Here is a 144179-nt window from a genome sequence, read left to right on the forward strand (position 1 = left end):
AACAAGTGGATTATTTATCTTAAGGCTTTCCTACTTGTTCTGTATATTTAAAATATATATATATAGTGGGGCAAAAAAGTATTTAGTCAGCCACCAATTGTGCAAGTTCTCCCACTTAAAAATATGAGAGAGGCCTGTAATTTTCATCATAGGTACACTTCAACTATGACAGACAAAATTATTTTTAAAAATCCAGAAAATCACATTGTAGGATTTTTTATGAATTTATTTGCAAATTATGGTGGAAAATAAGTATTTGGTCAATAACAAAAGTTTATCTCAATACTTTGTTATATACCCTTTGTTGGCAATGACAGAGGTCAAACGTTTTCTGTAAGTCTTCACAAGGTTTTCAGACACTTTTGCTGGTATTTTGGCCCATTCCTCCATGCAGATCTCCTCTAGAGCAGTGATGTTTTGGGGCTGTTGTTGGGCAACACGGACTTTCAACTCCCTCCAAATATTTTCTATGGGATTGAGATCTGGAGACTGGCTGGCTAGGCCACTCCAGGACCTTGAAATGATTCTTACGAAGCCACTCCTTCGTTGCCTGGGCGGTGTGTTTGGGATCATTGTCATGCTGAAAGACCCAGCCACGTTTCATCTTCAATGCCCTTGCTGATGGAAGAAGGTTTTCACTAAAAATCTCACGATACATGGCCCCATTCATTCTTTCCTTTACACGGATCAGTCGTCCTGGTCCCTTTGCAGAAAAACAGCCCCAAAGCATGATGTTTCCACCCCCATGCTTCACAGTAGGTATGGTGTTCTTTGGATGCAACTCAGCATTCTTTGTCCTCCAAACACGAAGAGTTGAGTTTTTACCAAAAAGTTATATTTTGGTTTCATCTGACCATATGACATTCTCCCAATTTTCTTCTGGATCATCCAAATGCTCTCTAGCAAACTTCAGACGGGCGTGGACATGTACTGGCTTAAGCAGGGGGACACGTCTGGCACTGCAGGATTTGAGTCCCTGGCGGCGTAGTGTGTTACTGATGGTAGGCTTTGTTACTTTGGTCCCAGCTCTCTGCAGGTCATTCACTAGGTCCCCCCGTGTGGTTCTGGGATTTTTGCTCACCGTTCTTGTGATCGAGGGAGATTATCAGTGGTCTTGTACATCTTCCATTTCCTAATAATTGCTACCACAGTTGATTTCTTCAAACCAAGCTGCTTACCTATTGCAGATTCAGTCTTCCCAGCCTGGTGCAGGTCTACAATTTTGTTTCTGGTGTCCTTTGACAGCTCTTTGGTCTTGGCCATAGTGGAGTTTGGAGTGGGACTGTTTGAGGTTGTGGATGGGTGTCTTTTATACTGATAACAAGTTCAAACAGGTGCCATTAATACAGGTAACGAGTGGAGGAGAGAGGAGCCTCTTAAAGAAGAAGTTACAGGTCTGTGAGAGCCAGAAATCTTGCTTGTTTGTGGGTGACCAAATACTTATTTTCCACCATAATTTGCAAATAAATTCATTAGAAATCCTACAATGTGATTTTCTGGATTTTTTTTCTCATTTTGTCTGTCATAGTTGAAGTGTACCTATGATGAAAATTACAGGCCTCTCATCTTTTTAAGTAGGAGAACTTGCACAATTGTTGGCTGAATAAATACTTTTTTGCCCCACTGTATATATCTAACTTTTTTGGAATATATCTACAACTTACCGGAAAATCACTTTGTCTCAAAGTTGTGATGACACAGACAGCATATTTTGTTGAGCAAGAGCAGTGGCAGCCAGGGAAAGTGTTGAGAAAATAATTTGGTGATATCTTGGTCTTAATGTGACTACACAGTTAACCCAGGGGGCTAGTTACCCCCTAGTACCCTGCTTTGACTAATGTAAACAGTGTCAGCACAACATACATACTAGCTATAAAAATAAGGACTCAGAAATAATTGGGTTTGGATGTGATTTACGATCTTGTCAAGTAGGTTTCAGTTAAAATCACAATCCGACAACCTCAATCATAAGAGGCAGAAGAAGAAGTGATATAACTACAGTAGATGAGTTACAATATAAGTTAACAAGGCACAAAATCGCAGTCTGAGCCTGATGCCAAGCAAGAAACGTGTAATTATATAACAGACATGCATTCTCTGACAAAGGCACCTTGACAAGTGTGAGCAATTAATAAGAAACCTATTCGAGGAAACTGCCTGCCTTGTTCTGTTACTTTAGGTGGAGGCATGTTAGTTTTCCATTCTCGAAATGATAACAAAGCTCAACTGGGTCCCAGTGTTGGAACAGCTTATGGGTTCAGACATGTATAGTATGGAACAGAATCCTGCCCACAGCAGTGTTCATTTTGGCACTATTTTTTTGTCATTTAAATAATGATTATGTCTAGTTATTGTCAAAATGACAAAAACAATGGGCCATTTTAGTCAACTAAATGCCCTTAGATTTTAGTCACATTACACATGTTGTATTGCCTCATGAACTTACAGTAAACATAAATCACTGACTTATGTGCAGAAACATCCTACTCTCTTCCCAACAGCAGACAAACATACATACATGTACAGTTGAAGTCGGAAGTTTACATACACTTAGGTTGGTGTCATTAAAACTAGTTTTTCGACCGCTCCACAAATTTCTTCTTAACAAACTATAGTTTTGGCAAGTCGGTTAGGATATCTACTTTGTGCATGACACAAGTAATTTTTACAACAATTGTTTACAGACAGATTACGTCACTTATTCACAATTCTAGTGGGTCAGAAGTTTACATACACGAAATTGTGCATTTAAACAGCTTGGACAATCCCAGAAAATGTCATGGCTTTAGAAGCTTCTGATAGGCTAATTGACATCATTTGAGTCAATTGGAGGTGTACCTGTGGATGTATTTCAAGGCCTACCTTCCAACTCAGTGCCTCTTTGCTTGACATCTTGGGAAAATCAAAAGAAATCAGCAAACACCTGAAGGTACCACGTTCATCTGTACAAACAATAGTACGCAAGTATAAACACCATGGGACCACGCAGCCGTCATACCGCTCAGGAAGTATACATGTTCTGTCTCCTAGAGATGAATGTACTTTGGTGCGAAAAGTGGAAATCAATCCCAGAACAACAGCAAAGGACCTTGTGAAGATGCTGGAGGAAACAGGTACAAAAGTATCTATATCCACAGTCCTATATCGACATAACCTGAAATGCCACTCAGCAATGAAGATGCCACTGCTCCAAAACCGCAATAATAAAGCCAGACTAAGGTTTGCAACTGCACATGGGGACAAATATCATACTTTTTGGAGAAATGTCCTCTGGTCTGATGAAACAAAAATGGATCTGTTTGGCTATAATGACCATGTTTGGATGAAAAAGGGGTGGCAGCATCATGTTGTGGGGGTGCTTCGCTGCAGGTGGGACTGGTGCACTTTACGAAATATATGGCATCATGAGGCAGGAAAATGATGTGGATATATTGAAGCAACATCAAGACATCAGTTAGGAAGTTAAAGCTTGATCGCAAATGGGTCTTCCAAATGGACAATGACCCCAAGCATACTTCCAATGTTGTGGCAAAATAGCTTAAGGACAACAAAGTCAAGGTATTGGAGTGGCCATCACAAAGCCCTGACCTCAATCCTATAGAAAATGTGTGGGCAGAACTAAAAAGGCATGTGCGAGCAAGGAGGCCTACAAACCTGACTCAGTTAGACCAGCTCTGTCAAGAGGAATGTGCCAAAATTCACCCAACTTATTGTGGGAAGTCTGTGGAAGGCTACCTGAAAAGTTTGACCCAAGTTAAACAATTTAAAGGTAATACTACCAAATACTAATGAAGTGTATGTAAACTTCTGACCCACTGGAAATGTGATGAAAGAAATAAAAGCTGAAATAAATCACTACTATTATTCTGACATTTCACATTCTTAATAAAGACTGGGAATTCTTACTAGGATTAAATGTCAGGAATTGTGAAAAACTGAGTTTAAATGTATTTGGCTAAGGTGTATGTAAACTTCCGACTTCAACTGTACATGAGAATATACACCATGTACAAAACATTAAGAAGACGTTCCTAATATTGCGTTGCACCCCCGCCCAAACTTTTGCCCTCAGAACAGCCTCTTTCCATCGGGGCATGGACTCTACAAGCTGTCAAAAGCGTTCCACAGGGATGCTGGCACATGTTGACTCCAATGCTTCCCACAGTGTCAAGTTGGCTGGATGTCCTTTGGGTGGTGCACCATTCTTGATACACATGGGAAACTGCTGAGGATGAAAAACACAGCAGGGTTGCAGTTCTTGACACACGAAAACTGGTGCGCCAAGCACCTACTACTATAACCTGTTAAAAGGCACTTAAATCCTTTGTCTTGCACATTCACCCTCTGAATGGCACATGCACAATCCATGTCTCAATTGTCTCAAGGCTTAAAAATCCTAGTTTAACCAGTCTCCTCCCCTTCATCTACACTGATTGAAGTGGATTTAACAAGTGACATCAATAAGGGATCATAGCTTTCACCTGTATTCACCTGGTCAGTTTATGCCATGGAAAGAGCAAGTGTTTAGCAATGGCTTTTTTTCTTGCCACTTTTCCGTAAAGCCCAGCTCTGTGGAGTGTACAGCTTAAAGTGGTCAATGGACATATACTCCAATCTCCCCTGTGGCGCTTTGCAGCTCCTTTAGGGTTATCTTTGGCCTCTTTGTTGCCTCTGGTCTGTGCGATTTGGTGGGCTGCCCTTTCTTGGCAGGTTTGTTGTAGTGCCATATTCTTTCTATTTTTTAATTATGGATTGAAATGGTGTTCTGTGGGATGTTCAAAGTTTCTGATTTTTTTTTTATAACCCAACCCTGATCTGTACTTCTCCACAACTTTGTTCCTGCCCTGTTTGGAGAGCACCTTGGTCTTCATGGTGCCACATGCTTAGTGGTGTTGTAAACTCTGGGGCCTTTCAAAACAGGTGCTGAGATCATGTGACACTTAGATTGCACACAGGTGGACTTTATTTAACTAATTATGTGACTTCTGAAGGTAATTGGTTGAACCATGATCTTATTTAGGGGCTTCATAGCAAATGCATATGCACGCACCACTTTTCCATTTTTTTGAATTTCTTTAAACAAGTAATTTTTTTTCATTTCACTTCACCAATTTGGACTATTTTGTGTATGTTCATTACATGAAGTCCAAATAAAATCAATTTAAATTACATGTTGTAATGCAACAAAATAGGAAAACTCCAATGGGGATGAATAATTTTGCACGGCACTTTATAACAATTATCCGGCCATGTAAATTCCTAATTCAATCTACATAGATATTGCACATTACATACAAAACAAAAACACACACACAAGCACAGAGGAAGAGAGAGCGAAAGTAGCATGCTCGACTCCTGGTCTAAATCTGTAAATCTATATCCCTGGGTCAGGATTAACCCAAAATAAAAATATTTACCCAGTCAGATATAGTGTAGTGGCAAGAGGGATTTGGTCAACTGTTGCCATCCATTTTCCTTTCTGTGCCACCAAATGCTTGCATATAGGCTACTGGTATTGCTACCAAAACGTTTTCGAACGTTGCAGATAGAAATTGCGTGAATAGAGCCGACGCTATTCCTTATTACATTATACATTGCATATTTCTATATTAACGTTCCAAAACGTTGCGTCCTCCTGAACGCGCCCCAGGTTGTTTGCTATAGCTAGCTAATAAGGTAACATGATTGAACAAAGTGTATGCTAAACAGATGGTTAACGGTCCGGTCCGCAAGTAGCGTGGTTTTAGGAAGGTCGTTTTAGAAAGGTATGCGTTATGCTTTCTGAATGTAAAATGCAGCCCACCAAAGCAGGATAGAAAGAAAAAAAAGTAGTGTCGGTGTCATGGGTCTTATTTTTTGAACAGTAATAGCTAGAATCAAGCTGTTTTTTTCTGAGGAAAAGTGGGAGACTTGGTTATTATGTTGGCTACAGAACCTGGCTATGAAATGCAGTGGGGAAAGTGCGAGGGTTGAGCGAGACTATAAATTCCAAAACGTTTCTATACTCAAGGGAGGTAAAAACTGCTATTATTTTTATTTTTGTGAAGCAGCTTGTGTTTTTCTTCACCAGACAAATGGTAGGCTAACTAACTAGACTGCTGGTTGTGACTGGTTAGCTACCGGGAAGCAAGAGAGGCACCTGCTTGATGTGTAAAATCGGAGGCAGAGCGGAGTCTGTCTGGCCACCCACATGAATGTGCCCTCTCAGCTCACCAGCTGATGTAGGCTAGGCTGTGTACTGCTGAACAGGTCTGTTACTTTTCTAACTGAATATAAACATTTTAACAATGTAATTTAACCAATTGAAGTTCGGAAATATGGGGAAAATGCAGACTGGTTTAAGCTTGGGAAGGACAATTATTTCACAGACATCATGTAGCCCAATATTGGGACTACTGTTTATCTCTCACTTGCCAGCTACTCCTTGACATCCCGCTAAGGTGCAACCTTTGGTATGCTGATGGAAGGCTACTCAGAGTCAGAGTCTGCGCTACAGCAAAGCCTAATCTAAGCAGACATGCCTGTGCTCATGATGATTCTTACAGGCAACGTGACTTTATAAAAGGAATTTGCTCATGGTGCACGCCGCTTAAATGACATGTAACACATTTGGACCAATACCGTCAGACATGAAACAACGATTCAAATGTAATGACGGCACATAGGATTTTGCACCCTTTGCAGGAGCCTTTTCATTTTCAACACCAGTGGTGCAACTAGTGCTTTTTAACAGCACTGAATCAAAACAGTGGAGAGCGGGAGTGAAGCAAGTGGTCCAAACCACTCCTTTTCCGAGGATGGGGCGAGGTGGTGCAACACTTATCTATTTTAATACAGACAAGCTCAAGACATAAAACATGTGAAAATTACAAATTAGCCAATAGATCCCGATAATTTTCTGGTAAAAAGTGGTGTTTCAAAAACATTACATCCATATTTTGTTATGCGGAGTGGAACCCAAGAGAGACTGGGATGAAGTAACCAAGGTATTTATTGACACGGGAGAGATGGAGTGCAGGTCAGGGGAAGCTTGGGCGGGTTGCTGGAAACCAGGTGCGGAGGCTGAGGCTGGAGCGAAAGGGGTTGAGACAGGGTAAGCAGGTCTAGAGGGGAATTCAAGGGAGTAGTAGAGTGGGGAATCCAGGACAGAGTAGCAGGATGATGAGACTTGGGACTGGAGACAGGGACAAGAGTCAGAGCGGGCAGAACTGTAGCGGAGGGGAAAACCACATCAGGCAAGGAAAACAGGCACGACAGGATCTGAATAGCAACAAACGTCTAGAAACGTAGACTGACTGAGCAGAGATTATGACCTGGCAGTGTGGAAGTGGCAGGGCTGAGTATTTGTAGAGGTCTTGATTATGGAACAGGTTGCAGCGGGTGGGATCTGCTCTGTCTCCGGTACACCCGTCTCTGCCCACACAATCACACAGAGAGAGAGGGAGAGAATACTGGGGGAGTGGCGGCAGGTCAAGGAGACACAGGATGAGCAGTAGAGGGCGTTGTAGTAGCAGATGTGACATATTTTGAAAGTGTCGGTACAGCTGCTCCGTTTGAGCCATTGCTCAGGTGCCTATGCAAGCGAGGAAGGTGTTTTAAATTGCATTCTCTGAGCCACCATCACTGGTCCATGTAAGCCTATCTCATCTGTTCCTCTGCCCTAATCTTTGCTGTAACAATCTAAGTGTTTGCTTTCCCTATGCATTAAAAACTGAGATCAAGAACATGTTCATTGATGTAGCCATCAAGCCAATGCACGTGTAGCTTAGCTTAGTGCTGCTAGAGCTGCTGGCTAGGGTTTAATATTTGCAAATGGAATTTGCAATAGATGCCTGCCAGATACCATTTAGCTTTGAACATTTATGACAAAAAGTTTAGGCTATTACAAGTTGCTACAATTTGATTTCATAGAAGCATTATAAAACTTTCAGTTTCTCATTGTGAAATAACTAAAGTAAGGTAACCTACATAGAACTGATTTGTTGTCACCAAATTGTGTCACGTTAGTTGTTGTTAGCACCATAGCCAATATTAAGTGATAATGCCTGAGTGTTTGGAATATATGTTGGCACTGTTGTTAGGCCCGATACGAAGTTGAGGTATAGGTAGGTATCATACAGGTATCATATAGTATATATGGTTAGCTCAACCTCTGTAAGTGTGGGCCTACATGGAATCTGATTATGTTGGGGATGTGAAGTGTTTTTCCAAGGCCGTTGTTTACTGTTGCTATGAGCGATGAGACCATTGGTTTCTTGGCATAGACAGGAAAATAGAAATAGAAATGGGCAGAAGAAGGAGTGAACCTGTTGCTCGGAGAAGTTAGTGGAATGCTGTTAAAGGAAGGGGAGCGGATATGAGAACTATCTGTTGTTTTTTAGTTCAATATAAATATGCCAACTTTATGATATTAAAATGCACTTAAAGTAAAAACTTCCAAATCTAGCATCTATTTCTTACTTTCAAGAAAAGGAAATAAACGGCATACGCCAGCCTGGACACGAGTCGTCATCATCATCAACAACTTTTTTCATTCTCCGGACACTACCCCTTTAAGATGTCAATCAGACTGTTGTTCACACACTGGCCTGGGGTGTCACCTCTTCCGCCGAAGTCGGTCCCTCTCCTTGTTCGGGCAGAGTTCGGCGATCGACGTCACCGGTCTTCTAGCCATCGCTGATCCACTTTTCAATTTCCATTTGTTTTGACTTGCACACCTGGTTTCAATCCCCCAATTACTTGTTATTTTTTTAACCCTCTGTTCCCCCATGTTTGTTTGTTTGAGTGACTGTTTCTTGTATTGCGGTCCGTTATTGTGGCCTTGGATTTATTTGACGTGTATTGTGATTATTGTTGAGTAAAATTGCGTACATTACTCATATCTGCTGTCCTGCGCCAGCTACACACAGACGCATTACATGGGGACTGATGTCCAGTAGAAAGTAGCTGACAGGGACCGTCGGGAGTTGATTTAACGGGACCATGCACTCCATGGCAAAACAACTTGTAAAAAATAACCCTGAAATAAGAGATGAAGTAGTTTGACCCCCGAATTGCTATAATCCGCTAAGAGACAAAATTGGAAAAACACCTGCACAAAAAACCACCTGTTAGCCAGCTACAGTAATGTTATCTAAGTAAGCCACAGCTTCATTTTGTGAGCCATGCTAGACAGCTTAATTGTGTGTGTGTGTATTTGTTTTCAGTTTCTGATTGCCTCCTCCAATAACCATAATGTATCAATTTTTCTCCCATTGAAATATTTGCACAAGTATGTAAATATCAGGTTGATATTTTGATGTGTCAATGGGATCAATTCCTTCACTATGGTTAAACAGTTGTACAAGATCTGACCAATAGTGTGCAACTGCAACCCGCCATTCAGGGAGTTCCTGCATGTGGGCATTTATGCGCATCCCATTGGTTCCTGCATGATCGCCCGCCTACTGTGTACCCAAGAAACCGTGCCCGACAGGCGGTAGCGAAGGACACTGTCTAGTTGCAGGCCTGGGCAATTCCAGTCCTCGGGGGCCTGATTGGTGTCACACTTTTCCCCATCCCTAGCAAACACAGCTGATTTACACAAATTGCATTTTTAACTGAAGATCATGATTAGTTGATTATTGGAGTTAGGTGTGTTTGCTGGGGCAGGGGAAAAAGTGTGACACCAATCAGGCCCCCGAGGACTGGAGTTGCCCAGGCCTGTTTGTCCCCGCCTCCCACTGGCACAGCAGGCAGGAGGCTGGGGCGATACAGTGTGCAGAGCAAGGCTTCACTAGATTCCACGCCCACTTTACTTCTCTTATTTCCCTTTTTGTTAGCCACGGCAATCCATTCCTTCTCTCATCTCCACTTGACGAGCCATCAGTTTCAAACAAAACATCCGCCTCCGCCATCTTCTCCATCCTTCTGGCTGCTCCTAGCTGTACTGGTACCTGCCGCTCCTCCTCTCTGACGAGGTTAAAAGGTAAGGGTGATATATTTATGCCAGCCTGTGAGACCAGCTTTAAACTGTGAAAGAATGTTACCTTCATTTAGTGCAATAAAATTATGATTTAATGTGACATCCATTACATATACGGGTTTGTGCTTGTCTGAAAGATAAAGACTTAGATGAATGTGAACTATTTATCAGTGCATCATAGCTGTGGGAAGTAGGGGTGCTGAAGATGCTGCAGCTCCCCCTGAAAAATCTGAATTGCAAAAAAATATTAATAGCAAATTTTACACAGTACAAGTCAAAAGTTTAAACACAGCTACTCATTCCAAGGTTTTTCTTGATTTTTACTATTTTCTACATTGTAGAATAATAGTGAAGATATCAACACTATGAAATAACACATGGAATCATGTAGTAACCAAAAAAACTGTTAAACAAATCAAAATATATTCTTCAAAGTAGCCACTCTTTGCCTTGATATCTTTGCACACGCTTGGCATTCTCTCAACCAGCTTCATGAGGTAGTCACCTGGAATGCATTTCAATTACCAGATGTGCCTTGTTAAAAGTTAATTTTTAGAATTTCTTTCCTTAATGCGTTTGAGCCAATCAGCTGTGTTGTGACAAGTTAGGGTTGGTATACAGAAAATAGCCCTATTTGGTAAAAGACCATTGTCTATATTATGGCAACAACAGTTCAAATAAGTGAAGAGAAACGACAGTCCATCATTACTTTAAGACATCAAGATTTGGAAAATGTCAAGAACTTGAAAGTTTCTTCAAGTACTGTCGCAAAAAGCAACAAGCGCTATGATGAAACTGGCTCTCATGAGGACCGCAACATGAAAGGAAGACCCAGAGTTACCTTTAGAGAATAAGTTCATTAGAGTTGCCAGCCTCAGAAATCGGTAATTAACTGCAGTGGCATCCCGTCATTCAGGGCAGGTGGGGCAGAGCCTGTTTTGAGCCCCACATTATTTCCCCCCAAAATAAACAAATAAAAATGTGTGTGTATATATATATATATATATATATATATATATATATATATATATATATATATATATATATATATATATATATATATATATATATATATGATTTTATTTTGGGGGTGGCCTGTTTCGCATGTTATTGTGGCATTAATATGTGTCACATATCAGTTTGCAAACAATGTAAAATATATATATATATTATTGCGTTAATAAAGCCGCGTACAAACAGTCCACTCCAAAATGCAGGTGTTTCAGCCTAGCTCAGTGCTTTCTGTGGTGGTGGGGCAGGCCAGCAGAAAATAGGAGCATTGCACTGTGATTGGCTCAGCATTGCACCGTGATTGACTTCGTGTTCTGTCACTCATGGGGACACTGTCACTGCCTTTAGTAAGTTTAGGCATCAACAATGTGAGGCCTTTGGGCGCTGCCATAGCGTTACATTGGAAGTGCTTTTTCCAAGAAGGCTCTATGTCATTGGCCACAGAAATGACATCAAATCACGTTATATGTACAGTAGCTTTGATTGGACTGATCATGTCAACATCATACTTTCACAATCTTAGCTAGCAGTCATCATCATGAATCAAGTCTACTGGCAGATCATTCTTAATCCTTGTCATATCAAGAGAAATAAAGAAGAAAAAGTATGGATAAAAATGTATCGGTGCTCATCGGCCGTTGGACATAAACATTACACAACAAGTTGGAAATCGCAAATTCAACAATGAGTTGTTTGGAAGGAATCGTTGACAGTGGCTAACTGCAAGCTTTGCAACTGGGAAGTCGGGAATAATACGTCTTTGAACGGTCATTCAACTCGGAACTGTAAATCCAGAATCTTTCTCTTTGATGACAAAATTTGCCCATGGAGGACCGCCGCGCCACTTTCCTGTTCAAGCACATCACAACAAGTCCAGAAATGTCTTATGCTGCTTCATAAATGATATAGGATGCCAGAGAGATATTTATACTGTAGCTAAGAAAGTCATTCTAAGTGTATGTTGTGTAGTAGGCTTTTAGTAGCCCATGTGCCTCACCCTAATCATTTGGTCTATTTCATTTAATTTTGCTTAACATTATTGTTCTGACTCGGTGGTGCTGCAGCCTGTAACCTGTTTTTGAGAAATGTCATCATTTAATATTGTAAGAGGTTTCATTGTCTGCTTATATGCCCCCTTTATCCTATGGTAAAATACTGTAAGAGCATCCCATGTTGTGCATTCTGTCGCTGTACATTTCAAAAGTACTGAACAAATAGTTATATTAACTACGTCCATCTTACCGTACGTAGCTCACTCATTAATCTCTTAATCGAAATTACAGAATGCCTCTTATCCGCTCATCGTTCCCTTATGCCATAGTTTGTACATTTCAATTGTCAGTAGAAACCACATTTGTTTAAGCAAGTCAGCCATATCAGCTATGGTTTTTAAAAAGACAGTAAATGAGTCTGAATTAATTGTTTCGCTGCCAGACAAGGCTCCACTGATAGCCAGGTGTAGCTGTAGTAAGATGTAGGCCCTAACAGTTTGTGGGCACCACTTGTCGCTGCTATAGTGCAATTAATGTATTGTTTAGTGTTGTGTAGTGTCTTTGCTGGCATGCATCTTACTTTTTTTTTGTTGAGTTTGCCCCACTAAGATTTACATGCTAATATTGACACTAATTGACATTAATTGCACCTCAGATTGCAGCCCAAATAAATGCTTCACAGAGTTCAAGTAACAGACACATCTCAACATCAACTGTTCAGAGGAGACTGCGTGAATCAGGATTTCATGGTCGAATTTCTGCAAAGAAACCCCTACTAAAGGACACCAATAATAAGAAGAGACCTGCTTGGGCCAAGAAACACGAGCAATGGACATTAAACCGGTGGAAATCTGTCCGTCCCAAATTTGAGACTTTTGGTTCCAACCGCTGTGTCTTTGTGAGATGCAGAGTAGGTGAACGGATGTATTCTCCATGTGTGGTTCCCACCGTGAAGCATGGAGGTGGAGGTGTGCTGTTGTGGGGGTGCTTTGCTGTTGGTGATTTATTTAGAATTGTGTTAGCCATGCTTAACCAGGTTTGTGCTTGGGATTATCATTTGTTTTTCAAGAGGACAATGACCCAGCACACACCTCCAAGCTGTGTTAGGTGTTATTTGATCTAGAAGGAGAGTGATGGAGTGCTGCATCAGATGACCTGGCCTCCACAATCATCCGACCTCAACCCAATTGAGATGGTTTGGGATGAGTTGGACCGCAGAGTGAAGGAAAAGCATCCAACAAGTGCTCAGCATTTGTGGGAACTCCTTCAAGACGGTTGGAAAAGCAATCCAGGTGACTACCTCATGAAGCTGGTTGAGAGAATGCTAAGAGTGTGCAAAGCTGTCATCAAGGCAAAGTGTGGCTACTTTGAAGAATCTCAAATATAAAATATATTTGTATTTGTTTTACACTTTCTTGGTTACTACATGATTCCATATGTGTTATTTAATACTTTTGATGTCTTTGCAATTATTCTACAATACAGAAAATGGGGAAAATAAGTAAAAACTGTTGAATGAGAAGGTGTGTCCAAACTTTTGACTGGTATTCTACATAATCACAAGAGGAGTGCACTTAGCCTTTACTAGTATTAGCGGGCTGATATAGACATCTGTAGAGTCTGTAGAGGGGTAACATTTTTTGCAGCGTCTCTGCTTTGGAAAAAAAAGGTTGTTGTATAATTAAGCAATAAGGCCCGAGGAGAGGTTGTATACGCAACGCGGAGTGCCTGGACAAAGCTCTAAGCCGTGGCGTGTTGACCATATATCACAAACCCCCGAAGTGCCTTGTTTCTATTATAAACTGGTTACCAACGTAATAAGAGCAGTACAAATAAATGTTTTGTAATACCCATGGTATATGGTCTGAAATACCATGGCTGTCAGCCAATCAGCATTCGTGGCTCGAACCACCCAGTTTATAATGAAGAACAGTATCTTGCAGGATTCAATAGATGGATTTGTAAGAGTTGTTGCCCTGTCCCTTTCTCTGATATTGCCATTCTAATGGATGTTGCAAAGGTATGGGCAAAGACACAAAAGATCATATCAAATGAACACATTTCTTGATCAAATAATATGGAAAACAACCACTTTTTGTGCAGTATTAATTTGCCATCCTTACAAACCACTTAATGTAAATGTATATGAATGTATTGTACTTAGGCTAGTCATCTAGGTTTATACCTGTAGACTTTCCATCACCATGAAGAAAAACAATGTACAATACAGCAATTGAGTACGTTGAGACATCAATTGGTTTGTGATGATGTGGTGATGTGGCTCAGTTTGTATCATGGCACTTGCAATGTTAGGGTTGTGGCTTCAATTCCCACGAGGGACCAATATGAAAAAGTATGAAAATGTGTGCACTCTCTACTGTAAGTTGCTCTGGATAAGAGTGTCTACTAAAATGGAAAAGGAATTAATAGACCATTTCAGCTTTCACATAGAAATAAGTTGCATTTGCAAAGTATTTCAAGAAAGAGGCAAAAATACAGTATGTCAAACAACTATTTCTATATTCCACAAGTATTATCAGATTAACTGTTTTGTACAGATAGTTATCAGACTCAAGTTACTAATTCTGGTAAACACATATACATTTAGTTAATTTTTTTTCACAAAACTAGTGCACTGGGCCTTTACTAATCCTGTATTAGCAGACTGATATAGACCCACAGCTGTGTAGTGCTTGATGTTGCTGCTTTTTCCTATGAAATAAATAATCTGCCATAGCAGTGTGAGAGTGCCAGCTGTTATAGTGTTCTGTGGGAAAACAGCAGTCCTTATAGTTGTGTGTCTACGGCCACATACGGTCTACGGTGTGGTACGGCCAAGAGCAGTCAAATCAAATCAAAGTTTATTTGTCACGTGCGCTGAATACAACAGGTACACAACAACACCTTACAGTGAAATGCTTACTTACAGGCTCTTACCAATAGTACAATAAAGGTATTAGGTGAACAATAGGTAAGTAAAGAAATAAAACAACAGTAAAAAGACAGGCTATATACAGTAGCTAGGCTATAAAAGTGAGGCTACATACAGACACCGGTTAGTCAGGCTGATTGAGGTATTATGTACATGTAGATATGATTAAAGTGACTTCCTTCTATTAAGGCAAGTCGTCCAGGTCCTGAGGCAGCGCTGTTAGTCAACTGTTTGGACTAATGATTAAACCCCAGATCAGCTAGATGCAGGCAAGAATGTGCAAGGTGGTATTGAATGTGTCACTGTCTGTCACCTTGATTACTCAAATTTGTCTATAGACCTGTGCACCTACATTATAAACTATCATTTGTAGGTTGTAGCAACCTGATGATGGGTATAGGGCAACTTCGAGTATCATGTAGTAGCCTAAACCTATCGATAGGTGAATGGAATATGAATGACAGTCATCCAATATGGTGTAATAGACATAAGGCCACCAAAAACCGTCCTCCCTAATCTTAAACGGCAAAGACCGCCGTTGTTGCTGTGGAATGCCATTCAAGTATTTCAGCATGAACTTAGTTAGCGCTATGTTTGTATCTTAGTCTTTTTGTTAGTAAATATCCCATCCCCCTATGTTTGTATCTTATTATTTTTGTTAGTAAATATCCCATCCCTCTATGTTTGTATCTTAGTCTTTTTGTTAGTAAATATCCCATCCCCCTATGTTTGTATCTTAGTGTTTTGTTAGTAAATATCCCATCCCCCTATGTTTGTATCTTAGTGTTTTGTTAGTAAATATCCCATCCCCCTATGTTTGTATCTTAGTGTTTTGTTAGTAAATATCCCATCCCCCTATGTTTGTATCTTAGTCTTTTTGTTACAAACATAGGGGGATGGGATATTTACTAACAAAAATAATAAGATATAAACATAGGGGGGTGGGATATTTACTAACAAAACACTAAGATACAAACATAGGGGGATGGGATATTTACTATCTTAGTGTTTTGTTAGTAAATATCCCATCCCCCTATGTTTGTATCTTAGTGTTTTGTTAGTAAATATCCCACCCCCCTATGTTTATATCTTATTATTTTTGTTAGTAAATATCCCATCCCCCTATGTTTATATCTTATTATTTTTGTTAGTAAATATCCCATCCCCTTGATCTGTAGACTAGTCCTTTCATTCTGCTCCTCCTCATCTCCTAATGGTGGAAGTAACAGTTTACTTCTGCAATCTAAAAACTGCAGTGCAAAATAAGCCACATTTGCATCTTTCTATTTCTTTGGGAGCTGCACTTCAGTGAAACGCAAAAACATCATTTGGTATGTTCATGGTGTATTTTCCCAGGATATGAATACATTCCCTCCCCCAGTGTCTATTGGGTCTTATCATATTGCTGTAATGAAACAAAAGATGTGTATCTAATTGTAGGTCTGCCCCCTCCTTGCCCTCCTCCTCCCTGAAATCCCCCCACACTGAATCATCTGTCCAGCTGCTTTTCCATTGGAAAACAAAAAGGCTTGTGTACCAGCTGGAGATAGCACTTTACACACATCACCCACACACACACACACATCACTCATCCTTACACACTGTTAGCTGTGGGGTAGACAGAGTGCATTCCGTTCATGGGCATGACCCCAAGTAAACTACGTACTCCCACAGCAGTCCACTCTGTGGAAAGATCCATAGAGGTACTCCCTGTTCCCGTCACCCCAATTAGGCTACTCACTGGGTGAATCTCAATATACACTCTTCCTCTGTCCCAGTCAGAGCAGTTTGAAGTGCTAGTGTACTTAATCCTGCCTGTACTCCTGCAACAGCCTAATCAGAGCTGTGACTCACATGTTCTCCTCTGATTGAAAGGCCCATAAAAACATAACTTAGGCTACTTCTGGTTCCTCCTGTCAGCTCCAAGGTTATCTCTACAGTCAGTCAGTCACTATTATACTGGAACACAGTATTTACAGAACATGCTGCTCAAACACAATGTCTCATTGTTCAGTCTCTGATTATGGGGATCTATGATTTTGAAATGACTGTCATACTAGGATGTTATAAAGCTACTTTTATTAAGCTTATAATAGGCTATATCCATTCGAAGAGCATGCCAGATCCATAGCTATTAGGCTACCCTCTATTACTATTAGGCTACTGTGCAATAGGTCATTCATTGTTCATTTTGGGGATAAATCTCATTTTCAAATATGCTAGATGATGTCTACCTGCTGCTGTATGTAGCCTAAATATCCGTGCTAAACTGAGATCTATGGTACAGCTGTTACTAAAAGCCTAATTCAGCAGCCATTACAGGGCTATCACAGAGCAGTTCACTTCCAGTCAAAACTCTCCATTACCCACTTCAAATAAATCAATCCTAGCCATTTAGACCTGTCTGTTCTCCCTGTGGTGTGTACCCCCCTTTTGGAGAGAGCATTTTACTTCTGAAGTAGGGTCATTTAGTGAAACAGATCACGTGCTCAAATATTGCTGAAAAGGTGAGGGACGTGTGAGTGCAAATATACAGCTATCTTTTCTGTTTAGCCCGTGTACATGTATTTCACTCTCCCTCGTCCCTACACGTTAGCTGTTGTTGGGAAATCAGGGCTATTCTGCACTGCTCTTTTACAGCACTTCAGAAGCCAGTCACATTCTTATCAAACCACACGGTACACCAGCCACCTGTGACAGTGTTATCATCAGCAGACCAGTTGACAACACCAGAATGGTGTCAACAACAGATAATAAAGTGGAATATCAGCTGTTTCCGAACGTAGGACCAACTGAAGCTGTAGCACTTCTCGTCAGGCTCACACAGTGGTGTTGAGTGGTGGAGAGCGCATTGATCCTCTCAGCCATGGGAAATACAGGGAGGATATGGGACTATCCTTAACCACTGATACAGGGTCAGATATTTTCCCATCCTCCTAATAGTTAGGCCTAAGGTTTGGATTGGGGGAATGGGGTATGCTGGCCTGTGGTTAATGGCAATTTCTGCATCAAGCACAGTGAGGCTGTGGGGGTGTTAGCAGGTTAAAGGGCGTAATGGCGGGCAGGGAGTTAAAGTTTGAGCTGGACTAGAATCTGTTCCCCCCCCCCTTGAGCAGGGAGGGGGAGGAAAATGGGGACAGGCCTTGGTCTGGTGGCCTCTTCAGTGTCTGGCCCCCTTTTGACTTCCATTCAATCCCCCTTTCTTTCTCTCTGTTTCTGTCTGTTTTTCGATTATTCTCTCTCTTTGTCTCTCTCTCTTCCTCTGTCTTTTTCATAAAATCTTCCCTGTCTCTTTTCTTATTTTCGCTCTCTCTCTCTCTCGCACTCTCTATCTCTGTGTTTTTTGTGTTAAGGGAACTGCAGTCATGTGACTTTTTTGTCTCAACACAATCACCAGTGTTTGTCATTGGTCGATTTCTTTGAAAGAGCATTGGTCTCCAGGGCGACAGAGAATGGCGGCACCACTTTACTTTTCTCTCCTGCTCCCACCCCTCCCCTCCACATCACGCTGAGTGTGTGGGGGGCTCTTATTCACTCCACTGGATCAGGTAGCAGTGTAACACTCTCTCACAGTGACAGGGCTGTTTCTCTCTCTTGCTCCTCTTTCACACCACCACAGAGACCCAGACAAACGGTTGGAGTCTACTAAACAAAGTGAGTAGTTGTTGGCTTTTTGTCCCCTGTTTTGCAAGTTTTCTCTGTGTCTTTTTCTGTTGGCTGTCTTTGTCAAACTGTTGCTTTCAAGAGTGTTTTAATTCATGTGAAGTAATAGACGTTGATGTCATTCTAAGGCAGATTGTAACAAAAAAAACGAATGATAAAATCAGTCTGCAATCAATTGAACTTTTTGTTTGCTTATGTGGCATTCACATTGTCTTCTGGCAACTGATGAAAAATGCTCTTACCAGTAGCTTATCTATTAAAGACATTACCATGGTAATGGCAAGAGCAGAGCAATCACTTGAGTGTCTAAAGGTGAATGCAGGTCTAACATTGGCACAAATGTCTTGTCTTCATACCAGGTGAGGGTACATTTTTCAAAGCTCTCATGTAGGCTATTTACATTCTGAACATCTTTAAGGAGTCATAGAGTCATGTTGTTATTATTGCATGCTGACTAATAATCAATGAGTATGATTCATTTTCTGGCTAGATTGATGGTGGATTTCCTTTCCATGGGAAATTAAAATTGACAGGTCATTTTGGTGTAAAGCTGCATTAGCCCTAAACATGGACCTTACAGTTAGTTGTCTTAATTTCAGTGAAAGTCTATGGAAAAAAATTGTATTTAAACTGATGGCGTGACATCTGTGGTCTCAAGATTTGTGTTCTTAAAATCATTGGGTCGTATTGGTCGTGCAGTAGAATAAGCTGCGATCTTGAGACTGCAGCTGTGAGCTGTCTGTGTTCCTTTGGCCTTGTCTCGACACAATCTTTGGGCTGTGTCTGTGAATTAGGCCACTTTCTCACATTTTTGCATGGCAACCGCCTTCAAGTGTTGTCCTCTTTTGGCTGTGTTTGGTATCCGTGACAACGCCAGAAGCAGAGCTCTCGGCCACTCCCACAGGTGCACTCTTGTCTTGTCTGTCTAATGGCCAGAGGATCTACTGTTACACACACACACACACACACACACTGCTCGATTGACCTGGCTGTCCTGTGATACTTGACCTGTGCAGATCAGTCAGTTATCAGTTCCTACACAATAGAGCGGACATACCAGGTTCATTTCAGCATCTTTTTAGTCAGGGGAGACCAGTCGGGGGAGAGGTTATACTCAGAGCTGGGTTGCTGATATTAGAGACTGTATTGCTTGTCTGTGTCTTGTATGGGAAGGCTAATGTACGGGAGGCAGACTGGCTGGATCTAGACAGGGAGGCTAATGTACGGGAAGCAGACTGGCTGGATCTAGTCAGGAAGGCTAATGTACGGGAAGCAGACTGGCTGGATCTAGTCAGGGAGGCTAATGTACGGGAGGCAGACTGGCTGGATCTAGACAGGGAGGCTAATGTACGGGAGGCAGACTGGCTGGATCTAGTCAGGGAGGCTAATGTACGGGAGGCAGACTGGCTGGATCTAGACAGGAAGGCTAATGTACGGGAAGCAGACTGGCTGGATCTAGTCAGGGAGGCTAATGTACGGGAGGCAGACTGGCTGGATCTAGACAGGGAGGCTAATGTACGGGAGGCAGACTGGCTGGATCTAGACAGGGAGGCTAATGTACGGGAGGCAGACTGGCTGGATCTAGACAGGGAGGCTAATGTACCGGAGGCAGATTGGCTGGATCTAGACAGGGAGGCTAATGTACGGGAGGCAGACTGGCTGGATCTAGACAGGGAGGCTAATGTACCGGAGGCAGACTGGCTGGATCTAGACAGGGAGGCTAATGTACCGGAGGCAGACTGGCTGGATCTAGACAGGGAGGCTAATGTACGGGAAGCAGACTGGATGGATCTAGTCAGGGAGGCTAATGTACGGGAAGCAGACTGGCTGGATCTAGACAGGGAGGCTAATGTACCGGAGGCAGACTGGCTGGATCTAGACAGGGAGGCTAATGTACGGGAAGCAGACTGGCTGGATCTAGACAGGGAGGCTAATGTACCGGAGGCAGACTGGCTGGATCTAGACATGGAGGCTAATGTACGGGAGGCAGACTGGCTGGATCTAGACAGGCAGGCTAATGTACGGGAAGCAGACTGGCTGGATCTAGACAGGGAGGCTAATGTACGGGAAGCAGACTGGATGGATCTAGTCAGGGAGGCTAATGTACGGGAAGCAGACTGGCTGGATCTAGACAGGGAGGCTAATGTACGGGAGGCAGACTGGCTGGATCTAGACAGGGAGGCTAATGTACGGGAGGCAGACTGGCTGGATCTAGTCAGGGAGGCTAATGTACGGGAGGCAGACTGGCTGGATCTAGACAGGAAGGCTAATGTACGGGAAGCAGACTGGCTGGATCTAGTCAGGGAGGCTAATGTACGGGAGGCAGACTGGCTGGATCTAGACAGGGAGGCTAATGTACGGGAGGCAGACTGGCTGGATCTAGACAGGGAGGCTAATGTACGGGAGGCAGACTGGCTGGATCTAGACAGGGAGGCTAATGTACCGGAGGCAGATTGGCTGGATCTAGACAGGGAGGCTAATGTACGGGAGGCAGACTGGCTGGATCTAGACAGGGAGGCTAATGTACCGGAGGCAGACTGGCTGGATCTAGACAGGGAGGCTAATGTACCGGAGGCAGACTGGCTGGATCTAGACAGGGAGGCTAATGTACGGGAAGCAGACTGGATGGATCTAGTCAGGGAGGCTAATGTACGGGAAGCAGACTGGCTGGATCTAGACAGGGAGGCTAATGTACCGGAGGCAGACTGGCTGGATCTAGACAGGGAGGCTAATGTACGGGAAGCAGACTGGCTGGATCTAGACAGGGAGGCTAATGTACCGGAGGCAGACTGGCTGGATCTAGACATGGAGGCTAATGTACGGGAGGCAGACTGGCTGGATCTAGACAGGCAGGCTAATGTACGGGAAGCAGACTGGCTGGACAGTTTGGGAAACAGCTGTTCTGTGACGAGTGAATAATTGTTTATCTACTCAAGATTTTAAGTGTGTTTGTTTGTGTGTGTGTGCGCCCCCATGAGTGTGACTGTGTGTGGGCTCACAGGAAGCTGTGGTGGAGTGTGTCATGGCTTTATCTATCCGTAGACATTAATACTTGACTAAGAAGAAACGGGGACTTGGGCCGCGTTGTTGCTCCCGGCAGCATGGTGCTTTGTATGATGTCACCCCTGGTGGTGTTAGGCAAAGCAGTGTTTCTGTAGATTCTTTAGGCTACTAGATTATGTTTATGCCAGGTTCTGATGAGCCCTTTTACACTACCACTCTCTAGAATATGAGACGTACGGGATATTGTGAGGATGATATCTATAAAATAAATGTGCAGTAGAACAATACAAGTCCATTATGTGAGTGGAGACAGTGTCATGTTCCCCAGGCTGGCGGTTGTGTGCAGGGGGAAGGGGAGGGTGAGGGTGGGACGTACACTGACTCAACCAGCCACCCCACTGCACACACAGCAAGATGAATCATTTGATCCACAGAAGAGAAAGAGAAGTGGAGTGAAAGCCATTGAGACTTATTGTTCTAACAATAGATAGCCCTTTCCCCAAACATCAGAGAGAGAGACAGAGAATGGCACAGACAGACAGATGGACGGACAGGGAGACGGACGGACAGACGGATGGACAGACAGACAGACAGACGGACAGGGGGAGAGGGGGAGACAGACACACAGGGGGAGAGGGAGACAGGGAAAACAGGGGGAGACAGGGAGACAGGGAAAACAGGGGGACAGGGGGAGAGGGAGACAGGGGGAGAGGGAGAACCAGACAGAGATAGGGCGTCAGTGCCTGCATTAGGGGACCTCACACACTCTCTGTTAGGCTTACTCTGTGTTTTTGTTCACCCCTGACCTCTGACCTCTAATCACCTGACTGGTCCATTTGCCCTAACCGGGAGTTCATGCCCTTCCACTACCAAAGCACATGAACCCCCACATGAGGATCTGTCTTTTTCAGTCATCTATTTCCTGTGTTTGAGGGTTACAAAATCCACTTGTCACTTAAATCTGGCTGGATTGATTGCTTTCATTTTACTCCTGCGAACCTTTCATACTCTTGCTTGTGTTGTTTTTTCTGCTGAAATGTGTGTAATGACCTGTCAAACACACCCCCGTTAGTAGCTGAAATGGGCTGAATGGAATACATTATCTTTCCGTTGCATCTATAAGAATGCTAAAGCTTGGTCAAGGATTTAATGCATTGTCTTGACACTTAGATGAAAAGAAAGGTTCCCTTTTATTTTGAAAAAGTAATAAATAATTCAATACAGTTGAAATGTTTACAAATTAGAAAAATTAAAACTTGGATTATAGTGATATTATGCCTGGTCTCGCAAACAATGTAAAGTATGTACAGTGCCTTGCGAAAGTATTCGGCCCCCTTGAACTTTGCGACCTTTTGCCACATTTCAGGCTTCAAACATAAAGATATAAAACTGTATTTTTTTGTGAAGAATCAACAACAAGTGGGACACAATCATGAAGTGGAACAACATTTATTGGATATTTCAAACTTTTTTAACAAATCAAAAACTGAAAAATTGGGCGTGCAAAATTATTCAGCCCCTTTACTTTCAGTGCAGCAAACTCTCTCCAGAAGTTCAGTGAGGATCTCTGAATGATCCAATGTTGACCTAAATGACTAATGATGATAAATACAATCCACCTGTGTGTAATCAAGTCTCCGTATAAATGCACCTGCACTGTGATAGTCTCAGAGGTCCGTTAAAAGCGCAGAGAGCATCATGAAGAACAAGGAACACACCAGGCAGGTCCGAGATACTGTTGTGAAGAAGTTTAAAGCCGGATTTGGATACAAAAAGATTTCCCAAGCTTTAAACATCCCAAGGAGCACTGTGCAAGCGATAATATTGAAATGGAAGGAGTATCAGACCACTGCAAATCTACCAAGACCTGGCCGTCCCTCTAAACTTTCAGCTCATACAAGGAGAAGACTGATCAGAGATGCAGCCAAGAGGCCCATGATCACTCTGGATAAACTGCAGAGATCTACAGCTGAGGTGGGAGACTCTGTCCATAGGACAACAATCAGTTGTATATTGCACAAATCTGGCCTTTATGGAAGAGTGGCAAGAAGAAAGCCATTTCTTAAAGATATCCATAAAAAGTGTTGTTTAAAGTTTGCCACAAGCCACCTGGGAGACACACCAAACATGTGGAAGAAGGTGTTCTGGTCAGATGAAACCAAAATTGAACTTTTTGGCAACAATGCAAAACGCTATGTTTGGCGTAAAAGCAACACAGCTGAACACACCATCCCCACTGTCAAACATGGTGGTGGCAGCATCATGGTTTGGGCCTGCTTTTCTTCAGCAGGGACAGGGAAGATGGTTAAAATTGATGGGAAGATGGATGGAGCCAAATACAGGACCATTCTGGAAGGAAACCTGATGGAGTCTGCAAAAGACCTGAGACTGGGACGGAGATTTGTCTTCCAACAAGACAATGATCCAAAACATAAAGCAAAATCTACAATGGAATGGTTCAAAAATAAACATATCCAGGTGTTAGAATGGCCAAGTCAAAGTCCAGACCTGAATCCAATCGAGAATCTGTGGAAAGAACTGAAAACTGCTGTTCACAAATGCTCTCCATCTAACCTCACTGAGCTCGAGCTGTTTTGCAAGGAGGAATGGGAAAAAATGTCAGTCTCTCGATGTGCAAAACTGATAGAGACATACCCCAAGCGACTTACAGCTGTAATCGCAGCAAAAGGTGGCGCTACAAAGTATTAACTTAAGGGGGCTGAATAATTTTGCACGCCCAATTTTTCAGTTTTTGATTTGTTAAAATATCCAATAAATGTCGTTCCACATCATGATTGTGTCCCACTTGTTGTTGATTCTTCACAAAAAGATACAGTTTTATATCTTTATGTTTGAAGCCTGAAATGTGGCAAAAGGTCGCAAAGTTCAAGGGGGCCGAATACTTTCGCAAGGCACTGTATATATAGGTGTAATCTAGAGCCAAGCCTGTTGATTTTTAATCTGAGGGCATCCTGCTATTGACACACGTTGAATTTTGCAACAACAACCGCAATTAATGAAGCAGTCTAGACAGCTAGGTCTAGACAGCTCAGGTGAGTGCAGTAGGTCTAGACAGAGCAGGTGAGTGCAGTAGGTCTAGACAGAGCAGGTGAGTGCAGTAGGTCTAGACAGAGCAGGTGTGTGCAGTAGGTCTAGACAGAGCAGGTGAGTGCAGTAGGTCTAGACAGAGCAGTTGAGTGCAGTAGGTCTAGACAGAGCAGTTGAGTGCAGTAGGTCTAGACAGAGCAGGTGAGTGCAGTAGGTCTAGACAGAGCAGGTGAGTGCAGTAGGTCTAGACAGAGCAGGTGAGTGCAGTAGGTCTAGACAGAGCAGGTGAGTGCAGTAGGTCTAGACAGAGCAGGTGAGTGCAGTACGTCTAGACAGAGCAGGTGAGTGCAGTACGTCTAGACAGAGCAGGTGAGTGCAGTACGTCTAGACAGAGCAGGTGAGTGCAGTACGTCTAGACAGAGCAGGTGAGTGCAGTAGGTCTAGACAGAGCAGGTGAGTTCAGTAGGTACAGCCCTGTTCCACCCTTTATATTAATTAAGTAATATATGCAAATATACCCAGTATATTTATGCAAATGAGGCACATATAATTTTCTTTATTTTAACACAAAATATAAAACAATTGTGTGTGTGTGTGTGTGTTTATTTGATCATCTGTCTGTCCATCTCTGTCTGTTTATCCATCTTTCTCTTTCTCTCTCTCCCTCACTTAGTTGTCACTTGCTTGTCCCTCACTTGCTTGTCTTTCCGTTTCTCCCTCTGTCTGGCCTGGCGGTTTGTTATCCCACTCACCCCCACCACCAGAACTCCCACAATGCAGAGGAGCTGAGGGTTGGGGCTTGGGGTCAGTGTGTGATTTGAGCGTACTGTTGACTTAAACCCTGACTGGCTTTTGTGTTCCACACTGAGGTGCTCCATGCATGACTGAGCGAGAGAGCCCTTCCCTGCACTGGCTGTGGGATGACACCAAACTGGTCTAGACTGGATGACAGCAGAGGAAGAGATACAGGCTACCAGGTTCGCTTCTCTCTTTCCTATTGTTAACCTGATATATGAACCGTTTTAATGCAAAGACAAGACAATGGCCTGTTGTAGTAGTACAGATGAAATGAGGTGGGATTATTATTAGGGATGCACGATATCGGTGAACATATCGGAATCGTACAATATTATCTAAAAATGCCAACATCGGTATCGACCCGATGTCTAGTTTAACAGCGACGTTAAAAACCGATGTCAAAGCTAACGTGCATACCTATATAACATAATAACGCCACGTAAAATTTTGCGCTACACGTGCAACACAGTATTCCTAACCTAGCCCACACAATGTCTGCTGTGTGGATCGAGCAGTCAACAAGTCGAGCAGTCATTTAAAGAGTAAGAACATTTCAGCGAGACAACTCAAAGGCGAGATCATGGAATTCATTGCCCTTGAAAATCAACCATTCTCTGTCGTGGGTGATGTTGGCTTTCGCCAACTGGTCGAGCACCAGTACACACTACCAAGTGCGCTGTTTTTCAGATGTTGCACTACCGGAGTTACACAGTAATAGCGTCACTGCTATTAGCTTCACGACATACTTACTATGGAACGCCGTATGGGTCATTGCATGTCAAAAAAGATACAGTAGCACTGTCTAAGCTGTACAAAAAAGTCTGCAAACACCGGCCACAAACGATATGTTTACAATACCGCGTTGGTAATAAAGCATTATTTGTTCGACCGCAACTTCTGGGGTAGCTGGCTTTAGCTTGGTACCTAGCTAGCACCAATACAACCAGCCTGAAAACAATGACCAGTAGAAACTGCAGTTACTTTCATTATACTTAGCAATGATTTAGGAATCCTTGTGAGTAAGTATTAGCTAGGTTGCCACTTGATGTTCGCCTATTGAAATTGAACTTCAGTTCATGAAAATAAATAACTAGCCAGCTACTTAACCCTGTTGCCCAAAGCGAACGTTATACGCAGCAAGCTAGCTACATCTGGCTAGTGAGACTCGACCAAATCGGGATATGTGTTGTGAAGCTAGCCACAATTCCAGGTCGCAATTGTAAATGAGAACTTGTTCTCAACTTGCCTACCTGGTTAAATAAAGGTGAAATAAAAAATAAAATAAAAAAATAAGGATTAGGCACAATGGTGGAATTTGCGGTTTGCCTTCAAAGTAAAAGTACGTCATTGACAGTGATGCAAATGAATACAAATATTATAATTATTTTATTTTGAAGGCTAACCACAAGGTCCACTATTGTGGCTAATCCTTATTGTGGCTAGCTTCACAAAGATGGGTCCGACCACCATTAATCAAATAAGAACTGTCTTATAAATTAGGGTTATTTTAGATGATGACACCTTGCTATATAGTTAGCTAGCTAACTATAGCTACTGAAACAGATTGTCATGTTATTTGACCCAAATGGAATTCCATAGAAATCCTGGTTGAGAATAAAATGACTGAACAAATGAACAACAAAACAGCACAGCAAGTAAGTGAAATAAATATGTTTAGATTATGTTTTACTGGTAATGGGGACATACTCTTGAAGTCGGAAGTTTACATACACTTAGGTTGGAGTCATTAAAACTTGTTTTTAAACCACTCCACAAATTTCTTGTTAACAAACTGTAGTTTTGGCAAGTCTGTTAGGACACCTACTTTTTAAATTAAATTTTTTAAGATTTGAATTTTACCCCTTTTTCTCCCCAATTTCGTGGTATCCAATTGTTAGTAGCTACTATCTTGTCTCATCGCTACAACTCCCGTACGGGCTCGGGAGAGACAAAGTTTGAAAGTCATGCGTCCTCCGATACACAACTCAACCAAGCCGCACTGCTTCTTAACACAGCGCGCATCCAACTCGGAAGCCAGCCGCACCAATGTGTCGGAGGAAACACCGTGCTCCTGGCAACCTTGGTTAGCGTGCACTGCGACCGCCTCGCCACAGGAGTCGCTGGTGCGCGATGAGACAAGGATATCCCTACCGGCCAAACCCTCCCTAACCCGGGCGACGCTAGGCCAATTGTGCGTCGCCCCACGGACTAGGACACCTACTTTGTGCATGACACAAGTAATTTTTCCAACAATTGTTTACAGACACATTATTTCACTTATAATTCACTGTATCACAATTCCAGTGGGTCAGAAGTTACACATACACTAAGTTGACTGTGCCTTTTAAACAGCTTGGAAAATTCTAGAAAATTATGTCATGGCTTTAGAAGCTTCTGATAGGCTAACTGACAGCATTTGAGTCAACTGGATGTGTACCTGTAAATGTATTTCAAGGCCTACCTTCAAACTCAGTGCCTCTTTGCTTGACATCATGGGAAAATCAAATGCCCCCAGAAAAAAATTGTAGACCTCCACAAGTCTGGTTCATCCTTGGGAGCAAAACGGCTGAAGGAACCACGTTCATCTGTACAAACAATAGTACTCAAGTATGAACACCATGGGACCACGCAGCCGTCATACCGCTTAGGAAGGAGACGCGTTCTGTCTCCTAGAGATTAACATACTTTGCTGCAAAAAGTGCAAATCAATCCCAGAACAACAGCAAAGGACCTTGTGAAGATGCTGGAGGAGACAGGTACAAAAGTATCTATATCCACAGTAAAACAAGTCCTATATTGACATAACCTGAAAGGCCGCTCAGCAAGGAAGAAGCTACTGCTCCAAAACCGCCATAATAAAGCCAGACTAAGGTTTGCAACTGGACATGGGGACAAAGATCATACTTTTTGGAGAAATGTCCTCTGGTCTGTTGAAACAAAAATAGAGCAGTTTGGCCATAATGACCATCGTTATGTTTGGAGGAAAAAGTGGGAGGCTTACAAGCCAAAGAACACCATCCCAACCGTGAAGCACTGGGGTGGCAGCATCATGTGGTGGGGGTGCTTTGCTGCAGGAGGGACTGGTGCACTTCACAAAATAGATGGCATCATGAGGACGGAAAATTATGTGGATATATTGAAGCAACATCTCAAGACATCAGTCAGGAAGTTAAAGCTTGGTAGCAAATGGGTCTTCAAATGGACATTGACCCCAAGCATACTTCCAAAGTTGTGGCAAAATGGCTTAAGGACAACAAAGTCAAGGTATTGGAGTGGCCATCACAAAGCCCTGACCTCTGTCAGGAGGAATGGGCCAAAATTCATCCATTGTGGGAAGCTTGTGGAAGGCTACCCGAAACGTTTGACCCAAATTAAAAAATTTAAAGGCAATGCTACCAAATACTAATTGAGTGTATGTGAACTTCTGACCCACTGGGAATGTGATGAAAGAAATAAAAACTGAAATAAATTGTTCTCTCTACTATTATTCTGACATTTCACATTCTTAAAATAAAGTGGTGATCCTAACTGACCTAAGACTGGGAATTTTTACTAGGATTAAATGTCAGGAATTGTGAAGAACTGAGTTTAAATGTACTTGGCTAAGGTGCATATAAACTTCCGACTTCAACTGTACGTAAATGCCAACAAAATAACAGTTTGGTTAGTGTGGTGTGTGTATATGTGTGTGTTTGTGTGTGTGTGTGTAACCTTTTTTTAACTAGGCAAGTCAGTTAAGAACAAATTCTTATTTACAATGATGGCCCGGACGACGCTGGGCCAATTGTGTGCCGCCCTATAGGACTCCCAATCATGGCCATATGTGATACAGCCGGAATTCGAACCAACAACTGTTGTGACACCTCTTGCACTGAGATGCAGTGCCTTAGACCACTGCGTCCATCTGTGTGTGTTAACTTTTTAACTGTACTAGAATGCTTAAAAGGCCACTAAAATTTTAAATATCGGTTATCAGTATCGGTATCGTTTTTTTACAAGGAAAATATTGGATATCGGTATCAGCCAAAAATGTCATATCGATGCATCACTAATTATTACGATTTCCTAATGAGATCATAAAGATGGACTTACATTATTCCCTGATTGAGCCAGGTTTCAGGGCATTGAGCCAGGTTTCAGGGCATTGAGCCAGGTTTCAGGGCATTGAGCCAGGTTTCAGGGCATTGAGCCAGGTTACAGGGCATTGAGCCAGGTTTCAAGGCATTGAGCCAGGTTTCAGGTCATTGAGGCAGATTTCAGGTCATTGAGCCAGGTTTCATGGCATTGAGCCAGGTTTCAGGGCATTGAGCCAGGTTTCAGGGCATTGAGCCAGGTTTAAGGGCATTGAGCCAGGTTTAAGGGCATTGAGCCAGGTTTCAAGGCATTGAGCCAGGTTTCAACGCATTGAGCCAGGTTTCAAGGCATTGAGCCAGATTTCAGGTCATTGAGCCAGGTTTCAGGGCATTGAGCCAGGTTTCAGGGCATTGAGCCAGGTTTCAGGGCATTGAGCCAGGTTTTCTGCCTATATTTAAGAGTAAACCATGCAAAGACTTAAGAGAAAGCCATCCAGTCCATCTTAATGATACACTGAGCAGAGCTACAATGCAGCAGCTATAGTTTGACCCTGACCATAATGATAGCTCTGCTAGGAAGGAAAAACAAAACATTACTATTACCTTGGTCTTACTTACCCTGAACATGTCTATGTCAACAAAAGTTCAAAACTCAGAGTGTGTCATTGCAATCCTGGGATGGCTTCAATTGGACAAACAATGAAGCAAACATTGGAAAAAAGGAAAAACAATATCAATGTTCTTATTGGACTGTTGTCCCTTTTTAGGTAAACATTTTTTCTCATGTTTGTTCCTATTGAACACGACCCTGTCTGATTCTACTTCTTGTTTGTTTTAAAGATCTGTCCCACTGGGCACAGACGTCCGTTCAACGTCCAGTTTTGATTTACATTTGTTTGAGTTGTCAACTAACGTGAATTCACAGTGAAATCAACAAACATTTTCACCATGTTATTGGATTTTGGTTAAAAAGTGGGTGAAAAAAGACGACATGCCCTGACGTTGATGACTTTTTGCAAATCCAATTCATTTTCCACCGTTGATTTTTGGGGGTTGGAATGATGTGGAAACAAGGATGATTTAACCAGTTTTTGCCCAGTGCGGTGTCTATCTGTCCTGTTCCCACTTGCTGAATGAGGTTTTCTGGGAAACGGGGGAACAAGAGAGGGAGGTCTAATCTCTGAAGAGGGGGAGGGGAGTCAGTTGAGCATTAGACAATGCTATTCAAGACTGATGCAGAACAGCCAACAAAAAAAACTCAGCCCACTACCCTCCGCAGAACCTAATTGAGAGAGTCGCAGGAAAGACCGGTCTATTTATCATTCTCAAATCAAACAAATGTTATTGGTTGCGTACACATATTTAGCAGATGTTATCGAGGGTATAGCTAAATGCTTGTGTTCCTAGCTCCAACAGTGCAGTAATACCTAACAATACAGAACAATGCACGCAATCCAGACGATACAAATAAAGGAATTAAGAAATATAGAAATATTAGAACGAGCAATGTACAATGTATGATTAGAAAATGTGTGCACAGCAGTACTTATATAGAATGAGCCGTGTCTAGAATACAGTATATACAATACATATGAAGTGGGTAAAACAGTATGTAAACATTATAAAAGTGACCAGTGTTCAATAACTATGTACATAGGGCAGCATTGTCTAAGGTGCAGGGTCGAGTACCGGGTAGTTGCCGGCTAGTAACAGTGGCTAAAGTTTAGGGCAGGGTACTGGGCAGAGGCCGGCTAAAATACTTGAAAGTACTACTTAAGTCGTTTTTGGGGGTATCTGTACTTTACTTTTACTTTACTACATTCCTAAAGAAAATTATGTACTTTTTACTCCATACATTTTTCATGACTTGAAAAAGTACATTTTTAATGTTTGTCAGGTCAGGAAAATGGTCTAATTCACACACTTATCAAGAAAACATCCCTGGTCATCCCTATTGCCTCTGATCTGGTGGACTCACTAAACACATGCTTTGTTTGTAAATTATGTCTAAGTGTTGGACTGTGCCCCTTGTTATCCGTCAATAAAATATAAAAACGGTGCTGTCTGGTTTTAGAATTGTTTTACTATTTTACTTTTGATACTTAAGTATATTTTAGGAATTCCATTTACTTTTTATACTTAATTATATTTAAAACCAAATACTTTTCAACTTTTACTAAAGTAGGATTTTACTGGGTGACTCACTTTTACTTGAGGCATTTTCTATTACGGTATCTTCACTTTTACTCAAGTATGACAATTGGGTACTTTTTCTACCACTGGCTAGTGGTGACTATTTAAGAGTCTGATGGCCTGTAGATAGAAGCTGTTTTTCAGTCTCGGTCCCAGCTTTGATGCACCTGTACAGTCTCTGCCTTCTTGATGGTTGCTGGGTGAACAGGCGGTGGCTCGGGTGGCTGAAGTCCTTGATGATTTTCTTGGTGTTCCTGTGACACTGGGTACTGTAGATGTCTTGGAGGGCAGGCAGTGTGGTCCTGGTGATGAGTTGTGCTGACCACACCATCCTCTGGACGGTGAAGTTGCCGTACCAGGCGGTGATACAGCCCGACAGGATGCTCTCAATGGTGCATCTGTAGAAGTTTGTGAGGGTTTTAGAGGCCAAGCCAAATTTCTTCAGACTCCAGACTTTGAAGAAGCACTGTTGTGCCTTCTTTACCACACTTTGTCTGTGTGGATAGACCATTTCAAGTTGTCAGTGATGTGCAAGCCGAGGAACGTGAAGTTTTTCACCCTCTCCGCTGCAGCCCCGTCGATGTGGATGGGGCGTGCTCTCTCTGCTGTCTCCTGAAGTCCACAATCAGCTCCTTCACAGAACCCAGTTGCACAGGGCTGGGTTCAGACCCAGGGCCCCAAGCTTATTGATGAGCTTGGAGGGCAATAAGGTGTTGACGGCTGAGCTGTAGTCGATGAACAACATTCTTACATAGGTTATCCTCTTGTCCAGATGGGATTGGGCAGTGTGCAGTGGGATGGCAACTCCGTCATCCTTGGATCTGTTGGGATGGTATAGGAATTGTAGTGGGTCTAGGATGTCGGGTAAGGTGGAGGTGATATGATCCTTAAAACTTATTTTGGATCATTGGGACGCTAGCGACAACATCCGGTGAAATTGCAGAGCGTGAAATATATATTTTTTTAAAGTAATAATATTAAACATTCATAAAAATACAAGTGTTGTACAACATTCTTTAGCTTAGAATCTTGGTAATCGAACCGCTTTGTCCGATTTACAATGGGCTTTATGGCGAAAGCATAGCATTTGATCGTCTGAGGACAGCGTCTCAGCCACTTCCTGCATTAACATGAATTCATAACCTGCACAGGTGTCACAAAAATCAAAAATAGTGATAAAATAAATCACTTACCTCTGAAGATCTTCATCTTTTTGCAATCCAAAGGGTCCCAGTTACACAATGAATGGTCGTTTTGTTCGATAAAGTATTTTATATCCCCAAAAAGTCAGTTTAGTTGACGCGCTTTGTTCAATAATCCGCTGGTTTCTCCTCATTCAAAATGCATACAAAATGAATCCCAAATGTTACAAATAGTCTTCGTCCAAACAAGTCAAACAACGTTCCTAATAAATCCTCAGGCACCCTAATATGTAAATAAACAATAAAATTGAAGACGGAAAATAGTATGTCCATTCCCGGAGATAAATAACCAAGTGCGCGCCCTCACCGGAGCGCGCCACAAACATTTTCCAACCAAGCAGAGGCATAACGAAAGTCAGAAATAGCGATGAAATAAATCACTTACCTTTTTGAAGATCTTCATCTTTTTGCAATCCAAAGGGTCCCAGTTACACAATGAATGGTCGTTTTGTTCGATAAAGTCTTTTATATCCCCAAAAAGTCAGTTTAGTTGACGCGCTTTGTTCAATAATCCGCTGGTTTCTCCTCATTCAAAATGCATACAAAATGAATCCCAAATGTTACAAATAGTCTTCGTCCAAACAAGTCAAACAACGTTCCTAATAAATCCTCAGGCACCCTAATATGCAAATAAACAATAAAATTGAAGACGGAAAATAGTATGTCCATTCCCGGAGATAAATAACCAAGTGCGCGCCCTCACCGGAGCGCGCCACAAACATTTTCCAACCAAGCAGAGGCATAACGAAAGTCAGAAATAGCGATGAAATAAATCACTTACCTTTTTGAAGATTTTCATCTTTTTGCAATCCAAAGGGTCCCAGTTATACAATGAATGGTAGTTTTGTTCAATAACGTCCTTCTTATATCCCAAAAATGTCAGTTTATTTGGCGCGTTTGATTCAGAAATAGACCTGTTCCAACTCGCCCAACATGCCTACAAAGGAATCTAAAAAGTTGTAGACTTCGTCCAAACAATTCAAACAACATTTCTAATCCAACCTCAGGTACCCTAATATGTAAATAATCTATACAATTTAAGACAGAATAAACTGTGTTCAATACCGGAGAAAAGGATAGAGGAGCGCGCACTCATTCACACACTCAATAGACTAGAGTCCTTCTGAGGGATACTTTGAAAGAATACGAATACTTCTTCATTTTTCAAAAAACAAGCATGAAACAATTTCTAAAGACTGTTGACATCTAGTGGAAGCCATGGGAACTGCAATCTGGGTCCTAATTATTAGACCATTCCATAGAAAAGCATTGAAAAGTCCTCCCCCTAGCCTTATAAAGTTAACTAGCCTCTCAATGCACTTCATGATGACAGAAGTGAGTGCTACGGGGCGATAGTCATTTAGTTCAGTTACTTTTGCTTTCTTGGGTACAGGAACAATGATGACATATTGAAGCAAGTGGGGACCACAGACTGGGATAGGGAGAGATTGAATAAGTCCGTAAACACCTCAGCCAGCTGGTCTGTACATGCTCTGAGGACGTGGCTAGGGATGCGTCTGGCGATCCCGGTTGTGGATTTAGGAATGCTCTTTAAGTCTTTTGTGTGCTGGGACTGAACAGTGAGAGGGAGGAAATGTATCTGTATTGGGTTTGAATGTGAAGATTAAGCTTTTTTAGACATCTGTTCTTGCTTTCTTTTTGCTGGATGCAAACTGGAGGGATGGAGAAGGGGGGTGGGGTGTTGAATGTCATAGAAAAGTAGGGGTGGTTGAGGGGGAGGGATGGGGTGATGGAAAAGGGAGGTATAGAGGGAGACGGCACCCTCAGGAATGCCTGGAAGGTGACAGTGAACTCTCCAAGCCTTCAGACGGTTCATTACATCACAGGGCCCACAACTAACCCAACTTGCCCTGTCCAGTTGGCTCTGTTTGACTTTTGTGATTTCCCAAGTTGGCCCTAATCGTTAGGAAAAAGACTGACTTCTTGAAATTGTCCCTTTAAAAAGTTACTTCCCTCTGACACCTTCTGCTTTTCTCACCCGGCCACTATCAGCTGAACCTCTAGGGTACTCTCCCTTTACTGTAGAAGTGGCCTACTGTGTGTTTGTGTGAGAAAGAATTACAGGCATGATCTGTTGTGCATCTCAGCTCTTAAATGTGTCAAAAGCTTGTGTCTCAGATGTGTCTCAGATGTGAGCAAACTCTGATAGTTCTGGCTGAAGTAAAAAACTCGGCCTAGCCTCGTCTAAATGGTATTACGTTTGGGACACGGGCTATTGAAAGAAAAACATAGACCAATCCTTTTGCATTTTAGTGTCAATGTGTCTGTGTTTGTGAATGTGTTTAGCTAAAGATGGTTATGAATCATATCAGGTTAGTCTGTAAATTAATCTAATGCTCAGTCTGTCTGTTGATTTCAACACAACAAAATCTAATTGGTCTGGCATGGTTCCAAACCCAGCCTAAGTAGCTTAGCAGAACAAGACACGCACACACACACGGTCTCTAAGGTGCAGGGTTGAGTACTGGGTGGTAGCCTGCTAGTAACAGTGACTAAAGTTCAGGGCAGGGTACTGGCCGAAGACCAGCTACTGGTGACTATTTGACAGTCTAATGGCCTGGAGATAGAAGTTGTTTTTCAGTCTCCCGGTTTACCTCTATTTTTTCTGCCTACAAGATGGTAGAGGGGTGAACAGGCCATGGCTCAGGTGTCTGAGGTCCTTGATGATCTTCTTGGTCTTCCTGTAACACCGGGTGCTGTACAATAGATGTCCTGGAGGGCAGGACCTATGTGTGTGTTCCCAACCCAAATGGTCAGGTTTGCCCTGCACTCCCTGGGAGAGGCTCCCTCACTGTTTAAACACACACTCACCTTTACACACACACACACACACACCTGGACATGGGACTGTGACCTCATTCCAGGAAGAGAACATCACCTGAGAGACTCATTTACATAGTCAGCTGTTCATGTGACCAGAGGCCAGAGGGAGGAAGTCTACTTCCTCAGGTAGTATGTACACAAACACACACAAATAAATACACACGCATACACTATGCAGTGTACGGTGTGAATATTAAGACAGTTCAATAAAGCAAATTAAATTCTGAGTGTGTTATTAAGAGTGAAAGAGAAAGGCAGAGAGAGAGAGAGAGACTCCTCTACTAACCACTACCTGGAGAGGGGGAGGGGCCTGCCCTGTCAGCAGAGTGTCAGGAGAGAGAGAGCTAGAGAGAGAGAGAGAGCTAGAGAGAGAGAGAGAGCTAGAGAGAGAGAGAGCGCGAGAGAGAGGCTTAGCAGTCTCAGATCTTTGCTGTGGTGAGAACATCCAGGAGAGCTGCATTCCTGAAGCAGCCAGCGAACGAGTGAGGGAGACAGATAGATAGAAACCGGAAAGGCAGAGGAAAGATAGAAACAGAGGAGTACCGACAGATAGATCGGTTTAATCTCCAGCCACCTCATCTGACTCTGACCCCTGCTGGACTTTACCTCCCCTGAAACACTCACTCACTCACTCCCTCCCTCTTTTGTTGGGACTACACTTCCTGATCCCACTCTCCAGAGCTCAGAGGAGCGAGTGGAATCTACCTGAGAGAGGAAAAGCTAGAACGAGAGCGAGAGTTGAGAAGGAAGACATTTCCACACCTGGTGAGTGTGACACATTTTGTTCTGGGAAAGAGCGTGTGTGTTTCTCTGCGTGAGTGTGTGTGTTTGTATGAGGGAGTTTGTGTTTTGAATGTTCCTCAGTAGTTTGTGAGGAAGTTTGTTTTTAAATTCTAAGTGCATCATATTGTGTTTGAGTAAAAGCTTACCCAGAAGTGCAAGTTTGGGTAGAAAACCAAAAGATTTGACTCATGATGAAAATAATAGTGTGGTCATCCTCACAATTCAAGCCAGTCCTCCATGAAAGTAATTCAGTTAGTCTTTCTTTTCACTTGATTTGTGTCCTGGAAATGGACCTTTGTGTGTGGTTTATTCCCTTAAAAACATGTCTAGAGTAGTTACTGCTAGAACAAGGAAAACATTAGGCTATTTCAATTCTAATGGTTTCAATGTTATGGTCTCTAGTGGTCTTCGATGGTAAAAGACCCAAATGCATAAGACTGCCATGCAATTACATTCTTTTATTTTATTTTAGTCTCTAGCCCATTTCTCCATCAAGGTTTTGGGCTTGTAGGTCTTCAGAGAGCTGTCACTAGTTGGACTAATACATATGCCATTTAGCAGTCGCGTTTATAAAAGTGACTCTTACAGTCATGCCAAAATAAATATTTCATATGGGTGGACCCGGTAATTGAATCCACAACCCTGATGGCACAAACGCCATGCTCTACCAACAGAGCCACACTGGACCATACAGGACTTTTCAGGGAAAGTTTGGTTGAAGCATTAGGTTGCTAAAAGACGGACAAACTGAATTACTTTCATGGAGGACTGGTATGAATTGTGAGGATGACCGCACAATTTATTTTCATCATGAGCCAAATCTATTGTTTTTCTAACCAAAGTTGCAAAGGAAATGTTGTGCCTCTGAACAAGTCAGTTAACCCACTGTTCCTAGGCCGTCATTGTAAATATGAATTTGTTCTTAACTGACTTGCCTAGTTAAATAAAGGTTGAAAAAAATCACCAGATTGACAAGGAATACATTGCATAGTAGGGAGAAGCAATACTCCAAGCTGCAGCTTCAAACTACTTGTAAAACATAGAGAACTGATACTGTATGTTGGATTGGCATAGGGTGTGGGGTGTCCATGTGTGGCATATGTGTGGTAGGAATACGTTTGATCCAAATCAGATGCTGGGTACTATATTTACTATATATCATGAATCCTATAAATAAAAAGGGGAAATTTGGGTGCAATCAATTAGCTTAATTTCACAAAGATCAAATTATATTTCAACAAAATAATGTTTCAGGAATGCTAATCATATCTGTTAATTACTCCAGAAACGATTTGAGAACAATCTGAGATGGTGTGTGTCAAAATCCTCTTTCGTGTGTGTGTGTGTGTGTGTTCAGTGTCCCTGATCAGGCTACTGTGTCCTTAAATGTATCTGTTGGTGCTAAGCCCCCTCCTCTGTAACATGGCACAACCTGGAACTGTCTGTCCAACCCGTGTGTGTGTGTGTGTCTATACGTGTGTGTGTGAGAAGGCATGATAAAGCCATGGGTGTCTCTTCAACAGCCTGCACAGATTAAAGATTGATTTATGGAGGACTACACATGCTAAAACAACTCATTATCCTAGCCTATGTGTGTGTGGGTTTAGAGATAGCATCTTATTATGTGTCTGTAGTTGTTGTCTTGTCCTGTGGATCGATGAGGGAGCCAGAGAGAAAAAGAGAGGTGATTTTATTTCCTGGCTTACCCTGAGACAAGCATATCGCTACATCCGCAATAACATCTGCTAAATATGTGTATGCGACTAACAAAATGGATTTGATTTGAGTAAACAGCCATACTTCATGTGTTATCTGTGTGTGCATGTGTGTTTAAACTACCAACGGGACATTAAAAACTGTAATATCTTACAGGCTGACTACACCGCTCGCATGGCGTGCGCGAGCAATGCAAAATAAATGTAAAAATCAATATTATTCAATTATTGCACCCACACTGCTTGCGCGCGCCAACAGAAGTCAGTTCTATTTGTGACGCAGATCGCGCTGCAAGTCCTGCCTCTTCCATCTCATTGGTTTATAGAAGCAGGTACCCATGTGCCATCTCCTCATTGGTTATACCCACGTGGATGACTGAAAGACGAACGAGGTCAGTGGCAGTAATGCACCTAATTTATGAAAGTTGCCATTTGCAATTGAAGAAAAAGCCTGGAGGGAGGAGAGATGACTAGAAATTATTCAGTTGACCGTTTTATATGTGGATTAATTGGCGGAGTAGACGACCTTGTGCATTTCAGGTAAAATAACAACTCAATGTTTAAATCCCAGGACAAATTAGCTAGCAACAGCAAGCTAGCTAAATAGGACAAATTAGCTAGCAAGTGCAATATCAAGTGCAAGCTAGCTAAATTGCCATAAATGTTTAATGCTTTTCGACCTGTCCCCAAATTAATATAATTGGTTCAGAGTTTTTTTAAAATATTTTAACCTGCGTGTCGTGATCGCGTTTGGTGTTGGGGGACAAAATAAATGTATAAACAAAGGCTCAAGCGCGCAGCCGGTTTGGGTTCTGTGTTATGTTTCACTGAGTCGTGGCTGAACGACGACATGAAGACTATACAGCTGGCGGGTTTTACACTGTATTGGCAGGATAGAACAGCAACCTCTGGTAAGACAAGGGGTGGCGATGTATATTTGTAAACAACAGCTGGTGCACGATATCTGTCTCAAGGTTTTGCTCGCCTAAGGTAGAGTTTCTCATGATAAGCTGTAGACCACACTATCAACCAAGAGAATTGTCATCTGTATTTTTTGTAGCTGTCTACATACCACCACAGACTGATGTTGGCACTAAGATCGCACTTAATGAGCTGTATATCGCCATAAGCAAACAGGAAACGCTCATCCAGAAGCGTCGCTCGTAGTGGCCGAGGACTTTAATGCAGGGAAACTTAAATACATTTTACCAAATCTCTACCAGCATGTTAAATGTACAACCATCTCTGGATGGCATTGAGGAGTACACAACATCTGTCACTGGCTTCATTGATAAGTGACGTCGTCCCCACAGTGATCGTACGTACATACCCCAAGCGGAAGCCATGGATTACAGGCAACATCCGCACTGAGCTAAAGGGTAGAGCTGCCGCTTTCAAGGAGCGGGACTCTAACCGGAAAGCTTATAAGAAATCCCGCTATGCCCTCCGACGAACCAGCAAACAAGCAAAGCGTCAATACAGGACTAAGATCGAATCGTACTACACCGGCTCCGATGCTCGTCGGATGTGGCAGGGCTTGCAAACTATTACAGACTACAAACGAAAGCACAGGCGAGAGCTGCCCAGTGACACGAGCCTACCAGATGAGCTAAATTACTTTTATGCTCGCTTCGAGGCAAGTAACACTGAAACGTGCATGAGACCATCAGCTGTTCCCGACGACTGTGTGATCACGCTCTCCGCAGCCGATGTGGGTAAGACCTTTAAACAGGTCAACATTCACAAGACCACAGGGCCAGACGGATTTACCAGGATGTGTACTGCGAGCATGCGCTGACCAACTGGCAGGTGTCTTCACTGATATTTTCAACCTCTCCCTGTCTGAGTCTGTAATAACAACATGTTTCAAGCAGACCCTGTGCCCAAGAACACTACGGGTAACCTGCCTAACTGACTACCGACCCGTAGCACTCATGTCTGTAGCCATGAAGTGCTTTGAATGGCTGGTCATGGCTCACATCAACACCATTTTCCCAGAAACCCTAGACCCACTCCAATTTGTATACCCCCCTAACAGATCCCCAGATGATGCAATCTCTATTGCACTCCACAGTGCCCTTTCCCACCTAGACAAGGAACACTTATGTGAGAATGCTATTCATTGTTCAACACCACAGTACCCTCAAATCTCATCACTAAGCTAAGGACCCTGGGACTAAACACCTCCCTCTGCAACTGGATCCTGGACTTCCTGAGGGGCCGTGCCCAGGTAATAAGGGTAGGTAACAACATATCCGCCACGCTGATCCTCGACACGGGGGCTCCTCAGGGGTGCGTGTTCAGTCCCTTCCTGTGCTTCCTGTTCACTCATGACTGCATGGCCAGGCACGACTCCAACCCCATCATTAAGTTTGTTGATGACACAACAGTGGCAGGCCTGATCACTGTCAACGGAGAGACAGCCTATAGGGAGTTGGTCAGAGACCTGGCCGTGTTGTGCCATGACAACAACCTCTCCCTCAATGTGCTCAACGTGATCAAGACAAAGGAGATGATTGTGGACTACAGGAAAATGAGGACCGAGCACGCCCCCATTCTCATCGACGGGGCTGTAGTGGAGCAGGTTGAGAGCTTCAAGTTCTTAAGTGGGAGAACTTGCACAATTGGTGGCTGACTAAATACTTTTTTTGCCCCACTGTACCTTTTTTTTTTACTCAATTTTTATAAAAATTTCTTAAAGCATTGTTGGTTCATTAAGGGCTTGTAAATAAGCATTTCACTGTAAGGTGAAATGCTACACCTGTTGCATTCTGGGCATGTGACAAATAAAATTGTATTGGATTTGTTTGTGTATGTTGGTTTCTCAGTGTGTTTAGTGTGTGACTGTGCCAGTATGCGAGTCTGTCAGTGTGTGTGTCTGTTTGTCAGTGTGTGTGAGATGGTGTCAGTGGTAATAGATGGTTGTGGAGGGAGGGAGGGAAGTGATTGTGTTTAAACACAGGAGCCTCACATTTATTATCCTTTTAAAATTGGCTATGTGTGTGTCTGTGTGTGTTTGTGGTGTGTGTGTTTTCTAAAATGAAGCACATCATCCAGCTCTCTCCTCAGTCAGTGACATCACCTCTAAGTTCCCCTCTTATCTTAGCCTGGTTGTTTAGTTCTCGTCTGTGCACGCACGCATGCACACACACACACACACACACACACACACACACAGGATTAAACCTACACTATGGTTAATTTCCCACAACATTGGGCTGGGTGTGTTTTGAATGGAGAGAATGGAGCATCCTCTGAGGGATGGCTGTGATGTTATTTTTAATGGCCTTTTATTACGTCAGTATACATCAATGGAGAAGCATGACCCCTTTTCTCTGCCTCTGTTATGAATTGTGTGTGTGTGTGTGTGTGTCTAGCTGTAAAGTAATGCAATCTTGGTGAGTGCAGTCAGTTTCCTCTAACTCATGATGATGGTGTACATAGTGACTGTCCTCAAGCTTGTGAAGTGGTTTTGCCTGTCACGACGAGACCTAGGCTACCTACTGAAAGTGGACTCAACTCAAGGCAACAGTATAGGAATGTTTGCGTGATGGAAAGTATTGCTTGTTTCTTATGTGTTTTAGCGAGTGAGTGAGTTGTGCTTGGCTCAGGAAGGAGAGCGCAATGCGGTGAGAAAAGATTGATCCAGTGTTGCTCTCCTCACGTGCACTCTTCTCTCTCTCACTCACTCACTCACTCACTCACTCACTCACTCACTCACTCACTCACTCACTCACTCACTCACTCACTCACACACACACACACACACACACACACACACACACACACACACACACAATATCTATTCTCTTCTTTCTCTTATGCTGAATGAACAATTTGACTTTGATATGTTACCTCATCAGTCCTTTCAATAAGCCATGTTTACATTGCTTTGTAAACGTGGCCCTAACTGCGTAGCAGGAACCAATAGCATTCAGTCTGTTTGTGTTTCTGGAGTGAAATGTTTGATACCAATTGCTGCAAGTCTGCATTCAGTCATCCAGTTAGAGAGAAGTTCTAATGGAAAGTTCCGGACAGTTAGGCTGTGGTCATTTAGTCCGGCAGTGAAAGAGCAAGAACTTGGTGCCCCAGTAGCAACAGTCTCGCTCACTGTCAGACTACAACCTGATAACACACCCAACTCAGGATTTGTTGCTACTAACAACAGTCTACCTGGGTGACGGTGGTGTGCTTTTCCACTGCACTCTCAGCGTCACCGCTGGCCCTGTCTGTTTCTTACTGCTTCACCTCTTTCACCCTGACCTGAAGACAAGTGTGTGTGTGTGTGTATGTGTGTGTGTGTGTGTGTGTGTGTGTGTTTTTCTGTCAGTGTCCTTGGCAGCGTTGCCAAGCTTCCGGACACCTGTGGATGTAGAGACCACGGGCTGTGTGTGTGTGCACGCACTGCAAAACATGAAATCTAAGCAAGCCTAAATATCTTATATTGAGTGATAATTCACTTATAATTCGCTTGGAAAGAAAACAAATACTAAGTGATCTAATATTATTGGCAAATCATTTTGCTTATTTTAACCTAAAAATGTCTCAAAGATATTTGTCCTTAATATTTTAAAATCAGATAGATTCAGATTTGCCAATGACGTTAGATAATTTATCTTGGTAAGAAAAAAATATTTTAAGTGAATTATCACTCAATATAAAATATTTAGGCTTGCTTAGATTTCCCTTTTTGCAGTGTGTGGTGCGTCTCGTGAGATTTATCTTGACGCAGCTTTGTCTCTTCAGCACTGTCTTGCTACCGTGGCAACGCAAACATCCCACAATCCCCTGGGAGAGTCTTGTGATGCCAGGCGGAGACATGGCGATGGGGTGTTGTGTTTGAGGAGCACACACACACAGACAGACAGACAGAGGCCTGAGAGAGGGGTTTAGGTGCCAAGCATAAGGCAAGCTGTGAAGGTACTAAATCTATGATTTTAAAAGAGTATATAAAGAATACAAAATGATTTGTATTATTATTAACCCATCCACCCCCCCTGTTTGGAGGACACATCTTTTTTATTATTATTTTTTATATTACATATACATTTTACATACACATTTTATATACAGCAATCACATAACAATAATACATTACTGAACATAAGCTCCTTAGTCCCACCCCTCAGCCACTCTCATCACATCCCATCTATCACCGTAGACCATCCTCATTTGGTTTCCATGTGCCATATATTTTTAAATTGTGCTGTCATGTTTTACATACATTTTGAACCTTTCTAATAGTATAGTATCAACAGGTTTTGAGCCAAAGATGAAAACCTTTCCTACAAGTATTATTCTATAATTTATTGACTGACTGTGGCTTTCCAAATTGCCCAACACTGCTATTTGTAAGGTTCATTTTAAGTGAAACTTGCCTCTAAGTAGAGTTGAAGACGTTGCCTTATTTATTTTAGATTTTTTTGAGCCTTTATGTAAACATGGAGTCACCATTAAGACAAAATTTAATTTATTGATGGTCCCAGACTAGCCCCAGACATAGGCCATCCAATGTCAAACCACCAGCCGGCTGAAGCTAATTGGCGAAAGCAATTAGCTAGCACTAGCTAGCCTAGGCAACTTCAAGACATAAGACCTGGTTAACTGTTTAGGTTATCTAGAAGGGTGAGTGTAACTGGGTCGTTCCACGAAAAGGGTGCCTTTGATATTTTCAGTCTCTTATATTAAATGAAACACCCTTTAATATAGACCACATGGAGAATTCAATTGTATGACTAAAGGCTTGCTAAAGTGCCAAAATTCAGCATTTTGACATGTCCCTCCATCAACCCTGTGTCACTTCAATGAAGAGTTCAACCCACTTAACCATTTCTCCAAGTTTTCACCATCATAGTAAAGTCCTAGTTATTTTTGTTGCTTTTTAAAATAATTTCTGAAGATTATTATTTAAGTCATGTGTTTAGTGATTCATTTCCATCTGTCCATCATTTTAAGGTCAAACCCTGTAACATGAACTTAACTCTCATTTTAATATGGTGAAACTATTCCATTTGAAATAAAACAAATTCAGAATAAACATTGAACATCTAATAGATCATAGTGTAAAAGCAGGTGAGCTGGTCCTACTCTTTTTGGTGTAAAACTGAGCGGATCGAGTCTGTTACCTGTAGATAGAAATGCTAGAACTGTTTTAGCATTTTCATTGTGTTTGTGACGCTTGCATTCAATTGCCACTCCCTGTTGCACAGAACAAGCTTCCATTCCCCCTGTCACGAGGGAATTTAAGGCTGATTTAAGAAGAAATCATCAACCCTGTTACGGTCAACCCTGTTACGGTCAACCCCGTTTCTTTATTTGGCATTACTATAGTAATATTTTGATTTAACCTTGAGATGGGAAAAGTAGTTTTTTATGAAGTTGAACATGAGCTCTTTATGTCAATGTTAAAATTAGGTGAAATCAAAGGTTTTTTGGATCAAGTTACACTTCTCAAAAGGCACCAAATTGGTGAAATGACCTAACTGTGTACTGTTTTGGCAAAGTGAATGTACAAATACTTACCACGTGCGAACACACACACACAAGAGACGACCACATTAAAACACCCCCCACCCCACTCCCAAGACAACTCTCGTTTGGCTTCAGTCATGGCCGCTGCATTTCTTAATGACCAAGCTGAAAAAAAGAGGCCAAATCAGAAAGTTCAGCCCCCCTTTAAACCGGGATCTATTATCTGTGAACATCATAGAATTAGGTCAAAGTTTTCTCCATGAACAGGTAACACATCTAAAAATCCGCGGATGGCGTTTCTCTTAAACAAACAAAAAATATAGTCAGTGTGACCTGCTACTGCTGACTATCAGTCAGTGGGGCAGGCTGTTGCTGAGTGAGTGGTGGGAGGGCTGGAGGTGTGTGTGTTGACAGAGCACTGCATCATACAGCTTAGTCCACTATTGGCTGAGTCACGTGAGTGAGAGGAGACAGATCAGCACACGTGCACATCATGACAACTTTTTACCAGTTGTAGGTAGGTTATTTAACACAAGTGGAAATTTTAAATGGAAGTTATGGAACAGAAGTTATGGAATTCCATCGCAAGCTTCTGTTATGGGGAAAAGCCCTCAATTAAACTAACATTAAATGTGGAGAATTATACATTTGCATCTTTTGGCCATCAAGTAGACTATTCATTTATACAGTACCAGTCAAAAGTTTGGACACGCCTACTCATTCAAGGGTTTTTCTTCATTTTTACTATTTTCTACATTGTATACTAATAGTGAAGACATCAAAATTATGAAATAACACATTTGGAATCATGTAGTGACCTAAAAAGTGTTTAACAAATTGTTTACTAAGAATGTAAACAATACATTCTTCAAAGTAGCCACCCTTTGCCTGTCTTGATGACAGCTTTGCACTCTCTTGGCATTCTCTCAATCAACAGTCTTGAAGGAGTTCCCACATATGCTGAGCACTTGTTGGCTGCTTTTCCTTCGCTCTGCAGTCCATCTCATCCCAAACCATCTCAATAGGGTAGAGTTCGGGTGATTGTGGAGACCAGGTCATCTGATGCAGCACTCCATCACTCTCCTTCTTGGTCAAATAGTCCTTACACAACCTGGAGGTGTGTTTTAGGTCATTGCCCTGTTGAAAAACAAATGATAGTCCCACTAAGCGCAAACCAGATGGGATGGCGCATCACTACAGAATGCTGTGGTAACCATACTGGTTAACTGTGCCTTGAATTTTAAATAAATCACTGACAGTGTCACCAGCAAAGCACTATCACACCTCCTCCTTAATGCTTCACGGTGAGAACCACACATTAACTCATTTAATCATAGCAGTCAAATGAGTTAAATCGACAGTCATTGATGGAAAATGATCTGGCGAGTTTAATAAGGGCAAATTATTTTCTCTCTTGCGACATATTAAAATGAGTTTATTATGTCATAGTTCGTATACAAATTTTGTTTCTAATATCATTACAGATTACCTCGATATTCCTTCTTAATTGACTCGATAACGTTATGGGAAAAGGTTTATTGTTTAAATGTGGCAACTCCTCTCTTGCTGTGGAAAACAAATGTTGAGCTAGTTTTCAGGCCTTTTGGGTGGGTTTTGAGTGGTCATTGGGCTGGAAAGGTTAAATAGACCTGGAAACCCTGGACAGATGTAATGGTGAGAATCTGTCAAGGATCACATAGAATTATGTGATTACAAACAGCAGTCGTTCCTGGTTTGGTGTTTTTCGTTATTGATTATTTGGACATATCAGGATTTGGTGAAGGCAGTGCTTAAAATGGTGCAGTGATTTTCGTTTGACGGGATTGAGGCTAACCACTAGGCTACCCTGGGGCGGCAGGGTAGCCTAGTGGTTAGAGAAGTTCAAACCCCCGAGCTGACAAGTTACAAATCTGTCGTTCTGCCCTGAACAGGCAGTTAACCCACTGTTCCTAGGCCGTCATTGAAAATAAGAATTTGTTCTTAACTGATTTGCCTAGTTAAATAAAGGTAAAATAAATTAAATAAAAATAAGCGGTTTCCACTAGATTCCACAGACACAAAGTCAAAATTGTCTAGATCTCCATCCTGCTCTGTTAACTGTGGACTGGTTGTACCACCATAGACACTTTAGCTTTGACATATTGAAAAGTGCCTGAGCTGTGTGTGTGGAAATTAACTTTGTAAATGTATCCCAGGCATACACAAAGAAAAGCTTAACCCCTCCCCCATGCCTCCCTCCTGGTTCACAGGGGGTAGAGATATCTTCCCCAGAATAAATCAATCTCAACAGCCTGGCCAGTGTCAACTATGGATCCCTGACTGTGTGTGTGTGTAAACCAAACTGCAGGTTTATCTCAGTGTGTGCACATGCGCATGTCTGTGTGTGTGTGTGTCTGTGTGTGTTAAGAGGGGTGAAAGTGAGGTTTCTGGGGCTGGGACAGAGCGAGGCAGATGTACAATCCTGTTCCATTAAAGTGTCTGGGATACGAAGAGTTAAACCATAAATCTACATCCTCCTCTCCATCCATTCACCCCGCCACTTGGAGAGCGATAATCGTTACTCATCCCCCAGTTTAATGAGAGAGAGAGATTTGTGGCTGACACCTCCGCACCACTCTATAAATCTGTCCTAATGAGTGGCCTTAGCCCTTCTTAGCCCTACATCCACCTATAGATCCCCACGGCATGACCCACACTCATGTCAATAATACCTTCATAGCATCCATAAACATCCACGTACTCGGCTCCCCTCTCACTAAACCCCTTCTGCCCCTAAACCCATACCTTACTCCCCCCGCGACCTTACCTCTGTCCTTTCACAATCCTGTTTCAAGTACAGACCTCACCTGAAGGTCCACTCACTCACTCACTCACTCACACCACACCACACCACACCACACCACACCACACCACACACACACACATTCCTGTGTTGTTTGCTCCTATCCCACTCTCCCATGGCCATTATTAGATGTGTGTGTTAGGTTTGCATATCCCTGAACTTAACCATGGGAGCCACATGTTAATCTATAACACCTGTTTATTACCTAATCTCTGTATTACTTTGATAAATGTTTCACTAGTGTTTAGGAGATTAAATGAAGGAGAAGAAATGGATCCGTAGGAAACTAAGACGTGTTTAGTGTCATGGGATTGAGCTTGCTGTTGGTTGACTACAGTATCCATTGCATGACCCCAGGTTAGGAACTTTGAAAAATACTTCCCTCGTGTTAGGGAGAAGAAATGGAACTAGGTCCTCATAGAAACTAAGCTGAGTTCAGTTGAATTCAGTTGAATTGAAACCCGTGTTGAGTTGCTGTTGGGCAAACCGGACCAAATCTGTAACAATCATAGACGTCTCTGTTTCATAAGTTTGGACATCAGAGTAGAGCACAGAGTTCAGTACAATACAGTAGTACAGTAAAGTATAGGTCAGTACAGTAGAGTACAGTACAGTAAATTATACTCTACTCTAGTGTGCTTTACTATACTGTACTAAACCGTACTCTACTCTACAGTACAGTACTGTATTGTACTGAACTTTTCTCTTTTATTTTCTTGTACTGTACTTTACTGTGGTGTCCAAACTTGGGAAACAGATGTCTGTGATTGGTTCAGATTTGGACTGACCTAATTTCAACTACTTTTCAACGTCCTTGGATGTCTAAAGTCGGTCGGTGCTCAGTGGATGGGAGGACTGGTTACAGTAAATGGAAAGTGAGGGGGTTCATGAGTAGGTGTCAGCAAGGTGACATTAACTGGAGAGAGAAGGGAGGGGTTGTCCAGACTGGTTTCATACAATTGCTTTGACCACAACATGATAGAAAGAGAAAGAAAACAGTTATGAGCTGACAGTGTGCCAGTGGAAGGGAGGACAGTAGCATGTGACCCAACTGTGGTTAGTGTCTGACTATTAAGAATTCCTATTGTAGCCAATTCAGTTCCGATTTGGTAACTGAACGGCACGTTTTAATCACTTAATAAATCATAAACCAAATCGCTATCAGCAAAAAACACTATAACATAATTGGTAGGTCTACCTTGACTTGTTACTTCTGTGAACTTTCATTATCCTCCCTCCTCATGAGAGAGAAATTAGAAAATATCTTAAAGAAAGACAAGACACTTGGTAATATTTCTTAAACTTACAGATGGTAAATAATTTCCGCAAAACTAAATATAAATGTTGATATTATTTGGCACGGTCTTTTGATGTATTTCTAGTATCTTTTAGGACTTTTTCTGGTAGATGTTGTCGAAGACCCCTTTTCTGTCTGTTCTACCAGAAATGAAAGCCTTTGCTTATTCTTAATATTTAGGATGGAAAATGGTTGAAAAATGTATATATTCCTTAATTTCACAAACATCTACTCTTATCTATCATTTGACACCAAATTGTCTATTCTCCTATGAACTTCACATGCTAGCGCTCATGGGGCTTTTTACACGGAAATGCCCTATTGTTAACATTGCATGGCCCCAGCCAGGTTGGGTGACTTGGGAGGGAACCTAACTGGGTGGAATGCAGAACAGAGCTCATCTGTTATAACATTCATCTAGCTGACAACTCCATGTTTTGGAGTCATATATTATTACCGTCTGTCCATCCCTGTTAAAGTATACACACCTGCATTAGTCTGGACTGGATCTCAAAAGTCTCTCCATTTGTTGTTTGGTTTTAGGCTATAGACAACTTTTAACTTCGTGTTTTGAATTTAACATTGTAACACTTTAAATGGGTATCATTTGGAACATTTTGGAGCATACTGCTGGAACATTAAATCCCCAAAAGGAAAAGAAAAAAATGATTTAATTATTGATGTTAGCAAACATGGGAAGAGCCTTAAATTACTAATGAGACCAGCCCATTGGTACTGGTGGCCGAGACAGACAGACAGACAGACAGACAGACAGACAGACAGACAGACAGACAGACAGACAGACAGACAGACAGACAGACAGACAGACAGACAGACAGACAGACAGACAGACAGACAGACAGACAGACAGAGAGACAGAGAGACAGAGAGAAAGAACAGGGCTTACAAATAGAGCTGTCATTAGTGCAATTTAAGGATACCATTTTTATCCTTAAGGTAGGAATAAAGAACTCTCTGTTCTTGATTTAAGTCCTAGATTTTGGGCACAAATCTAGCATCAACATGATATGATCTAGGCCAGCGATCATCAAATAGATTCAGCAGCGAGACAATTTTTTTCTTGAATGGATGTCACAGGACTGGAACATAATTACAAATCATTTGTAGACTGCAAATTGACATGTAAGCAGCCCAAACATATATAATATCTGACTAAAACATAATCATTTCAAACCTTGCTTACAGTGCCTTGCGAAAGTATTCGGCCCCCTTGAACTTTGCGACCTTTTGCCACATTTCAGGCTTCAAACATAAAGATATAAAACTGTATTTTTTTGTGAAGAATCAACAACAAGTGGGACACAATCATGAAGTGGAACGACATTTATTGGATATTTCAAACTTTTTTAACAAATCAAAAACTGAAAAATTGGGCGTGCAAAATTATTCAGCCCCCTTAAGTTAATACTTTGTAGCGCCACCTTTTGCTGCGATTACAGCTGTAAGTCGCTTGGGGTATGTCTCTATCAGTTTTGCACATCGAGAGACTGACATTTTTTCCCATTCCTCCTTGCAAAACAGCTCGAGCTCAGTGAGGTTGGATGGAGAGCATTTGTGAACAGCAGTTTTCAGTTCTTTCCACAGATTCTCGATTGGATTCAGGTCTGGACTTTGACTTGGCCATTCTAACACCTGGATATGTTTATTTTTGAACCATTCCATTGTAGATTTTGCTTTATGTTTTTGCTTTAATCTCCGTCCCAGTCTCAGGTCTTTTGCAGACTCCATCAGGTTTTCTTCCAGAATGGTCCTGTATTTGGCTCCATCCATCTTCCCATCAATTTTAACCATCTTCCCTGTCCCTGCTGAAGAAAAGCAGGCCCAAACCATGATGCTGCCACCACCATGTTTGACAGTGGGGATGGTGTGTTCAGCTGTGTTGCTTTTACGCCAAACATAACGTTTTGCATTGTTGCCAAAAAGTTCAATTTTGGTTTCATCTGACCAGAGCACCTTCTTCCACATGTTTGGTGTGTCTCCCAGGTGGCTTGTGGCAAACTTTAACCAACACTTTTTATGGATATCTTTAAGAAATGGCTTTCTTCTTGCCACTCTTCCATAAAGGCCAGATTTGTGCAATATACGACTGATTGTTGTCCTATGGACAGAGTCTCCCACCTCAGCTGTAGATCTCTGCAGTTCATCCAGAGTGATCATGGGCCTCTTGGCTGCATCTCTGATCAGTCTTCTCCTTGTATGAGCTGAAAGTTTAGAGGGACGGCCAGGTCTTGGTAGATTTGCAGTGGTCTGATACTCCTTCCATTTCAATATTATCGCTTGCACAGTGCTCCTTGGGATGTTTAAAGCTTGGGAAATCTTTTTGTATCCAAATCCGGCTTTAAACTTCTTCACAACAGTATCTCGGACCTGCCTGGTGTGTTCCTTGTTCTTCATGATGCTCTCTGCACTTTTACCGGACCTCTGAGACTATCAAAGTGCAGGTGCATTTATACGGAGACTTGATTACACACAGGTGGATTGTATTTATCATCATTAGTCATTTAGGTCAACATTGGATCATTCAGAGATCCTCACTGAACTTCTGGAGAGAGTTTGCTGCACTGAAAGTAAAAGGGGCTGAATAATTTTGCACGCCCAATTTTTCAGTTTTTGATTTGTTAAAAAAGTTTGAAATATCCAATAAATGTCGTTCCACTTCATGATTGTGTCCCACTTGTTGTTGATTCTTCACAAAAAAAAAATACAGTTTTATATCTTTATGTTTGAAGCCTGAAATGTGGCAAAAGGTCGCAAAGTTCAAGGGGGCCGAATACTTTCGCAAGGCACTGTACATTTGTATATGATCACATATATTATGCGTGGGAATCACTTGGACCTGATTTGCGGGTGTTTTTACAGTCTTTTATGTCAAGAATAGTTTTTGCTCAGAAAACTTTGGGGGCCAGTTGGGAAACTCTGATAGACTAATTTCCTTCTCATCTCTGTCTGACATTCTTTCTCTACTCTCTTATTCCTTTTTTCAGTTATTCAAATTCAGCCACTTCAGAATGTGTTTTATCGCTTGTGTGTGTGTGTGTGTGTGTGTGATCTCCCTTCCAGGCCTGCGGTTGTGCTGAGTCAGGTAGAGAGTGTATAATTACACATATAGGTGCCCATCAGCAGTCTATGGCTGTAGCCTAGTAGCCTTGCTAACAATAAGGCCTCCTGTACTCTGTAGACCCCAATAGCCACACCAGTCACTCCTCACTTTCTCCGTTTCTCATATCAGTGGAGGGGCTGTATAGGGCTGAGGCACGATAAGTAGCATTCTATTTTTCATCTTCATTTATTTACAAAAACATTGCCTGCTGTATACTTTACAGTAGTGAATACAGTGTTTATCCAGTTAGGTCAGTTGTGGATGAGGTAGGTCTGAGGAAATATGAGTAAGCCTCTATTGTTGTCTTTATTAGCCACTAAAACTGGGCCTGCTACATAGTTCAGCTCTTCCCAAACTTGATTTCCTGCTGATGTCTGTCAAACTCCCACCTAAAACAGAGTTTTACCGCCCCACCAATTAAACAGAAGCAGATGGGTCGTTCCACCTCAAAAAGCACAAGAAAGTGGATTTCGACACCCACCATCTCAGATTGTTCTGAAATCGTTTTTTTTTTTGTAGTTAGTAGCAGATACGGTTAGCATTATAGAAATATAATTTGATCACTGAGAAATTAAGATACTTGATCTCACCCAAATTGGACATTTTAATTTATAGTATTTAGATAATATTCAATAAATATAGCACCAACATCTGGATTGGACCAAACTTCTTCCTGCCATTGAATAAGACATGAGGAATCCAAAAGAAATGGTCAAAAGACACAACGGACCCCCCCACACCCCATGCCAATCCCACCCCAACAACCACTATACAGTATCAGCTCTCTATGTTTTACAAGTATTACAAGCTGTAGCTTGGAGTATTACTTCTCCATACTATGTCATGTATTCCCTGTGATGTTTTTTTCCGTTGTTCAGAGAAATTTATAATTGAAGTCACTTACATGATTTACCATAAAGTAGCATCACTATATGCTGCTGTTCATGCTATACTGCCACACAGTTTTATCAATTTTTCTGGTCTCTTGTGTTTATTAAATAGATCACACCATTCCCTTTGCAACTTTGTGCAGAACACCAATAGATTTGGCTCATTATGAAAATAAATTGTGTTGTCATCGTCATATTTCAAGCTAGTCCTCCATGAAACAAATTCAGTTTGTCCTAATAGCAACCTAATGCTTAAACCCAACTAGCATTGAATAGTCCAATAAGTGGCCGATCTATGAGAAGGCTACCCTATGCAATTCTCATATGAACACTTTTCCTAAAAGCCCCAAACTTTGATGGAGAAATGAGCTAAGGACTAAAAAGTAGTTACAATCCGAATAAAATTATTAATTGCATGGCAGTCTTATGTTTTTCAATAAAATTATTTTTAAAAAGCTCCTTGTATTGTGATTAGTGATATTTACCATTAAACACAACGCAACCCAATACTGTTACAATAGCAAAACACTATACAGTGTGTGTTTGGGTTTTTTACCATTAAACACAACACAACCCAATACTGTTACAATAGCAAAACACTATACAGTGTGTGTTTGGGGGTTTGACCATTAAACACAACACAACCCAATACCGTTACAATAGCAAAACACTATACAGTGTGTGTTTGGGGGTTTGACCATTAAACACAACACAACCCAATACCGTTACAATAGCAAAACACTATACAGTGTGTGTTTGGGTTTTTTACCATTAAACACAACACAACCCAATACCGTTACAATAGCAAAACACTATACAGTGTGTGTTTGGGGGTTTGACCATTAAACACAACACAACCCAATACCGTTACAATAGCAAAACACTATACAGTGTGTGTTTGGGGGTTTGACCATTAAACACAACACAACCCAATACCGTTACAATAGCAAAACACTATACAGTGTGTGTTTGGGTTTTTTACCATTAAACACAACACAACCCAATACCGTTACAATAGCAAAACACTATACAGTGTGTGTTTGGGGGTTTTACCATTAAACACAACACAACCCAATACCGTTACAATAGCAAAACACTATACAGTGTGTGTTTGGGGGTTTGACCATTTGAAGACCCTTAAAGACCATAACATTGAAAACATTAGAACTGCTGTAGCCTAATTGTTTGGTTGTTCACCAGGAATAGTCTAGCAGTGACTAACCCAGGCCTTTTTTGAAGGGAATAAACCGCACACAAAGGATCCGTTTCCTGGACACAAATCAAATTGTATTAGTCACATGTGCCGAATACAACAGGTGTGAACAACAGTGAAATATTTACTTACGAGCCTCTAACCAACAATGCAGTTTAAAATAATAATAATAATACGGATAAGAATAAGAAATAAAAGTAACAAGTAATTAAAGAGCAGCAGTAAAATAACAATAGTGAGACTATACATAGGGGGGTACCGGTACAGAGTCAATGTGTGGGGGCACCGGTTATCTGAGGTAATATGTACATGTAGGTAGAGTTATTAAATTAACTATGCATAGATGATAATAACAGAGAGTAGCAGCGGTGTAAAGGGGGGGGGGGGGGGGGGGGGGTAGTGTGGGTAGTGATTTGATTAGATGTTATGGCTTGGGGGTAGAAGCTGTTTAGCAGCCTCTTGGACCGAGACTTGGCTCTCCGGTGCCACTTGCCATAGGGCAGCAGAGGGAAAAGTCTATGACTAGGGTGGCTGGAGTCTTTGACAATTTTTAGGGCCTTCCTCTGACACTGCCTGGTATAGAGGTCCTGGATGGCAGGAAGCTTGGCCCCAGTGATGTACTAGGCCATTCGCACTACCCTCTGTAGTGCTTTGCGGTTGGAGGCCGAGCTGTTGCCATACCAGGCAGTGATGCAACCAGTCAGGATGCTCTCGATGGATCTTTTGATCCAAATCAAATGTATTTATATAGTCCTTCTTACACCAGCTGATATCTCAAAGTGCTGTACAGAAACCCAGCCTAAAACCCCAAACAGCAAGCAATGCAGGTGTAGAAGCACTGTGGCTAGGAAAAACTCCCTAGAAAGGCCAAAACCTAGGAAGAAACCTAGTAAGGAACCAGGCTATGAGGGGTGGCCAGTCCTCTTCTGGCTGTGCCGGGTGGAGAGTATAACAGAACATGGCCAAGATGTTCAAATGTTCATAAATGACCAGCATGGTAAAATAATAATAATCACAGGGGGTGCAACAGGTCAGCACATCAGGAGTAAATGTCAGTTGGCTTTTCATAGCCGATCTGAGGACCCATTTCAAATATTTTCAGTCTCCTGAGGGGGAATAGGTTTAGTCGTGCCCTCTTCACGACTGTCATGGTGTGCTTGGTCCATGTTAGTTTGTTGATGTGGACAGCAAGGAACTTGAAGCTCTCATCCTGCTCCACTGCAGCCCCGTTGATGAGAATGAGGGCGTGCTCGGCCCTCTTTTTCCTGTAGTCCACAATCATCTCCTTTGTCTTAATCACGTTGAGGGAGAGGTTATTGTCCTTGCACAACACGGCCAGGTCTCTGACCTCCTCCCTATAGGCGGTCTCATCATCATCGGTGATCAGACCTACCATTGTTGTGTCATCAGCAAACTTAATGATGGTGTTGGAGTCATGCCTGGCCGTGCAGTCATGGGTGATTAGGGAGTACAGGAGGGGACTGAGCACACACCACTGAGGGGCCCCTGGGTTGAGGATCAGCGTGGCGGATATGTTGTTACCTACCCTTACCACCTGGAATGGCCAGTCAGGAAGTCCAAGATCCAATTTCAGAGGGAGGTACTTAGTCCCAGGGTCCTTAGCTTATTGATGAGCTTTGAGGGCACGCTGAGCTGTAGTAAATTAATAGTATTCTCACATAGGTGTTCCTTTTGTCCGGGTGGGAAAGGACAGTGTGGAGTGCAATAGCGATTGCATCATCTGTGAATCTGTTGGGGTGGTATGCAAATTGAAGTGGGATAATGGTGTTGATATGAGCCAGGACCAGCATTTCAAAGCACTTCATGGTTGCAGACGTAAGTGCTATGGGTCGGTAGACATTTAGGCAGGCTTAAAACATGTTGGTATTACAGACTCAGACAGGGAGAGGTTGAAAATGTCAGTGAAGACACTTGCCAGTTGGTCAGCGCATGCTCGCAGTACACGTCCTGGTAATCCGTCTGGCCCTGTGGCCTTGTGAATGTTGACCTGTTTAAAGGTCTCACATCGACTGCGGAGAGCGTGATCACACGGTCGTAAGGAACTCCTGGTGCCCTCATGCATGTTTCAGTGTTATTTGCCCCGACGCGAGCATAGAAGTAGTTTAGTTCATCTGGTAGGCTCGTGTCACTGGGCAGCTCTCGCCTGTGCTTCCCTTTGTAGTCTGTAATGGTTTGCAAGCCCTGCCACATCCGACGAGTGTCAGAGCCGGTGTAGTACAATTCGATCTTAGTCCTGTATTGACGCTTTGCCTGTTTGATGGTTTGTCGGAGGGCATAGCGGGATTTCTTATAAGCTTCCGGGTTACAGTCCCGCTCCTTGAAAGCAGCAGCTCTAGCCTTTCGCTCAGTGCGGATGTTGCCTGTAATCCATGGCTTCTGGTTGGGGTATGTACGTACGGTCACCGTGGGGACGACATCATCGATGCACTTATTGATGAAGCCCATGACTGATGTGGTGTACTCCTCAATGCCATTGGGGGAATCCTGGAACATATTCCAGTCTGTGCTAACAAAACAGTCCTGTAGCTTAGCATCTGCTTCATCTGACCACTTTTTTATTGATCTAGTCACTGGTGCTTCCTACTTAAATTTTTGCTTTTAAGCAGGAGTCAGGAGGATAGAATTATGGTCAGATTTGCCAAATGGAGGGCGAAGAGAGCATTGTATGCATCTCTGTATGTGGGGACAAGGTGGTCCAGAGTTTTTTTTCCCCCCCCTCTGGTTGCACATTTAACATGCTGGTGGGAAATTAGGTAAAACAGATTTAAGTTTCCCTGCATTAAAGTCACCAGCCAGTAGAAGCGACGCCTCTGGATGACCGTTTTCCTGTTTGTTTATGGCTGTATACAGCTCATTGCGTGCAGTCTTAGTGCCAACATCGGTTTGTGGTGGCAAATAGACAGCTACGAAGAATATAGATGTAAACTCTCTAGGTAGATAGTGTGGTCTTCCTTTTATCATGAGATACTCTACCTCAGATGAGCAAAACATTGAGACTTCCTTAGATATCGTGCACCAGCTGTTGTTTACAAAAATACATAGTCCGCCTCCCCTTGTCTTACCAGACGCCGCTGTTCTATCCTGCCGATACATCGTATAACCAGCCAGCTGTTTGTTGATAGTTTTGCCGTTCAGCCACAACCCTTTGAAGCATAACATATTATAATTTTGAATGTCCCGTTGGTAGTTTAATCTTCCGCCTAGGTCAATGATTTATTCTCAAAAGATTGCACGTTTGCTAGCAGAATGGAAGGAAGTGGGGGTTTATTTGATCGCCTACGAATTCTCAGAAGGCAGCCCACCCTCTGGCCCCTTTTGCTCTGCCTCCTCTTCACGCAAATCACGGGGATCTGGGCCTGTTCCCGAGAAAGCAATATATTGTTCGCGTCGGGCTCATCAGACTCGTTAAAGGAAAACAATTATTCTGCCAGTCCGTGGTGAGTGATCGCAGTCCTGAGGTCATAAGAGACGGTAGCGGCAACATTATGTACAAAGTAAATAAAAAAATACGTTACAAACAATGTAAAGATATGAACAAAAACACAATCGGTTGGGGACACATAAAACGGAATCTAGTGGCCACCTGCTACTTTATCAGTACTGTTTGGTAAATAATGCAAGTGACAGAGATATTTCTCTGAACAGGGGAATAAAACATTACTAGATTCACAGGAAATACATAGAAATACATATTACATAGTATGGAGAAGTGATATGTAACGACTGAAAAGGAATCAGCTGTGACCCACCAGTTGTCCCTGACCCACCATTTGGAAAACACTGGTCTAGTGAACATAGAGGGGTAAACTGTTGAGTTAGTTAAATCAGCCAAAAACAGTGAATTTAGTCAGGCCAGTGAGTGGATGAGGTAGGGGTGAGTCATTAGTGTGAGCAAAACCTATATTCTTCTCTTGGTATGATTAAACCACACCATAACCTCTGATTGGGCATGACTATATAAACCGTTTTGCCCAGATGTGTGCTTTTTCTGTGGTTTAGAGTAGGAACCTGTCATCAAGTCACTGTCCCACTGACTGACTCTGACTGGTGATGACGGGAAGTCAACTCCTTTGTCAGTATTGCCATGCTTGGTAGCTAGTTGATGATCTTTGGGATTTCACCCAGACTGTGGTTTTCACATTGTGCTGTTCGGCTGCAGGACTGACACTCTGAATGTCTTGTGTGTCTGTCTCTGTCGGTCTGTCCGTTAGCCTTATTGTTGTTGGTGTTTATACTGTATGTTGCTACTGTTGGTTTATATGTATCCAACTGGGTGGTTACTCTGCATCTTTTAAACTGAGTGAGATGTTGCTCAACAATGCCTGGCTGGCATATGCCTTGTCATTTCACAGAGCCGTAGAGACACAGGTGTCCACATTATTAACTTACCACTAAAACGCTGTTGACAGGCTTTGAGAACACAGATTTATTATAAAGAATTTTTTTATTATTGCAGCAAATAAACCCACAAACCTGGAGGACATAAGGCTTCAGCAAGCCAATCAGTATAATGAGTTGATATTGATGTCTGTAGCAGTGAAGTGTTCTTCTATATGAGTGGCTGAAACCACTTATTACCACAGTTTATGATGCCTCCTGCTAAGTCATTAGCATCTGAATAGTGCTACCACAGACAGACAGAGGGGATATTTTCAAAGAGGTTCTGCCGATCAGTCACATGTGCTTGGGATTTGTTCAGAGAAATATTTGCCAAATGAATGTGCTGTGAAATGCATTATTCATGAGTTGTTTGTGCGATCCATTCGCTGGAAAACCAGGCAACTGCTCAGTCTAATTAGCAAGCTGTGTCCAACCTGGACTCAGGGGTAGATGTAACATATTAAATGTAAATCCGGGACATGCCAATTAGTATATGATACATTTGGTATGGTGTGTATTCATTTTGGATGTCTGTCATCCATTTGGTATGATATGTTACGTATTACAATTTATATGATATGTCACGAATTGCGACTCGTACAATACAGTGCCTTGCGAAAGTATTCGGCCCCCTTGAACTTTGCGACCTTTTGCCACATTTCAGGCTTCAAACATAAAGATATAAAACTGTATTTTTTTGTGAAGAATCAACAACAAGTGGGACACAATCATGAAGTGGAACGACATTTATTGGATATTTCAAACTTTTTTAACAAATCAAAAACTGAAAAATTGGGCGTGCAAAATTATTCAGCCCCTTTACTTTCAGTGCAGCAAACTCTCCAGAAGTTCAGTGAGGATCTCTGAATGATCCAATGTTGACCTAAATGACTAATGATGATAAATACAATCCACCTGTGTGTAATCAAGTCTCCGTATAAATGCACTTGCACTGTGATAGTCTCAGAGGTCCATTAAAAGCGCAGAGAGCATCATGAAGAACAAGGAACACACCAGGCAGGTCCGAGATACTGTTGTGAAGAAGTTTAAAGCCGGATTTGGATACAAAAAGATTTCCCAAGCTTTAAACATCCCAAGGAGCACTGTGCAAGCGATAATATTGAAATGGAAGGAGTATCAGACCACCGCAAATCTACCAAGACCTGGCCGTCCCTCTAAACTTTCAGCTCATACAAGGAGAAGACTGATCAGAGATGCAGCCAAGAGGCCCATGATCACTCTGGATGAACTGCAGAGATCTACAGCTGAGGTGGGAGACTCTGTCCATAGGACAACAATCAGTCAAATCTGCACAAATCTGGCCTTTATGGAAGAGTGGCAAGAAGAAAGCCATTTCTTAAAGATATCCATAAAAAGTGTCATTTAAAGTTTGCCACAAGCCACCTGGGAGACACACCAAACATGTGGAAGAAGGTGCTCTGGTCAGATGAAACCAAAATTGAACTTTTTGGCAACAATGCAAAACGTTATGTTTGGTGTAAAAGCAACACATCTCATCACACTGAACACACCATCCCCACTGTCAAACATGGTGGTGGCAGCATCATGGTTTGGGCCTGCTTTTTTCAGCAGGGACAGGGAAGATGGTTAAAATTGATGGGAAGATGGATGGAGCCAAATACAGGACCATTCTGGAAGAAAACCTGATGGAGTCTGCAAAAGACCTGAGACTGGGACGGAGATTTGTCTTCCAACAAGACAATGATCCAAAACATAAAGCAAAATCTACAATGGAATGGTTCAAAAATAAACATATCCAGGTGTTAGAATGGCCAAGTCAAAGTCCAGACCTGAATCCAATCGAGAATCTGTGGAAAGAACTGAAAACTGCTGTTCACAAATGCTCTCCATCCAACCTCACTGAGCTCGAGCTGTTTTGCAAGGAGGAATGGGAAAAAATGTCAGTCTCTCGATGTGCAAAACTGATAGAGACATACCCCAAGCGACTTACAGCTGTAATCGCAGCAAAAGGTGGCGCTACAAAGTATTAACTTAAGGGGGCTGAATAATTTTGCACGCCCAATTTTTCAGTTTTTGATTTGTTAAAAAAGTTTGAAATATCCAATAAATGTCGTTCCACTTCATGATTGTGTCCCACTTGTTGTTGATTCTTCACAAAAAAATACAGTTTTATATCTTTATGTTTGAAGCCTGAAATGTGGCAAAAGGTCGCAAAGTTCAAGGGGGCCGAATACTTTCGCAAGGCACTGTATGTTACAAATGTGCAAAACATATGATATGTTACCAATTCCAAGTTGTTGTGAATAACTTTAGCTAGGTGGCTAACGCCAATGTTAGCTAGGTGGGTAACATTAGCTAGACTAGGGGTTAGGATTAGGGTTAGGGTTAAAGTTAAGTTTAGGATTTGGTTACAGGGTTACGGTTAAGGTGAGGGGAATGGTTAGCTAACATGCTAATTAGTTGCAAAGTAGCTAAAAAGTAGTAAGTAGTTGCAAAATTGCTAATTACCCAAAATTATAAAGTTGTCCGTGATGAGATTTGAATACGTAACCTTTGGGTTGCTAGACGTTTGCGTTATACCACCCATCAACCTGACCGACTAAGCAACTTACTTTAGTTATTTACTCAAGTAACCTTCTGTCTTGTGTAACCATACCAAACGTAACATACAGTATCATGCTAATTTGAGTGTCCCGAATGTACTTTTACTATGTTACGTCTAGTCTATGAGACCAGGCTGTCTAGAGAGGCCAGAGCAGCCTGGCCACCTCTGTGTAAGAGAATAAACGTGATACACACAGCTATACAGACTGTGAATCAGGAGAAAAATCCTGCCTCTACCTCCACACACAGGGACCTTTCATGCTTTTTTTGCTTTGCTAAGACCTCCTAATAAACTAAACCTTTCGTTGAGGTTTTGTTGTTGTTTTAACCTCTTTATTACATTGTCACAGACCGTAAAGGTTCATCCGCTCGAGTCTGAGGTGTGGTCCTGTTTGAAAAGTTCTCCAGGAATTAAAGTCCTTTTTAGGCCAGCATGTGGAGGCTTGAGTTCACAGATCTTATTTCCTCCAGGGCCTGTGACCACTCCCTGTTCTCTACTGCAGTCAGTCAGTCAGTCAGTCAGTCAGTGAGTGCAGCTCTGTAGGAGGACAAAGCTACTGCTAATCACTTCTGCATGTGAACACATTTGCTTAGACATGGCCTACTGCAGCAGGCAGTTTTGTGTGCTTTTTATGTCTGTGTTTAGAGTGTCAGAATGTGACAGCATCTTGTCTTTCTCCTCCTCAGACATCCAAGGAAGTTAGAAACTGCTAGGCTGCTTGCTCTGGACTGTTGCAACAAAAAAAAGGTATAAGAAGACTGCACACTCAGATCTACGGTACGCTCCCATGTGATTCATTGAAACAACATTTTGTAATGTTTCTCGACTCTTGAGTCTTTTATTGGTTTTGCTGAGCCTGTGCCTTGACCTTTAGCACCTGCTCCAAATCACTGGACGTGTGTGTCACCTTTTCTTCTATGCATGCTCTGTAGTGGAGACATCCGGTTATGTTGTCAGAACCCTGCTGGATGCAGATGACGATGATTTGACCTAATTGGCTGTTTTATTAGTCTTATCTGTCTCACTTGTGGAGCTGCTCTGAACGATGGAGGGACAGAAGAAGAATAGAGGGAATGAATGTTGGAGGACAAAAAAGTTTAATCAACAGTTTTATTATAGCGTTATCGCTGTCCCACCTGGGGCAGAATGGTCATAAAACAGACGGCCTGACAAGACGGACAGAACCAACAAAGCCGGGAATGAGTGTCAAGCCGAACAAACAAAGTGAGCGTGAGGACGACATAAATATGTGGAACCCATTGTGACAGACTATGTTGTTGTACATTACCGATAGGAGCAGCAATCAGTGTCTCTGGGGTGCAAAGCAAGAGGAACCCAGAGGAATATATTGTGACCATTGTAACAATGAGTCTCTCCCAAGTGCAGATGGGACCAGGGTGGTTGGTGCCAGCTGTTTACTGTCTCTGTCTCTGCCCGGAGGTGAGAGTGGCACAGCAGGCAGAGCCGTGCCCGTCGCTAGGGCACTGCCCACTGTCCAGACCGCCAGAATGACACTCATTATCACACTGTTTACTTCAGGGAGCTGGGGTTGATACTTACACTGGTACTGGCTGTTGATGTGTCAAGGACTGTGTGTGTGTTTGCCTGTGAGTGAGGATATTAGGGAGAACAGAGAATTGGATTTTAATGTTTGTGTTTCATAGAGAAAGAGAACGCATTTGAAACTCTGTGTGTGTGCGTGCGTCATCTTTGAGGGTGTGTGTGCTGTACACTGGCCTTTGTTCCTCATTGTTCTACTCTCTTCCATGTGACTACTCAGTGACAAGGGATACTCTCTCTCTCTCTCTCTCTCTCAGTGATTGTACAATAATAGTTTTGGGCCTTGGTGTCAACAGTGCATCCTCTCTGAGGGGCGGGGATAGATTTGAATTAGCATGTAGCACAGTTAGTGTGGGCACACATCCACCCATACCGCTCCTTGCTTTTCACTGCCTAAGGGGAAGGCGTTGGATCGGATTCATATCCTAAAGCACATGCAGAATGTTTTCCCATATCCTTTATTATAAGGTGTGTCTGACGTACAGCAAGTAGGTGTGTCTTTGTGAATGTGTGTGTGCCCCTCTATGAACAGCTGTGGAGTACCTATGGAGGCCTCTTCATGCTCTGCTTGTCTTGGGTCCTGTGCTGTATACAGCCAACACTGTAACTCATACAGATACAAACAGTCTTTTACACACAGACGGAAAGATATATGCTGCCTGTGTGTCGGTGTGGGCTTTGATGCTGGTCACTTGAGGAAAACCTGTACAGAGTCTTTTGTGCTCTGTCGAATGTAGATGTGTGTTCCTGTCCCCCTGAGAGCTGACCCTAGTAGCTTGGCTGACATTAAACTATGCAAATGTCACCAAAGAATGACCATCACCTCTACTGTACGGTGGAAACCTAGAATTGGTTGGCATGGACCACTGTGTGCTTGCTTGTGTGAATCTGTGTGCGTTTGCGTCAGCAGTCACGCTACCAGCAAAAAGATTGTAATCAGATTATAGATACTTTTGAAACACTGCGTACTTGTGTGAATCTGTGTGCGTTTGCGTGAGCTGTGTGTGCTGTGTGTGCTGTGTGTGCTGTGTGTGCATGTGTGTGTTAATCTTTGTTTGTGTGTGTTTAGAGTGATCTATCAAGCGAGTTAGTAGCCACAGGAATGTGTCTATGGTAACCATGGTTAGAGGTTATCAGGACAAGGAGCTCTCTCTTCTGAGGAGCAACACCTCATTATTCAGCCTATTCAATCCTAGAACAAGCTGTGGCAAGAGTCTTAGCCTTCAGAGCACCAGACTGTGTGTCAGTGTTTGTTTCTTCCACTGGAATAATGATGAGTGTGTAGCAAGCAGCCATGTTGGAGGCTTCATGATGATGATGATGAGAGGCATGAAAAGAGAAGGGAAGTGAGAGAAGGGAAGGGCACATGTCTGTAATCACTGTTCTGTCTCTCTGGGTGGATCTGGACTGAACTAGGAGATAATGAGCATGAGCAGAGCAGCATTGAGCAACTCAGGGTGGGTTGAGGGGATGGGGTCGGGGCGGGGGATATTTCTGGGCTGCTTTTTTGTCTGTTCTCTGAGACTTTTGGGTGTGGAGGGCCTGGGTGGATATTTGTTTTTTTGAAAACCTGGAAAGTGGTGGTGGATGTGTTTCTGAACATGTGTCAGTGGTCTGTGTGGATCCTCCACAACCACATAGATTAGTGTTAGTCAGGCCTTGAAATGCCGCTGTAAGGATGTGGTGAAGTCGACCTGAAGACAGTTGGGGTTGGAGAAGCTGTCAGAGGCTGCTGGACGTCTCGTTGACATACTTACATTATCCCAGGATAGATGTGCACCATTTATTTATTTTTCTCCAGAAAGGTAGGGGTCATGAATAATGACGAGTGAGCAAGTTACAGAGGGTCATATCCCCTGTTTTTTGGTAATTTCGAGAGAGTAGCATCTCTTGGGGGTATGAACTCACTCATCATTATTCACAATTCATTCAGGATTATCCATAATCATGGTAGCATCCACATTAATGTAGTAGTGTTAAGAAACATATTCTATTCTAATATACAATAAAAGTGACTCCAAAATGAGCGTAACGTAACAGACCGGGAGTCAGAAAGCAGGTGCAGAAGGTGAAGTGAATAATGGACTGATGACATGAGAAGAGTACTGAATGTGGGAGAAAACAATAACACCTAAGGACTGATGACAACTGAGGGCTAAATAAAAGGTGAGTAATCAGGGTAGTGATGAAGTTCAGGTGTACCTAATGATGGGACACAACATTGGGAGTCCAGGAGGGATCTGACGGCATAGGCAGGGCTTCCCTCAACATTCAGGGGAGGTGGAGGAGTGTCGTGGGGGACAGCATCAGCCAGGGGACCAGGAACCATCGGCCTGAGGAGGGAAACATGAAAATAAGGTCAGATCCGGTAGTTAGTGGGGAGCTGTAATCGGTATGTTAACTCAATGACCCTCCGGAGGACATTGAAATGCCCCACAAACTCAGCTTCCGACAGGGCAAGCGGAGCGGGAGGTTCCTGGTGCAGAGTCAGACGCGATCACCAGGATGGAACACGGGAGCCTCACTACGGTGGTGGTCCGCCTGGTCCTTCTGTCGGTTGACGGCACATTGGAGCCTCTCATGGGAGGCGTTCCAAACCTCATCTGCACGCCGGAACCACTCATCCACCGCATGGGCTTCAATCTGGCTCGGTGTCCACGGGGCCAGGGCCGGCTGGTACCCCAGGACGCACTGGTAGGGAGACAGCTCGGTGGAGGAGTGACAAAGTGAGTTCTGAGGCCCACTCCCCCTGCCGGTCCAGGCAGTGACTCCTAAGGAACCTCCCCAGGTCCTGGTTGGTCCTCTCCACCTGTCCATGGGACAGAGGCCAGTATCCGAATGTGAGACTGACCATGACCCCCAGCTTCTCCGTGAAGGCTCTCCCACAGTGAGAGTGAGTGGTGCTGTGATGTGCGTTATTGTGCTGGATCCCAATGGTCGCATATCCGTGGCTTGGGACAGGAAAAGGAGAGGAGAGCGGGTATGAGGTTAAGTTCAGGGAGGAGGCGAGGGCCTGGTCGATGATGTTCCCAGCGGCACCGGAGTCCACTAGAGCTGTAGAGAGAACACTTGAGGCACAGGTGTGCGTATATGATGGGTTGCCAGGACTGGTGGTTAGTAAACCTAGAGACGTCGAGCGCTGGAGAGGTGGAGCAGGAGTAGACGTGACAATGACACAATACATTATTAACCATTCATTTATATTGAGCACAAAATGATCTGAAACACAACCAGAAAGAAGTGCAAATGCATCCAACAAGTTTGTAGATTCACAAGCTTGATGTTATCATAGCATGCTAGAAATATGGGAATATCCCTTCCACTGGTCTCCTGCTACTGTCCTCCCTTCCACTGGTCACCTGCTACTGTCCTCCCTTCCACTGGTCACCTGCTACTGTCCTCCCTTCCACTGGTCACCTGCTACTGTCCTCCCTTCCACTGGTCACCTGCTACTGTCCTCCCTTCCACTGGTCACCTGCTACTGTCCTCCCTTCCACTGGTCACCTGCTACTGTCCTCCCTTCCACTGGTCACCTGCTACTGTCCTCCCTTCCACTGGTCACCTGCTACTGTCCTCCCTTCCACTGGTCTCCTGCTACTGTCATCCCTTCCACTGGTCACCTGCTACTGTCCTCCCTTCCACTGGTCACCTGCTACTGTCCTCCCTTCCACTGGTCACCTGCTACTGTCCTCCCTTCCACTGGTCACATGCTACTGTCCTCCCTTCCACTGGTCACCTGCTACTGTCCTCCCTTCCACTGGTCACCTGCTACTGTCCTCCCTTCCACTGGTCACCTGCTACTGTCCTCCCTTCCACTGGTCACCTGCTACTGTCCTCCCTTCCACTGGTCTCCTGCTACTGTCATCCCTTCCACTGGTCACCTGCTACTGTCCTCCCTTCCACTGGTCTCCTGCTACTGTCCTCCCTTCCACTGGTCACCTGCTACTGTCCTCCCTTCCACTGGTCTCCTGCTACTGTCATCCCTTCCACTGACATGTTGTTATGTTGAGCCCATAATGTTTTTTTTCTTTCTCTTTCTGTTGTCTAGTGGTCAAGGCAAGACTGTGACAACAGTCTTGACAGCCCCTCCCTCTCCCCCTTTCTCTCTCTCCTCTCTCAATATTGTGTCACTTCTCCCAGCTCTTACTGACACCTCCCATGACACCTACTCTTTTTTTCTATTCAATGTATCAAGCACCGACTGACAGTGGACATCCTTGGATGTTGAAAGTAATTGAAATTTGGTCAGTCCGCCCTGGCCAGACAAAATCTGAACCAATTACAGACGTCTGTGTTTCACAAGTTTGGACAGCATATCACATTAGAGTACAGTGGAGGAAAAAAAATGTAGCTAATTCCTGGAAAATGGTTCAAAAACACATATGCCTTATTTCTCTCAGCTTCCATTTGACACCAAATTGTATGTTCTCCTATAAACTTCACATGATAGTGCTCATGGGGCTTTTTACATGGTAATGCCCCATAGATACCAGCGTTGTTCCTGTGACAAACAAACAGTGAGAATAGCCAGGCAGTAATGTGGTTGGTTTATTTCCTGTTGCTGTGCTTGATCACATTTCACTGTCTAGGAGGTGTGTTTTTGTTGTAGGACAGCTTGTCATGGCACACTCTACTCCTAAGCTGTCACAGGGTGTCATAGGCAGCGTGGGAACCTGTCACACCCCCAACATACTAGGGCTCGTTTGGATAATAAGACTTGGTCAGGTGAGGTGCTATATGAGATTGAACTAATGTATAGGGGTCAGGGGACAGATACCTCTGTTAATCCAAAGCGTTACCCTCTTCTTATCTAATATGTCCTCACCTTATCTCACCACCTGATGTTACAACCATCTGAAAACACTAGATAAATTAAAGGAAATCTTTGGAGGCCTATATCAACTTTTACACTTGCTTCCATCTATCGTCCAGTTCGGCAGATTCAATACAAGTGACAAGGAAAGGAAGCCATTTTGTAGAGTTCAGGTGTCGTGTTTGTTCCAGTTTCCTACCTGAGTGTGTTGAGCGGTGTCTCTCTCAGGCCATTGTGATGGGTTGGTGTCGGATGCCATGTTTGATTTACTGGGTTACTGAGTATATTTTTAGAGTCCTAGTCTTCTCACAGACAAAGGAGAGTTTGTTCCAGCGTCTCTCTCTCTCCCTCTCTCTCACACAGGCCTGTAAGGTAGCATTCCACTGCTCTCGGCCTGACCGATACCAGAGGAAGGAAAGAGGGCTGTTATTGAAGGAGATAAGCAATGCGATAGAGATTGATGACTCATTTTATCTCATCTCGATTAGAGTGAACACACTTTGGTCTGTGTGTGAGTTTTTTATGTGCACATAGTTATTGCAGCACAGTGAAAAAAATATTTTGGCCAGTCGTGACAATTCCACCATAGTGCTAGAATGCTCTTTTGGTGAGGTTGATACGCAGATGAACCCTTCCTCCCTCCCTGACTTGCATTCTAAATGAAAACAAGCCTGTGTGAGTAACCGGAAGATAGATAAAAATGTGGCAATGTTGAGTTTTGACTCCTTTGTGTGGTGGTGTTGTGAATAGTTCTGTGTCCTGTTGCCAAATGAGCTCCCCTGATGATACCCAGCTCGTCCAGTGTTTGGCCTGTAAATACCACATCATAAATACCACATCATGAGTAATGTTGGGGGTAGTTTGGTCACAGGGAGGGGAGCTAGTAATGGTATATAAACCGTAATAATGACGTTGGTTAAGAAAGCTGGAATTCTTGTGCTCGTCAGATGAAGTCAGTGCATTCCTGCTGGGCAGCTCCCGTATAGGTGGCGCCTGGACCACAGTCAACATTCAAAATGGGGAGGAGATAATCGAGGATTTGGGTTAAAACACCTCAGCGAGAGGAGGGGGAGGAGCTAGGCTAGGGGGAGGAGCTCGAACACTAGCTGTGCTGTGTGCCAGTTACACAGCAAGTGGGTCATATGATCTATTACTCATGTTGACAGAACCTTTCTAAGGATCACGCTGCCATATTGGTGTCTTTGGCCTTACTGAGTTATCATGTGCCAAATGAGACACTTTTATAGGCCTAGCCTACTACTACTGTCATATAAATAAAAAATAAGGTCTCTGTGTGTGCTTTATTGACTTTGAGTCAGGCTACGCATGTTATTGCCTTGTTATTAGTGGAGAGCAGATCAAGCATAGTCATAAATCGGCACACAGGGAAGTGGTAAGTGCTGTTCCTGTTCGTCACTGTGAAATACACTCAGGCTTAAGGTAAATCTCATCCTGTGTTAGGCTGCACTGCTCTTCCCAGAGACAGTCTCTGAAGTTCCAGGTCTGCCAGGTCTGTCAGGTCTGCCAGGTCAGCTCCTGGTGGGAGGCATCAAAGTGGAACACACACACACACACACACACAGTGGCTACAGTGCATTCTGCCTGTCCACTCCCTTTGGCAATAAGCTGTCTTAACGTCTTTGAAGGAGGGAAGTGGAGAATTTAATTGGGTTACATATCTGTGTTGACGCTCTCGGGTCCGTGAGGTACCATCGGAGCTCTAACTAACCAACAGGAAACTTCAGGAACGCAATACTCGGCTCTGATCAGCTCCCCAGGAGCAGTGGGCTGGAAATATAAACCTCATTCACTGCTGGTAGACTCAGTCACACATACAGGGCCTGACGTCAAAACGGCTCTGTTACGTATAGAGCCTGCAGGAGAGATGCTAAACCCATAGCCTCAATAATCAACAGATGGAGAAGGAAATGGGCCACTTGTATGTGACACAGATGCCTACAGGGTGTGTTAAAGTTAGCAACAATATTATGCTGCTGTGTCTTGAGGGATGACTCCCCCCCCCCCCCCCCCCCTTTGGCTAGATAACGTTGTGGAAGTTCGACATGTTCCGTGTATCATGTATAATATTTTGTTTTGGTTCGGTTGGTTGGTTGGTTGTGAGGGTGTTGTTTAATCTTATCCATGTTTCTCTTCCTTGCAGAGAGGAGTCAGTAGTACCATGCAATGCTGAACTGAGCCAATCCGAGCCAAGCCAAGCGGATCTGAACGGAAGTCCTTGTCACATCTCATAGCGTGGTGTCTCAGATGGAGCTGAAGGTGTGGGTGGATGGAGTGGTGCGCGTGGTCTGTGGCCTATCAGAGGAGACTTCCTGCCAGGATGTGGTCATCGCACTGGCTCAGGCCATTGGTCAGTGTCTTAGTCTCTCTTCCTCTCTAGGGTGCAAGTTCTGTCCCTCGACATCCTTAAGGCCCCTACCCCATAGTCCCTTAACTAGATCTGAAAAGATTGGATAGGATTCAGCAATATGGTGAAAATCCCACTGATCATAGGGCAAGGTGGAACTCCTGTATTACCATATGTCTTCCACCTATCCCATCCTTTCTGACCTCAAAGAAGTGCCAAGGGGGAAAGGGGCTAGGGGTTGACTTGGTATGGAGCAAGCTTCTGTCACCACACCCTCAGGCTGTACTGAAGCCGCATACTGCAGTGCCAAAAACTAAACTCCATATTTAGCAGTTTCCTTTCCTCTGTGCGTGAGCGGCTGCCAGGTCATTAGGGAGAGCTTGTCCTCATTTCAGAGTCCTCATGGAGATTTCAGTTTGTTTGAACATGTTTATATGTTGTATAAGACTTATACAACAGTCTTCTACTCATATTTTTCATTGCTAAGAGAAGTGAGTGAGAGAGAGTTGAGTGAAGGACTGCAGACCTAGAGTTTAGAGTCTTGTATAGCCATTAGCCATAGCCCAGAGCTAGAGAGAGGGCAACTAGCAGTTAACTGTATATATTATGGAACTTTGGGTGTCAACATGATGCCCACTTACTGTGTATTTGTGTGGTGATGTCTGGTATGTGTGGTGATTTGTGGCTCTCTGTCTCTCCCTCTCTCTCCCGATCTCTTTCCCGCTCTCTTCCTGCCACAGGTCAGACAGGTCGCTATGTGCTAATCCAGAGACTGAGGGACTCAGAGAGGCAACTGTTAGCCAATGAGAAGCCCCTGGAGTCCCTGGCCAAGCTGGGCCAGCACAGCAACGATGTCCAGTTCTTCCTGCGCCGCACCGGCCCCAGTAGCAGTGATGGACCAGGGTCTGGTTCTGGTACCAGCCAGGACCGGGTCACCCCTCTTCCCCTGTCCAAACACCCCGACCCAGAGCCCATCAAACACAACCAGCCCAAGAAGTCCCTCACCTTCAACCTGGGACCCTCCACCTCCCCCAGAACCAAAGCCAAGCAGCTCATCAGAAAGTCTCCCCGCGACTCCCCCGAACAGAGGACCTCACCCAGCCCCATCCCTCCCCACCATGCTCCCTCACACTCCCCTTCTCCCTCCCCCCACTCTCCCTCTCCCTCCCCTCCAGTGGGCCCGTCCAAAGAGGAGGTTTTCCGGCAGGTTCTACAGCAGCAGGAGAGGCTGAGGGCCATTGAGGCCCAGCTGGAAACCATGGAGAGAGACTCTCGGTCCTGGAACAGGGCCTCCCCGGCCCCCTCCCCTGTCCCAGAGGCTCGTCTCCCGGAGGAGATGGAAGCTCTGGAGCAGGCAGCCAGGAGGAACCAGGCCGAGTTGGCCCACGAGACGTTCTGGGAGGAAGAGCTGCAGGCAGAGGTGGAGAGAGAGAGGGGGATGAGGAGGAGGCTGGGGGAGCTCCATTCCAAGATGGACGACTGCGGCAGGCGACTCCACGACTTCTCATCTCGCTCCGCCCAGCTTGAGCAGCAGATCCAACGGGAGAGCCTAGGGGGCGCCGCCCAGCCTGGGAGGGCCAATCAGGCAGGGGGTGAGGAGTCCCTAGGGGCGATGAGGGCGGAGCTACAGAGCCAGGGGAGGCACAGCGAGGAGCTGGAGGGGGCGTTATCAGAGACGGACAAGGCTCTGGGGAAGGCCGAAACACTGCTGCAGGTAAGGAGAGAGGGCAGGTCCCTAGAGAGAGGTGTGTAGCTTGCTCTCTCCTTCACCCACACACCTACCTAGTACCCACAAGAAGCTCAATGGGTGTAGCTCAGTGGTACCCAAATGGGGGGTCAATGGTGTGGGACAAACTGATTCAAGCCTGGGAAACCAAGTGAGCCAATCAATGACATCAATCAATTAATGGTGGGCTGCAGTGATCTTTTACGTTGTGATCTGGTAGATCACAAGAACATTTGAAAAACTTTATCAAAAATGTTTGGGAACCACTGGTGTAGGAACCCTCGCTCCCCCTCTTGCCAGCACACTGCAGCAAACACACACGTATACACTTATCAGTGCAATGACACTCAACAACAAGTAAATATGATCTCTGACTCCAATGGTGATGGGGAAATCTACAGTATATTTATTGGGAAAAAAACTTTCTCAAAATTAATCAATGTTTTGTACTTAAATCCAACTTGTATCTAATTGGAAGAATGTTTGCTATGAATTGTAATGTGACCCCTGTTGGGTGTCTGACTGAACTTGCTTGACTGGTATGATTGGCTGTGGCAGCCTAGTTCTCATCTGGACCGATTGGATATACTCTCCCATATACGAATCTGTACTCTCATTCGTATGACATTGACAGTGCCTCTAATTCCTTATATCCTTGTATCTTAAACGGAGAAAATGATCAAAACAGAATAAAGATCATTATTCAATTATAGTGGTGTAAAGCACTTAAGTAAAAATAGTTTAAAGTTGTTTTTGGGGGTATCTGTACTTTACTTGACTATTTATATTTTTGAAAACTTTTACTTTTACTTCACTACATCCCTAAAGAAAATAATGTACTTTTTACTCCATACATTTTCTCATTACATTTTGAATGCTTAGCAGGACAGAACATGGTCCAATTCACACACTTATCCAGAGAACATCCCTGGTCATCCCTACTGCCTCTGATCTTGCAGACTCATCAAACACAAATGCTTCATTTGTAAATTATGTCTGAGTGTTGGAGTGTGCTATCTGTAAATTTGGCTATCCGTCAATTTTAAAAACAAGAAAATTGTGCTGTCTGGGTTGCTTAATATAAGGAATTTTCAATTCATACTTTTAAATTGACTTTTGATACTTAAGTATATTTAAAACCAAATGCTTTTAGACTTTTACTCAAGTAGTATCCTACTGGGGAACTTTCCCTTTTATTTGAGTCATTTTCTATTAAGGTATCTTTACTTTTACTCAAGTATGCCGATTGCATTTTCTTGGCTTGACTTGGACACAAGCAGGTCTGGTTGCTTACAGTTGGAGGCGGTAATGTTGTTCAGAGCCGGACTGGTATATCGGTTCACTGATATTGTCGGCCGGTATCGGCCTTTTAATGTTATATCGGTATCGGCTGATAACTCCACAATAACTGATATTCAAATATAGGATGGAAAAAAAAGGGAATTTCATGCTTATCTGAACACTTGTGGACATTCTTATGTGTCATAATTGTCACAAAGTCTGTAGCATAGTTAGTGGACAATTGCTCTTTTGGATGGCAATTATTTTAATTTCCCAGCTGTAAAACAGTGTACCGGCAGATATATCAGTATCGGAAGGTTTTGCCCCCCAAAAAAATCAGAAACGGTGTCGGACCCCAAAAAACAGATTGGTGAGGCTCTAATGTTGTTGTTGTTGTGGTGAGGCTGTGCCTGGTGAATAATGGCCTTACCCAGTTGGAGGGAAACACAAGCCTCATCATAATTCACATGAAACCTGATACTCGAACAGAGCCACTTTGTGGATCAGGGCTACTGTTCAGGTCAGATACATCCAGAATTATACATTCTGTTTCAGTAATAAGACCAGCTTTTGACAAGGTAGAAGAATGGTTTTGGAAGGTTTATCCAAGAAAACAAACAGAAGGCTACACTGATTGTGCAAATAACCCCCCCCCCCTCTCTTATTTTATTATGTAGCTAATGATATTCTAATGTATTTCATGTGGGTTGAGTGCATTTGCTACATCCCACATTAAGAAAGGGCCATAGGCGCTCTTAGACTATTACAACCCATCTGGGGATCCATAAGTAATGGCTGTGCTACATTAGAAGGCCAGTCGATCATCTAAGTGGGAGTGTGACTTGGTCTACATCGTCATGATGACTGACTCATTTAGTCAGTCACAACATTTCTTATCCAGAGCAACTGGGATTAAGTGCCTTGCTTAAGGGCACATCAACAGATTTTTCACCTAGTTGGCTTGGGGATTCGAACCAAGACATTTTCGGTTACTGGCCCAACGCTCTTAACCACTCCGCTACCTGGCCCTATATAAATGGTCCTCCAAGGAGGAAGGACCCACTCTGCTACCTGGCCCTATATAAATGGTCCTCCAAGGAGGAAGGACCCACTTGCTGCCTGGTACACTGCAAACACACCTGCAACCCCAGTACATGTGACTATAAACACTCTGAATCTGAATGGAGATGAGCCGGCAGGTGTCAATTGTTTCCCACAACTAATCCATTCCGGCAGGGTGTAGAGCACATCTCTCTCTATCTCCCCCCTTTCTCTCTCTCCACTGTTCCAAAAGCGACTTTATAGTTGACGTTGGCAAGACAAGTGGCTTCTCTCTTCTTTTTCACCCAGTTCAATTCAAAGTTCAATTCAAATTGATGGGCATCTATACACTTAAACATACTTTGCTGATTGCAACAAGCTTATGAACTGTATGTTCATGAATGTTACACCTTTGCAGGCAGCAGTGGCGAGCTGGAGTTTTATGCAGCTAGTGGCTGTTTGTTAATGATGACAAGCCACCCTGGGGTGGCAGCGTTGAACTAGTAACCGAAAGGTTGCAAGTTCAAATCCCTGAGCTGACAAGGAACAAATCTGTCATTCTGCCCCTGAACAGGCTGTTAACCCACCGTTCCTAGGCTCTCATTGAAAATAAGAATTTGTTCGTAACTGACTTGCCTAGTTAAATAAATCTGACATCTGAGATGAATGCTGTGGCTGTTGCTGCCCTCTGGTGGTGAGAATAGGAGAACAGCATTTGAAAGAACAGCGCCAGTTAGTCTGCCTTTGTTCCTATGATTGCAAATTACATTTCATGTCTCTGCCAGTTTTGTGATTGATTTATATTCCAACTAAGCTTTTCAGAAATACATTATCTGAAATACCTCACTGCTTCTTTAATTATCTGTATCTAAATACAAACATGACTGAAACTGTCCTATGTACATTTCAGAGGACAGTTTCAGCGTGGCGCCGTGGGGCCAGTAAATTAAATGTTGCTGGTTTGAATCCTTGAGCCGGCAAGTTGGAAAAATATGTTGTTCTGCCCTTGAGCAAGGCAGTTAACCCCCAACAGCTGCTCCCTGGGTGCTGTTGATTTAAGGTTGCCCCCTGCACATCTCTGATTCAGAGGGGTTGGGTTAAATGTGGAAGACGCATTTTGTTTGAGTGCATTCAATTGTGTCACTGTCTAGGTATCCTCTTTCCCTTGAGAGAAATGAGGAGAGAGATTTGCTCATTAAAGCCCATTCTCAACTTTTGACCTATACAACACCTATGCCTATAGGATCATTAAGTGTGTCCGTGTAGGGGTTAGGGGTCTATTTGGGATTAGGTGTGACTGTTCTGGCCCCCTCTCTGTGTCCCTCCTTAGGAGAAGCAGGAGGAGTTGGAGGAGCTGAACAAGGAGTTGAGGCAGTGTAACCTGCAGCAGTTCATCCAGCAGGCGGGCGTCCTGCCGACACACACACACTCACGCACAGACCTCAGCGACCAGCTGGAACTAGCTCACCTGCTACAGGAAGGATATAGGAATGGAGGTACGGATCCACACACACACATACAAACACAAACATACACACTCACTCAGATGATTGCTCACCTTAAACCTCTATCTTTCTCTCCACCAGGCCTGAGCTTGCTCCCCTCAGAGTCGCCTCCCCGCCCCACAGCCAAGCAGTTCCTGGGACACCCCCGCAACCTGCAGAACCCGCTGGTGTCCAGCCTCAACCCTGAGGGTGTGTATGTGTGACACTCTACCTGCCACTACCCCGCCCTGTCTCACTCCGCTCTGCCCCCCTGCCTCGGCTTGATTTTTTGGGCCATGCCTGGCGGCCACACCCCTCTTTTCTGTTACTAAGGGTGGAGGTCCCTGCATGGAGCCCCCAACCCACTCCCTGCCCCTGAAGGTTTCCCTTAACGACCTTCTTCTGTCCTCTGACTGCCCCTTTACGCCTCTAATGCTATCTGATTCCCTGATCATTCTGGTTATCTGTTAAATTGGTCCGTCTACAATCATGGTATTCAACTCTGCTTTGCTAACATCTTACTCAGTTGCACATCTCCCCTCCCTCTTCTCTTTCTGTTTCGTCCCAACCGCTCTCTCTTTCCCTTACTTCTGTCTCTCTCTCTCTCGATCACCATTCTCTCTAGCTGTTTCTGTCTGTCTGTCTGTCTGTCTGTCTGTCTGTCTGTCTGTCTGTCTGTCTGTCTGTCTGTCTGTCTGTCTGTCTGTCTGTCTGTCTGTCTGTCTGTCTGTCTGTCTGTCTGTCTGTCTGTCTGTCTGTGTCTATCTGTCTCTCTGTGTGTTGTGCATGTTGTGGACTACCAGTAGCTCTGCCTCCTGCTGCTCCCTCCACTCCAGCTGTGCTGTAACATCCAGACCGGTGGTGCAGCTGTGAGTGCTTCATGATTCCCCACAGTATGTCGCTGTGTCCCCTGCCCCAGTCAGTCCAGCGATGCAGGGTGTCTCTCCACCCTCAGAACAACAGGCTTATTCTCTACGGACAGCTGTGTTTCAACACAACCACACTGTTACACTGTCACCACTCTATTTCTGTATAAAAGAGTGAGCCTAATTTAAATACATTCAAATACACATTTTTGCTGCTTTACAATTGATAAGAGGCTCAACGACTGACCAATCGGGCTGTAGTGTAAAATATATATTTTTGATTATTGTGTCAGAGAGGCCTTTATGTTTCTGTTTGGGAGATTACTTCCACATTGTCTTGTATGTTGGTGACCTTTGACTTCCAAAGAGAGAGAGAGAGAGAGAGCCTGACCTCAGAACTCTGTAAGGTGTATTGCACAGTCCATTCTCTCCCGTGTGAGGTCATGGGCCCTGTATGAATACTTTAAACATGCATCCTTCCTTCCTCCCTTCCGTGACGTAATCTCTGATCCAACTTGATTGGATAGTGTAAAGTAAGCGTCTCCATGATATTTCAGATGAGTGATTACTTCTAAGGACAGAGAATGGAACAATGCATTTCAGAAGTACTGAAACAGGGCCATGGCCCTGTATGTGGGATGTTGGGTTTCCTCCTAACTGGTTGGAATGGGTTTCCACGGTGTGTGTGTGTGTGTGCGCTCTCCCTCCTCCCTCCAGGTTGCTGAGGTATTTGGACTGTTTCTCTGGCTTTATTGGGGAAATAGATGTAGCATGCTTGAGGTAGAAGTTGCCCCTCATCACAGATCTAGGATCAGTTGTCCCTATGACCCAATCCATTAGGTGGCTAAATAACTCAGAATCAGACTCTGAATCAATGGTTAGGGCCAACTTCTACCCACTACCAGGGCATGCTTTACTGTCTCTATCTAGCAAGCTCTCCTTCCGCCTTAAAAAGAAAATTGGTTTAGAGAAAAGTGTTTTCCTAACCAAACCAAATGAATGGAGACATCATCCCCACTTATTTTTGTGTGTCTTGCAGTCGTGACATCCAGAGAATCGTCATGGAGATAAAACAAGGGACAGCAGGGCCAAGGAGTTGTTCGCTGTTCAGTTAAAGGGATAGTTCACCCAAATTATAAAATTACAGGAAACAGTGCCAGGAACACTAATCCAAAGCATGGATTGTTGTCATGCATTGTCTATACTGCTTACAGGGTATGGAAACCAATGTAATTTTGTGATTTGGGTGAACTATCCCTTTAATGTCACCACCACATATTCTATTTAACCCCTGTTTGTCTTTTATAACTACTGTCTGTCATTATTATTATCCAGATTACCACATATGCTACAGTGGATGCTGCTGAGGGGAGGACGGCTCCTAATAATGGCTGTAATGGAGTCAATGGAATGATATCAAACACATGTGGTTGATACCATTCCATTTACTCCGTTCCAGACATTATTATGAGCCGTCCTCCCCTCAGCAGCCTCCACTGACATACATTATACATACTGTATATACTACATAAATATATTTACAGCATTTGGCTACTGTATACCATATGAAGTACGATACATAGTACCTATGTATGAAATGTAAAATAATTTAGGAAACCTTTTACCTAGAGAATTATTACTTTTTCTGTGTATTTAAATATAATAAAAGATGAGGCATTATGTTTTAGATAATCTGGCTGTTGGTGGTGTGTTTTGAATGAATGAAAACGTTCAATCCTCTGAAAGACATCTTTGAAGAATTGAAGAAACCACATCATATTTGCAGATGTACTTGCATATACAGGCCTGGTTTAGTGACACAATAGGATATAGCAAGGATTGGCCGTTGTTGGGAATGTCCAACTCTAAATATTTCACATGCTAGTGCATAAAGCTGACTCAAAACTCAAGTCGCTCTTTCTACGAGGCACATTTGTTTAATGCATTCTACATTTACTGTAGGTATTCCTAGATTAATAATGGCTGCTATAAGGAGCTGTTTTGAATGGTTACTGCAAGTCTTCCAATGCACTGTGAGTGACAGAAAGCACAATATATTAATTACACACAGGTGGCTCACACAGTCTGTCACAAAAATGTCTCTCTTGGTGTGGGAGTGAAGTAGTGCTCACATCCTGGCACCTGCAGCTATGGGGAGGGGGGGGGGGGGTGATTATAATACAGTAGACATAGAGTATGTGTGACCTAGCAATGATTGCTATGGACATGACTATGCTATGTTGACATGTCCACTCACAAAATGGCTGAACATACACATTTAATGAACGCTCATTCTCTATTTAAGTGCTTCCTCATACCATATACTCGCCATTTCCCAGGCTCCAGTCTAGACCTCTCATCTCAACCACAGTGACTTGCTTCGGTAATTGAACATGGAAAATAAAAAGGAACTTACTCACAAAGCAAACATGACACGAGTGCATAACTAGGAACAAGTACAATCTACTTTTAACAGACTATGCAAATGATCAAAAATGCAAATGAAATCTATCCAACCCTTTATGATAAGCAGCCCTGGTCCTGAAAGTGTATTTAGCAGACTAGATGGCATTGAAAGTAAAATGTCTATTCACAGTTTTCTGCTCTGTAATGTAGATTGTTAGAGATTTCACCACTACAGTAAGTGATATCATAAACAGTGATCAAACCCACTTCTCTCTGGACCCACCGTCAGATGACTCAGTCCCACCGTTCTCCCTCTCTCTGTGTTTACCTGTGTAAACACGGTGGCTGTCTGATGGAATGATTGACATGAACCACCACTGTCCTGAAACAAACTCTGCTTAGCTGCTCCACAGCTCTGTAAATATTTGTCCTTGCTACCACTTGTTAGGAATCCCAAGAAAAGCACATAAAAAGATTCCTCATCTCTTTACATACTGTATGTGCACCCATATATTTAGACCTTTTTTCCACCCTTCAGTAGTTGTCTCATGACTTTGTCAATGTCAGGCATTTCTCTACATGCCTGTTGTAACCCTTACCTCTGTGGGTTGGGGGAGTAGCTGAGGCACACACAGTACCAGTCAAAAGTCTGGACACACACTCTTTCCAGGATTTTTCTTTATTTGTGCTATTTTCTACATTGTAGAATAATAGTGAAGACATCAAAACTGAAATAACACATGGAATCATGTAGTAACCAAAAAAGTGTTAAACAAATCAAAATATGTTATATTTGAGATTCTTCAAAGTAGCCACCCTTTGCCTTGATGACAGCTTTGTACACTCTTGGCATTATCTCAACCAGCTTCAGGAGGTAGTCACATGGAATGCATTTCAATTACCAGGTGTGCCTTGTTAAAAGTTAACATGTGGAATGTCTTTCCTTCTTAATACATTTGAGCCAATCAGTTGTGTTGTGACAAGGTGGGGTTGGTATACAGAAGATAACCCTATTTGGTAAAAGACCAAGTCCATATTATGGCAAGAACAGCTGAAATAAGCAAAGAGAAACGACAGTCCATCATTACTTTAAGACATGAAGGTCAGTCAATCAGGAAAATTTCAAGAACTTTGAAAGTTTCTTCAAGTGCAGTTGCAAAAAGCATGATGTAACTGTCTCTCATGAGGACCACCACAGGAAAGGAAGACCCAAAGAAACCTCTGCTGCAGAGGATATGTTCATTAGAGTTACCAGCTTCAGAAATTGCAGCCCAAATAAATGCTTCACAGAGTTCAATTAACAGGCACATCTCAGCATCAATTGTTCAGAGTAGACTGCATGAATTAGGCCTTCATGGTCAAATTGCTGCAAAGAAACCACTACTAAATAACACCAATAATAAGAAGAGACTTGCTTGGGCCAAGAAACACAAGCAATGGACATTAGACCGGTGGAAATCTGTCCTTTGTTCTGACGAGTCCAAATTTGAAATTTTTGAACGGATGATCTCCACATGTGTGGTTCCCACCGTGAAGCATGGAGGAGGAGGTGTGATGTTGTGGGGGTGCTTTGCTGGTGACACTGTCTGTAAAAAATAAATAAATTCAAGGCACACTTAACCAGTAAGTGTGCCACTATTTGACCAAGAAGGAGAGTGATGGAGTGCTGCATCAGATGACCTGGCCTCCACAATCACCTGACCTCAACCCAATTGAGATGGTTTGGGATGAGTTGGACCGCAGAGTGAAGGAAAAGCAGCCAACAAGTGCTCAGCATATGTAGGAACTTCTTCAAGACTGTTGGAAAGTTATTCCAGGTGGAGCTGGTTGAGAGAATGCAAAGTGTGCAAAGCTGTCATCAAGGCAAAGGGTGGCTACTTTGAAGAAACTAAAATATATTATTATTGGTTCAACACTTTTTTGGTTACCACATGATTCCATATGTGTTATTTCATAGTTTTGATGTCTTCACTATTATTCTACAATGTAGAAAATAGTAAAAATAAAGAAAAACCCTTGAATGAGTAGGTGTGTCCAAACTTTTGACTGGTAGTGTATGTTTGTCAGAGCTACTTGAAAGGGCAAAACAGTTTTGATATTAAGATGAATTATGTGGAATTGGATTATGGTGATAAGATCAGGACATGTCTGGCTTGGCTGGGGATAGATAAGCCCCAAATCCCTACAATTCCCATAGTCTAGAGAGACAGGGAGACAGAGAGGGGGGTGAGAGAAGTGGGAAAAGAAAGGAGAGAGAGAGGGACAGTTCTCTGATCTGGTATGACTTCACTAAACCGCACCTGGGAAAGGGAGGCTCACACACACAGACACACACTGAGCTGTTGCAGGGTCACATTGACATGAGTATGCACTGGAAGTGAAACACTAAACGCTAATGTTGTGTGATAGTCTCATGGGAAGATAAGAGAGAGATGTGGGAAAAAAACAAATACCAAAACACAGACTGATTAAAATGGATGTTTTCCTATTAGGGATTATCACACAGGAAGGCCTTCCAGTTCAGGAGCAGTTTAAACACATCCAGTTAGTCTCTAATCTTTGGAAACATCCCCTTTGTGGCCTGTACAGACAGAACAGTCACAAGGGCACTACCACTCTCACACACAACCTCACCCACTCAAAATCTAACCCGGAGGAAAGCAATCTGAAACAGTAGAACATTAACAGATTATGATGTGTTGGCAGGGTGCTAACCTAATGAGGGCATTATGTTTGCTCACAGATACAGTACCACTCATCATGGATCCTCTCTCACCTAATCTGTTTAGGATGTTTCAGCAAGAGGCCGGTGAAACTTTTGCCTTTTAAATATAGAAACGTTATAAAGAATGACCTTAACCAGACAGATCAATATGTATCTAGACAGGACGTGGGTTGGAAATCATGGCATGGCATTGAATGTTGTTATCACTAGAAAGAAAGGGGGCCCTGCCAAAAACAGACTTACTTGTTTAGATCTGAAAGGGTTGGATAGGTATAAGCCCTATGATGGTAGTTCCACTTTTGCCATACTGCTTATACCTATCCAATAATTTCAAATGTACAGTACACGTGTGCCTGGGTCTAAGAGGTAGGGGGCTAGAGGCTGTTTGTAGCCGGTCCTGAATGTTCTAGATATAGCCCTGCTGCCTGCATGACTGCCTGTTGATGGGGTGGTGCTGTGAGCGTTTGCACGTTCACATCATGCTGAGTAAGCCACTGTTAATGAGTCTGACTTACATCACTTACATATCTACAGTATCTACTGGGAGTCATCCAGGATGCAATAAACTCAATACTGAAACAACACACAGGCGTTTAATTGTACAGTAAGAAGGAAATAAATATACTTGAGGCCACATGATTTCAATAGAAAGTTTACTTTTTTTCCCCCCATGGGGACACATTGTCAAGCTAATTGTTTTGGAACTGACTATACATAGTTATATACATTGATACAAGTATCTATGCTAATTAACAAAATACACATAAAAGTCAATTAAGGCAATGCCAAAGAAAAGCTCACCACCAGTAGAGTCCCAGTAGATGGCATGAAAGGTCTACAGGACGGCAGGTCCATAGTAAGCTAATGACAAAGGCCTCTGACTGAGAGTCTGTCCAGAGATTGTGTCCTGAGATATAATACAGTACTCAGAAAGGCCACAAGGAGGGTAGTAAAACCTAATAGGTGTCAGATAGCACTAGATGTACAGCTTGCGGATGGATATACGTTACATGTAGAGAAAGTCTGTCTGGACAGGGCAGTTCCCACGACGGCAGGAGGGGCAGGGAAGTCTCCCTAAAACCAGGTTAGCCGCTGTCACACGCACAGTGGAATTGGGATAGGCGCAATGTACGTTAGTCAGTGGCTTACCTGATTTCAGATTTATAAGATATCCTACTCAATGCTGACATGAGTGGCTGGGGAGGGGGGTAATAACACAATAATAGCATAGTAGTAATAATAATAGCCTTATCATACATCTTATTTGACATCAACATGGCATGCAGATGTAAACTTAATTGTGGCCTTAGGAATTTGGCAAAGCAGTTGCCTACATAGTGTGAATCCAAATGCTGAAAATAACTTTGGGATTTAAAACTATATGGCAATCTCAGTTAGTTTGGCAGGCTATTCTTTGGCATTTTCATCTGAATTCTCGATACATTTCGGTTGTACAATATTTAGCATGGTTCTCTTTTAATCTTATCAGTCAAAATTACAAATATGGTCAACACTAGTGATTAATTCTACAGCACAGGCCTATAACACATCATACACCCTGTGAAACATTGTATCAAGCTATTTCAAAAACATTTGGAAAATATTCTCATTTTGAACAGAATACAAACATTTCACCAGATAAAAATATACAATATAGCCTACTCACCAATCTCCCAAGTTTTATTTTTGAACAGGTCATTTGTAACAGAAAATAACTCCAATAGCTCTGATGAGTGCGACACTTTAATGCATGCAAACACTGTAACTGTTTTCTGAAAAAGAAGGTACAATATTTCATTAAAGTTAAGTGCATTTAAAGAATAGCAGTGTGGCCTAGACAAACGCAGAAGTTCAGTCCACTTGCGCTACCCCAACCATGCCATCTCCCCTGCATCTGCAACCTGAACTGCATATGCAAATCATACAGATACTGGCGTCTCGTAAAGCCAGTGGGCAGTCATATTCCTACTGTACAGGCCGTCCAATAGACAACCATCGAATTACAGCTCCAAGGGGTGTGCTTAACACCACCAATGGGTTTGGTGGATTTCCTGAGTTATAGTTGGGTTGCGGCGCGTTCATTTCTGCACGTCTTACATTAGGAATGAACCATTTCCACGACATACATGTCCTGCAATCGGCAACATTAATCAGAAAGGATTTCACGACTAGATTCCCCCAGTGAAAAAATCGGGCGAACTGTGATGCAACATTGGTCACTTGAGTCAAGGGAGGTGTATTTAACCAGTTTTGAGAAAGAGCGCTCTACCCGTTCTACTACTGAAAGTGGTTGAACTCTGTTCGCTTGTGATCGGTGTTGCCATGAGGAGAGTGTGGTTGTGCACGTACCAAGGATGCTGCTGCATTACAGTAGTGGAAGCCAGAACGAGAGAGCGCAAATGGCACAGACTGTATGATCTATTCTAGACTAATGTGGTAATGCAATCATGAAGTATTCAAGGCGCGTTACGGAGCATCTTAAATTATTTAGATGCCCTGCAAGACGCAAAGTGCCATGTCAGATACAATTGCCCGACACTCAATACCATTATTTAATACACGTTTTAAACAGATTGATACTCACATTTTTCTGATATATTATGTTACCGTTTTATTAGTACTTCCCTCCCCTGTTGACAATTCTCTTCATCATCATAATAATTTTACACATATTTCTAGCTTGAATATTTCCACATTTCCTCTAACTACTGTACTGTCTGGTCCGACCAGATCACAGTGGTCTGGTCAGTGGGGTAGTGAGAGGCAACTCAGGCGGGTTCATCTGAATACATTTAATTCACACAATTTTCTCTTAATCGTGACACTATTTGCATTATTCATTCAACCATATAATTGTCCCCATCAAATATAAAAAACCTGCTGTAGCAGGTAGCCTAGTTTGCCTTGAACGACTGTGGGCTATGAGTAAAACTGTTCAAAATTTGAACTTTTGACCGCGACGGATTGGCTAGTGTCAAACAATCATTTTTTTCCGCCTCGGTGTATATAAAAACATATTTAAACAGTGCTCTGTGTGTCTGAAGCCTTATTGATACTGGCGCGCGGGTTCAATAACATTACCAAGTGACCTGTTTGAAGTCGAAGCCAAAGCTATCAACATCAAAGGAACATAATATTGTCTGGTCGAAAATGCCAGACCATACAATTTACTTGATTGGATACAATCGGATACAGGGACAAATTATTACACGATACAAAGCAACAATTAAGCAGGAATGTCTTACGCTTTAGCCTATTATGTAACAGGCCCGTCCAGGTAATACGTCATTTTTACTTCAACCAGCAGAGAGCGGCAGAGCCACATAGTATATAGGCAACCGGAATGCCCATTATTAGTCTTATGATCAGTCCGGCTACACACAGCCTACAGTAAGTACAGTTGTACGATTGGATGACTTTGCATGGGTAACCGAAAATTAGCTAGGCAGCATAATGGTTAGCATAGGTAGTGGCATAGCGCAGTTTCTCAGGGCCCCGGAAGGTACGAGCAAGACGCCCCCCCCCCCCCCCCCCCCCCACCCAACTAAACATTTTTTAATAAAGCATTTTTTCTATGCGGCAGAGAGCAAAAAAATGGCAGTTTTATAGCTAATCTCCTGCTATTCTACACATTTTGCCATGATGTTGTGAGAAAAAAAATCAGTTTAAAGCTAATTTCCTGTCATTCAAAAAATACATGGTTTATGACATTCCCATTCTATCCAACCTAGATTAGTCTGCCACTCTACAAGTCTGTGTGATGAGTGTTTATCAGGGGAAAAGGTGGAGCATGTGTTGACATTTTGTGAACTGTGTGATAGGGAGAGATGATGTGAAAGGGTTAGGGGTTTGGGTGGTGTAGTGAGGGGAGGAAAGGGGAGGGAAGTGTTGTCTAGGGCTCTATTTCACTTCCTTAGAGGAACAGAAATAATGAAGATAATTTAATGTAGGTAGGCTGTGATTGGCCTCACACTCCAGTACAGTAGGTGGTGGTGTATGCGATCCACCAGCCCAATCCCAAAGAAGAAGAAGAGTGCGTTCGGCCATTTCCGTCACTCCAGCCAGCGATGTCACTCAAGAAAAATCGTGGACTGAGAAATTACGCCAAACATGTCACTCACAACTGTTTAGGGTAGGTGTAAACACACTTTGCATGTTCGAAGTATTTTTTATTTTTTTATTTAACTAGGCAAGTCAGTTAAGAACTAAATCTTATTTACAATGACGGCCTAGGAACAGTGGGTTAATTGACTTGTTCAGCTATAGAACAACACATTTTTATCTTGTCAGTTAGGGGATTCGATCAAAGCAACCTTCATGTTACTGGCCCACGCTCTAACCACTAGGCTACCTGCCGCCCCAGTATGCCTAAATAATGAGAAATTGTTAATGTACCAACATTATAGCATAAGAATGTCACATGCACCGAAGATAACGAGCTTGCAAGTTATATTTAGACTCAAGCTAATAATGGTAACGTTAGCTAGTAGGCTAACGTTAGCAGGTTATTCTCCAAAACAATGCGGATATCTAGCTAACATGCATTGCTCGCTAGTGTTGCATAGCTAGCTAAGAATATTCCATAAATTGCACGTTTTATTTGCAATAAGGTAAGTAGTTAGGTAACGAAGCGTATTTAAGTTTACCTAGTAACAACAGGCAACTCTTTTAGCCAGCATGTATGCACAGCAGCGCACCACCACAGTCGCGCAGCGTGTTTGTTGTTGAGGAAACTGAAGCAGCAACAGTTGTTAGCTAGTTAAGCTAAACAGTTACTATAATCTTGAAAACGAGAACTTGGTATACATTTTTACCTCGTTTGTCAGTCTGCTTGTTATTTATGGCTGGCAGACTTTAACCTTTGTGTTAAATCTCTTATCAATGGACTAACTAGCTGTCCACTTCAAGTAGCACTTGACTTGTGACATGCTAGCTGATTTTCATATACCTCCTTCACATACCGCTATTTAATGAAGTGCTAATCTGATATTTCTACAAGCGTCCTTGTTTGTAGCAGGTGTCAATACTGAGTACACAGGAAAGCTTTGTTTGCGGGTGGACCAGGTGAAGAGCTGTGGCACTCATTTAAATGTCATGTATTTTCCAGCTACTGACAATTCATAAGTCTCACTTAAGCAGAGCCTTTGGGATTTAGCAAGATATTGGTGCTGGAGGCTCTCTGATGTTCAGCCATGGACGAAGAGGACAGCCAGGATGAGCTGATCAACCGGAATGCTACCCACGGAAAAGGGAAAAGGCCAGCATTGTGGGCAATCTCAGGTATGGGCTCGTTTCCCCACATTTTATGAATAGCCTAATGAGTGAATCTTAGTACTATTGGAAAGAATATGAGAGCTAACTTTGTAAGGCTGTACATCCACTTTTCTTTATCAACATCCAGATGAAGACTCAGATGATGGTGGGGAGGAATCTGAGGAGGGAGCTTCTGACAGTGGTGAGGAAGAACACCTCGATGGAGAAGAAGATGAGGAGGATGATAGTGATGGTGAGAGGTTATGGAGATGTAGGCCACTGTATTCATAGGAAAGAATCGGTAATGGTTCATGATACACTTTTAGTATCTTTTTATAAACCTACCACTTGAGTTTCATAACCTCTGATCATACAACATACTTGTTTCTCAGATGATGAAGAGGAGGATGCTGTGAAGGAGGTGGAGGGTGCAGTGGGGGGAGTGTCTGCTGACTTGGCAGGCCTGAGCTCAGATGAGGACACAGAGAAATGTCCCATCTGCCTCAATTCTTTCCACAGCCAGCCTGTGGCCACACCAGAGAGCTGCAAACACTACTTCTGCCTCGACTGCATCCTTGAGTGGTCCAAGGTAGGTGGGTGACATCAGGGGGGGCAAGAAGACGGGTCAAGGGGTCAAAGCCTTTTACCAACTTCAGTCTTCGTACAGACTCAAAATTATGATATTGTTGTAAGAACTAGAAGACATTAACCTGTCAAATTGATGATCATCACTGAAACTATGGACAAGAGTCACCACATCTCAGCTTTAACTTTCAAACCTATAAACTAAGGTTTTGTTAAGTCAGACAATCAGGATATGTTAAAGTGTGTCCAAATGTTGTGCTTCCAAGCGTGTTTTTGTTCTTCCCTCAGAATGCAAACTCCTGCCCTGTGGATAGAATAGTCTTCAATAACATCTACCTGAGAAAATGTTATGGTGGGAAAGTGCAGAAAATGGTGAGTTAAAGTTCAGACTTTCTGTAGTTGAATATAAGTCTTATATTTGCCTTTGAAAATGATTTAATGTTGTGAATGTGTTGGGGTGGGGATGTCTTTGAGCTACTACAGATGGCATGTGCATTTCTCATGAAGGGTATTTGATTTATTTTGTGGCAAAGAACATTATGGTCCAAACATTGTGTATCCAAATATGGATCCTGCATGGGAGCTGCAGACAGTCACCTTCCTCTCATTGCTCTATGTGCGTGTGGTGATGGTTGAGTGCAGATCACAGTGCAGAAGCCAGTGAAGGAGGGCCAGGAGGAGGTGATAGACCTGGAGCTGGAACAGACCAGCTGTGAGGTGTGTGGGGGGAGCGACCGTGAAGACCGACTGCTGCTCTGTGACGGCTGTGATGCAGGGTGAGACACAAGCTACACACACCACCTGATCTTTCTTGGATTTTTCATGATGAATTCCTGATTGTATGACATCGGCAAATCAGAATACATCCATCTGGTCATTAAAATGAACCCTTTTACCCCTGTTTTTTTTAGGATCTGATCATGTCCATGTTAACCCCTAATCTCTAACCCATCATGTCTGTGCTCCATGGGAAGGTACCACATGGAGTGCCTGACCCCCCCGCTAGACGCTGTCCCTGTGGAGGAATGGTTCTGCCCAGAGTGTCAAGCCAACAACCGCCATTCAAGTAATCAGTACTATTGAGTCATTACGTCTTCCTCTGAGGAAAAAAAGTTGACAATACTCTTTGTATAAAGCCTGAGAACAGGTATTGTGCAGTACAGGTCAGTCCTTTTACCAAGATCCCAGAGCTCATCAATGTTCCTGCTCCTCAGGGGGTTCAGAGGAACTGAGCGACGTGGAGAGTCTGAGCAGCGCCCGTCCCACAACCAGTCGCTCCCGCCCCCGCACAACGGGCCCCACCCGGGCCATCGCCCGCACCCAGCAAAGCGAGAGGGTCCGCGCCAGTGTCAACCGCCACCGCATCACCCAGGCACGCACTGCACAGGTTTGGCATGAGGCGTGTTGCTTCCTACTGGCTTCTTTGTTCTCCCTCACTCCGCTACTCACCACTAGTGTCAGCATCCCGTACTCTGTAGTACTGATATGCAGTATTGATATGAACGCTGTAAGCAAATATTGTTTATTGAGCAGCATGATAATGTACATACAGAATGAAAAATGATGTTTTCCCTCATGGGTTGAAATGTGTATGGTGGGTATTTCTATGTAGTATTGTATTACATAACATTTGATGAATGACGACTGTTATTTTGTCTCGTTTGAATGCGCTACTTGCACCAAGTAACATTTGACATGCAGGAATAGAATAGAGAGTCAGAGAGAGAGGTGGCTCTTCATAGTGACGCTGCAGGCTGCCTCTCATCAGACTGCTGTGAAGTTCATGTCAAGTAAAGCCTGTCTATAGACAAAATAGACAACCGAGAATCAGTAGAGTGATGCATTATACCTTTGGTCTCAGATTGCCCCCAGTTTTCTGATGCCACAGTCCACCTGGCTGGATGACACTATCAACGCAGTAGTGGCAGGACTCAACACAGCCGTGTACATACGGGACCTCACACCCCGTGCTCCATCCAGCCGACGACGCAGGACAGGTGAACACACGCACTCTCTCACACACACACATACACATACACAGCCTATCTGGGTTGTTAAAATAGATGCATTTGCTCTGTGCCCACAGTGAAGCGCAGGAAAGGCAGTAGTAAGAGGTCATCGGGTGAGAAGGGCAAAGCTGCAGGCACTGGGGGGAAGAGGAGGAAACGGAGAGTGAGGAGGTCCAAGTCCAGAAGGAAAATGGTGAGACTTTACATTTTTAACACGTATAGCAGGAAAAGTATAGTACCTAAAACAGATTGATAGGAGTGCTCATGTTCAGTCTGGCTGTGTGTATTTGCGTGTGTGTTTCTAGGTGGTGAAGAAGGAGCCTACATCTCGTGGTCGTATAGCCCATAACCTGGGGATAGGGAAGCCCAAATGGGGCTCATCCCTTCCCTCTGTGTACCGGCCTACAGAAACCACTCTGGGCAGTATGAGAGCTGACATAGGAGCTGCTTCGCTCTCTGTCTATGGAGACCCCTTTGACTTGGACCCCTTCACTGACAGGCACAACTCACAACCATAAGATAACATAGTACTTTATTCAACCAGGAAGTGGAAATCCCCAGCTAATGTCAGAACAACACTGAACATATATACAACAATTTTTAACAAAACCATGAATTAAAAAAGAAAAAGAAACTCGGAAAATAACAAGCAATTGTGGAATGCACTCAAACCCTGTTCTTGAATGTTGATTGGTTGTTGATCCCACCCCAGGAATGAAGAGGAGGAAGAGCATGCCTCGGCCATGACATCACTGCTGGAGGCTAAGAGGCATGGCTTATCTCGCTCTGCCCTCCGCTCGCACCAGCCTGTGGCCCGACCAATCACTGCTGGCCTCTCCAGGTACCCCTTCTCATCTCCTCCCATGTTATGTTGTCACATTATGTTGTTACGTCCTTCAATATGGTACATGTGTGACCTGTGGTTGCCATGGTGTTGTAGGCGGGGCCCAAGCCTGCCCCAGGTGGCGGCGTTGGCCCCAGTGCCTGACCTTCTGGGCAGCATCCTATCAGGACAGAGCATGCTGCTGATGGACAGCTCAGACGTGGTCATCAACAGAGACGGATCCCTCAAGGCTACCAAACCAGGTGGGCTGCTAGGGTTTCTTCCTTTCTTCAGTTCAATCCCTTGTCCTTTCTCTTTTTTTCTGCTATTTTTTTGTTTTCCGTATCTAATACCTGGCTATTCAAGAACTAGTGAACATCTTATTTAGGGCTGACCTCATTTAGTTGACTGGTCGATTGTTTGGTCAATAGGCTGTTGGTCGACCAAGATTTCTTTAGTCGAGCAGTCGCACTCTGATTCGTACCTGTCTCAATGGACTAATCCATTGCGGAGGCCACGTGGATGGTATAGTCCATCACTCTAAGACATGACACTGAAATTCAATATGGTTATATTATGTAAAAAGAATGGTGCAACACTAATAAATGTAATATTATTTTATGGATATGGTCGCTGTCCACAGTACTGAAACATCATCTTCAGCGTGCCGTAGAACTGGCGCCTTTCCCTATGTTGCTCTGTGCATAACAGCAAAATGAACCAGCATATTGGGATTGAGAACAATGCGGGGGAGGCAGCAGCAGCAGAGACGAGGAAACAGCCCTTGTCTTAAACCCTATTCAGACAGGATTAGTTTTACTGGGGCTGGTCGGGTAATGTAATTATGTGCACAAGCACAACACCACATCTGTCATTTTAGTCCTGTCTGAATCTGCCATGTCAGTAATTTGTATATGGCAGGAGAGTAACAATTCCAGCCAGAATAATCTACATCTAGTTTGACAGGTGTTGCTCACGGTTTGAGCAAGAAAACAATAACTGATTCGATAAATTGAACGAAGTGCTGCGCATAGCATGTGTATATATATATATGAAGGGCCTACATGCATCAACTTTCACAGTGATTGCTTTTGTTCATATGTTTTGTGCATATGAATAGCATATTGCCAAATGCACCAGTAAAAAATATTACACCTATTCAATGTAACCCTTGCTGTTAATAGATCTTAAAGCAGCATACAACTGACCTAAACGTGACCTAAAAGTTCACCTTCGCATCCATAGCCTTAAAATGCATCTCAAGTGCAAGTGCACTGTTTAGCTCACGTCTGAAGGCTGTGGGGCATTTAGGACGTCTACTGCAGATCGCTAAAATATCCTACGATCACACTTCCTCAATTAAAATATTATGGCAACACTATACCAAAGATGGTTTGGTATGGTTTAGGAACTTAGGAGCCAAGCTGGAGTTATCAGTGTAACCTGTTATCGTCTCGACTTGTTGAAATATCTTCACGTCTAGAAAAACACCTCCAGGCTTCCGTCATAACTGTCATTTTATTGGAAAAAGTAATTACATGGGGCAGTTTAGAAAGAACAAATCCCATCCGAATCGTCCTCTGGAATAATGGATATTCTGGGGTAATAATTACATAACCAACGTTCTCTATTAATACTAGTCCCATTGCGAATAGGGCTTAGCCTGATTGTCTAAGCAAATTGAGGAGAGGGCAAACCAACTTAATTAGGTCTATAATCAATAATCTAACAGTTAAATGTGCCTGGCTTTATTAATCATCCATATATATACACTACATGACCAAAGGTATGTTGACACCTGCTCATTCCAAAATCATGGGCATTAATATGGAGTTGGTCCCCCTTTGCTGCTATAACAGCCTCCACTCTTCTGGGAGGGCTTTCCACTAGATGTTGGAACATTGCTGCAGGGACTTGCTTCCATTCAGCCACGAGCATTAGTGAGGTCGGGCACTGATGTTCGGCAATTAGGCCTGGCTAGCAGTAGGTATTCCAATTCATCCCAAAGGTGTTCGATGGGGTTTAGGTCAGGGCTCTGTGCAGGCCACTCAAGTTCTTCCACACCGATCTCACAAACCCTTTCTGTATGAGCCTTACTTTGTGCACGGTAACATTGTCATGCTGAAACAGAAAAAGGGCCTTCCCCAAAAGTTCCAACAAAGTTGGAAGTATAGAATTGTTGAGTGTGTCATTGTAGCGTAGCGTTAAGATTTCCCTTCACTGGAACTAAGGGGCCTAACCCGAACCATGAAAAACAGCCCCAGACCATTATTCCTCCTATACCAAACTTTACAGTTATGACTATGCATTGGGGCAGGTAGCGTTCTCTTAGCATCCGCCAAACCCAGATTCGTCCGTTGGACTGCCAGATGGTGAAGCATTCATCACTCCAAAGAACGCGTTTCCACTGCTCCAGATCTTAGGCTGGTGTGCGGCTGCTCGGCCATGGAAACCCATTTCATGAACCTCCAGACGAACAGTTATTGTGATGACGTTGCATCCAGAGGCATTTTGGAACTCTGTAGTGAGTGTTGCAACCGAGGACAGACGATTTTTAGGTGCTTCAGCACTCGTGGTCCCGTTCTGCGAGATTGTGTGGCCTACCACTTCGTTGCTGAGGTTTTAGTGGGTAGATCAACTTTAATATTGCGGATAGATTGTTGCTTCCATCAATGTAATTGTCTGCATCATTTCCAATCCCCCATATTTTTTTGTATGTATACAGTTGAAGACGGAAGTTTACATACACCTTAGCCAAATACATTTAAACTCAGTTTTTCAATTCCTGACATTTAATCCATTAAGAATTCCCTGTCTTAGGTCAGTTAGGATCACCACTTTATTTAAAAAATGTGAAATGTCAGAATAATAGAAGAGTGATTTATTTCAGCTTTTATTCCTTTCATCACATTCCCAGTGGGTCAGAAGTTTACATACACTCAATTAGTATTTGGTAGCATTGCCATCAAATTGTTTAACTTGGGTCAAATGTTTCGGGTAGCCTTCCACAAGCCTCCCACAATAAGTTTTGGCCCATTCCTCCTGACAGAGCTGATGTAACTGAGTCAGGCTTGTAGGACTCCTTGCTCACACACGGCTTTTCAGTTCTGCCCACAAGTTTTCTATAGGATTGAGGTCAGGGCTTTGTGATGGCCACTCCAATACCTTGACTTTGTTGTCCTTAAACCATTTTTCCACAACTTTGGAAGTATGCTTGAGGTCATTGTCCATTTGGAAGACCCGTTTGCGACCAAGCTTTAACTTCCTGACTGAGATGTTGCTTCAATATATCCACATAATTTTTCTGCCTCATGATGCCATCTTTGTGAAGTGCACCAGTCCCTCCTGCAGCAAAGCACCCCCACAACATGATGCTGCCACCCCCATGCTTCACGGTTGGGATGGTGTTCTTTGGCTTGCAAGCCTCACCTTTTTTCCTCCTAACATAACAATGGTCATTATGGCCAAACAGTTCTATGTTTGTTTCATCAGACCAGAGGACATTTCTCCAAAAAGTACTATCTTTGTCCCCATGTGCAGTTTCAAACCGTAGTCTGTTTTTTTTATGGTGGTTTTGGAGCAGTGGCTTCTGCCTTGCTGAGCGGCCTTTCAGGTTATGTCAATATATATGACTCGTTTTACTGTGGATATAGATACTTTTGTACCTGTTTCCTCCAGCATCTTCACAACGTCCTTTGCTGCTGTTCTGGGATTGATTTGCACTTTTCGCACCAAAATACGTTCATCTCTAGGAAACAGAACGCGTCTCCTTCCTGAGCGGTATGATGGCTGCGTGGTCCTGTGGTGTTTAAACTTGCGTACTATTGTTTGTACAGATGAACGTGGTACCTTCAGGCATTTGGAAATTGCTCCCAAAGATGAACCAGACTTGTGTTCTACAAAAAAAATTCTGATGTCTTGGCTGATTTCTTTTGATTTTCACATGATGTCAAGCAAAGAGGCACTGAGTTTGAAGGTAGGCCTTGAAATACATCCACAGGTACACCTTCAATTGATTCAAATGTTGTCAATTAGCCTATCAGAAGCTTCTAAAGCCATGACATCATTTTCTGGAATTTTCCAAGCTGTTTAAAGGCACAGTCAACTTAGTGTATGTGAACTTCTGACCCACTGGAATTGTGATTAAGTGAAATAATCTGTCCGTAAACAATTGTTGGAAAAAGTACTTGTCATGCACAAAGTAGATGTCCTAACCGACTTGCCAAAACTATAGTTTGTTAACAAGAAATTTGTGGAGTGATTAAAACTAATTTTTCAACGACTCCGACCTAAGACTATGTAAACTTCCGACTTCAACTGTAGGTAACAGAACTTTTCAGTTAGAAACTAAAATGCTGTGGTGCTTTTTCGCTGCAGTAGGGAGGAGATGGAGACAACGTGCGCCAGTCACGCAGGCACACTGTCACTTTTTTTTTAACCACGTGACCATTGGGTTCTTTCTTGAGTAATTTGTGTGTCTTAATTATTTAATCAAACCGTGTGCTTAAAGCATCAGACAAGCTCAGTGCATATATAGTTGGTTTTATTCAAACACATGGGGGGTGGGGTCTGTCTATATATGGAAAAATACGTTTAAACATTTCGACAGGAACAGGACAACACTCGTCGACCAATATTTTTTTTATAGTTGGGGACAGCCCTAGTTTTATTGCTTGTCTATCATTCATGTTGGATTCTGTGTTAAACAGCAGAATAAGGGTTAGTAAATGGATGTCTTGTGTTTGTATTGTAGTGGGTGTGTCATCTTCGTCCAGGCTGGGCAGCAGTAGGAGCAGCAGCTCTGGTGAATCAGTAGCCCAGAACCACTCAGGGATGTCCCCTAACCCAGAAGCAGTCAGCTCCCTCTCTCTTCCCACTAACGGAGACCTGGGGGTGGGACCCTCCTGTAGCCCCCTGAACAGGCCCTCCCTCAGCTCCCCAGGGCCCTGCTCGTCCCCTCTCACCCCCCCATCCCCTTGCCCGGCCAGCCACAGCCAGACTTCCCCGCCTCCCAGACCCAGCCCAAGTCTTGGACAGAGCCACTGGGGGGCCACTGGTGTACAACTTCCCCATAGGACCCAGAGGGAAGCCACCTCTACCACCACTCCTACCCCAGACTCTCGGTCTAGAGGGAGGGAGACCGTGCCACCACAGCCCCAGGCTAAGAAGGCTGCCCCTAAACCAGTATGGGAAGCACCAGTATCGGTGCTTCCCAGGATACCAAAGATAAAACGGGAGAGTGGTGGGCTAACGAATGGCAGTGTCAGTAGGGGGGGTAGTAGTAGCCGTGCTAATGGTAATGGCTTCCCTGAGGCCTGTGTAAACAGCCTGGGTGGGAACAGGGGTAGGCAGCCAAGGGTGGATCAGCAGCAGCAGGGCAGGACAGAGGGCCAGACACAGAGACAGAGACCAGAGCAAGCAGGCTCTTCGTCTGCCTTCTCCAGCTCCTTTTCCTCTTCCTCTGATTCCCCAGCCAACCCGGCATTGGCATCCACGGTGTGCTTCCGGATCAATGCCAGTGGGAATGCGTGGCACGCCCGACAGCTTAACAACGCCTCAGCAATGTTTGCCACCGGCAACAGTCAAGAACCACTGTCCACGGAAGAAGAGGCGGTGAAGAGGAGAAGAGAGGAGCGCAGCAGCAAACAGAGGCCCCTGGCCACCTCACACACACAGGTCAAAGAGGAGGAGGGGGATATATACGACCCCTTCCACCCAACAGGCTCAGACTCCAACGCCTCAGAAAGTGAAGGAGAGAGCCATGCTGGGGGGAAACCATCCATGGCGCACAAGGAATGTACCATCTACCAGGTGAAAGCTGAGGCACTGGAAAATAGGGTGTCACTGGAGAGGGATGAGGGCTCAGGAGAAGTTCTGGATGTGAAGAGCGAGGCAGACACGGCAAAGCCTGGTCACGGCCCACACAACGCACCCAGATCTGGGATGACTGGCACCAGCACACCCCTGTCCCAGAGCCATGTCCCTGGGAAGAAGGAGAGAAAAGAACAAGGGGGCAAGAATCGAGAGCCCCAGAGCCAGAAGACTGATCATTTCTCATCCAGCTCAGCTTCCAGCCACCACAGCAACAAGATGGTGAAGACCGAGATCAAGTCAGAGCCCCAGGACAGCCCCCCCAAGTCCCTGTCCAGGTCTAAATCAAACTCCAGGCCCTCAGGCCATGGGAGGAAAACATCCAAAGGTGGGGAGTCTTCCACGGAACGGGGGTCCACCTCAAACAGCCCGGAGGCAGGCAGGAGAAGAGGAGACAAGGCCCCGGAGCAGCAAGGGAGGAAGAGGGGAGACAAGGAGGGTAAGAGAGGAGAAGAGGGGGGTGAGAGAAGGTCCAGGCGTTCAGAATCGAGGGAGAGGAGACTGCTTTGTTCTCCATCAGACAGCTCCACTTCTGAGACCTCTGAGAGGTCTCGCAAGAAGAAGAGACGGTCATGCTCGCTCTCCAAAGACAGGAGGCGCTCCAGGTACTAATGTAATTCTGTGATAATGTAAATTCTGTGTGCAGTGATTTTGTGGGCTTTTAATAATAATATAATAAATTATGAAATGTATTCTAGTATATACTGTTATTATAATAACTCATATTATTATTTTGATTTAGGTCGAGGTCAGGGTCCGGCTCCAGCAGCAGAGAGCGGTCCCAGAGTAGGAAGCAGAAGATGGGGAGCAGGGAGAGGAACGACAGCAGAGGAAGTGAGAGAGAGAAGGGTCGGCCATCAAATGCCAAGAAGCGAGGTCACTCGCAGTCTCGCTCGCGGTCCAGGTCCAGGGAGAGGAGGAAAGACCACTCACGATCACAACCATCATCCTCTGGGTCAAAAAACAGGTTTGATGTGCGGTCAAAAGACAAGAAGAGGCCGAGGTCCAGGTCGCGGTCCAGAGAGAGGAGAAAAGAAGAGGGGTCGTCACAGGGAACACACAGACCAGGGTCTTTCTCAACCACCTCCTCCAAAGAGCTAGAAGAACAGAAAGAGAAGATAAAAGAGAAAGTGCTTACTCTGAAAGAGGAGAGAGAGGCTGAAGAAGACAGAAAAGAGCGAGAGATCAAACAAGAGATGCCTTCTTCTTCAGGACTCAAACCTCACTCTGTCCTCTCTGTCTGCCAGGTGAAAAAGGAGAGTGACGGCAATGAATTTAGAACAGAGAAGCACGCCTCTCTCTCAGCAAAACTGCTCAAAGAGTCGAAGCTGCTCAAAGAAATCAAAAAAGAGATACTGCCTGCCTTTGATATGTTTGAAGAATCACTGGATAGTAAACCAATCAAGGAAGAAAAACCTCTGTCAATGTTCAGCGAGTTCAAGGACTTGCAAGAGCACAAGGAGATCAAAAAGGAAAAACCTCCCCCCTCCATAAATGAGGTGTGCGCCCTCCCCACCTCAGACATAACCGAACAAAAAGACCAGGTATTAAAGGAAACCAAGACTGAGCCCATCTGGCCTGAGCTGCCTCAACAACTGACCTCCATCATCACTGTTCCCCCCACAGGCCAACCCAGCCCCAGCTTCTCAACACTCCGCACCAACCCTGTCCCTGCTCCTTCTCAGGCTGCAGTGACTACAGCCGGCCAGCAGGTGGCCCCATCCCTGCCTCTAGTACCAAAGGCCCTCACAGAGACCCCTCCATCTGTCCAAACCATCCCAGTGAAGGAAGAAGTAGAGGAGCATTCCGACTATGAACTTGATGACATGGACGTGGACATGATGCTGGACAGTCTGGACTATGTGAAGAGTGAGAAAGCAGAGCCAGGAGGAGAGAAAGGGGAGGCTGAGGTTAAAGAGGCGAAGGAGGGCGAAGAGGTGAAGACAGTCACGCCAGGTGTTAAAGCCAAACCCTCGGCGAAGAGAGTCACCTGGAACCTACAGGAACCAGATGGACCACAGCCAGAGAAGACTGGTAGTAGTGAGTATTATTGTACATTTTCAAATATTCTACCTTTTCTATTATTGTTGTTGCGTTGTTGAGAGGTGAACCTCCATGTAAGCATGTCATTGTACTGTGTACACCAAGTGTTCCTGTGCATATGACAAAGAAACTTAATTAATTTTGTATACAATTTTAGCCTACCACAATCTGGATTGACCCAATCAGAGCCCTTTAATGTTTTTCTAGTCAGCTGTTTGACTCCGGTTCAGAAACTACCTCTAATTAACATAACACAGAGAGGGTCATAGGGTGTGTGTTTTCTCTGTCTCAGAGCTGGCCCTCTACAAACTGAAGCTCAAACAGGAGGGAGCTCGCAGACCTGCCTCCTCCGCCCAGGCTTCCAATCAGGTATGGCTCAGCCACCTCGTCACATACACACCTCTTCCTTACTTCTCAGAAACATAGATGCATTCGTGCCTACTCACCTAGATAACTATTTTGTGCTTCAGGCCTCTACTGCTGTATGCTGCCTTTCTTTCCTGCTAATATCTGCACTGAACAAAAATATAAACGCAACATGTAAAGTGTTGGTTTCATGAGCTGAACTAAAAATCCCAGAAATGTCGTACTCACAAAAAGCTTATTCCTCTCAAATGTTGTGCACAAATTTGTTTACATCCCTGTTTTGTGAGCATTTATCTTTTGCCAAGATAATCCATCCAAGGTGTGGCATATCAAGAAGCTGATTAAACAGCATGATCATTACACAGGTGCACCTTGTGCTGGGGGCAATAAAAGGCCACTTTAAATGTGCTATTTTGTCACACAGTTTTGCCACAGATGTCTCGAATTCTGATTGGCTGGGCCTGGCTGCCAAGTGGGTGGGCCCATGGCTGCACCCCAGCTCAGTCATGTGAAATGTATTTATTTGAATTGACTGATTTCCTTATTTGAACTCTAACTCAGTAAACTCTTTGAAATTGTTGCACGTTGCGTTTATATTTTTGTTCAGTGTAGATATGATCAATGTTTTCCCTCTCTTTTTTTTTGACACTGAGCAAATTTCAGGTCTACTGAGTTCAAATTCTGTGCAACTTCCAGCGCGCGTTTACTGTGAACACTGAGGCTGTACCCGCTTTAAGTTTGTTTTTATACTGGTCAAGTAGGCTACTGTGGCTTTTTGATGATAATGTATGTCTACCAGAGTGGCCTACCATCAAAAACAATGGACAAAATGCATCCCATTTTAACATGGAAATAGCTGTTCTATCATTCAGCCTACAATGTAGGCCTACATTCCATGAGACTTTAGAAAAAAACATGCATGGCTGGACACTAACCTATTTATCCACTTGTCCTTCAGACAAGGAGGTGACTGAAAATTTTGTTGTTTGATGCAGAAAACCACTTTACAAAATAAAATGTATTATTATTTCCATACCATTATTACAGAGAATCAGACACATTATGCTACCCTCTGCCTATTGGCTATTTGGCTGTCTCAAAATACAACGGCCCTTTAAGACCAAAAAAAAGCTCTTTACTTAACCCGCTTTTCAAAGAAGTCTAGAAATGTACACGTTTTGTGTTCTTGTAGTCAGCAATATATAACTGGGCTAATAACTCACTAACTGACAAAGGATATTAACAAAATGTGCATACATGGCTGCATGCAGCTCTTACTTTGATCTCAAAACGAACGCATCTACTCAAGACTACAGCTGTAAAAACAGTCCAGTACAATGTAAATGGCACAGCTCAATATGTGGCAATGGCCTAGTTGCATATAGGCCTACTGCAGCTCTGCTTGGTAATGCCGCAGCACTGGTCTGTGTAGACTGTAGAGAATAGGCTGCGCAATATAAACCTACTCCGAAGCGTTCTGCGAACAGCAACATCTCTTGCATATATCGTTTTGTTTCGATATGTTGCAAGGAAAGTGGCTAATATTACGTTGAGTTGATCACAATTTCAACAGTAAAGGGAAACTATAAAGTTGAGTGAAGTTCAGTATCGTGCTTCTCTCCGTGTCTAGGGTCTAGTTTAGAGGGAACTTTGGTTATGATCAATCAGTATGGAATTCACTATGAAATGGCACCTAGTCACAGCATCATACTGCCGGCTGGTCATATCAATAATATAAAGTAGACGTACTGTTGATCTTTACAGATATCTGTGATTTAGTGCTCCAAAACATTCAGCACAAAATGTTTCTGTAATTAACATGCATCTCTCCTGACAGGCCACAGGGTGGCAGTCTGTGTTTTCTTTTACTCGGAGAGCAGTTGTTGTGGCTGTCAGCGTAAAGCCATTGCCGATCACATGGGTCTTTTGAGAGCTCATGTGACTGAAACTGAAACTGATAAAGCAGCGTTTCACAGTGAAATGAAAGTAGAAGCCTTACTTGGGAAATAGAAACTTTAGAACGGAGGAATGTTACACGTCAGAGGCTTTTATGTGCTGGGAATAACAGCACAATAACATTTTTCCTGCTACGTCTCGATGAGACAATAGATGTTTGAGATTTATGCCAATGTTTATTTTATTATCAAATAAATGTTTTTTTTGTCACATACACATGGTTAGCAGATGTTAATGTGAGTGTAGCGAAATGCTTGTAATTTAGTTTAGTTAGGTAATATTGCTGTTGTGACTTAAGAACATGAAATACAATAGTTAAAATAAAAATGTTAATATTGTACTGTAATTTACCAACACCTAAAATCTTTGTAATTCTTATGTGAACATTTAACTTGCACACACATCTCAAATTGGGATTCACCCATAGTCAGTTAACCTTCCCACCCATAGGAGGCCGCCTTGGGTAATACATCACTCACTGACCCCAAGGTTCAGAGCACCAAGAGGGCCAGTGTGTCTCTAGTGCTCCCCAGTGCACTTTCCAGCTCCAACAGCCTACCACAAGTTGGGCTCTCCAAACCTGTGCAGGGGGAACCCAATGAAGCCCTAGGAGAGGATGATGCTTCCAGAAACGATAATGTGAGTCTGAGAGAAAGACCATGATGGTCTTCAAATGTATCAATGCACACTTCGGTGATATCTATGTGTATACAGTGGATTCAGAAAGTATTCACACCCATTTACCTTTTCCACATTTTGTTATGTTACAGCCTTATTCTAAAATTGATTGAAATGTCCATTGTTTTTTGCTTTGTCATTATGGGGTATTGTGTGTAGATTGATGAAGGAAAAAAACAATTTAATCCATTTTAGAATAAGGCTGTAACGTAACAATATTTGGAAAAAGTCAAGGGGTCTGAATACTTTCTGAATGCACTATATATATATGTCCTTATATGCTTCTTGACAACAAATGACCAGTCCCCTTCATAGTGTAGTAGTGTATGTTGACTAATCACCGATGTCTATCCTCAGTACATAAAGAAGCTTCACATGCAGGAGAGAGCCATAAAGGAGGTGAAACTGGCAATCAAACCCTTCTACCAGAAGAAAGACATCACGAAGGACGAGTACAAGGAAATCGTACGCAAGGCTGTCCAGAAGGTAGACCTGATAATTGGATCAAATTGTGTCATGTGGTATGCAATTCCGAATTAAAATGAATTTTTACGGGAACTGGAGAACATGCACATAATAATGAAACCAAAGATGTTTATCATGGGAGTAAATCTTTAGATCCGGTGTCTTTCATTGGTTGATGTAGGGGCTTGTCTCAACCTGTGCAATATGAGACTTTAGATTTACAAGAATCAACTGAGTCTTCCACTAATTCTTGCAGTACATGACGAACGACAGCCTGTGGCTGTGTTTCAAACTCATAAAAGACACACCGTCATCCACTTACCCTCGCCTTATGCGATGATTGTACATCTACTAAGTCAGCCAAAACTTAAAACCTCAATGTCAATATGGAGAAGTCAACATACAAGTGTAAGTAAAAAGGTTAGAAATTGTGCTACTAATGCACATGACGGCACAAACACGTCTAGTAAAAATAATTATGTTTTTGTTTTGGAAATTGTAGAAATAAAACATTTTTCTTCAGCAGTTCCAGCTAGGCAGGCTAACATTAGTTAGCTAATTCATTTGCTAGCTATCATACAGTAGGCGTATATTAATAATTCAATAGTTAATATAAGTAGACATGCAATCATAATTGACTGTAGTGCATATAAAGCACCCACAAGCTACCGGTGGCTGAAAACACAATCATCAAGGGATGAACAAGTGACGAATTTCCGGGCAAGGGTGGTCCTTTTAAAAATCATTCCTTCCTCCCTCGCCCCTTGTCCTGCAAGTGTAAACACGTCAGATGTCATGATACGTCATCAGAAGTGTCCACTTAATTTGAGGGCTGAGAGGATAGGGTGTGTCTTTTAAGTGTTTGGAATGCAGCCCTTGTTTCACAGTGGATTAAAAATAAAATAATTTGACTGTTTGTAAATTGCTTCTCTAATTTGTATATCATTTGTTTTCCCATTGTGATTCCAGGTCTGCCACAGTAAGAGTGGAGAGATCAACCCAGTGAAAGTGGCCAACCTGGTCAAAGCCTATGTGGACAAATACAAACATGACAGGAAACACAGGAAAGGAGAGGAGGAGGCAGAAACTGATAGAACAAACGATCCAGAGACCCCATGAAATCATCCACAGGCACTCAGCCATATTCAGCCATTTTCACTAATTTAATCATTTCTGTTATCTTATGTCACAGGATTTTAGGGGACTCAAGCAAGGACTTAGAGAAAGAGTGGCTCCAAATTTGATTTGTCTTTCATAGTTTTTAGGTGCGATAAAGTTATGTTCTGTCCATGGTAATTCACAGTTTCACAAAATCATGGTAGAGGCGTTTCGTTGAAAGAAGATGTGCAAGTAACTTTTACTGCACCCAATGTTGTCTGGCACTTTGATTACCACTGACTGCCAAACATCTGTTTTGAATTGAATTTGTTTCCAGGTTCACCCGGGGCCAGACCATGTAGATCTACTTTGTTGGTCTACTCTGTATGAGGCTAACACAGAGATTCTGTCTTAAAGAGACAGCTCTCAGTCAGATCGCCTTTCAGTCAAGAGAGGCTAAGGGATAATGTGAAGCAGCTATTTCTACTGGCAAAATGTCTGAATAGAAGCAGTGGTGGCTTTTATTTTGTATATTTTGGGCAGTAGAGGGGTATTTTTAAAAACGCCACAATGCAGAAAAATACCAGTAGGCAATTTTTTTTGAAAAGGAGAAACAATTATTTTAGATTTGGTGTAAATATTGATTTTGAATGATCATTATGTACGCCCTGCCAGTTGTTAGCTGCCTACCGGGAATTCACAAATGTATATTGTTCATGGTTCTGGATGAAGTTTGTTGTTTTCGTGAATGTCTCTGTGCTATGGAACTGTGGATCCGATGGAGTGCTGGTTGACCATACAGTATGTGGCTCTGCACATAGTGGCTGTCCTCTTCAGTGGTGCTCAGATTGTCAACGCTCCTCTGGTCTCTATTGGCATAATACTAACTTGAGATGAGGGCACACAACTCAGACTTCCTCAAAAAATCTTCCATTGATAATCAATGCATGTTTGTTGAGAAAGTTTGAGTTATGAATTTTCTTAAGTTTGGACTCGGCCCAAACTTAATCCTACCTTTTCATCAGGTTTTTGATTAAGACAGGAAACCAGGTGAGGTGACTGCAATCATCAGCTTTAATTGATCAATTGACCAGTCATTTGCCAATGATTAGTGAAAACCAGCAGACACTGGAGTTTATATAAGTTTTGTGAATACTGCACCTTCACCTGTTTTCTCTTAGTTTAACGTTTCGTCTAGAATCAATTGGCTAGTTCTGTTGTATATTTGTAGCAGGCTAACAAGTCATAAGACAAAGCATACCATGCCTGTCTTGCAACCTAATCGATGTTTTTCCCATTTCTTCACACATTCACACTTGGTTATGAACTCAACTAGTTGCTCACATTTCTTCTGAAAGACTAATTCCAAAAGCTTATTTTCCAGTTTGAATAATGTGCAATAACCATTATTCTTGACACTGGTCGGCCAGAGTTTGTTCTTTGTCACAAACAAACTAGATTTGTTTTAGTCCTTGCAAATATTGCCATACTTGTAGTTGCGAACTTGGAAATTGTTAATCAAGTAATAGTCCATAATCCTAGTCAAGGCCAGGATGTTTTTGATAACGACATGACCTGACAAACACTCTTAACAAGGGGCCAAAGGATTTCCTAGTCAGGTGTCATAGGTGGGAGAAACCCCTGGCCCTAGTCATACGGTATTCAATTCATGCCATCCGTAATCACTGTTTCTCATTGGTTGGAAGTGGTTCACTTCCTTCCTGCTAATGAATACTTACAACTGTACCTGAAAACGGTTGGCCTTCTCTACTTATTTTCAAAGACTCCTCTAGATCTCTTCTAAAAGTTTATTTGTAGAAAAGTGCGTTAAAGAATATCCCCCCATCTTTTCAATTTTGGCGTTGGCATGTTCCCATTCTGTGTGTGTAGTAGAATGGATGTGTGTGGACCTGCCTTGGACTGGGCACCTGTCTTGTCCTACACCTATATTCACATTTCAAATCGATCCCTAGATTATATCTGCTTGGCACTTCTGTAGACCTAAAAGGATTGGATTGGTGTATCAGAGGGCCAGATGGAGTTGCTACCAAATTGTGTATACTGTACCTGCAGTATCTGATCCTTTCAGATCTACTTGAAGTGCCTAGGGGTTGATTGGAATTGAGCTTACGTACTTTGTTTTTGAGAGGAGTGGGGAAAGGAGGTGCTTGAGTTAAATGTATTTGGTTTTTTCTCCTTCATTACTTGATCTCCTAGGGCAAGTGCTTCAGAGGGAACACAAAATGATAAGTAAAATAAAATACATTTTTGTCCCAATTTACTTTTTTGTGGTGTTCATGTTTTACTAACATGCCAAATTTAAGGGTGGGCTGAAGATATATTTTGTGACTGAATGGGCAACATTTTGGAAAAGGAACCCACTAACATAATAGCATAATATTTAACAGGATATTACTAATCTTTACAGAAGTAGTTAATCTCAAACTGTGATGAAATGATTATATAAGGCTGGGGGTTATATTAATTTAAGTTAAAGTCCCGTCAAATGTTAAAGCTAGAATCCTCAGTTGCTACATTCATTTTTGGACTTAAATGCCTCATGAGCTTAGTTCAACTGTTGTACCCCATCAGAACCCAATATAACCATGAGGCTATACAGTGTTTGCTTAAAACTATAATTTTGATATGGTCAGTCCAAGCAGCCAACTGTACATTCTAGCTTTAAACCAGCCATTACACTTCTCCATAGGAATTCATTTTAAAACCTGAATTGACTGGAATTTTCACCTACTCTGCTGTAGGTTTCTCTGAGTAATGGTTTGCTCTGAGCCAGTGGAGAGGGTTCTCTCCCCCTCTGGCTGCTCTGTGCTATACTTACTGTCGGACTGGGCCTGGAGGTCCCACTCGACTGTACAATCTGTAATAAAATCATTTTATTTTTCACCATTGAAATCCCAGGGTATTATGCATCTCAAATCATTTATTTAAAAACACTCTAGTCAGTGTTTATTCAAGGCTAAAGTCAACCCGAAGCATGACAACTTTATAAAACTGACGAGTATGAAAATCATTCCTAGATGAAAGCAATTGGTTTGTTTTCTGCATGTTTTTTTAAGCCAAAAGGACCCCACTAGACTTGCATCAGCACTGGTGAAAATGATACCGTTTGTGTTAGACAAAGTAACCACTCGGAGCCTCAGGACTACCTGGCTGTCCCCAAGCCACCCTGTCATATACAGTTCTGCCTGCTACTATGGAACTGGTGTCACTGGACATGTTACTTTGTCCGGGACTTGCTCTCGACCTCAACACTTGGTAATGGATTTATATTTAATACAAATACTTACTATGGTGTTAAACAGCTGCACCCTATATAACCGCTGGTTATTATTTGACCCAGTTGGTCTTTGAACATTTTAAGTCTTGATGATCTAGCCTTATGGCCATGTAGCCTGAAAATCTCCTGATGGCAGAAGAGGTTTGGCCACCACTCGGAGCCTAGTTCCTCTAAGTTTCTGCCTTTCTACAGAGTTTTTCCTAGCCACCGTGCTTCTGCATTGCTTGCCCTTTGGGGTTTTAGGCTGGGTTGCACTTTGACAACTGCTAAAGTAAAAATTACTTATATATTTGATTGATAGCGAGGAGGGATGACATACAGTACTAAAGTAAACATTTCATTAATTCACTGGGTAAAATCATGTAAACCAAAGTAAGGAAACAAGGCAAAGTTTATTGATCTTGTTTTGCAATACTATACAAAGTGCTTTTCAATGCCAGGGTGAAGTTTGCTCACTTTCAGTACAATAAAACAGATTTTTCAATACAAAAGAGAACAGACTGAAGGGTTGAGCGACCTAGACAGGTTTAAAGTGTGGCCCATAGGGACACAAGGGAATTCAGTAGAAGAGAAAATACCACTAAATGATACATGAACACATTACGAACACACAGCGATTTGATGTATATTTAAATATATATACACACATCGTCTATACTACTGCATGACACAAATCATAGATCAGAATAATCTAACACAGGGCTCTCCAACCCTGTTCCTGGAGAGCTACCATCCTGTAGGTTTTCGCTCCAACCCCAGTTGTAACTAACCTGAGTCGGCTTATCAACCAGCTAATTATTCAAGTCTGGTGTGTTAGATTAGGGTTGAGTGAAAACCTATAGGACTGTAGCTCTCCAGGAACAATGTTGGAGAGCCCTGTTCTAACACCAACATTTGTTTGACTTTCAAAGATCTACAAGTTTGAGTCGTACACAATTGCATTACATATCCACTTGCTAAGTATTTCTTTCCTTTTGGAAGATTCAATTAAGTGATACAGTAGTGAGGTACCAGTTCTAGATAAGGGCTGGTGATGTGGTACAATTGGTGGTCTAGAAGTACTGCCCCATGGCGTGCTGTGGGCCGTCGGGCCAGGTGGCATTGATGAGCTCCATCAGGCTGTTGTGGTGGGAGATCTGCAGGCTGATGTTGTCATTCTGGAGGGACGACGCCCCCTCCTCCTGGGCCACCTCGTGGAAGTAACGACAGATCAGGGGAACCACCTGGAAGAGAAGGGGAATAGGGGAGAGAGAATGAGAAACAAGAGAAGCCATTTCAGAAATGGGATATGCAGCACACTATATAGGTTTGTTCTAGGGCAGGGCTCTCCAACCCGGTTCCTGGAGAGCGACCCTTCTGGGGTTGTGTGAACCTACAGTTGTAACTAAGCGGATTCAGCTTTTCAACCAGCTAATTATTCAAATCAGGTGTGCAAGATTAGGGTTGGAGCAAAAACCTACAGGATGGTAGCTCTCCAGGAACAGAGTTGGAGAGCCATGTCTGGTTATGTTAGTATTCTGCCTGTTGTCTTACTGATTTAAAGCTCATGAAAAGGGTTACCTTGACAACGATGAGTTTCTTCTCCAGGGGTTTTCCGTCAGGGAACTTCTCACCAAAGCACATGTGGATGGTATAGTCAGGAGAGCCTCGTCTGTTCTCCTTAAATGCTATCAGCTCTGAAAAATGTTGATGGTTGACAAAGCGCTGACAGACAGTCTTAGAGAAATGTGTATATAAACTGCAAAAAGTCCCTTTTCAGGACCGGTCTTTCAAAGAATTCGTAAAAATCCAAATAACTTCAGACCTTCATTGTAAAGGGTTTAAACACCATTTCCCATGCTTGTTCAATGAACCATAAACAATGAACCATAAACAATGAACATGTCACCTGTGGAACGGTCGTTAAGACACTAACAGCTTACAGATAGTAGCCAATTAAGTCAGTTATGAAAATTTAGGACACTGAAGAGGCCTTCCTACAGACTGAAAAACACTGGCCATGAGATTCGGGCTCTTCGCTGGCCATTGCAGAACACTGCCATTCCTGTCTTGCAGGAAATCACACAGAACGATCAGTATGGCTGGTGGCATTGTCATATCATTTCAGGAAGGGTACCACACGAAGGAAGAGGATGTCTTCCCTGTAACACACAGCATTGAGATTGCCTACAATGACAAGCTCAGTCCGATGCTGTGACGCCACCCCAGACCCCGACGGACCCTCAGGCCTCGGTGTTATGCTCATTCCTTTGACGATAAACGCGAATCCGACCATCACCCCTGGTGAGACAAAACCGTGACTCATCATTGAAGAGCACTTTTTGCCAGTCCTGTCTGGTCCAGCGACAATGGGTTTGTGCCCGTAGGGGACGTTGCCGGAGGACCTGCCTTACAACAGGCCTACAAGCCCTCAGTCCAGTCTCTCTCAGCCTATTGCGGACAGTCTGAGCACTAATGGAGGGATTGAGCGTTCCTGGTGTAACTCAGGCAGTTGTTGACATCCTGTACTTGTCCCGCAGGTGTGATGTTCCGATGTACCGATCCTGTGCAGGTCTTGTTACACGTAGTCTGCCACTGAGAATGATCAGCTGTCCGTCCTGTCTCTCTGTAGTGCTGTCTTAGGCATCTCACAGTACGGACATTGCAATTTATTGCCCTGGCCACATCTGCAGTCCTCATTCCTCTTTGCAGCATGCCTCAGGCATGTTCACACAGATGAGCAGGGACCCTGGGCATCTTTCTTTTGGTGTATTTCAGTCAGTAGAAAGGCACCTTCAGTGTCCTAAGTTTCCATAACTGTGACCTTAATTGCCTACCGTCTGTAAGCCGTTAGTGTCTTAACGACCGTTCCACAGGTACATGTTCATTAATTGTTTATGGTCTATTGAACAAGCACGGGAAACAAGTTTTGTAAACCCTTTACAATGAAGATCTGAATTTATTTGGATTTTTTTTTATTATCTTTGAAAGACAGGGTCCTGAAAAAGGGACGCTTCTTTTTTTGTTGAGTGTTTATATATATAAAAAAAGTGTGTCGGACAGTGAGCCATATTTACCATTTTCGTACTGCTGGAAGCTCAACAGTTGTACCATTTCATTTTGAGGCATCTTCCTGGGTTCAGGGTGTGCCTCTCTGGGGTCGCTAGTACTGGAGAACACGTGGCACTTGTCCTGCCGGTAACCATAGATACCAGTGTTTTGTACCTCGAGGAGAAGACCCCTTTGGATGCTTCCTAGGATGCAGTTGGTGTATTCAATCTGGTATAATTGAGGCACAAAGAAGTTAGTCTTGGAATAAAATAAACTTTCGCTCGTCTCCAGTGCGTCTTGTTGCAATGTATATTGCTAGGGAATGAACCAGGCAGTTTCATATAAAGACTAGTGATGCACCGATTACATTTTTGGCCGATAGCGATATTTTCCCTTGCCAAAAAACATGATAGCAATATATAACAACTTCCGGTGAAACTGGAGTGCAGGTAATTCAAATAAATCACACAAATTATGGATATTCAACATTTAGGTACATAAGTGACATATCAGCTGAAAGTTTACATTCTTGTTAATCTAACTACCCTGTCCGATTTACAGTAGCTATCACAGTGAAAACATGGCATGCGATTGTTTGAGGATGGCGCCTCACATCAAAATATTTTTACACCGGCACAGGTTGTCATCCAAAGGGTCCCAGCTATAACATGTAGTGTCGTTTTGTTATAAAAAAAATATTTTATCTATCCCAAAAAGTCTTTAGTTGGCACCATCGATTTGAGTAATCCACTCGTTCAATTTGCAGAGAAAGGAATCCGAAAATCTACCCCTAAACTTTGTTTCAACAAGTCAAAATACGTTTCTATTTACTCAGATACCCTAAAATGTAATCAAACTTGTTGACCAATCAGGACTGCACGTCACAATTTAAACAAGTTCATATTTGAGAATTAACCAATGACATTAGGCCACTCTTGGCCATGTTTAGACACCTGTGTCTTTTGACACTATATAAACGAGTCATCCCGCAGTGTGTGTGATTATACCCTGATGAAGACCGCTTGGCTGTTGAAACGTTGGATATTACATTTTTGCATCTGAGCTCCTAAAGTGCCGCTCTCCTTTATTTTCAAGTTTCCTACTCCGCTAGCCAGCACCTCGCCTAAATAGGTGTGCGTTTATTTTTCTTCTAGAAAATTGTCTTGTGCACCTACAGTGCTGGTCATTAAAAAAAAAACTAGCTTGCTCATGGATGCAAACAATGTTCTTCCCCAAAAACATACCAAAATAACAATCTGTTTCAGTAGGTAGCTAGCTAACTATATAGCTAAGTGTCATCTAAAATAACCCTAATTTATAGTTCGTATTTGATTAATGGTGGCCGGACGCATCTACGTGAAGCTAGCCACAATAAATGAGCCATCTTTAAAAAATAAAAATCGAAAGGGGCATGCTTATTTAACTAAGAACAGATATAGCCCTTGGTTCACTCCAGACCGGACTGCCCTTGACCAGCACAAAAACACCCTGTGGCGTACTGCATTAGCTTCAAATAGTCCCTGCGATATGCAACTTTTCAGGGAAGTCAGGAACCAATACATAGTCAGTTTGAAAAAACTAGCCTTTGCTTTCCTAAACAGAATTTGGCATCCTGCAGCACTAATTCCCAAACGTTTTGGGACACTAAAGTCCATGGAGAATAAGAGTACCTCCTCCCAGCTGCCCACTGCACTGAGACTAGGAAACACTCACCACTGAAATCCATGATAATTTCAATAAGCATGTCTCTACGGCCGGCCATGCTTTCCACCTGGCTACTCCAACCCCGGCCAACAGCTCTGCACACCCTACAGCAACTTGCCCAAGTCCCGTCCCCCCCCCCCACCCCACTTCTTCACCCAAATCCAGACAGCTGATGTTCTGAAAGAGCTGCAAAATCTGGATCCATACAAATCAGTTTCTCTAATGACTGTCTCACCTGGTTCACCAACTACTTCTCAGACAGAGTTCAGTGTGTCAAATCGGAGGACATGTTGTCTGGACCTCTGGCAGTCTGAGGGTGCCACAGGTCTCTCAAAACGAAATGCACGCGCTTCAACCGATTGCATCACTACTCTGGACGGTTCTGACTTGTTGACGGTTCTGAATATGTTGACAACTATAAATACCTAGGTGTCTGGCAAGACTATAAACTCTCCTTAGACTCATTAAGCATCTCCAATCCAAAATTAAATCTAGAGTCAGCTTATTATTTCACAACAAAGCCTCCTTCACTCATTCTGCCTAACAGACCCTTGTAAAACTGACTATCCTACCGATCCTTAACTTTGGTGACGTCATTTAGAAAATAGCAGTCTATCACAGTGCCATCCGTTGTCACCAAAGCCCCATATACATATACCACTGCGACTTGTATGCTCTCGTTGGCTGGCCCTCACTACATATTTGTTGCCAAACCCACTGGCTACAGGTCATCTAAAAGTCTTTGCTCGGTAAAGCTCCACCTTCTCACTGGTCACCATTGCAACACCCACCCGTAGCATACACTCCGACAGGTATATATACTGGTCATCCCCAAAGCAAACACCTCCTTTCCTTCCAGTTCTCTGCTGCCAATGACTGGAAAGAATAGCAAAAAGATCACTGAAGTTGGAGACATCTCCCTCACTGAAGTTTAAGCGTCAACTGTCAGAGCAGCTTACCAATCGCTGCAGCTGTACACAGCCCAGCGAACCACCTACCTCATATTTGTTTTTCTGCACACCAGTATTTCTACTTGCACATCCTTATCTGCACATATCACTCCAGTTTATATTGCGCAATTGTAATTACTTCACCACTATTGGCCTATTTATTGCCTTTATTACCTCATTTGCACACACTGTATACAGATTTTTCTATTGTGTTCGACTGTACATTTGTAACTGTTGTTTTTGTCACACTGTATTGCTTGATCTTGGCCAGGTCGCAGTTGTAAATGTAAACTTGTTCTCAACTGGCCTACCTGGTTAAATAAAAAAAAGTGGACTTTTCCATTACATTTATTTTGAAAGCTAGGTCATTGACAGAGATGCAAATGAATACAAATTGTAGAATTATGCCATAATTAAATAGATCATGCTAAACGAAGTTGGTATGTTGTTAATTTGACAAATCTGTTGAAATCACACTGGATGCATTATACTTTAGAATTGCATTGGGGGCATACTTATTTCACTGTACAGCCTTACCTATGGATTGTGGATCAATGACATGGGGTATCAGTCTACCCAGTGATACCCAGAGAACATTAGCATCGTAGCTCTTATTGCGGGACTCTGAAACTGAATTGAGACACATTTGTCAACCTGTGTGTATTGAACAATATTCCAGAGGAAAAACAATACTGAATCAAATCAAAGTTTGTCACGTGCGCTAAATACAACAGGTGTAGACCTTAATGAAATGCTTACTTACAGGCTCTAACCAAGTGCGAAAAAGGTATGCGTGTGTGGGTAAGTAAAGAAATAAAACAGTAAAAAGACATTTGAAAATAAGAGTAGCAAGGCTATATACAGACACCGGTTAGTCAGGCAGTATGTACATGTAGTTATGGTTAAAGTGACTATGCATATATGATGAACAGAGAGTAGTAGTAGTGTAAAGAGAGGGGTTGGCGGGTGGTGGGACAATGCAGATGGTTAGCCAATGTGCGGGAGCACTGGTTGGTCGGGCCAATTGAGGTAGTGTGTACTGCGCGGATGTTTTGGTGTCTGATTACTCAATTCCCAACGTCGTCCTCAGAGTTGACTGTTACCCCATTTCATTGATCCCCAATCCTTAGGTAAAGCTGTACAGTGGAATATGAATGTCAATGCACACCATAGGCTGACTGGGGAGGTGATTTCACAGTCACGCGATAAGAGCTACAATGCTAATATTTGCATTAAAGCTTCAAAGTTGAGTTCTGTGGGTGCCACAGAGTAGACTGATGCCCCATTTTATTGCTTCACATTCCATCCTTGTTAAATGTAACATTATCTAGTCAAAATATGGCATGATTCCACCAATTGTAACCTTCTGCATCACTTTCAACTAGGTACTTTTATTTTGAAGGCATACTGCAAATTCCACTATTGTGCCTAATCCCTATTGTGGCTCGCTTCACAACACGGTCAGGTCGAGCGTCACTAGCCAGATGAAGCTAGCTGGCTGCTTATAACGTTAGCTTTGTGCAAAGGGGTTAAGTAGCTGGCTAGCCATTTATTTTCATGAACTGTAGTTCAATAGGTAAATTGTTACTCACAAGGATTCCTAAATCATTTCTAAGAATAGAAACTGCAGTCATTTTCACTACTGGTCATATTGGTGTTAGCTAGGTACCAAGCTAAAGCTAGCTAGCCCAGAAGTTGCAGTCAAACAAATAATGCGGTATTGTAAATACAGTTAGTGGCCGGTGTTTGCAGACTTTTGTACAGCTTTGACAGGGCTACTGATACTTGGCTTACACGTGCAAATTCAACACACACAACATTCTATAATAGAATAATATTATTTGACGTGTCAAATGAAAAGCTTATTCAACGCGTCAAATAGTGTTATTTGACGTGCATCTTTTTGTACACAAAGACTCAAACTGTGTTCCATAGCATGTCGTGAAGCTATTACTGTGGAACTCCGGTAGGGCAACATCTGAACATTAGCACACTTGGTAACATTAGTGTGTACCGGTTCTCAGCCAGTCGCGAAAGCCAACATCATCCACGACAGAGCGGGTGATTGTCAAGGGCAATGAAGCCATTATGTTGGCGTTAATGGATTTTGCCTTTGAGTTGTCTCACTGAAATGTTCTTACTCTTTTAAATGTCTGCCTGACTTGTTAACTACTCAAACCACACAGCAGACATTGTGGGCTAGGTTAGGAATGCGGTGTTGCATGTTTAGCGCAAAATTGTACGTGGCGTCATAGGTATGCGCGTCAGCTTTGACGTCGGTTTTTCACGTCGCCGTTAAACTAGACATCGGGTCCATACCGATGTTGGCATTTTTAGCTAATAGCGTCCGACTCCGATATGTTCACCGATATAGCGTACAGCCCTAATAAAGACATATTGGAAAACCACAGGCATGTACACAGAACCACAGATAGTAGTGCAGGTGAATGGTAGCAGCATCAGGTGGGCTTCTGTACTGCACCTGTTTGTGGTCTGGCAACCCGTCAGTGCTGGGGAAGCAGAGGGGCTGGGTGTTTGGCTCGAGAGCATTACACTGGTAGTGGAGCTGAACCCTGGGGCCTGACACCTGGGTCTTTCGCATCTCGCTCCCCCTATAGGAGATGGTGATCTCCAAATCCCAGAGGGATGAGTGGGCGGCAGGCAGGTTGAGCAGGGCATCCGGATTTACTGTTGGGAGATCGGAAAGGTCATCAAATAAGTTACATTGTACTGCATGAGTGAAATGCACTTTATTTTCTAGTACAGAAAATACATGGTAAAATGATATTTACACAACAAGTTGGATGTATGGATTTCCTTGACTTGTGGCTGTATGGCCCTGGCATACCTTGGTAGTATGGCTGCTGTACTAGGACTGGTGGCACTGGGTGGTGTGTGTGTACCGGTATAGAATTCTCTTGAGAAGAAAGGAAGAGTTGTCTTATGTCATTAGAAAGCTTTTTCCAGAATTTTGTATTTAAAATATTTGTCATTAACAACCCATTGTAAGGAGTTACTTTCTACAGGTGGGGAGGTGCTGTACCTGTGTGTTGGTTCAGGTCTAGGGGGTTCAAGGTTAGGTTGCTAAAGTTCAGTATATCATGCTGTTGTGGAGGGGGATAAAAATACATTCACAGATTTAACATAAGTTTGTCTTTAAAAAAAAAGAAGACTAGAATCATGGTTTCTATCAGGGCTGGGTTAAATATCCAGCTCCTGGTTCAATATAGATGTACTGTTACTATACCTCCATGCCTGGGGGTGTGTTTTCTGTAGGGATGAGAGCACAGTCAAGGCCATAGTTCTCCAGAGTGATTTCTTCTCTGTGCGGGCTCTCATAGTTATCTGTTTAAAAAATATATATATATATATATATAAAGCCATTAAAACAATTGGGGCAAGAGGAGACTCAAGTTGTCTACCTGAGCTAATGTATAGGCTTTAGTTCAGCAGGCTAACAGTCTTGTGGCATTTAAGTTACACAAGCCATAGTGATCTTACACTCATTGATGACCAGGTAGACTTTATGGGGGTCGTTTGAGTCCTTGGAGTGGTCTTCCACCATCTTGAAACGCCTGCACAAGCTGTTCAGTGCAGAGCGGAAGTTGGTCTTCCACTTTGCCTTGTCAGTGGGATGCTCATTGATTTTCCCACTGACCACTGCCCATGCCTGTAACCAGATAATTGAACTGTCATCATAACAAGTTACTTATTAGATTATTATACATACAAAATGTAATGATTCATGCGCTGCAGTTCACAATCAAACCACAGCCTCTATTGCCTTGACTTTCTGCATAGCTCTGGCCACCTTCCACAATATATTCCTTACCCTGAATATTTTACGGTCGTCCTCGGAGCAATCCTTCCTAGAATTGTGTTTCCACGGGACTCTGAACTTATTGTTGTCAATAAAGAACAAACCAGTGTATTGCTCGGTCCGCACCTGTTCTATCAGCCAGTCAGCGAACTGAGGTTTGCAGCTGAAACATGCAGGGAAAAAGCAAATAGCCTACATACTTATAAAAAAAAGGGGTAGTATATCGGCAACATTGGTGAGTGAGCACGTCTTTATTCCAGAGAGAGACTACTATTGCACTACCTCGCAACAATCAATGCAATATGTTTTTTTTTTTTTTTTTTTACAGTAGTCTAAAAGCACAGTACATTCACTAAGCATAGCCGAGCTCTTGGAAATATCAATCGAACTCTATTCTACATTTATCAATTTAACTACTATAGTCCGCAGATTACAAGAAAATGATCTCTGTTTACCTGACGTACAGATATGAAAAATGTTACTTACCTTTGCATCTTTAATGCTTAGACGCGTCGGCTGTTTGACTGTGGACGTGTACTACTGTGGACGTGTACTACTATGTAAGTGTTCTAGTTGTTTTCAGTTCAATGCCGTGCAGAAACGTTTTATAGGCGTCGTGATGTCATATAGTTGGACTTCCCCATTGAACAGAGATGACGAGATTAATGTATTATGTATTCTCACAGTTGGTTGTGTACATTAACCCATTGCACCATGGGTATCCAACTCATTGATTAAGTGTAACAAATTGTGTTGAGAATTGAGAAACGTCGGTCTGAAAGTGAAAATTATGCTGCGACGATAGATCGCACATTCTTGATTGCATCATCTTCTTGTTCAGTCAACAAATTGTAACGAAACAAGCAAAATTGGCAATTTTTCTGCAATCAAACTGTGTCAGGGTCATTAATATACAACACATAATGGTCTGTATCATAACCAGTGGCGACCCGTCATTCAGGGCAGATGGGGCTCTGAGACCCACATTTTTTGCACAAAAAAATTAAATAAATATTATTTTTTTGTGGGGCTTGCATGTTATTTTGGCATTAATACGTGTCTCATATCAGTTTGCAAACAATGTAATATATATATATATATATATATATATATATATATATATATATATAAAATTGAGTTAATAAAGCTGCATACAACCAGGGTCTCATTTTTGTTTTCTTGGGTAAGGCAGCTCCAAAATGTAGGTGTTTCAGCCTAGCTCAGTGCTTTCTGTGGTGGTGGGGCGGGCCAGGCCAGCAGAAAATAGGAGCATTGCACCGTGATTGGCTCAGAAATCTGTCACTCATGGGGACCTTGCGCAATCGCCTAGCTTCAGTCCTTTAGTAATGGTTGACATCTAAAGTTTCAGCCCTTTGGGTCCTACCATAGAGTTATAATTCAAGTGCCCTTTCAAGAAGGCTCAAGATCATTGGTCACAGAAATGATGTCAAATCACATTATATGTACAGTAGTTTGATTGGACTGATCATGTCAACATCTTACTTTCACAATCTTAGCTAGCAGTCATCATCGTGAATTAAGTCTAATGGCAATTTTTTTTAAAATCCTTGTCATATGAAGAGAAGAGAAAATATAGATAAAACGTATCGGTGCTCATCTGCCTTTGGACATAAACATTACACAACAAGTTGGAAATCGCAAATTCAACAATGAGTTGTTTGGAAGGAATCGTTGACAGTGGCTAACCGCAAGCTTTGCAACTGGGATGTCAGACTAGGAAAATACGTTTTGAACTATCACCCAACTCGGAATTGTAAATATATTTCCGCCGCGCACAACAAGGTGAGTCCAAAAATGTCTTATATGCTGCTGCATTAATGATGTAATATGCCATGGAGATATGGTCAGCCATATCAGCTATGCTTTTTAAAAAGGCAGTAAATGAGGCTGAATTAATTGTTTCGCTGCCAGACAAGACTCCGCTGATAGCCAGGTGTAGTAGTGGTAAGGATTCACTCCATTGTGCTGGAAATAAGCTCTGCTGTTAGGACAGCTATATGTAGGCCCTAAATGTTTGTGGCACCGCTTGTCATCGTTATAGTGCAATTAATGTACTGTTTAGTGTTGTGTTGTGTAGCGGCTTCGCTGGCATGCATCAAAACACATTTGAGGGGGGAGTTTGCCCCACCAAGATTTTATTGCTAAAATCACCACTGATCATAACAAACATTTAGGATGTCAATCTGACTCTTATACAGAGAGATCAGCATTTATTTATATTTTGACAGCAGGTTGATAGCCTGTAGAGCACTGCGCAGAAGTTAAAATTGTCATACAGCACCTTGTTCTGGAGTATTTGTTTTAGGTATTAAATAGATATTAATTTATTTGGGATTGGGTCTTGGAAAGCAGGTAATGGTAATGCATCATAATCATCAGTAAGACTGGATTAACGCGGGACTGAATGACCCATCATGCATTTTACTCCCATCCTTCTGTATCAATCAAAAGTATTTATAAGGCCCTTTTTACATCAGCAGATGTTACAAAGTGCTATACAGAAACCCAGCCTAAAACCCCAAACAGCATGCAATGCAGATGTAGAAACATGGTGGCTAGGAAAAACTCCCTAGAAAGGTAGGAACCTAGGAAGAAACATAGAGAGGAACCCGGCTCTGAGGGGTGGCCAGTCCTCTTCTGGCTGTGCCAGGTGGAAATTATAAGAGTACATGGCCATTTAATGCCAGATTGTTCTTCAAGATGTTCAAACATTCATAGATGACCAGTTGGGTCAAATAATAATCAGTGGTTGTAGAGGTTGCAACAGATCAGTACCGCAGGAGCAAATGTCAGTTGGCTTTTCATAGCTGAGAATCAAGAGGTCAAGAGGTCAAGAGCAGGTGCGGTAGAGAGAGAGAGTCAAAAAGAAAAGAAGAATTTCTTTTTAAAGAATTCTAATTGCAGGAAGTGTGTCTCATGTTATCGCCAGCAGTGGAAATTCACAAACAAAAAAACATTTTATCCCTATGCCAACTGTGGTCCATATATGGTAAATTCTGAAGGTCCTTTCATTGCATTCACATTGAACAATACCTCCTGGGATATCATCAGGATTTCAAGCATACAGAGGAAGACAAAGGCCCCTAGAACCCTGCAACTAGAAAAGTTTTAATCAGAAACTGAGTGCTTGCATCAGCAATCCACATATGTTGTAGGCCTAATGACTTTAAATCATATAATCGTTCTAATTTTATATCAAAGTTGATACAGTGCAGATATATTTAGTTATAAGTAAAAATACATTTCACTACAGCCCTTTGAGTTCGATTCAAACATGACCTAATACATTCATTCTACAAGGCACCCTTCTACTTCAGCCATGTTGCCACTTGCCTGGACAGTAGTAGTGGATTGGGTTGCAGTCCAGGGTTTGTGGGCTAACTATAACCCACAACATCTGCTATGAGTGATGTGCTCTTGGTCGAAAGAGGATCCAGGGTGGCTCACCACAGATTGTTACTTATGAAACTTCACTGTAAATACAAGATTACGCATTGTTCCTATTTATAACCCCACATTTGTGACAGTGAGCTGAGTGAAAGGGGGTGGATACGCCCTCTTGACGGGAGAACCTCTAATATTGTCTCTCAGCTGGGCCTAGAATAACAGTTCCTTTTTCCAACCATTCTCTTTTAATACAACCACACTGACAAATAATAGGGGGAACACCAGGATGTATAATAATCATATTTCCTCCTTATCCTAGATCAGTGTCCTCCCACCCACACATCATGAGTAGGAAGCAATGGTAGGCTGCCACACAGTGATGAAAAAGCAAAAGTCATATCACTGTTTATTACTATTTCAGTCTCTATCACTACAACCACTGTGGCAGTCTAGTACTCTCTCTATTTGTCTCAAGCAAGCCTCTATTTAGCATAGTCTGACCTATCTTCACTGCCTCAGTGAGCCTAATCACGGCATCACACTCTGGTTTACCTGTGGTAAATGGACTAAATGTAGTCTTATTATACCTATACAATACATGCTCCACCATGTCTGTCTCAAGAATGAGGAAGCGAAATTCACTCTACCTGAACACTTCCCTTTTGCCTCTCATTGAAATTGTTGTGCCCTAATCGGTGGTTTGTCTTTTTGTAGGAGCAGGCCCCTGTGGCCAGGTGTAGGCCCCTGGACCGGCACCAGGGAAGGATGTAGCTCCCTCATTCAGACGCTGAAGTGCAGTTTTCACATCCCTATTCACACACACATGCACGCATGCGGCCACACACACACACACACACTGTTGGTGTGTTGCACAGGCCTTTGGTGGAGAATGGAGAAGTGTGGGTAGAGATTTACTCAAGTGTGTGTCGAGGTCTAAGGATTAATTCAGAAATGTTTAGGAAAATCTCTTGAAAAAAATCTAGTTGAAATCCTCTTCTTACTTTAATTTGTGATTAGCACTTGTCATACTAGGAAGTGCATGAAAATGCGTCATACCATTAAGACAGTTTAGACACTGAATTGTGGCCAAACTTTCTTACCAGTTTCTTACCAGTATACCTGGTAATTATTCAGCATTTTGCAGCACAGAGAGGAGAGCATGTATTGTTGAGCAGACAATTAAGAGAGAGTTCTGTATCAAAGATCCCCGAGAAACCTGTATTTTAGGGAGTTTTGAGGGGGAAATCCAAACTGCTTCTCTTTGGAGATTGAGACCATCAGAAACAACCATTTCTCTCTATTTTTCTCTCTGTGTCTCCCTCCACACAATTCTGTCTCTGTATACCTTCCTCTCTCTATATCAGTCTGTCTCTGATTTTCTGTCTGTCTGTCTCTCCCTGTCTCAATCCTCTCTCAATTGTCTGCAATTATCAACACTATCTAAATAGACTGGTATGTTTAATATCTACTGTAACTCTGTACCCCAGAGTATAGTCAGGTCTGATACTGTATACTGTACGTATAGGCTGGTTTCTTCACTATGAGTGCTTGTAAAAGGATCATAAAGAGATGTACTGTACACACCCACGTGTCCCTGTATTGGCATAATACTGATTTTTTGGGACTTCCTGTGGGTGTGTCACACGGGACTAGGTGTGTGTGCAGGAATCAGATGCAGAGAGAGAGAGAGTAATGGAGTAAAGTGCTTTACTATTGCACACCAAACTGATAAGCCCAATTAAATACAGGGCGCAGGACACTATACCAGACAACCCAAAACCACAGGGTGTCCAGTATAGAAAACAAAATACACCACGACCTAATATGTACACACGTAACAAAAGACAATCCCGCACAAAACAAGGGCGGGTCAAACTACTACATATAGGGAAGCTAATTAAACCAAAATACACACAGGTGAAACTAATAAGACAAAACCAACAGACAAACGGAAAAGGGATCGGTAGCGGCTGTAGGATGGTGACGACGACCGCCAAGCACCACCCGAACAGGCAGGGGAGCCAACTTCGGCGGAAGTCGTGACAAGGTGTTTATTTCTAATCTGTGTGAAGGTGGGTATTGCATTACCAGTTGAAACTAGTTTTATCCCCAGGTCCAGGTTTGACCAGCTCCTGACCTGCCAATGACAATAGACCAACACAACTAACTGTCAGGTATATTTGACATTGTTTATATACAGTACCAGTCAAAAGTTTGAGCACACCTACTCATTCAAGGGTTTTTCTTTATTTGTACTATTTTCTACATTGTAGAATAATAGTGAATACATCAAAACTATGAATTAACACATATGGAATCATGTAGTAACCCCAAAAATATTTTATATTTGAGATGCTTCAAAGTAGCCACCCTTTGCCTTGATGACAGCTTTGCACATTCTCTCAACCAGCTTCACAAGGCAGTCACCTGGAATGCATTTCAATTAACAGGTGTGCCTTTATGGAATTTCTTTCCTTCTTAATGCGTTTGAGCCAATCATTTGTGTTGTGACAAGTTAGGGTTGTTATACAGAAGATAGCCCTATATGGTAAAAGACCAAGTCCATATTATGACAAGAACAGCTCAAATAAGCCAATAGAAATGACAGTCCGTAATTACTTTAAGACATGAAGGTCAGTCAATGCAAAACATTTAAAGCACTTTGAAAGTTTCTTAAAGTGCAGTCGCAAAAACCATCAAGAGCTATGATGAAAACAGGCTCTCATGATGACCACCACAGGAAAGGAAGACCCAAAGTTACCTCTGCTGCAGAGGATAAGTTCATTACAGTTAACTGCACCTCAGATTGCAGCCCAAATAAATGCTTCTTAGAGTTCAAGTATCAGACACATCTCAACATCAACTGTTCAGAGGAGACTGCGTGAATCAGGCCTTCGTGGTTTAATTTTTGCAAAGAAACCACTACTAAAGGACATCAATAAGAAGAAGGGACTTGCTTGGGCCAAGAAACACGAGCAATGGAAATTAGACCGTGGAAATCTGTCCTTTGGTCTGATGAGTCCAAGTTTTAGATTTTTGGTTCCAACCGCCATGTCTTTGTGAGACGCAGAGTAGGTGAATGGATTATCTCTGCATTTGTGGTTCCCACTGTGAAGCATGGAGGAGGAGATGTGATGGTGTGGGGGTGCTTTGCTGGTGACACTGTCTGTAATTTATTTCGAATTCAAGGCACACTTAACCAGTATGGCTACCACAGAATTCTGCAGTAATGAGCCATCCCATCTGGTTTGCGCTAAGTGGGACTATCATTTGTTTTTCAATAGGACAATGACCTAAAACACACCTCCAGGCTGTGTAAGGGCTATTTGACCAAGAAGGAGAGTGGAGTGCTGCATCAGATAACCTGGACTCCACAATCACCTGACCTCAACCCAATTGAGATGGTTTGGGATGAGTTGGACCGCAGAGTGAAGGAAAAGCAGTCAAGTCCTTCAAGACTGTTGGAAAATTATTCCTCATGAAGCTGGTTGAGAGAATGCCAAGAGTGGGCAAAGATGTCATCAAGGCAAAGGGTGCCTACTTTGAATAACCTTTTTTGGTTACTACTTGCTTCCATAAGTGTTATTTCATAGTTTTGATGTCTTCACTATTATTCTACAATGTAGAACATAGTACAGATAAAGAAAAACCCTGGAATGAGTAGGTGTTCCAAACTTTTGACTGGTGCTGTATACATTGCGTTTACAAAACATTAAGAACATTTGTTCTTTCCATGACAGACTGACTAGGTGAATCAAGGTGAAATGTATGATCCCTTATTGATGTCACTTGTTAAATCCTCTTCAATCCATGTAGATGAAGTGGAGGAGACAGGTTAAATAATATGCCTTGAAACAATTGAGACATGGATTGTGTGTGCGCCATTCAGAGTGTAAATGGGCAAGACAAAATATTTAAGTGCCTTTGAATAGGGTATGGTATTAGGTGCCAGGCACACCTGTTTGTATCAAGAACTGCAACGCTGCTGAGTTTTTCATGCTCAACAGTTTCCCGTATGTATCAAGAATGGCCCATCATGCAAAGGACATCCTGCCAACTTGACACAACTGTGAATTTAGGCTGTTCTCAATATTAGGTAGGTGTTCTTAATGTTTTGTAAACTCAGTATAACCAGTGAAGGCTGCTGAGGGGAGAATGGCTCATAATGTCCTGAACGGAGCAAATGGAATGGCATCAAACACCTGGAAACCATGTGTTTTATGTATTTGAAACCATTCCACTAATTCCGCTCCAGTCATTACCACGAGCCCATCCTCCCCAATTAAGGTGCTACCAACCTTCTCTGGTGTAGACCTACTGCACATTAAGAAACAAATAGGCCTACTTCATGAAGCTGATGAAAACACCTCATCACTATTCCCTATTGCCACATTTAAATCAACCCTTTAGTAGTCTATTGTGTTCTTGTTGGTGCATAATTTTAACTCGGAGACAAAATAATAATCAATTGCATAATAGTAATGTGGCCTATTGAAATACGGTTCCTTTGAAAAGCCATAGCACCAATCTTGAAGCTTATGCACTGCTGCTCTCTACTGGCCGATAGCGATATGGAAAGATACGATTGTACGGCTGGATGTCTTATTTTCATCGCCAGAGGTCACTACGTGTTTATTTTTAACGCGACTTGACAAGATATTCGAGATGTCTCGTTGAATGTAATATTAGTTTACAATACACGACGAGAGCCGGAGAAGAGCATTGATTTCAATTTGAGACCATTTGTTGAAAATCGCTCAGTTCACTAACGTTTTTGTAAGAGCGGAAAGAATGTTACGAGTTATCATACAACATTTTGAAATTCTATAAACAATGGAATAAGGAATAATCAAAAAGCCTATTGTCCTTTTTACACATTATGTGGAGGATTAGGTTTGTGCAGCCATTTGACCATAAATAATGTAAGGACTGTTGTTGCAACGTGCTGTCCAGTCGAATGTGGTGCTGAAAACGACAATCCAACATTGACCAAGGGGAAAATCGCCTCAAACGAAAACAAAGTTCAGGGTGGTACCTAAAGTTGTATATTTATTAATACGTCCAATGTGCGTAATAACTGCCTCGTTGAATAGGCCTAGTTATAACATATGTGTAGACTAAATAGCCAAATCCATATTGGCGAATATACGTTTTACGAATGACAATTGAGGCTTGCATTTGAGTGTTGGAATGGCACAGAATCCAACCGATCGTCAGCTGCCGATATTGCCAGGCAGTAGATGCTTGAATCTCTATGCAGACAATGTGCACCTGTAGCGCACTCGTTGTGCGGTCATTGGGCACGGCAGACATACCCACAACTCATATTACCTTAAATGAATCGTGTTTCTATGCAAGGTCTATAATTCTACACAGAGACACGCTTGCCTTTTTATTTTCCTCTTAATGGCTGTAGCCTGGATACCGGAGAGAGCGTCCTTGGTATTTGGGATTTTAAAGAGCGAGAGAAGAAGGATGGAAGGGGAGAGACTGATAATTTGAAGACGTGCCAGGGGTACATTGTCAAATTCAAAAGGCATTTAAAGCACCAAACCATTCACTTTTTTCATTCTCTCCTATTTTTTTCTTTCTCTCTGTCTTGCTTTCCTTTTGCCCGGTTGCAGGCCGTTTGAATCCACCACTGGGCTTTCAAGTTGGAGACATTGGAATGTAAATGAGCCCAGCGCGTGCTCCTGGCGCAGTGAAAGCTCGGGATTGTTTATTGAGCTCCTGGAGCCACGCGCCTGGCTCGCGGAGTAGGCTAGCAGAAGAATCACACAGCGGGGCGGGGCCTCGCGGGGAAGCGTGCATCTCCAAAGGGGTGGGGTGTGGGGCGCGTGTTGAAAAGAGGAGTGCTGCCAAAGTTTGGGTCAGATCGGCTCGTGGAGTAAGCAAGCGCGGTCAAGAAAGACTTGGACACCAAAAAGCCACAGCGCTTCAGCTATAGCCACACGGTCCCCACGCGAAGGACACGAGAGCAGTGCACTGTCAACCTCTGTCTATATTTTCTTCTTCTCTGTCAGTGAGGGTGCGCTGTTGCAAATCCCATCTGTCAGTAGGTCTGTCTCACCACCGACCAAGATGGAGACTACCACCATCACCACCACGCAACTGGCGCAGAACGCATGCCCATTTGTACTGACGGAGAGACGCACCACTATCACCCTGCACGCTCCAGCCCAGGAGTGCGCACTCCCCAATGACACCACTGCAGCCGGCTACCAAAGCAAGACCACCGTGCTGAAAAGACAGCGCTCCAGCTCCCCGGAGCTCCTGCGCTGCAAGCGGCGGCTCAGCTTTAACGGACTCGGGTACTCCATCCCTCAGCAACTCCCTGTTGCCGTGGCTCGGCGAAACGAGCGCGAGAGGAACCGAGTCAAGCAGGTCAACATGGGCTTTCAGACGCTGCGTCAGCACGTGCCCAACGGGGCAGCCAACAAGAAGATGAGCAAAGTGGAGACGCTGCGGTCCGCCGTGGAGTATATTCGAGCTCTGCAGCAGCTACTAGACGAGCATGATGCTGTGTCAGCCGCCTTCCAGTGCGGGGTGCCTTCCCCTACCATCTCCAACAGCTACTCCGCCGAGCCAGAGTCACCCCACTCCACCTGTTCCTCCGACGAGGGGAGCTATGAGCCCCTGAGCTCTGAGGAGCAGGAGCTGCTGGACTTTACCACCTGGTTCGACAGATACTGAGACACCGGTAGCCTAATTGTCGTTACCATCCCACAGCACCTGTGTATAGGCAGGGCACCTGTGTATAGACAGGGGTTTCTTCTAACAGAAGTGACTCGAAGTTGAAAATAATGTCAAGTTATTCGATTCACTCTGCAAGGCGAGGCACCCGTGAACACTCTCTTGGCACCAACTTGCTCTCTCTCTCCCCTCACCAGGCAGCGTTTGCAGGTGGAAAGCAATAAGAAAGAGGAAAGTAAAGCAGAGTTACCGTTGCTATGCTACAAGAGAGGAGGGAGTACAACGAACGGCCCTTTGGTTCCCCTCGGAACAACAGGGGCAGATACTGTGTGCGCTCACGCATGGACAAAGCGTCGAATGACTGCAGGGTGATGCTTGGAATTATTTATTTATTGATGACTTTGAATAAGTGCATTAATAAATGAAACAGCAGCGGTGCAGTCCGCACAGTAGCCAAGAAGAGGTACACGGTTGTGGCTCAAGGACTTTGCTGTTGACACCAGTTTCAGATAAGGGCAAGACTCCTTCAACTGACTGCATCTGATGGGGAGATTGTATCGAAGATGACCCGCGACCTGAAATGAACTTTGTGGGTGTACATTGTCTGAAATTGAAATTCTTATTTTTAAATATAAAGACGTATTTTTTGTTAATTGAGATAAATGCAAATGTTCTGCAACCCCGAACACTGCCACTTTGCTGACAGTGAGAGCTCACGAGATGTGATAAGTATGACTGGACAACTGGACAATTGAATTGGCACATATGTCTGTGTCATGCGATTGGTCACAATATATTAGACATCCTCCCGTTAAAGATTGAAGGGTTTTACGTGGGATGGAGACCTTTATCAATGTATGCACTTGCTCTCAGTTTTTCCTAGCCTCCTAAAGTGTACATATGCGATTTTAAACAGATATATTTTGTGTAAACAGTTTTTTTTCTATGAATAAAGATATCTCTATTTATATTAAATTATATGATGTTGTTGCATTATTATGTGGACACAGTTTTGAATTTATTTTCTCAGCCTTGTCAAATAGTAGGTAGAGGCCTGACAGGCATACTCACAAATAATAGGCTATATGATTTGGTTCTTATGTAGACACTTGAATCATATTTACAAATATATCTGATGGTCTTCACTGAGCAAACAGAGACTTCTTCCAAGGTTCTATTCAAAGGCCAAGTCTGACCATTTACCAAGCTGTTTTGGCACACAAGGGAGAACTGCGCAGCTGTGTGAACACTCAATAACCATTTAAAGACGTGCACCATGCCTTGCGCGTGGTCTGTATAAAGAACGGGGAGATTAATATTAGGTTTCATGCACTGCATTGTTTCTTTTTCATTCGCTTTCTCTCCTCTCAATAACACGGAGGGCCTGGAGCGGAGGGTGGGAGGGAAGGCGATATAGAATATATATACTATATCGCCTCAGTATATATATAGATATAGATGGAGGGAGAGGTATATACTATTTACTTTCTTCAAAGGGGTAGTCACTTTCTTCAGTGGAAGGTAGGGTAGGCGGGCGTGCGGGCGATAGAGAGAGAGAGAGAGAGATGGAGGGAGGGAGAGGTATTCACTTTCTTCAAAGGGCTAGGCCCCATAGTTACTTTGAAATATGGCTCAGCGAAAGTCAGGAAGACAATGCAGCGGGTCAAAAATTATTATTGGCCGATTGAGAACAGTCTAAATAAAACCTTGGTTTGTAGACTACTTTTATCCCCGACTGTGTTTTTCAGGGCGCACACAACCCAATCAAAAAGCCCATCTCCTGCGAAATGGAGAGCACAACACCCCATTGTGCGCACTATTGTGTCTGCCTTTGCGACTCATTATGCGTAATATGAGGGAGCCTCCATTGTAAATAAACATCGATGCCAGAATCTACGAGGCAGAAAGAGAAATAACTCGTTTAATTTCACCGGGTGTAGGCTACTTTATCTCTCTTTGGAATCATAATAAAACCCAACTGTAAGAGCTGGGATCGAGGCTGATATAATATGCAAGGCCAATATGTTTTGCATCATTTGGGTTGAATTCTAAAACATGCTGACTCAGGATTTACAAAACGGATACCAACATTTTGATAAGCAATGGAATGAGTCTACACTCTTAGAATAACAGCATCTGGATGCTTCATACATGGCACCCCTTAAGGCTCTATATGGAACTGAACCCCATATAGAACCCTATATGCAACCCAAGGGTTCTATATGGAAACAATTTTGAAGAAAAACCCCTGGGCCTCTGTTCAAAGAACCCTACAAAGGGGTTCTACACTGAACGAAAATATAAATGCAACATAAATGCAACAATCTTAAAGGTTTTACTGAGTTACAGTTCAGTCAAATGTTTCGGGTAGCCTTCCACAAGCTTCCCACAATAAGTTGGGTGAATTTTGGCCCATTCCTCCTGACAGAGCTGGTGCAACTGAATCAGATTTGTAGGCCTCCTTGCTCACACACGCTTTTTCAGTTCTGCCCACAAAATTTCTATGGGATTGAGGTCATGGCTTTGTGATGGCCACTCCAATACTTTGACTTTGTTGTCCTTAAGCCATATTGCCAAAACTTTGGAAGTATGCTTGGGGTCATTGTCCATATGGAAGACCCATTTGCGACCAAGCTTTAACTTCCTGACTGATGTCTTGAGATGTTGCTTCACTATATCCACATAATTGTCCTGCCTCATGATGCCATCTATATTGTGAAGTGCACCAGTCCCTCCTGCAGCAAAGCACCCCCACAACATGATGCTGTCACCCCCTATTTTTGTTTCATCAGACCAGAGGACATTTCTCCAAAAAGTACGATCTTTGTCCCCATGTGCAGTTGCAAACCATAGTCTGGCTTTTTTATGGCGGTTTTGGAGCAGTGGCTTCTTCCTTGCTGAGTGGCCTTTCATCTTATGTTGATATAGGACTCGTTTCGGCTTGTCACCAAAAAGACTCAAACTTTTACAGATGCACAATCGAGAGCATCGTGTCTGGCTGTATCACCGCCTGGTACGGAAACTGCTCCGCCCATAACCATAAGGCTCTCCAGAGGGTAGTGAGGTCTGCACAACGTATCACCGGGGGCAAACTACATGCCCTCCAGGACACCTACACCACCCGATGTCACAGGAAGGCCAAAAAGATCATCAAGGACAACAACAACCCGAGCCACTGCCTGTTCACCACGCTATCATCCAGAAGGCAAGGTCAGTACAGGTGCATCAAAGCGGGGACAGAGAGACTGAAAAATAGCTTCTATCTCAAGGCCATCAGACTGTTAAACAGTCATCACTAACATTGAGTGGCTGCTGCCAACATACTGACTCAACTCTAGCCACTTTAATAATGGAAAAATTGGTGTAATACAGTGCCTTGCGAAAGTATTCGGCCCCCTTGAACTTTGCGAACTTTTGCCACATTTCAGGCTTCAAACATAAGATATAAAACTGTATTTTTTTGTGAAGAATCAACAACAAGTGGGACACAATCATGAAGTGGAACGACATTTATTGGATATTTCAAACTTTTTTAACAAATCAAAAACTGAAAAATTGGGCGTGCAAAATTATTCAGCCCCCTTAAGTTAATACTTTGTAGCGCCACCTTTTGCTGCGATTACAGCTGTAAGTCGCTTGGGGTATGTCCCTATCAGTTTTGCACATCGAGAGACTGACATTTTTTCCCATTCCTCCTTGCAAAACAGCTCGAGCTCAGTGAGGTTGGATGGAGAGCATTTGTGAACAGCAGTTTTCAGATCTTTCCACAGATTCTCGATTGGATTCAGGTCTGGACTTTGACTTGGCCATTCTAACACCTGGATATGTTTATTTTTGAACCATTCCATTGTAGATTTTGCTTTATGTTTTGGATCATTGTCTTGTTGGAAGACAAATCTCCGTCCCAGTCTCAGGTCTTTTGCAGACTCCATCAGGTTTTCTTCCAGAATGGTCCTGTATTTGGCTCCATCCATCTTCCCATCAATTTTAACCATCTTCCCTGTCCCTGCTGAAGAAAAGCAGGCCCAAACCATGATGCTGCCACCACCATGTTTGACAGTGGGGATGGTGTGTTCAGCTGTGTTGCTTTTACGCCAAACATAACGTTTTGCATTGTTGCCAAAAAGTTCAATTTTGGTTTCATCTGACCAGAGCACCTTCTTCCACATGTTTGGTGTGTCTCCCAGGTGGCTTGTGGCAAACTTTAAACGACACTTTTTATGGATATCTTTAAGAAATTGCTTTCTTCTTGCCACTCTTCCATAAAGGCCAGATTTGTGCAATATACGATTGTTGTCCTATGGACAGAGTCTCCCACCTCAGCTGTAGATCTCTGCAGTTCATCCAGAGTGATCATGGGCCTCTTGGCTGCATCTCTGATCAGTCTTCTCCTTGTATGAGCTGAAAGTTTAGAGGGACGGCCAGGTCTTGGTAGATTTGCAGTGGTCTGATACTTCTTCCATTTCAATATTATCGCTTGCACAGTGCTCCTTGGGATGTTTAAAGCGTGGGAAATATTTTTGTATCCAAATCCGGCTTTAAACTTCTTCACAACAGTATCTCGGACCTGCCTGGTGTGTTCCTTGTTCTTCATGATGCTCTCTGCGCTTTTAACGGACCTCTGAGACTATCACAGTGCAGGTGCATTTATACGGAGACTTGATTACACACAAGTGGATTGTATTTATCATCATTAGTCATTTAGGTCAACATTGGATCACTCACTGAGATCCTCACTGAACTTCTGGAGAGAGTTTGCTGCACTGAAAGTAAAGGGGCTGAATAATTTTGCACGCCCAATTTTTCAGTTTTTGATTTGTTAAAAAAGTTTGAAATATCCAATAAATGTTGTTCCACTTCATGATTGTGTCCCACTTGTTGTTGATTCTTCACAAAAAAATACAGTTTTATATCTTTATGTTTGAAGCCTGAAATGTGGCAAAAGGTCGCAAAGTTCAAGGGGGCCGAATACTTTCGCAAGGCACTGTAAATGTATCACTTGCCACTTTATATAATATTTACTTACATACCTTACATTACTCATCTCATATGTATATACTGTACTCTATACCATCTACTGCATCTTGACATCTTGATGTAATAAATGTATCACTAGCCACTTTAAACAATGCCACGTTATATAATGTTTACATACCCTACATTACTCATCTCAAATGTATATACTGTACTCTATACCATCTACTGCATCTTGCCTATGCCGTTCGGCCATCTTGACTATGCCGTTCTGTAGATGTCAAGCAAAGAGGCACTGAGTTTGAAGGTTGACCTTGAAATACATTCACAGGTACACCTCCAATTGACTCAAGTGATGTCAATTAGCCTATCAGAAGATTCTAAAGCAATGACATCATTTTCTGTAATTTTCCAAGCTGTTTAAAGGCACAGTCAACTTAGTGTATGTAAACTTCTGACCCACTGGAATTGTGATACAGTGAATTATAAGTGAAATAATCTGTCTGCAAATAATTGTTGGAAAAAGTACTTGTGTCATGCACAAAGTAGATGTCCTAAGCGACTTGGCAAAACTATAGTTTGTTAACAAGAAATGTGTGGAGTGGTTAAAAATGAGTTTTAATGACTCCAACCTAAGTGTATGTAAACTTCTGACTTCAACTGTATATCTCACATACTCCAGTATCCCTGCACATTGTACATTTTACCCTGTATACTCCTCTCTTTTTTCTTTTTTCTTATTTCTTGTGTTTTCTTTATTATACAGTATACAGTGTATTCGGAAAGAATTCAGACCCCTTGACTTTCTCCACATTTTGTTACATTACAGCCTCATTCTAAATTGGATTAACTAAATCAATTTCCTCATCAATCTACACGCAAAACCCCATAGTGACAAAGCGCAAAAACAGATTATTTTGAAATATTTGCAAATGTAAAAAAAAATCAACATAAAAATGATTATTATTTACATAGGTATTCAGACCCTTTGCTATGAGACTCACAATTGAGTTCAGATGCATCCTGTTTCCATTGATCATCCTTCAGATGTTTCTGCAACATGATTGGATTCCACCTGTGGTAAATTCAATTGATTGGACATGATTTGGAAAGGCACACACCTGTCTATATCAGGTCCAACAGTTGACAGTGCATGTCAGAGCAAAAACCAAGCCATGAGGTCGAAGGAACTGTTTGTAGAGCTTCGAGGCAGGATTGTGTCGAGGAACAGATCTAGGGAGGTGACCAAGAACCTGATGGTCACTCTGACAGAAGTCCATTTCCTCTGTGGAGACGGGAGAACATTCCAGAAGGACAATCATCTCTGCAGCACTCCACCAATCAGGCTGTTATGGTAGAGTGGCCAGACGGAAGCCACTCCTCAGTGAATCGCACATGACAGCCTGCTTGGAATTTGCCAAAGGGCACCTAAAGGACTTTCAGACTATGAGAAACAAGATTCTCTGGTCTGATGATACCAAGATTGAACTCTTTGTCATGAATGCCAAGCGTCATGTCTGGAGGAAACCTGGCACCATCCCTACGGGGATGGCAACATCATACTGTGAGGATGTTTTTCAGCGGCAGGGACTGGCAAACTAGTTAGGATCGAGGGAAAGATGAACGGAGCAAAGTACAGAGAGATACTTGATGAATACCTGCTCCTGAGCGCTCAGGAATTTCAGACTGGGCGAAGGTTCACCTTCCAACAGGACATTGACCCTAAGCACACAGCCAAGACAACGCAGGAGTGGATTCGGGACAAGTCTCTGAATGTCTTTGAGTGGCCCAACCAGAGTCTGGACTTGAACCCAATCGAACATCTCTGGAGAGACCTGAAAATAGCTGTCCGGCTACACCCCCCCCATCCAATCTGACAGAGCTTGAGAGTATCTACAGAGAAGAATGGGAGAAACTCTCATAAATACAGGTGTGCCAAGCTTGTAACGTCATACCCAAGAAGACTTGAGGCTGTAATCACTGGCAAAGGTGCTTCAACAAAGTACTGAGTAAAGGGTCTGAATACTTATTTAAATGTGATATTTCAGTTTTAATACATTTGCAAGCATTTCTTAAAACCTGTTTTTGCTTTGTCATTATGTGGTATTGTTTATTTTAAATCCATTTTTGAATAAGGCTGTAAAGTAACAAAATGTGGAGAAAGTCAAGGGGTCTGAATATGCACTGTATATGCTTAACTTGTAAGCTGCAATAATAAATATCAAAATAGTATAAATAATAAAAAATAATACATCATTTGTTATTAGTTATACTATTTTGATAGTGATTACTGCAGTTGTGTAGCATTTGCAAATTAAGCATTTCTCTGTGCTTGTACATGTGATAATAAAACTTGAACACACACACACACACACACACACACACACACACACTTGATATGCTATGTTTAATGTATATTCTTGTCATACGACACGCAATAACAAATATAATTTCCTTGAGTAGGTCTGATTTCCTTATAAGACAGCCATGATATTTACTCGAAGGCCATGAAAGGGGAGAGAAAAATATATAGATTTATTCATGTTATTTGAACGGTGGGGTGATTTTCACACTCACAGTAACCACATTTCCATCCACAGATTTTATGTTATTAAAGTCATGTAACATTTTCTTTTACAACAGCTATGATGGAAACAGGAAGTTGCGGTACAATTTTATAAGTGCTGACAAATAAGCAAGAAGCAGGGAGCAAGATGGCGGATCACCTCAAGATAAAAACGCAATATTCAATATCGGTAAGTTAGACTAATTATTAGCACTTCACAAATTGATGGGTAATAACCTTCAATCTGGATAACAAAACAAAACAAATCATAAGGCTAGAAAAATATATTGACTAAAAGTACAAAAACAAGCAACTCCCAAACATAATGGAGAGTAAAAAAGGAGAACCAATCCCGAAAAGAAATGTGACTCTTCAATGGACACAGACGATTTAAGCTTTTCACCACCGGGAATGGAAAGGGTGGACACCGAGCTGTTAAAATCAATAAATGACAAACTGGGCGTACTCAAATTAGTCAGTAAGGATATAAAGGAGTTGAAGGCAAGCCTCGAGATGAGCTGCGACATTGGAAAAATAAACAAACAAGCTAAAAGATATAGTCAATAAGATTGAAACCGAAGTTAATGAACTTAAAAAGGAAAACATCTTTCTGAGAGAAGCCTTACTTGACATACAGACTAGATCCATGAGAGAGAATCTGGTACTTACAGGTATCCAAGAGAAAGAAGGAGAAGTTCCTGAATCTGTAGTTAGAGAGTTCTTCCTTAAGCCGCTTCAGATCCCACGCGACGCTGTCGAACAAAATCCAACAGAGAGGACGGAGATATGAGAACCCAATCGTTGCCAAATTTGCTTTCTTTAAAGATAAAACAATGATTAAAACCCTGGGTAAAAGACTTGTTGACACGAACGTAGGCATGAATGATCAGTTCCTGAAGGAAATTGCAGAACGGCACAAAGTTCTGTACCCAATCCTCAAGGAGAATATATTAAAGGGAAGTGTGTAGCTCTCGTAGTCGATAAACTATACATTGACAACCAAATGTTCCGAGACACAAAGACTACTCCATAACTATTCTGAAAATAACAAAGTTCTCCTACAGGAGTCGAATCATGGAACACCCAATGCTAGCCATGGTAGGGATTGTAATAAAAAAATATATAGAAAAGCAATAAGATACAACAATTGTTAAAGAAATATACTACTACTACACCATACCATTCTAGACAGGGAATGTTGGAAACTCATTTGTATTAGATGATCCATTTATAGTATTTCATAATCTGATAAAACAGCATTTAGAAGAAAGGATAATTAGCAAAATAATACATCTTCAAATATAACAAACTGGAACACAGAAGTACTCAATCAACGTGGTTGAGATACAACACAGCAAACAGAGGACAGAGAAGACACAGTATGTGGTTATGTGCAGATGTATTGTGATGGAAAGTGGGGTGTGTGTTTTTGTGTTCGGAAAAGTGTGTAGTTAAGTGAGTGAAAAAGCTCAGGGGTTGCAAATCCCAGAGCCCCTGTGTTTGTGAGCAGGGGTTGTGAGAGAGAGCTCCAATTTTGTGCAGATATGGGATATACATTTTAAAATTAATTATGAATGTAGTTTATTTATTTACTGTCCTATCATGATGGAACGGTCCCCAATCCTATACCTTAGACACCTACCTGAGTTTCCCATACACTAAGGTGAAGTCCTTATCTGTTTTATGGGCCTACTGTAAGTAGCCTGTACGCAGCCAAATCAGAAAGATGAATGTGGTCAGAGACCTTCTAAAGCAGTACAGCCCTCTCAAGTTCCTGAGCCTGCCTGGCAGGGTTGGTCCTACAAAGCCAAAGCCCCCTGCTGGGAGAGCATAATATACAAGGAAATTCTCAAAGCTGCTAATGAGAACCTTGACAACCTTTTACCTAGCCGGTGGGGATTCCGGTGGGGTGCCCCCACCCAGACAGTAGCAGTGCTGGCAAAACTAGCTGCAGTAACCCATGGGGAGGGGGTCACACTCAGACATTCAGAGAGGGGGCATATTATTGTGACCCTGGTGGCACAAAATCATCAATGGTCTGACTGCACAGAGATGCTTGGGAATATGGTCACAACGGGGGACCAGCGTGTGTGTGTTTCAGGGGAAGGGTGGTGTTTCTGATCTCCATCACCTAGGACTTGACATTGGTTCATCAAATTTCCCCATTTTTGTCAATAGTTGCTCAATATTGCATGCCTTCTCATACAGCTGCAACTGTATATGCATTTGTAAATAAAGTCCTTTTTTGAGTTGGGCTCTGGAATGGAACAACTGTTGAGCATCTGTGTATATGGTTGTTTGTGGGAGAAAGGGGTTGAGTGTGTATGAATGTTTATGTGTGTGTGTATGTATCCCACAAGTGTTGCTAGGGAGTGAAGATAGTTAGGGACAATATAGGATGAATCACAATTGTTTGCTAAAATAATAATTGCTTGCCAAAATGTCACTTTTGTAATGGCAATCCTGGTAAGAGGTAACAATCCTTTGCATGACCTTCCTATATTATTACAAATATGAATAGTTAATTATGGATATTAAGAAAAACAGAAATTGTTATTTATATATACATAATGCAAATCGAGGTGAGAGTGAGTTCTGCGGGTGGCACTGTGAGCTCTTTTCAAAGGGTGGGTCCCGATCTCTCGGGGGTCCTGGAATCTGGGGGGACAGTGATGGTCTGCCGGTCACTGGGATGACAAGCCAACTTGGGTTGGGGAGGGGTTTTAGCGGGTGAAATAGTTGGGATCAATTGGAGGTTTACTTAGGAGCAATGCAAATATCATGGTATAGCCACAGTTGAAGTCGGAAGTTTACATACACTTAGGTTGGAGTCGTTAAAACTATTTTTTTTTTTTTCAACCACTCCACAAATTTCTTGTTAACAAACTATTGTTTTGGCAAGTCGGTTAGGACATCTACTTTGTGCATGACAAGTTATTTTTCCAACAATTGCTTACAGACAGATTATTTTGCTTATAATTCATTGTATGACAATTCCAGTGGGTCAGAAGTTTACATACACTAAGATGATTGTGCCTTTAAACAGCTTGGAAATTCCAGAAAATTATGTCATGGCTTTAGAAGCTTCTGATAGGCTAATTTATATATTTTAAGTCAATTGAAGTTGTACCTGTGGATATGTTGTTTCAAGGCCGACCTTCAAACTCTTTCTGCTTGACATCATGGGAAAATCAAAAGAAATCATCCAAGGCCTCAGACAAAAAATTGTAGACCTCCACAAGTCTGGTTCATCCTTGGGAGCAATTTCCAAATGCCTGAAGGTACCAGGTTCATCTGTACAAACAATAGTACGCAACTATAAACACCATGGGACCACGCAGCCGTCATACCGCTCAGGAAGGAGACGCGTTCTGTCTCCTAGAGATGAACATACTGTGGTGTGAAAAGTGATCCCAGAACAAAATCAATCCCAGAACAACAGCAAAGGACCTTGTGAAGATGCTGGAGGAAACAGGTACAAACGTATCTATATCCACAGTAAAAACGAGTCCTATATCGACAACCTGAAAGGCCACTCAGCAAGGAAGAAGTCACTGCTCCAAAACCGCCATAAAAAAATCCAGACTATGGTTTGCAACTGCACATGGGAACAAAGATCATACTTTTTGGAGAAATGTCCTCTGGTCCGATGAAACAAAAATAGAACTGTTTGGCCATAATGACCATCGTTAGGAAAAAGCGTGAGGCTTGCAAGCCGAAGAACACCATCCCAACCGTGAAGCACAGGGGTGGCAGCATCCTGTTGTGGGGGTGCTTTGCTGAAGGAGGGACTGGTGCACTTCACAAAATAGATGGCATCATGATGCGGGAAAATTATGTGGATATATTGAAGCAACATCTCAAGACATCAGTCAGGAAGTTAAAACTTGGTCGCAAATGGGTCTTCCAAATGGACAATGACCACAAGTATACTTCCAATGTTGTCGAAAAATGGCCAATGGACAACAAAGTCAAGGTATTGGAGTTGTCACGATCGTCGTAATGAGCGGACCAAGGCGCAGCATGATTGAAGTTCCACATCTTTATTACAGTGAAACTTTAAACAAAAACAATAAACCAATAACGAAACGTGAAACTAGTGGTGCACATGCACAAACACAAAACAATATCCCACAAACACAGGTGGGACAAATGGCTTCCTAAATATGATCTCCGATTTGAGACAACGATTACCAGCTGCCTCTAATTGGGAACCATACAAAACACCAACATAGAAATATTTAGCTAGAACACCCCCATAGTCACACCCTGACCTACTACACCATAGAGAACCAAGGGCTCTCTATGGTCAGGGCGTGACAGCGGGCACCGGCGCAGAGGAAGACTCCTGCCCTGGAGCGGGACTGGACACCGTACCTGGACTGGGCTCCGGCGCAGAGGAAGGCTCCGGCCTTGGAGCTGGACTGGACACCGTGCCTGGACTGGGCTCCGGCGCAGAGGAAGGCTCCGGCCTTGGAGCTGGACTGGACACCGTGCCTGGACTGGGCACTGGCGCAGAGGAAGGCTCTGGCTTTGGAAGTACCAGGCTGGGGAGACGCACTACAGGGAGAGGTCTGGTGCATGGAGCCGGCACAGGTGGCACCGGACCGGTGACACGCACTTCAGGGCGAGTGCGGGGAGCTGGCACAGGACGTACCGGCCTGGGGAGATGCACTGGAGGCCTGGTGTGTGGAGTCGGCACAGGTGGCACAGGACTGGTGACACACACTTCAGGAAGGGTGCGGAGAGCTGCCCCCCCCAAAAAAAAAATCTTGAGGTTTCTGTGGCCGCGGTCCCCGGCGCTGTCGCTGTCCTTCCACCTTCCTTGGTGCCTCCTTCCAAGGAAGGGTCTCACAACCTCCCATAATTTCTTCCCAGGTCCAAAACTCCTTTACCTCCGGCACACGCTGCTTGGTCCTTGCTTGGTGGGATATTCTGTCACAATAAATTGTCGTAATGAGCGGACCAAGGCGCAGCGCGATTAAAGTTCCACATCTTTATTACGGTGAAACTTTAAACAAAAACAATAACGAAACGTGAAAGTAGTGGTGCACATGCACAAACACAAAACAATATGCCACGAACACAAGTGCAACAATTACCAGCTACCTCTAATTGGGAACCATACAAAACACCAACATAGAAATATTGAACACCCCCTAGTCACACCCTGACCTACTACACTATAGAGAACCAATGTTCAGGGAGTGACAGGAGTGGCCATCACAAAGCCCTGACCTCACACCTATAGAAAATATGTGGGCAGAACTGATAAAGCTTGTGCGAGCAAGGAGGCCTACAAACCTGACTCAGTTACACCAGCTCTGTCAGGAGGAATGGGCCAAAATCCACCCAACTTATTGTGGGAAGCTTGTGGAAGGCTACCCAAAACATTTGACCCAAGTTAAACAATTTAAAGGCAATGGTACCAAATACTAATTGAGTGTATGTAAACTTCTGACCCACTGGGAATGTGATGAAAAAAATTAATCTGAAATAAATAATTTTCTCTCCTATTATTCTGATATTTCACATTCTTAAAATAAAGTGGTCATCCTAACTGACCCAAGACAGGGAATTTTTTACTGGGATTAAATGTCAGGAAATGTGAAAAACTGAGTTTAAATGTATTTGGCTAAGGTGTATGTAAACTTCCGACTTCAACTGTACATGGACACTCAATCACCATGGTACTTTTTAATGGTGAGTTTACAAACATATATTATGATAAATAGATTTGGAACTTGCATTTCATTATGGTAAATGGTGAAACAAGTATAGCCAGTTATAATTTTAATAGCTTAGAAAATAATAAGGAAAGACGATCAGTATTTACCTGGCTAAAAGATAAGGAATATAATACTGTATCTATTGTTTACAAGAAATTCATTCAAGAATTTTAGATGAAGTTGTGTGGAAAAAGGACTGGGGAGGCTAAATATATTTATCCCGTGGCCAAAGAAATTCAAAAGGGGTGATGATATTAATTAACAGAAATTTTGATACGAATTTGCAAATTGTTCAATCTTGTTTTCATCAGACCAGATAATCTTGTTTCTCATGGTCAACTGTGGGACCTTATCTAGAAAGGTGTGTGACTTTCCAAATCATGTCCAATCAGTTGAATTTACCACAGGTGGACTCCAATCAAGTTGTTGAAACATCTCAAGGATGATCAATGGAAACAAGATGCACCTGAGCTCAATTTCGAGTCTCATAACAAAGTGTCTGAATACTTGTAACGGCCGTTGGTGGAAGAAGAGGAGGACCAAAGTGCAGCGTGGTAGATGGATTATTTTGAATATGTTATTGTACCATAAACAGATATGGATCATTAATCTATACGGTCCAAATAATGATGATCCAAGCTTCTTTGAAGATATATATAGTAATTTATCAACCAAACAAGCAATAGAAGACAATTTTATCATGGTGGGATATTTTAATATGGTTTTAAATACCCCTATGACCATAAAGGAAATCACTCTACAAACTATCATCCTCATGCACTTAAAGAAATCATCATTTTCATGGATATATTGTAATTAGTGGATATATGGCGGCTCAATCAAACTAGTTGTCTTGATTACTTTCTTATATCATTCTAGGTAGGGATTATGTTCACAAATCTGATTGACCTTTAGCCATGTCTTCATGCATTTTGTGAAAGTGTGATATGTGGTGCAGTTATGTGTGTCTGATGGCAGTGTATTCCAGACATGGGAAGCTCTCACAGAGAAAGCAGATTGACTCAAGGTGCTTTTCCTTAAGGGAACTTTACAGTCACCTCTCATGGCAGACCTTGTGGATCTGCTGCCATATGTTTGGGTTTTCTGTTTAACAAAGTACTGAGTGGAGGGGGAGCCAGGCCATTTAGGATCTTGAATACAAGACATGCGTCGGTGTATTGCTCAAGATTTACCCAACTCAGGAGCTCATGCTTTCTGAGGATGTAACAGTGATGATGGCTATTGGGCTTCCTATCAAGCACCTTGAGAGCTTGTTTGTAGAGAGACTGAACGGGTTTTAATGTTGAACAGCAAGCTTGGGCCCAACTAGTCAAGCAGTATGTTAAGTGGGGGAGTATCATAGATTTGAAGTACAGTTTTTCTACCTGTGTAGTCAAACAATTTTGTGTAAATCGGAAATTAGCTAGGTTGAATTTGGTTATTTGAATGAGCTTTTTCCACCTGCTTTTTAAAAGAGAGGTTGGAATCAAGTATGATGCCAAGGTACTTAAAATCAGATACCACCTGGAGCTTATCCCCTGACACATAGACATCTGTCTCAGTAGCACCTGTTGCCCTCTCTGTGAAGAACATGCAGACAGTTTTTTTCACATTGAGATGCACACACAACTCACTGAGACACTTTGTAACCTGGGCCATTACAGTAGTGAGTTCTTGTGCAGCTTGTTGTTTGCTCGTTGCATACACATATATCACTGCATCATCTGCATACATTTGAACTTCAGACCCAGTACAGACACAAGGCAGATCATTAATGTACAGGCTGAACAGGAGGGGCCCCAGTATTGACCCTTGGGGCATGCCCACATCATAGCTAAAAGTAGGCGACAGCTCATTGCTCTCTCTGACACACTGAGTTCTGCCTTCAAGGTATAATTTCATCCATCTCAAGGCATTGGGGGAAAAGTTTCGATATACTCAGAGGACCATTAGTAGCATGTTTTACCCACTCCTATATAAAGGATAGATTATCGGACACTCAACAAGAAGGTCTGATTTCATTATTAGTAAATCAGGATCCAAGTGGTAAATATAAAGATCCAGTCCATTTAAACACTTCAGTGTTGTGATGCAAAGATTCTAGCAAAATGCTTAGCGCATAGAACTAAAAAGGTATTTTTGGATATTATTCATCCTAATCAGACAGGTTTTTACAAGGATGATACATTGGAGATAATATAAGACAAGTACTGGAAACAATAGAACGCAATGAAAGATCTGGGAAATCAGGCCTGGTTTTCATAGCTGACTTTGAAAAGGCATTTGATAAAGTACGACTGGAGTTTATATATTTCAATTTTGGAGAATGTGTAGTAACCATAGGTGTAAAACAGTAAATAATGGCTACATCTCAGAAAGTTTTAAACTGTCAAGAGGAGTAAAACAAGGTTGTCCACTATCGGCATGTCTATTTATTATTGTCATTGAAATGTTAGCTGTTGAAATCAGACCAACATTAAATATTAAGGGATGAGAAATCCAGGGTTTAAAAACAAAGGTGTCATTGTACACTGATGATTCATGTTTTCTTTTAAATACACAATTTGAATCCCTCCACAGCCTCATAGAGGATCTAGATATTTTTTCTAACCTCTCTGGATTAAAACCAAGTTATGATAAGTGTTATTACGTATTGGTTCACTAAAAAAATACAGCTTTTAAATTACCGTGTAGTTTACCAATAAAATGGTCTGGCGGGGATGTGGACATATTGGGTATACATATCCCGAAAGAAAGAAATAATCTCACTCCAATACATTTTAATATAATAGAATATTAAGAAAATAGATAAGATCTTGCTGCCATGGACAGGAAAATACCTGTCTATTTGTGGAAAAGTCACCCTCTTTAGTCATATCACAGTTTACCTATGTGCTTATGGTTTTGCCTACACCTAGCGACCTGTTTTTAAATTACAGCTGAAGTCGGAAGTTTACATACACCTTAGCCAAATACATTTAAACTCAGTTTTTCACAATTCCTGACATTTAATCCTAGTAAAAATTCCCTGTCTTAGGTCAGTTAGGATCACCACTTTATTTTAAGAATGTAAATTGTTTAACTTGGGTCAAACATTTCGGGTAGCCTTCTATAAGCTTCCCACAATAAGTTGGGTGAATTTTCTGCCCATTCCTCCTGACAGAGCTGGTGTAACTGAGTCAGGTTTGTAGGCCTCCTTGCTCGCACACGCTTTTTCAGTTATGCCCACATATTTTCTATGGGATTGAGGTCAGGGCGTTGTGATGGCCACTCCAATACCTTGACTTTGTTGTCCTTAAGCCATTTTGCCACAACATTGGAAGTATGCTTGGGGTCATTGTCCATTTGGAAGACCCATTTACGACCAAGCTTTAACTTCCTGACTGATGTCTTGAGATGTTGCTTCAATATGTCCACATCATTTTCCTGCCTCATGATACCATCTATTTTGTGAATTGCATCATTCCCTCCTGCAGCAAATCACCCCCACAACATGATGCTGCCTCCCCCGTTCTTCACGGTTGGGATGGTGTTCTTCGGCTTGCAAGCTTCTCCCTTTTTTCCTCCAAACAGTTCTATTTTTGTTTCATCAGACCAGAGGACATTTCTCCAAAAAGTACGATCTTTGTGCAGTTGCAGTTGCAAACCGTAGTCTGGCTTTTTTATAGCGGTTTTGGAGTAGTGGTTTCTTCCTTGCTGAGTGGCCTTTCAGGTTATGTTGATATAGGACTCGTTTTACTGTGGAAATAGATTATTTTGTACCTGTTTCCTCCAGCATCTTCACAAGGTCCTTTGCTGTTGTTCTGGGATTGATTTGCACTTTTCACACAACAGTACATTAATCTCTAGGAGACAGAACGGGTCTCCTTCCTGAGAGGTATGACGGCTGCGTGGTCCCATGGTGTTTATAGTTGCGATTTATTGTTTGTACAGATGAACGTGGTACCTTCGGGCTTTTGGAAATTGCACCTAAGGATGAACCAGACTTGTGGAGGTCTACAATTGTTTTTCTGAGGTCTTGGATTTATTTTGGTTTTCCCATGATGTCAAGCAAAGAGGCACTAAGTTTGAAGGTAGGCTTTGAAATACATCCACAGGTACACCTCCAATTAACTCAAATGATGTCAATTAGCCTATCAGAAGCTTCTAAAGCCATGACATCATTTTATGGAATTTTCCAAACTGTTTAAAGGCACAGTCAACTTGTGGTATGTGAACTTCTGACTCACTGGAATTGTAATACAGTGAATTATAAGTGAAATAATCTGTCTGTAAACAATTGTTGGATACATTGCTTGTGTCATGCACAAAGTAGATGCACTAACTGACTTGCCAAAACTATAGTTTGTTAAAACCTCTTGAGTGTAGGGGGCAGTATTTTGATGTTTGGATGAAACACGTACCCAAATGAAACTGCCTATTTCTCAGTCCCAGAATGTAGAATATGCATATAATTGTCAGACTAGGATAGAAAACACTTGAAAGTTTCCAAAACTGTCAAAATATTGTCTGTGAGTATAACAGAACTGATATTGCAGGTGAAAACCTGAGGAAATCCAGCCAGGAAGTGCCTAAGAGAAATGAATCTCCCTGTTCCATTGCATGCCTATCCTCCATTTAAAGGGATATCAACCAGATTACTTTACCTATGGCTTCCACATGGTGTGAACAGTCTTTAGACATAGTTTCAGGCTTTTATTTTGAAAATGAGGGAGAAAGATCACATCGCGTCATTGTATGGCTGGGTGCCAGCAACGTTTTGCATGTGCCAACAGAGTGGAGCAGACATTTTCTCTCTCTCTCCTTTTGAAGAAGCTACAGTCCAGTTGAAATATTATCGATTATATATTGTAAAAACAACCTAAGGATTGATTATAAAAAACGTTTGACACGTTTCTACGAACTTTACGGATACTATTTAGAATTTTCGTCTGCCCCGTCGTGACCGCTCGAGCCTGTGGATTTCTGAACATAGTGCGCCAACCAAATGAAAGTATTTTGGATATAAAAATTATCTTCATGGGACCAAAGGAACATTTATTGTGTAACTGGGAGTCTTGTGAGTGCAAACATCCGAAGATCATCAAAGGTAAGCAATTCATTTTATTGCTTTTCTGACTTTCGTGACCAATCTACTTTGCTGCTAGCTGTTTGTAATGTTTTGTCTGCTGAGAGAGATGTCCTTACATAAACGCTTAGTATGCTTTCGCCAAAAAGCTTTTTTGAAATCTGACATGCCAGGTGGATTAACAACAAGCTAAGCTGTGTTTTGCTATATTGTACTTGTGATTTCATGAAAATTCAATATTTTTAGTAATTTAATTTGAATTTGGCGCTCTGCAATTCAGCGGATGTTGACAAAAATGATCCCCTAACCGGATGGGTGCATCAAGAAGTTTAACAAGAAATTTGTGGAGTGGTTGAAAAACGAGTTTTAATAACTCCAACCTAAGTTTATGTAAACTTCCGACTTCAACTGTATATATTTAAATATATGTATTTACACAAAAAAATACTTGTGGGATTGGAAATGATACAGACAATTACATT

At 42.8% G+C, this 144179-nt stretch overlaps 3 protein-coding genes, 1 long non-coding RNA gene and 1 pseudogene across 20 annotated transcripts; 3 read left to right on the plus strand and 2 right to left on the minus strand.

Annotated features, from left to right (window-relative positions):
• Positions 1–6070: 6070 nt before the first annotated feature.
• On the plus strand, positions 6071–77871 carry rassf7a (Ras association domain family member 7a). Of its 10 annotated transcripts, none has more exons than XM_036976902.2 (9): positions 18091–18553; positions 25483–25590; positions 36403–36488; positions 61730–61820; positions 69578–69784; positions 70522–71495; positions 75160–75325; positions 75416–75523; positions 77219–77871. In XM_036976902.2, the coding sequence occupies exons 5-9, from the start codon at positions 69682–69684 to the stop codon at positions 77248–77250; spliced, it is 1383 nt and encodes a 460-aa protein (XP_036832797.2). In that variant the 5' UTR covers positions 18091–18553; positions 25483–25590; positions 36403–36488; positions 61730–61820; positions 69578–69681; the 3' UTR covers positions 77251–77871. The 10 variants fall into 10 exon arrangements, with proteins under 10 accessions (XP_036832848.2, XP_036832841.2, XP_036832797.2 ...); XM_036976927.2 differs by having other exon boundaries at positions 61730–61790; XM_036976920.2 differs by lacking the exon at positions 61730–61820.
• Positions 77872–81889: 4018 nt separating this feature from the next.
• Positions 81890–83208, minus strand: LOC149985487 (uncharacterized). The gene is made up of 2 exons (XR_016494862.1): positions 82977–83208; positions 81890–82402 (listed from the first exon to the last, which is right to left on the minus strand). It is a non-coding gene; the product is annotated as an uncharacterized LOC149985487 (long non-coding RNA).
• A 2025-nt stretch (positions 83209–85233) lies between these two features.
• On the plus strand, positions 85234–104738 carry phrf1 (PHD and ring finger domains 1). 6 transcript variants are annotated; one of them, XM_021600471.3, is made up of 19 exons: positions 85234–85442; positions 86418–86590; positions 86712–86816; positions 86956–87152; positions 87437–87520; positions 87791–87924; positions 88123–88214; positions 88363–88535; positions 89010–89145; positions 89235–89350; positions 89463–89656; positions 89870–89998; positions 90098–90243; positions 94734–96456; positions 96594–97891; positions 98187–98263; positions 100667–100855; positions 101252–101380; positions 102329–104738. In XM_021600471.3, the coding sequence occupies exons 2-19, from the start codon at positions 86503–86505 to the stop codon at positions 102476–102478; spliced, it is 5160 nt and encodes a 1719-aa protein (XP_021456146.3). In that variant the 5' UTR covers positions 85234–85442; positions 86418–86502; the 3' UTR covers positions 102479–104738. The 6 variants fall into 6 exon arrangements, with proteins under 6 accessions (XP_021456146.3, XP_090086559.1, XP_090086544.1 ...); XM_090230433.1 differs by having other exon boundaries at positions 100706–100855; XM_090230418.1 differs by having other exon boundaries at positions 85236–85442; positions 88363–88520.
• Positions 104739–106128: 1390 nt separating this feature from the next.
• Positions 106129–116084, minus strand: LOC100750228 (interferon regulatory factor 7). Of its 2 annotated transcripts, XM_021600499.3 has the most exons (10): positions 115746–116084; positions 115272–115422; positions 114941–115109; positions 114687–114784; positions 114483–114543; positions 114288–114356; positions 113922–114127; positions 108812–109013; positions 107316–107431; positions 106129–106978 (listed from the first exon to the last, which is right to left on the minus strand). In XM_021600499.3, the coding sequence occupies exons 1-10, from the start codon at positions 115751–115753 to the stop codon at positions 106808–106810; spliced, it is 1251 nt and encodes a 416-aa protein (XP_021456174.3). In that variant the 5' UTR covers positions 115754–116084; the 3' UTR covers positions 106129–106807. The 2 variants fall into 2 exon arrangements, with proteins under 2 accessions (XP_021456174.3, XP_090086565.1); XM_090230439.1 differs by lacking the exon at positions 115272–115422 and having other exon boundaries at positions 115746–115931.
• An 8433-nt stretch (positions 116085–124517) lies between these two features.
• Positions 124518–126335, plus strand: LOC110522265 (achaete-scute homolog 1b pseudogene; annotated as a pseudogene). Its single transcript, XR_016494878.1, has one exon. The product of XR_016494878.1 is annotated as an achaete-scute homolog 1b pseudogene (transcript).
• Positions 126336–144179: the final 17844 nt, after the last annotated feature.

The sequence above is a fragment of the Oncorhynchus mykiss genome, chromosome 1 (assembly GCF_057628025.1).
Source record: "Oncorhynchus mykiss isolate SJ-2025 chromosome 1, ASM5762802v1, whole genome shotgun sequence".
NCBI classification, from domain to species: domain Eukaryota; kingdom Metazoa; phylum Chordata; class Actinopteri; order Salmoniformes; family Salmonidae; genus Oncorhynchus; species Oncorhynchus mykiss.

What these genes read in the sequence shown, in the direction of transcription:
- rassf7a (XM_036976953.2), top strand. Translation starts at nt 69,682, where the DNA reads ATGGAGCTGAAGGTGTGGGTGGATGGAGTGGTGCGCGTGGTCTGTGGC. An exon ending in GGAAGGATATAGGAATGGAG is followed by an intron (nt 75,326 to 75,415) that starts GTACGGATCCAC and finishes TCTCTCCACCAG; the next exon opens with GCCTGAGCTTGCTCCCCTCA. An exon ending in GTCCAGCCTCAACCCTGAGG is followed by an intron (nt 75,524 to 77,218) that starts GTGTGTATGTGT and finishes TGTGTCTTGCAG; the next exon opens with TCGTGACATCCAGAGAATCG.
- phrf1 (XM_021600471.3), top strand. Translation starts at nt 86,503, where the DNA reads ATGGACGAAGAGGACAGCCAGGATGAGCTGATCAACCGGAATGCTACC. An exon ending in TGAGGAGGATGATAGTGATG is followed by an intron (nt 86,817 to 86,955) that starts GTGAGAGGTTAT and finishes CTTGTTTCTCAG; the next exon opens with ATGATGAAGAGGAGGATGCT. An exon ending in TACGCAAGGCTGTCCAGAAG is followed by an intron (nt 101,381 to 102,328) that starts GTAGACCTGATA and finishes TTGTGATTCCAG; the next exon opens with GTCTGCCACAGTAAGAGTGG.
- LOC100750228 (XM_021600499.3), bottom strand. An exon ending in ACGACCGTAAAATATTCAGG is followed by an intron (nt 115,110 to 115,271) that starts GTAAGGAATATA and finishes ATCTGGTTACAG; the next exon opens with GCATGGGCAGTGGTCAGTGG. An exon ending in CTTCCAGCAGTACGAAAATG is followed by an intron (nt 107,432 to 108,811) that starts GTAAATATGGCT and finishes AACATTTTTCAG; the next exon opens with AGCTGATAGCATTTAAGGAG.